Raw genomic sequence first — 122,080 nt, 5'->3', positions numbered from 1 at the left:
ACCCTAACCCTAACCCTAACCCTAACCCTAACCCTAACCCTAACCCTAACCCTAACCCTAACCCTAACCCTAACCCTAACCCTAACCCTAACCCTTGAGCACTCAGTCTCTCCATTAGTTACATTCTTTTTGAGCTTCTTGGAGTTTGCAAAATAAATACTCTTTATAATGAGCTTTAGTGTCAGTAACTTCAGTTTCTGAGTTGTTGGACTCTTCATTCTTTGAAATGGATGTTTCTCTTGGTTCTACTTTGTGCTATTGTTGCTCCTCTTGTTGCCTCTTCAACTACTGTTCTAGGTCTTGGTGTCATTGCTGGTGCTCTGGGGTCTACCCCTCAATAGCATTCCTCTAGATGTTCTATTTTATGACCTTTTCTTCTTCCATCCTTTGATGGAAGTTATGTCATCCTACTGTCTGTCTTCTAACTCTCCTGATGTGTTCAATTGCTACAAACTGTCAATCCACATCCACTAGCCAATCTTCATCATTGATCCTCAGATCATCTAGCCAATATCATTTACTCTGCTCTTGGAGGTCCTCCCTCAGCTTCTTGAGTATGGCTTCTTTCAATATCATACCTGCAATATTCTAGTGTTTTTTGGTCTGTTTGATCTCTTTAGCAATCAGGTCTACATATTCTGTCATTCACCTGTATTGGGCTAGGAACTTGTCTTCCTGTTCCTTTTCTAGTTCTTCTGGTTCTTAGGTTTGTCTCTATAGTACCTTGATCTACTTTGTAGTCTCTCCTTGGGTTATTCTGGTTTGTTTGTTGACTTCCTTCTCAAGCCATTTGACATAGTTCCAGTGTTGCTCCATGACTACTTCTTGTGAGTATAGGTGTTGTTGTGCCAAGTTCTCATAGATCACCTGTCAGATCTTATTTTCTTGTTCTAATCTGCTAGATGTTCCTAGGTAATGCATGTTCATCTCCCTGAACACATATTGTGCATTGACTTCATGCTTTCACCTGTTCTGGTCCTACTGGTATTGGTCAAGTAGTTCATTTGGTCATTCACATGCTTTAATAATCAATATTGCTACCACTTTAGCCTCCTCTTCCATCTTGTTAATTATTGGTTCCTCTACAAATTCCATAGTTGTCCCTATGACTTCCTTTAGGTATTGGGTTTGTTCTTGAGCCTTCTATACCCATTCAAGGTCCAGATCTAGTCAGTTTCATTTGCTCTCCTTTTACTCCTGAGGTTCAATAGGTTCCAAGAATCTAATCCTAAGAGTTTGTATATCTTTAGATTTTCTGTGATTCTTCTATTCAGTGTTGTAATCCTTTCTCTAGTGTCTGGTTTTTCTACATCTGAGATAAGCTTTTTCATCAAAGCATCATTGTCTTTCTTCTTTACTAATGGGGTTTCTATATCTTTGTTTTTATATAGTGTCAAGGTCCATCAGGTTACCTTTGTCTAGTGTCTTGTTTTGATACTTCTTTGTATTTGCCTTATAGTTGTTCCTGTGTCCTGAGTGTTGACACTTCTTTTCTTGCTTCCATTCATATTGGTGATTGTTGATTCTTACAGCTAATTCTGTCATTCCTCTCATGGTTTCTAGCCTGTCTCCTCTGGCTATCTCATCCTTAACTTGTTCCTTGAGTCCATTGTAAAAGATTGTACTTAACAGTACTTGTCTCCATGGCACAATTGATGCTACCCATGTAAACTCTGCTACATACAAGGCTGCCAATCCTTTCTGTTGTATTGTCTGAAGCTTCCATTCTACTGCTTATACTTTGTCAATTTTATCATAGACTTCCTTGATGTGTCTTTCAAATTTGTCATAGTGACTGAAGATGAGTGTGGTTTCTGCTTCCATTTGCTCATTGGGTCTGTTCTTCATGTAGTTGTCCATGTATAGTTGGAACTACTCTAGGGCTTCTTCCTTCATGTACATTTCTGCTACTAAGATCTTGTCTAATTTGCCTAGAAAGGTTGTCATGTTGAATCCTAGGTACAGCTTCATAGCAATAAGCCATGCTTTGAGTATTCCTCTCTTTCCATTGAATTTGTCTGGTGCTGCTACTTTGACATTGGCCTGTTGATGCTGTGTTGCCAATTGAGCTTGAAGTCCTACAATCTGCTCCTTGAGCATCATGACTGCCACTGTGGTTGTTCTAGTAGCAGTTGTTCCTGAATTGCTAGACATAGTGAAATGCCTTTGCTTGAATTACCTTTGTCCTAACATTAGATAGTTCTTTTGTTACAGTGACACCTATGGATAGATGTCAGGTTGTATCTTCCTAGATAGTTCCCTGTTAGTATATCAAGGGTTCTCACCTAGTAATATAGCATCCTACAATATTATTCAGTGATAGGAGTGATATAAGATGATATGATAATTCAGGTCCAGTAGATAAAGTAAACAATAAGATTGTTGTCATACTAATATCTGAATACTGATAACCAATTACTGTAAAGCAGTAATGCTAAAACAATAATGTCAAGAACTACACAGAACAATTCTAGCTACATAGGAAAACCATCCTCCTTATATAACAGTCTATTCCAGTGGTCCTGTTTGTTAATTAGTGCTGATCAGCTATGATTAGTACTAATCACCCCTAATCACCACTAATTACTTTATTCTGCTGCTGATCTCCACTTCCTTATCTTATCATTACATGACCCCTTGCCCTGTGATATCATCAGCATACTATGCCTCCACACTTCATAAGTAGGCCTTGTGCCATCCATTACTGACCCTTGTAACCATCATTACAGACAGTACCTAATACAAGTTAACCTTAACTTGACCTTAACTTGACCTTGACTTGACCTTGAACTAGCATTATGTAGATAATATACTAATTATTAATTAAACTATAACTTAACCAAGAGGGTAATAGGTTAAATAGGCTACTAAGGATTAATTTAACCTTAACTTGAGCTCAATTTAATTATAAGTTAACATTGATTTAGTCTACAAGTTAAGCCTAAATTAATGCTCTAGTAAAGTATAGCTTGACTACAATCTACAGGCTAGTTGTATTTAAGCTAGGTGTTATGCTAGGCAGCCAGGGTTTTGTTTACATCATGGTAGAAATATAAGATATAGTAGTAGTTAAGGTAAGAAAGGGTAGTCTTTAAGTAGTAACTTGTTTTATATAAAGTTTCTAGTAATTTCATTAACTTAAATTAAGAATTGTAACATGCTATACCTAAACTTCTAGAGAATTGTAATGTACTAGGTAGTTTTTAACCCTTAATTGTAATGCTCTAACTGAATTGAGCTAATCATGGTACTTTGAGGATACCTCATTTCACTACCTCCTCAAAACCTGACAAATAACCTAAAATCATCTAATTTTCAAACAGGAATTAAACAGGCTATAATGATTAGAATGAGATTAAAAATATATAGTACAAGTAGGAAAAGGCTTCTCTTCAAAATGCCATTGGTCCAAGAAGATTTGAGCAAGAAATGCTTAAGTTCCATCCTAAACTAAAAGTTGATCCCACCTTATAAAGGTGGTGCCCAGGGCCCCACGTGGTCAGATGGAGGGTTTCCTGGAGTAGAACTTCTGCACAAAGTTGTAGAGAGTTGTGCAAGCCTGTCTAGGGTGCAGGAGAAGGTACTATAAGTTTTTTATAATATTTTTAATTTTTTTTAGATAATTAATAGAATTAAAATGAATGCCTGGTAAGTATAAACAATACTATTACATGTATAGTTATGCTATAGGCTATATGCTTGGAACATGTCTTTACAACCAGGAGGTACTAACTCATACCATTAACACCATGCTATTAAATGTACTCCTTAATCTGTTCCTCACACCAGTCCCAGAACTTGGCTGTGCCCCCGTTTCCACCATCTGCCTCAAGCATTGTTGCCTTTGTCAAATCGGGCCGGAGAGAAAACATACGTCCAAATGGAGCAACTGCAAGTCAAAGATTATTAGTTGTGGTCTCGGTCCCGGATCTTATAGAAGTTCCACACTCACCCCACTCCTTCGTCCAGTCGGCCTGATCCGAGACAACTTCAGGCGAAAAGCCGGCGTAGAGCGCCGTGTAGGCGCCGTACACGGTCGGATAGCACACTAGCTTAGCGATAATGCGTAGCTGCAGGGCTTGGTCGCGCGGCAAGCCGGAGACGACGTTACCGGGATCGATAGGCACGCTAGCGACGCCTTGGGCTTTGTAGTGGCGGTTGTGCTCGATGCCCAGAGCCCAGGCGCCTGTCTTGCTCAGGATGTAGCGCTTGGTTTCCTTTTCTGGCTTGTGGTAGTCAAGGTTGTCGGTGGCGATGCCCACGTCCTGCTGCGCGCCCATCTCCATGCCGAACGAGCTATACCAGACGATGCGGGTCAGACCGTTGGTGGCGACGAGAGTTGGCGTGAGCAGCTTAGTCAGTAGGTGCGTGGCCACGCAATTGACGCCCAGGCAGAGTTCGTGGCCTTGCGACGTTACGGGAATGGGCTCGCCAGGCTCGCTCGGGCCGACCATCTGTCGTCAGTTAGAAGTCAGAGCAACGAAAGGGGGAAGAACTGGATGCGCAGAGGTGGGAGACGTACGACGCCAGCATTGTTGAAGAGCACGTCCAGGCGCTGCTCGCGGGAGAGGAAGGTGTCGGCGGCGGTCTTGACATTTGTCAGGTTGGCGAGGTCGCAGGCTATGAAGATCAAGGCGCCCTTTGAGTCTGGAAAGGCCTTCTCAATGTCTTCGATGGCCTTGAGCGCCTTGTCCTCGGAGCGGCATAGGACGTAGACCTTTGCGTTCTTGGCGTACAGAAGGCGGGCGATGTCTTTTCCGATGCCACTGTTTGCGCCAGTGACGACATAAACCTTACCGTAGAGGTCTGCGGGCAGGTTCGCCTCGGTGAAGGTCGGCTTGGGCGGGAAAAAGTGTCCCCAGAAATGTGACAGCGGCGGCATTGTTGCAAGGTTGGTCAGTCTCACCCCGGGCTCTCAAGAATCGTTAGGGTCAGTGCCTAATAGATGAGCAGCACGGATCCTGAAGCATAAGTGATTTCAATTAAACTGCTAGCGGTCTATCTCGGATATTTTGTTGCAGGAAGCTGTTTTAGCTAAAAACCTCCAAAGTTATATCCGTTTGCCCGGCGGGGCTGACTAGTAAGCCGGCACGGGCCGACTAGACTCCCGCCTATCAATCATAGTACTACGGAGTACAAAGAGTATGGGGGGTATAAGTGGGCGCTTAATCAACCCGCCGGGTACTCCTAAGCCAGGTTGAGAAAAGGAGAGTCAAGATTAACCTGACCCAGACCAGTGGACGCCGTATTTAAACTAGAATTTCTAATTTAGAGGCAAAAAAAGTCATACAAAAAACAATGTTTTATAAAGAAAAAAAAATTATATAGTATTGTTAAATAAAAGTATAGATTAATTTGAGCTTGATAGATTTTAAACAATAAGGATAACAATGCAATATTTACATCCTAAGGATTGAAATTTGCTTGTTTGTCTTATCCAGTGTAGTTGACTCTACAATATCAATGTAGCTCCATGAACTATCATTGTCGTTGCCTCGATCATTGATGTATCCAGTCCACACGGAGGAAAAGCTCTGACCAGGATCAAGCACGAGGGCCGACAGCGAATTTTCACCCTCATTCTTCGGCCCCGCTACACGCAGATCATACTGGTAGTAGATGGACTTGGTGCCGATTTTGCTAGGCGTGGGGAGAGTTGCTCCCACTGTTGAGGCTGGCGTTACATATGTGTGGCCCTCGTGATCTTTGCTGCCATCCGTGTCTGATACGAGTTCTATCACGGCGTCTATGTCGTGTTTGAACAAACAGGCCAGATCGCCACCACCAAGAAGAGTGATTGTAAGAAAAGGGAACGACACCTGGTCTGCTGAATTGTTGGTGGCTGTGACCCGGATGCTAGTCAGATGCTTGGACAGAATTTGTTGCGGGGATAGTGTATAGGTCAACTTTGGATCTGGCGCCGAATCGAAGCTATCGATGAGAGGTTTGCCCGTATTTTCAATGTACTTTTCAATCGGGTCTTCTGGGGGGTCTCCCATAAACAAGTTCATCAAAAGACTGATGAACATTAAGACGACTCCGACAACAGCCAGCACAGCACCAACAACAGACAAAGCAGCCGACAGGACCTCGGTTGTGACCCAGAAGCCCAACTCGACTCCCGTCTCGAAAACATCGATTAGCACGGTCAGCGCTTGTGTGACCACTGTCAACGTATTGATAATCTTCCCGGGAGTACTCAAGTTGTCCCAGTCGCGCGCCAAACTGAACGTCATAGCTATCACCAGCCCAATTCCCAGGATGACATTCAGTACCCTCAGTGCTTTGCCCGAAATAGAAAACTTGTCCGCTTGCTCCTCCCCACCAGGAGGCACGTCAGCAGCTGGCTTGTCGAGGGATTCGTCCCAGATTTCATCTTCCACGACTGTTTCCTGCGAACTTGGGATTCCATTGCCAGTGATCCGGTCGCTTAGCTTCTCCCAGGCGGCTCCCTCTTCGCCATATATTTCATCAACTGTGTCAGCTAGTTCTTCAATATTTTTGGTGATTGAGTCGCCTACGGACTCATTCAGCTTGGTCAACGCAATCGCCGTGTCCGCTGATTGGCTATTGCCGCTCATGAATTGCTTCCACGCATCCATCGCGTTGCTGATACCGTTTACAACCATCTGCAAAGTTTGAAGAATGACTGTAATTCGCTGGGACGTGGAGAGGATGCTCCAGTCATTCACAAGGCCAAAAAGAGTATATGCGGCCTGGAATATTTGAAAAGCAGCCTGTGGAAAGAGCTCTTAGTGACTTTGGCTCACCCTAATGAAGGTGCATATACTGACCATACAGGCGGAACCGATTCCTTTCAGATTACTCACTCCCTTCACTACATCACCTACCTTTTTGGCGGCCTGTTCAAAGCCCTCGCTTACCCATTGAAAAAGCTTGGTTCCCCCAAATGCAGTGCTCAATCCCATGCCTATTGCACTGATCCAGTTGCCCATTTGCGTCATGAGGGTGCCTGACACAACCATTATGGCGGCCGTTCTTTCCTCAATTGTCTTGGTCTGGTCCAAATTATTGGCCTTTTCAAACTCATTGATCTGCTCCTGCAGTGCTTCTCGCACTTGTTGATTGATTTGGGAGTTGTTATCCAACACCTGAAGGATCAGCTGTTCCATAGCATCTGCAATCCATTGCCCGGCTAGGTCCTTGTCTTCGTCGATGTACGGATAATTCAAGGTCGGATCACTAGCAACGTACCCGACAAATTCCTTGAACCAACAGTCGGCGAAGCTTTTGCTGGTATCTAGAGCGTCGAGAAGACAGCATTGCTTATTGACCAGGTTGTTGCCGTTCTAAAGCCCCAATTAGCCAAGGTTTTGAATAACACAATTTATACTCACGTCCGCTATCGGATGCGCTGCATAAGCCCTTATCACTCTCTTACTGCTGATTGCTTTGAAAAGATCATTGGCCCATCCCTCGGCGCCCTGGCTGCTATCAATGTAGGTGTTTAGAAAGGCCTTGTCGTAAAGCTGGTGCATGGCCGCCCGAGAAGCGATTCCGTTAAGATCGTTGTACTCTTGGGACTGAGCCAATGAGTTCTTGCTGTTACCTTCCCACCAATACCAGAGCTGTCTCTTCTCCTTTTCCGTAAAGCTCGAAACATATTTGGCCGTACGGCCAATCGACCGACAGATAAAAGCCGGTCCATACTTGTTACGGAAGAAGTCTTTGAGATTCTGGGGCAAACTGCTGCCCAGTTCTGATGGAAGATCGGGCTTGCTTACGTCCATAAATTGGTCGCGGTCGTCGGGGTTCATGTGGAAAAGCATCATGTCATGAATAAGCGATTGAGAAGTATTATGAACCTAGTTGTTGCTCTTGAAGTCAGTTTTCTTCCGGAGTTATCATTGAAACAACACCAAAGGCAAAGAAGCGTACATCTTTCTCGTCATAAACGGAAAATTCGACGAGGGCATCAATATCCGGCTCGATATCGCGCAGCAGGTCTTCCGTGACTCTGGCTGGAAGCCGTTCGGCCGGGTTCAAATCCGTAGCATATGCATGGGAAACCTTGGAGCGAAGACGAGCTTCGTAGGAGCTTTTTGCGTCATCTCCTGGCGTGCCCACGACAAGATGCCTGTCATGAAAGATTAGTCGAGGCTTTTTTACGCTTTGGGTGTTTCATCATTCGCCTTACCGATTGCCTTTCATCCCGCGCTTGGTCGGGTCATACTCATACCATGCCCCCGTCAATTTGGTATACAGTGGATTATAAGATAGAGTCATCTCCTGGAACAGAACGGGAAGCGTAAGGTCAACACCAATGGCATCCTTGAAGCTCACTTCGAGGGTCTCCACATCCATTCCCGAGTCAGAAATGAACGGCATCAGGGCGGACTTGTCAAGCCGGATGCAGACTTTCTCACGGCCGGACTTGTCTATATAACAACTCGTTGTGTAGAAATTACCGAGATTTTGTCTGAACTTGCTGTTTATCTGGGTCTGCAGCTGGTCGAGAACAGGAATCTGGACCTGAATGACATTGTAAGGGGCTTGGACATCAACTAACTGTCCTCCATCGATTGGGTCGTCAGGTTGAGTTTTTTCGGTATCTTCCTCCCAGACACTGCGGTCATACTGAACATTCCATCTCCCTATCTCGAATGTCCCATCATCATCATCATCATCATCACTATCCCCATCATAAGTCCAGCGCCCAAGCCGTGCGCGAAACGGATAGATCTGATCGCCGTTTTGAGTTTGTGTAGACTCTGAATCGTTGGAAAGATAGATGACCCCATTTCCACCAGTGCCTCTGGAATCCACTCGAACCGCCCCATGCTCAAACAATTTCTGTTGTGGTAGTTCGCGAGTCCATCGAAACACTCTACGCTGCGATTCATACGTAGACTTCAGTTGCACTTCGTCATTCACCACGAGATAGCCATCTACAATGGCCAGCGCTGGGAGCACGTATCCAGCTGGCACGTAGGATTCGCGGCAATGACTCAAGGAGAAAGTTCGAACACGCCCGGAGTGCAAGGGGACACCTCTACCAGCTCGGGATTTCGACCGTTGGATCACTACCTTGCGCAAATCACCTGGCGATATGTTTTGGGTTTTATGCGTCGCAGGAGGCTGCTCCCCGTCTGGCGACTCATACTGGCCGAACAATTCCCAGTTCAGTCGACTATGGATCACCCGCGCGTCGTACTTGAGAAGCAGGGCCTGGGCCTCTTCGATCATCGCTAGTAAGGATAGCCGCTTGCTACCAGGAACAGCTCGCAAAGCCTCCGCCACCGCTCCAAGAGTGTGCTCGGGGCGGTTCAAGGCCACCTGGTAACCACCCGCATAGTGCGTCGGATGAGCCTCATTAAGAGGAACACTGTAAGCTGTCTGCATTGTTGGGTCATTGCTCTCCTCGATTGATTTGATCTCGAAAGTCGTGCATCTGTCGCCCTGCATGTAGTACAGCAGATGCCCAACCGCCAGTGGTTCCACTTTTTGGAAAGGGTTCTGCGTCTGCGCTTCATCCGGATCAACGGCGCGGAGCCCCGTGGTGGTGGAAAAGACTTGCGAAGTCGTGGTGAATGGCTTTCCACCATCTGCATGCAGATCCTGCGTAAGTGACCTATCTTTTGGGTTGCGTTTCTCTAGGGTGGCAAAGCGACTTACTGAAAGCAATCCATCTGGCGTGGCACTGGCGCCGGATTGGAGGTTTTTCCAAGGCCACCGAAATAGGCGGATTCTTGGTAGTGAGAACATGGTCCCCTGCCTTGAGCTGCTCAATTGGACAAGAAGTTCCATTGGGGAGTTGGATATGTGTTCCCGGCAAGAATACTGCGCCCGATCCTCGAGCGGTTAAGGGGTCATTCGTGATGACAGTGATGTCGGGTCGAGTGAAGTATAGGCCGGTATCACGCTCCCAACCGTAGCCTGTTCCCGTCAGTTACAATGAGGGCGAAAACTGGTATGGAAAAGAGAAGCAATACAATTAGCCATCCAGCCTTTGACAGTATTCCAATCCATTGCCGAGAATGCAGCGTCCGCTCCGCTCTGCCAGTAACCTTTGGCATTAGCAACATACGTGGAGGACAGCACCTGGCAGTAGGACTGCCACTCATTGATAATGTCTTCGCTATCATCAATCCTGGATAGACCGGATTGTACTGCCGAGGTATATTCGGCATCGTCAAAAACTGTCGAGTCTGCCACATTCTCGTAAAACTCTTTGAGAACATTGAAAGTGGGGGTAGGCTGCAGAAGTCCGGACTCGGTGGGTGGGCAGAGTCCCAGGGTGGCATGACGACCGCAAAACGTGAGGACATCTTCCGTGCTTAGCTCTGGATTGTCCTCTGCTCGATGAGCCCATATAGTATGTGACCAGATATTGAGCGTCTCGCATGCGAGAGTGCGTTGAAAATTCGGATCCAGTCCCGGGATAGATAGATCTGGATCCCGCAGGTTGTCCACGATAAATAGAAGACATATACTGAACAGGTGATTCCCCTTGAGACCGTCGATGCGGACCCTATTTCGGATGAATCTTTCACTTTGTATCATGTCCTTGTAATACTCCAGGAAGCCGGGCAGGTCAGCCAGAGTTCGGAGGCTTCGCAGACCCATTTCCTGCATCTTGTTGTTGATATGTTCACCCAAGCAGAACCCGAGAAGAGAGGTCATTACGTCCAGATACCGCGATTCAGCATTGGTCTACATTCTTACTGTTATTTTTGGCCGTTTGTCTTGGAAAGAATTGCCGCTTACCTTACTGATGTTGCTCTTGAGGCCTTCCTTGTCTTTGCTATCACTGACTCCAATGATAGCATCGCCCATCGATGCTATAGCTAACGCCGTGAGCTCTTTCCAAGCGGCATAGCCATTAATGAGTGTGTCACTATCACTCGGAGGGTCAGGTGGATAGTTTGGATTCCCACTAACGTATCTTTCCAATCCCAACAGAAAAGGATGAAGTTTTGCCTTGTTGTGCAAGCGATATGCGAAGTATTCCATCGGGAGGGGGTCAAGGCTCGCGAGAGCCGTGATTAGGCTCTCGAAGACAGGCTCATAATCACCGTGATCTCCCATACTGATTTTTCCGCTCTTGTTCGTTCAAAGAAAATTTCTCAATGGAAATGCCAGATTGCTCTACTCTGAGAAACTTGTTGATATTTGTAGAATTAGTGCAACGGCGTGGACGAGAGCACACCATATTCATTTTTATATCCCTTTTCCAGCAATTTTCTCTTTCATCATCTGCCCGGGATACTTCCCTTGAACTCAGGCGATAATGAACACGTCTGCACCTCCCATCATCTGACGTTTCTGACTCGCAAAAGAGGGGTTGAGATGCATAAATGACATCAACTCTCGAAGAGACCCTTGCTCCCAACTTGCATAACCCCTCACTGCAGTACACTTGGTGATCGTCCAGATTTTTGCTCTTAAGAAGCTCTCAGGAAGCCCCCCTATGTGAGTTTCAGGCTCTATCCTCCTCTTAATTTCCCGAGCAAAAAACAAATATCAGAAAGAAAAGAACACAAAACCAAAAGAGTAAAGAGTCACGATGAAGAGCCTTATTTTCACCGCGTTGTCGACTTGTGGCGTGCTCTCATTCGCAAGACTTGCTCAATCGGCAGAGCCTGAGGTGGGGTCATTTTCGCATGTGCCTAGAATGCCCGTACTGAATCTCGTTGCCATGGCAGGTTCTTGCGTACAGTCGGCCTAATTACGGGGGAACGGTCTCCACCGTCCCCCTGAATGGGTCCTGCTTCACTCCCAAGGATGCTGATGAGTAAGCTTCAGCCCTCCCACATTACAGATCTTCTTCTAATCCGCAATCTTGACAGTTCGCCCTTTTCTCTCAGGATTACACAGGCCTCTTGTGACATTTACTTGTAAGCTGGCAGAGTACTCTTCTCTTCTCTCCAATAGAGACTGATATGCATGAATGTAGATTCGCGTTCACCTTTCAAGACTGCTATGAGATAGATTATGCGGCCATGGGACCCCCTGGAACCCCTCAGTTCTCTAGTGGTCAGGAGTATTACTTTTGGCAAGTGCGATGTTACCAAGACCATAGCGACGATGAGCTGTAACCTGCATGTCCTATACCATTTTCTGGAGACACTTGTGACTTAGTCATTTTCTCTAGATAAATGCTACAATTTTTCCACTTAATCATTATCTAGATCTAGTTGTTCCTGCGATGCAAATGCAAGCTAGTGATGGTGGCTGATCTACCATTTACCTCGTACACAACCAGCGAATAGTGGAGTCCCACTAAAACTTAGTGAGATCTTTGCCGGAGTATTCAGATCCGAGTTACCCTGATTCTAGTGCAGGGCAACCTGCAGGCGCGGTCCGTCCCTTGGCTGAATTATCGTGAATAATGGATATAGCATGCTGTCGTACCCCCTCTAATCGGGGCAGAAGAGTTGCCGATCTCCCGCTTGGTTTCAGATGGACACGGAACACCACCATCCCCTCCTCTGCAACGTGCATCTAAAGATATGCATGATTACGACTATGACGCAAGATGATGTGCACAAAGCCGGATCGCCGATGCCAGCAGCCAGCCACATCTCGAATCTCCTCATTTTTTGGGGTGCATGAGTTTGAGCTTGCGAATGATTCAGCTCCGAAATGCCGAATTGTTGAACACATTTCCTAAAGGCTTGGTTTGACTTTCGAATCCCTGCACTTACCCATTTGAGGGTGTTACTCCTTAAGTAGTGAGGTCGGAAAGACTGCTTCTTACAAACGGAAACAGCTTTACAAATAGGCCTCATGTAGCTTGCGTTCCGTTACAAACAGTGCTCCCACGATGGGAATCTGATAGGATTTCACCTTCCGTGTATATAATCAGGTTCAATTCTTAACTAGATCAATTCAGCAATATCTCTGTGATTGACTGAGTGCTGTTTCTTGCCTTGCGATATCTTCAACAGTAAATAAATATTAAAGATTCTCTTTCAGTTTTTGGTAATTAACAATTATTTAAAATGTAAGTACATGATGCTAGCTAGTTAAATACAAAGATAAACTTAAAGTTGTTTAATACTCTATACGTTGCATTGCATTCGTTGGTTCATCAGACTGTCATTTTGCCCTGAGGATATCTTCTATCATTTCTGGCAGGGCGCCGTATTGTGGAAAAATGACAGTATCATGACTGGTCTTGGAAATTGTCTCACTCTCGTATAACAGGACGCTGTTGTCAGCACCACTCCCAAGCTCTTCTAGGATAAACTTCTTGAAGCATGCATCAAAATAAGCACTCCCTTTCTTCCCAATCAACAGGTCTGTCTCAGCCCAGAATACCTTTAGGGTAAGGCGCTGCGGGGCTTGAGGAATGACAGGGGCACCAACGTCTGAGTGTTGCCGGCCGTGGAAATACTCTCTCAACTTCGCATCTAACTTTCCTGGGTAGTCTTCGTAGCTTTCGCACGCACCCCATGGTCCAGCCACGCTTTTCTTCAGCAACAGGAGAGACTCGTGGTTTGCACCGCTTGTATCCTCGCTGAACAGGGCTTTCATAACTACCTCGGACTGCGCCGTGGCCTCGGCGGCAGACACGCCGCGGAACTCATGGCACAAGTCGTCCCGCAAGTGCTTTGAAACCCTCGTGTTCTGCCCCTCCGTGCCACCACTATGTCCGCTAGAGGCTGCGAATGGTGCGGACACGGCAGTGGAAATGCCGCTTGAGAATTGTACGGTAGGCACGATCTTAGAGGCGACGAAGCGCACGACGCTGTCGAAGCTCCCGATGACCTTGGAAGGCATATACGAGGAGATTGACAGATAACTGATACCGGAGTGGTTGGGGCTCACCCACGGCGCAAAGAGGTAGAGCCTGGGGTCGGACGGAGACAAGATCCATGGCATGGAGTACACGGTGTTGAGCGCGTAGATGACGCCGCAGCTGTGTGCGCCTAGCACGACGTGCTGAGCGCCGAGGACGCGCATCAGCGCCGGCACGGTCTCGAGCCAGACAGCAAGACGCTGTGATGGCTCTACGGGTGTTGATCCGCCCATGCCAGGGCTATAATGCGAGAAAGAAGAAAACCGACGCGTCAGCTAGGTACATGACAAGCACCACTGAACTTACCGGTCTGCGACGACAAATCTCAAACCCCGCTTCTCGCTGATGTAGTCCGCCATGGTGGCCAAAAACCTCCCGCCGTACAAGCCGCCGATAAATAGTATTGTCGGCGCGGAGTCGCGATCCTTGCCGGCGACAGCGTAGGTTACGGTGAGCTCGTCATGGCTGTCTGTTGCCGGGAGGGTAAACCGGCGATTGAACTTTTCCCGTGCGATGTAGTCTCTTGCGCGGGTCCGCAATTGCTCTGGACTGACACCTGGCGGAGCTGCAGGTCCAGGCACCGCTGCAGGCTGATCTGGGACTGCGGCGGCCATGATTCATGTATTGCGATATGTATTTAAATCTAGCGGTGGGGTGGTCGGCGGCGAAACAGGGATGTGCTGGTATTTATAGGGCTGGATTGCCAAAGCGGTGCCAGAGTATTACAAACACAGCCTTGATACAGTATGTAAGCCCTGCTGAATAGTATTTTCTTTCATTGTCATGGAGCGATGTTCATGAGAGGAAGTTGCGTGGAGTCTGGGTGACAATGGAGTACAAACGTTAAAGCGGAGAATGTTAGGAATGCTAAGCATTTTGGCTACCAGTACCGTCCTATAAGTATAACTACCTTAAGGTAGCAGCTGATGAAGATTAGATAAAGTTACCTGATTCTTATCTTAGACCTTGCTATCGCCTGAGCATCCTTAGCACGCTCGCTTGAACCCGCTCATCAGCCAGTCAAGTACGTTAAGCCTTTTTGAATGTCTACTACGTAGGTGTCACTATTATACTAATAATTTCTTTACTCTCTTGGATATATTATATCTACAGTCTTTTATTATATCATATTCAAATTGATACTTCTTCAATACTTAACTTTCTAGCTTTATCTTTTTCTAGTGTATTTTTAGGGTTTAAGTACGTCGGGTTTGTCGGGTTTACCGGGCATGTCGGGCATATTAGTTAAGGTATGTGACGATGTCGGGTATATCGGACTTGTCAGGCATATTGACAGACATATTGTATCTATAACGAAGATGCCACATTATTGTACCATTGATTCGGCCGAAAGAAAGGGCATGTACTAGGAGTTCAAGATAAGTATAAAATGGTCCGTTTATCATATGGATTCTCTCACGGAACTCTAGATGCTTTCTTTTTATCAAAAGTTTTCCAGATACAGGAAACATGACACAACTTAGGGTCCTCATCTGCGGCGCGGGCATCGCAGGTAATGCCCTTGCATTCTGGCTATCAAAGCTCGGCCATAGCACCACCGTTATTGAGCACTTTCCAAGTCTGCGTGCCACGGGGCTACAAGTCGATCTTCGCGGACCCGGGATCCAAGTGATGCAAAGAATGGGTCTCGAGACAGCTTTCCGGGCTCGGTCAGTCCCAGAACAAGGCTTGCAGCTTGTTGACCGAAAGGGAAGACGATGGGGATATTTCCCTGCAAACAGATCGGGCAAGGGATTGCAAAGCTTCACCACCGACTTTGAGATCATGAGGGGTGATTTGTGTCGGCTTCTCCACGACGCTACCAAGGACCGTGCCAAGTACGTGTTCGGACAGTACGTGCGGCGGATCGAGCAGACGGATGATTTTGCAGAAGTCCTTTTTTCAGATGGTAGCAAGGAGCGGTTTGATCTCGTCGTTGGTGCTGATGGCCAGGGATCTCGCACCCGAAAAATGATGCTCAATGCCGACGCTGCAGATCCTTTTCACCCCCTCGGAGCATACGCAGGATATTTCACAATCGACCAGGAACTTCAAGAAGGGGAAGGGTACAACGCCACTGCATTTATCGCTACGCAGGGCCGAGGTATCATGACTCGCCGACATGATCCTTCCAAGTTCCAAGCATATCTCTTCTGCAACCCAGGCTCCTCAGACCGACTCAAACTTGCCAGCAAGGGCGACACCGACGAAGAAAAACAGGCACTGGCAGAGGTCTTCCACGGTGCAGGGTGGCAGACTGAACAGATTCTCAAGGGACTGGCACGTTCCGACGACTTCTATTGTGAGCGGATCGGCACCGTCCAGCTAGACCATTGGTCTCGTGCTCGCATTGCGTTGGTTGGAGATGCAGCCTATTGCCCGTCCGCCATGACGGGAATGGGCACAACCTGTGGCATTGTTGGTGCCTACATCCTAGCTGGCGAGATTGAAAAATTCTGTGGCAGGGGCTCTAAAGATGCAGATGTAACAGTTTCCAAAGATAGTATCACAACTGCATTGAAGTCATACGAGCAAAAGTTGAGGCCCTTTATGGACCAGGTCCAGAAGGGATTAACGGATGATCAAAATTATATGGACAAATTCCCGTCGTCGTCCTTTGGAATCGCTTTTATCTACGCCATTTTCGGGATTGCCTCTTTCTTCCGGCTGGACTTTATTGCTCGATGGATCCTGCGTGAAGATATCAAGGGGTGGGAACTTCCAAAGTATCAAGAGATGGTAAGTGACTGAGACAGGGTCAATATCCATAGCTAAGTAGAATATCCTCCTCTCGGTGTATTATGTATCTACCTCAATGTAAATTAGCAAACCTATAATTCAACAAAACGGATTTCTTTATTAATTCTAATTAATTTTAAGTTTCAATGCCATAACTACCAAGCTGATAAATGTGCTTGATACTTAGAGATATAATTAACTGTTCTGCTTAGTCTGCTTAATCTCTTTTTAATGGCTAAAACCAGGTTTGACCGGGTTACTGTAGAGGAAAATAACAGTCCGAAAAGTCAAAGTTGAGATTCTCATCATCGAGGAAGTCAAAGTCAGCGTCAATGCTTGCGCGTGGGGACTGCATGTTGTTTGTTTGCCATAATTCAAAATCCGGATACATTGATTTGGTAGAAGTATCGGTAGCCATGGATTCCAGTATATTGTGGCATGTGTCCAGACTTTCACGCAGAGCCTTCAGAGTAGGCTCCTTCGTTGGCAAGCCATCAAGGCGAGCCTCAGTTTGGGCCAGTAGCATGCTGAGAAACACATAGCCTTTCACATTCGTATCACCGCGCAACATTCTATCCTTTGCATATTGCACCACACGGTGGGCATCTTGGAGCAATAACCCTTGGCGAGCACGGTTCCTTTTCCTGGCGAAAATTGAGGTGTCTGCTTCAGGCTCCGGATTAAGTTCTAGAAAAATGAGTAATGCCCCTCGTGTGATAATGTCGCGAAACATGCCACCTCCGGTGAGGAGTAACAGGTAATAGAGATCATCCTCGAGAAGTGAGACCAGGTCGAGGGCGGCTTCAAGACAGGCTTTCTGGGAGTAACTGTACAGTGGATTTGTTTTAGCCTTGATAGCATACCGGTAGTGAAGACACAATGGAAAGCGACGAAGGAGATGACTGCAGTAACTGGATGCAAATTGGCCTGCAGGGTCTGTATCGCCCATGAAGGCAGCCTGGTCGATCGCGATGGCAGCGTCACGACATGCGGAGGCCAGCTCATTTCCAAGAGCTAGGACTTGGTCATAAGACGGTTCCTCCTGCAGGCTATTGATCACTCTGGTGGCACGCATTCTGAGAGGAAGGGAGCTGGCCAACAGAGACTGAAAGGAAATTCGAGAGGGTTTCAAGGCTGTGCTTTCCCGGTGTATCTCCCGTCCCGCACCGTTGAGGTCGTCGTCGCTTACATTGGACGGCGGCAGGGTATTGTAGTCGCCGTCCAAAATCATGGGCGACATTCCGGAGTCCAATGCGGCCTGCACATTCATTTCCAGGATAGTATACCATAGTCGCCTTCGAATCTCTTTCTGCTGCACACTCATCTCCCCAAGGTGATTTGGGTCTTGATGCAACCCCATCTGCATGGCCATCCTCATTAATGAGCCTGCCGAGATCCATACCAGATCCGCTCCCAATCGGTTGACTAGACGAGAAAGAAGCAGCAGGCAGTGGACTTGAACACCTTTCAATGTCAAGCGGTCTTTTTCCAGTGGTGCAGAAAGCCATGTCTGAGAGATATACATCCAGGTTGAGGCCTTTATAGCCATCTCGCTGCGAACATTGGCATCGCCGTGTAATGGACCGGCAGCAGCCATGATAAGAAGAAGCTGCACAAGAAAAGAGCTCTCTGTAGTTTCAGGATGATCCATGTAGTCCTCGTACTCTGTCATGAATGAAGGACGGTGTAGAATTTGGTGGCAGGATTCAAACGTGGTAAAATAGAGCTCAACCAGTTCATTGATTACTTCGCGGTCGGGAAAGAATCGATGGATGTCCGCGGGGAGGCACCTCCGACTGGGGCGTCGTTGCTTGATAACTCGAGCCAACTGCTTGCATTGGACAACGGTCTCTGCGACTCGGTCTAGGGGACCGTGGTTTGCCTGCTGGAAAATCATATCATAGTACTCACCGATGGGCTGGAGACTGGACAGGCCCTCCACCTTCAAGGATTATAAGCAGACACCCAAGAAAGCTATTGTGTGCTAATGAGACAGGATCATACCAGGGAGTATGTGTTCATCCAATGCCCGTGTCCAAAAACCCGAGTCTTTGATACAGTGCCCTGAATCGGGCCTGAGAGAGTTGAGGCGCGTGGTGAATTACTGCTGGACTTTGGATCTTCAGGGGTAATCTGTCTTCTGTCTTCCTGCTGCGGGCCGCCAACACCACTCGACTCTCTACAAACGGGAAGCGTACGACGATTTTCCTTGTATGAGCATGAGGACTCCAAATTGTGAGCTGTGCACTGTCCACATGGTTTGGTCCGGTTGCACCGGACTTTGCGCCGGCGGCACTCGATACAAGAATACGCCGGGCGTTGGCGTTTTCGTACAGGCTTAGAGGGAGCAATCATTTTTGCCTGCATCACCATAGGAATATTTGAATTTTCGAATATGTCGGGTTAGATAGAATAATTTGCCTGATGAGCAAGTGGAAGGTTGAAAAGGTTAACTCCGGGCCGTCGGCCGTAAGGATAGCTCCGGGGGATCGAGAAGCCGACCTCCTACCTTGCCTTTCATACCTACTCTGTACGTCACCTGGTGAAATGACGAAAATCCCAAGCGACGCGGACAGTTAAATCTCCATACGAATAGATGACTTTATTCAGAATATTTTCAGAGCTTATACAATGCAAATTTCAAGTTTCATGTAGGCATTTCACCATGATACTAGATAGGTTCTTCTGGTCTAATGAGTTCCTCCGAGTTTGGTAAATTTAAGATTTAAGCTAGATCATCTAAACACGGTCCAATAAATCTAGTTCTACTAGCGAGCTTATTTGATCATTCAAATAAATCAAATATTTATTTTGCAGCTGTGACAGTGCTGAAATTTTGGGATATCAGGACCGAGATTCTGTATTTTTGTACTGGCCGGGTCGGGTACGCGTGGTGCACTTGAGCGGCAGATGACAATCTAAGACCCTTTGCCGACAAGCGCCCAGCCAAGGCAGCTAAGCGAAGCGAAACGCCGTGATTATCAGCGGACCTCTCAACCCGCAAGCTTGTATCTTAGTATCCATGACTCTGTTTGAGACCTAGCCCATCTTTCTCCTTTCCTGTTTGCATTCTACTATGCACCAAATAGCTTCCATGGCCCTTTCAGGTCATTGGTCCAGACCGACCTAGCTTATATCTAATACCATCTGATTGACCTTATCTACTTTACGGGCATCGTGTACATTGCCGGGATTGATGGAGCCGTCTGAAAGCCAACCCGTTCCGCCTTCTCCTAATGCCCCCGCCACTAGCGATACAAGTCCGCGAATGGACTCGTGCGTCAATACTGCTTCAGAGACGAGCCACATATTAGAAAGCACGGTGACGATAGCGGCGGCAGACCCGGGGCGCGACACCCCCAGAGCGGGACATGAGTCTCGTGTGACCCTAACGTCACCAACGGCTTCCGAGGGACCAGTCATATCGTCGAGAACGGAGCCATATATGATACATCAAGGAAATTCGGCTGCAGAAGATTCGAGCAATGCGCTTCGGGTGCCTGGTGGACGTGCCCACGAGCTGTCAGACGGTGGCGGCAATCAGGGTCTCGCTCCAGTGAATGTCCCTGAGCAGGCGAGCCCTCGTACAGAAGAATCGTTAGCAACGAATGGTTCACCGTCAGCCGTAATTCGAGGCGCGGGTCAAATGAGCAGCAACCCCTCTGACGCCAATACCTTGTTACAGAACAATCTTCTCGTGCTTCCTCGATGGCAGCCAGATTCAGAAGTCTCGACTTGTCCCATTTGCAATACGCCTTTTACATTTTGGTATAGAAAACACCACTGTCGGTAGGTTGACTTTCGTTTTATGTGACTTGTCTCTGGGCAAAGCATGAAATATCGGATAAAAATGTTGTCAAGGCTGCGTTTCCTTGGAACCTATTTCCCCCCATCAAACCACGAATCGCATGGTTTTCCTTTCTCTTCCCCCTCCCTTTCCTCTTGCGTGTGCCCCTGAAATGGCTGTTGCGGTATGCCTATCCCAATATCCCGGCGCTCTTGAGCCGTTGCATTTCCTATCCCCAAGCTTGCAAGTGGCATATTTTGCAGCCCTACCCCTTCTCAGGAGGACCTCAAACGTGATTCTAATGACCTTGCCTGAAAATATTTATTTTATGCAAATGCAAAGCGTGCTTTTAACTGTTCTCGTTCCATTCTTACCATTTGATTGATTAGGAAATGTGGGCGTGTCGTTTGCTCGGGATGCTCCCCACACCGAATTACAATACCACGCCAGTTCATCGTTCGCCCGCCAGAAGATGTTGTCCGTGACGAGGCATGGAGGCGCCTAGCTGGAATTGCAGATGATGCCGAAGATGATGCCGATGCAGGTCATCGAGCACGTTTAGATTCATCTCTGACTCAGGAAAGGCTCCTGAATCCCGCACTAGGTGGTGGCGCTGAAGTTCGAATCTGCAATCCGTGTGTTCCAGACCCGAACTACAACCTGCCGTCTACGTTCAATTATACCAACTTGAGCAATCCTTTTGTGGACGAGAGCAATTCTCGCCAGTCCTCATATCTCTACAGTGCGTCTCCCAAGGATTTGCAATGTGCTATACTGACCGCTAACCTTTTGCTAGCCGCCTCTGGCGCTTCGCAACCTACTAGCAATCTCAGGAGAGGACATAGGCCAACTCAAAGTGCTGATGTCGCTCCTTCATCCATTTACGCAAGTTCAGATGGCCTTCGCAACCGCTCAGCTACATTCTCTCACCGTCGTCCGCGACCAAACCCTGTTTCTGGTACCTTTTCGGAGCCGCAGGTACAGTACGATCGAAGCAACCTATCTATACGCAATTCTAACCCTCTCTCGAATGGTGAACAAACTTCTGCTCAAGCGAATCATGTGCGTTCCTTAGCTCCTTCCTACTACCGGCCCGCGCAGTTCAATACTGGTGGGCAGAACAGTCATTTCAGTGAACAACGAGCTATTTCCAGAGGCTCCGGCGGCCCAGCACTCCGCACAGGCTATCGTTCAATGGTCGACGTGGGGTCCGTGGTTCCACGTCAACAGTTGCATCGCCAAGCCTTGCGTGAGGAAGATGAGTGTCCCATTTGCCATGCAGAGCTACCGCCGCTTTCAGACAACGGAAGCAGTCTGGAACGAGAACAGCATATCAATGCCTGCGTTGACCAGGCATTTTCTGGCGGCCCTCCTTCAAGGCCTCATTCTGCTGCCCCTATCGGGCAGAGCTCTGGGGCTGTAATGGACGACGATTCTGGGCCGCCGCTGCCATACGGTGCGCTTCGCAGACCGAAAGCGATGCTGACTTATAACGCGACCGAGAAAGACTGCATGGGAAGCACCGGGGAACCCCAAGAGTGTGTGATTTGTTTCGAGGAATTTGCTGCGGGAGACGAGCTTGGTCGATTGGAATGCCTCTGCAAGTTCCATCGGGTACGTTAAATCTGACTCTCTCAGTCATTGTTGAAACCTCAGACTGACGACAATAGCTTTGCATTCGGCAATGGTGGGAGAAAAGAGGGCCGGGATCTTGTCCTGTACATCAGATACAATTGTGACGACTTTTGGATAGAAGCCTTTTATCTATTTCGGAGCAGTATTATAGATTGGATACCAAATTAGGAAATGTTGAAAGCAATGGGTGAAAATTGACATGCGGCTCGATTTGCTTTTCTCGTCTTGACTGGAGTTCAGGTTGGCGGCCCATGCTGAAAAGGGAAATTAGACCTCCGATTATTGCCCTTGCCGCAAACAGCAGAATACGTCCCTCATAGTACCATCGTCAATGAATTGCACGAACATCCGTTACAGCATTTATAGTCAATTTACGTGTATTGGTGGTGATTTTCAATCTAAATACATCCGTGGCGCCGCGCTCAGTATCAAAATGAGTCAGGAGAGGGCTCCCCTGCTATTGCAACGCCGAAGAAAAGTTCAAAACTGAATTATGGACAGGACCTAGCAAGAGTAGTTCAGCAGAAATAGGGCGGGCTTTCCCTTCCCTAGACAACCATAATACCTATTTTGGAAGACCGGCAAAGCCAAATTTGTCCACATGTCCGGCTCATGGGGCGAAAGATCAAAAATAGAAGTTTGAAAGTACAGGAATTTAAATTAAAAGTCAGTAGGAAATATAGATGCAGAATATAATAGCTCAAGCCCAACTTTTAAAGCCATATGAATATTTCATTAAGTCAAGATCATGAGCCGACACCTTCGGACGTTCCTCGGCCCTTTCCATCCGAGCTCATACTCCTCCTCTTCGGCATATCCACCACTTCAGCGGTACTGCCTACATGAGGTTGATATCCTGGCGCAATCATGTGCACATTTGTTCGATGCTGCTGAACATATCCCATACTGGTTGGCCGGTCAGATTGGGTGTGAGGAGCTAAGCGATGAAGACTGGCATGATGTAGTTCTGCGCCGGGTCGGTCGACGCGAGTTGCTTCATCTGCAGCGCTTAAGCTTCGCCTTGCAGCAAGCATACTTGAAGCCGTAGAATCTCCGCCAGCTGAGAAGCGTCTTCCGCTTGCGGATGACGGCTCCGAGCCGAAAGGAAGGTGCCCAGACGACGCTGTAGATGGCCGTAGATTATGAGATTGCTCCGGTGGCTCTGAAGTTGAGCCGCTGCGATGAACCATTTCAGGTGAAGGCGGAGGTGAAATTTCAATTGTCGAGAGGCGGTTTGTAGAATTTGGATCAGTAGACGTGGGAAACCGGCCAGCTGAATGGCGTCGTGAACTCTTGCGTGGGACAGAGGGCGGGCTTCTGCCGGAGAATCGAGAGCTCGCTTTTGACCCTGCGCGGGTTGGAAGATTGATCCCGGCACCCGTCTCGATTGTGGGTAACGAAGGGGGCAAATTTGACACTGTCTCGGGATGTGGAGCATCATCATTCGCAAAATGTTCATCGGGACCTAAGCTACTGACAGCATCGTCATCAGAGACAAGAGGAGAGCGCTCTTCTGATCCTGGCTCCCCATCATCTTCAATTGGCGAAACTGATCCATCATCGAGAGCTGTAGTCCCATGTGCTTCCGCGCCGACGGTCGGTAAAACTGACGGGTTGTCTCGATACGGCTCCGAGTCCTCTGCCACATCGGCATCATGAAGACTCTGTGGGCTAGGAGGCTCCATTACAGGTGGGGCCCTAGAGCTTCTGACGACTTCAAAGCCTTTCGCTTTGTCCTTCGTCTTGCCTCCAATGAGCCTCTTGAACCAACCTGCCGCCGACGACACTGGACCAGTTGGGTCGGCTGGTCCAGTCTTCAACCTACGCGTCGGCTGATTTGACAAAGCCGGACCGCGAACTCCATAATAGAAGTCAACTTCCCTGACGGCATAATCAGTACGCGGCCGCCTGGAGTCAGTAGCTAGCGGGTCCGGAGGATCTCTCTGTGAGCCAAGATAGGCAGGCACAGGGGTCCCTCTGCCGGAGACTGATGGGCCCTCAAAGTTGTCTACAACATCCGCAGCATCGGGATCGGTCATGCCCCAGGTTTTGTTTGCCCAGTCGCCACTTGCCCAAGATCCTCTACTGCGAGCCCCGGGTGAGTAAGCTTCGAGGGTTGGTCGTCTCATCCTTGGGGGCCTATAATAGGGATCCGAGTTCTCTCCAGTTTTCAGAGCCAGGCCAACACCTCGAGTTGAAGGACCTGCAGTCACATTCGCGCTCGGTAAGCTTGAAAATGTGCTTCCGGCGCCCGGCGTACTGGGTGTATATGGTGCACTTCCGCTTCCTGTGTGACTGTGACTCGCACCAGGAGGGCTCACCATATCATAGCCAGTGCCAGTGCCATCAATGATAGCCGGCCGCTTAAGCAACATAGCTGAGCTTCCAGACAGACTGCGAGTACGTGTCTCATTCATTTGGAAGGATTTACTTGTGCGGTCAGGGCCAAGGATATCGGCGTCGGACGTCATGCTACTGTGACGGACAGCTTCATGACGTGGCAGTCTTCTGGACAGTTGACGCATGCCAAAGACCTTGATAAGAAGATCAGTAAAAGTCTAATGTGATACAGATGCTAGAAAAGTGGAAGGAACGGAAATGAAAAGCTCACCTTGACAAGGCCGCCTCTAGCGACACCACCGCCCACGCCTTCTTCACCGCCAGCGCCCGCTACCCTTGCTCCAACTTCGACCAGGGTCTGCACTGCGTTCAGGCAAAAGCAAAAGACCAAAACGATGGCGTGGATCAAGAGGATAACATAGCCTATCCATCCTTTTGGGCCTTCAGTTACACCCAGCGAAGGCACAAAGGCGACACTTAAGAGAGTCGCTACCAACCGAATGACTGCAAAAAAGGTGTGATAAGCATTCATAGATGTTGGGGAGTGAAAGGGTCGAAAAGCGTGTAATGTCAATATGAAGATGACTTCGCAAATGGCTAAGAGTACCAACTGGGCTATACCAGAAGGTTGTATGGCGCCAATAGCGATTCCCCGAATGAATGTAAGGAGAACGGGAATCAATGCAAATGGCGCTTTGTCGTCTGAGTACGTGTTATAAAGCGGACCGTAGAGCAAGACCGTTGGCAAATCGTCGAAGAGGTATGAACGCGGTCTGGTCCGAGCAATTAAGTAAAGCAACCAGCCGGCGAAACCAACCAATGCCAGAATGAGAAGAGCAGCCAAGGCTACCGTATAAGCCGGCGATTTTGTTGAGACGACAAGCTGAAACATTGATAATGAGACAATGGGAAGGAGGAAATAATTGAAGACAATACGAATGACATTGCCCACCGTCAAGGGCAGATTTTTTCTCCGGAGATCTTCCTCATGTGCATTTGATAAGAGCCTTAGACACCAACGCAGCATGAACCACAGTTGAATGAGCACAATCATGGAAGCAAGAATAACAAGAAGCCAAATGACCATTCCGGCCCAGATGTCCTCGACCGAGGTCATGCCAACCAGCTGACTTAGACGATCGAGCCCATATGTACTGTTATAGACGTATATGCCATCGACAATGCTCTGTGTGCCGTTTCCGTGGCTGACAAAACTTTCATTGAACATCAGCGTTGACCAGCTGACTTGGCTTATCACAGGCTGGTAGTACCCAGGGTAACTGAGGCTTAATCCTCCTGTAAGTACCACGAACTGGATATATTGGAGGCAATCGCCAAATCCAGGGGTGACAAGCCGTAGAAGGTCAGCATCTCTTCCATAATTGCTTGTCCAGCGGAATAAATCTGTCGAACCCCAAGGGCTCCAGATAGCAGCAAATGCTGTGGCAATGCCAACCAATATTAACACCACGAGTGGAAGGAACCGTAACAGGTTAGACAGAGAAGCACCAAGCGCAGGTGTAATGTTTGCTGAGATGCAAGTTAAAACAGCGTTCGACGCATCTCCCGACGTCGCTCGTAAGGTCGGAATAAGGGTTGTGAAGGCAAAAGAGGAGTAAAAGTCATGCGCAACAGAGATTGCTCTCAATTCCAGCGGATCGCTCCTATTTTCACAGGCTCGTCAGTACATGGAGTTTCTCTGATATGACCGAAACCATAGCGACTTACGTGTTGGCATAGAAAGCTGGCCCGAGAGGGCATTGTCCTCTGACAACGGAATCGCAAAACTTGGATGGCTTTGCCTGATATGGCATATAACTGAGCATTCTAAACTCTGCAAACAATGTCGAATATTTATTGTTTGACACGCTCAGGTCAACAATTTTCCCAACAGTGTCATTTGGATTATTCCATTGAGGATCGTTCGGAGCAGGATATTTCTGGTCTGTGTTGGCTAGACCGGTAACGTTGCCGTATACAGTGAAATTAAGGTGGTGGCTTGGGGCGCTGCGGTTGAAACTGGCATAGACGTGAAGCGGGACAAATTGAAGTTGGTCCGAATTTTGAATATTGGGGTTCAGGCAGTTGTCGAAAGTAATGAAGGCGCCAGCACTTGGGCCTATCAAGAGGAATAAAACGAATACAATTAAAAACAGCGATAAATGCGATGGAATTGACCGTGGAAGATGTCTCCAATTCCGGTCGACGTGACCCCGATTTTGATCCTTTCCAGGCGCATGTTCGACTGTGTCGGCGATGGTCATTCGTGGGCGATGAACGCGCTCCTCTGAGCGCCCAGGACGGTCCATAGCTCATCAACCAGTGGCAGAGAAGAAGAGAGTCCGATGCACTCGTGACACAAGGTCATCGACACCCTTCACCTCATTCACTTCCTTCTGAGGGCGCGGAAGGACGCGACGCCGCGGCCGGGCAACAAATCCTCCAACTGGCTGCACGTTGACGACGTTGATTAATTCCTGTTTTCCCGGTTGAGGCGAGCTCTAAAGCTGAAGATACGGGCGAAGAAAAATCCCCAAGTTTCGGTCGACAGATTGTCCCTGCTTAACGAAAGGGTTCTGAACGAGTGTATCCAAACAGGAGATGGGTGCCGTATCCCTCAGCAACGCTCTGGGGAGCACCACATCCTCTTCGACCAACTCAATCAAGGCCGTTGCGTGTTGAAATATATCGAACGCAAGATGAAGAAAAGGTGACAAGTTTCGATCTCAACAGCTGCAAAAGAGGGCGTCTGCAAGTTCGCGCGAAACTGAACCGGACGGATTTGGTGGAAATTATTTAACGGGAACGGTGAAGTTCAGGGAGCCGTAAGCTGGGGTTTTTGGAGCGATTAGGTTTAAGCAGTGTTTAACTTTGGCTGAAGTATACCTACTTCGTATAGCCACAGCAGAGACTCTCCCGTATCCGGAACGCCTGATCAACGTCAGGTCGCGATTAATATCAGCCAATAGAAAGTCATGTTCTTTTTAAAGCACATGAACGACCAGTCAGCTCGCTTCGCTATCTACTTTTAGTTAGACCGTCATCATTCGGCGGAATATCCAAAAAGAGTGGTTATCAGTAAATCTCGGACAAGTCAGATATGGAGTAGTCCTGGTGAGAAATATTTTGACCACGATAGAATGAAAATTGGGAAATTTTTTATACTTGGTAGACGGATTCACAATGCAGCCGCCTATGGATGCCACCGAGGCCCTATTGAGAAGGGTACAGCGCCCTTTGTCAACTGAATTTGAAACCAGATCCTCTGATAACCTTTCCTATCTTCATCATACTTCAACACTCTCTGGTTTGCTCGTGAATCCTCCGTGACGCCCGTTTTCTTTTTGTCAAATCTTTTGGGATTTCCAGAGAACCTTGACCTGTATCGCCCAGGTGGCTACCATCCTGTCTCTTTGGGCGACACCTTCAAGAATGGACGCTACAGAGTTGCCCATAAGCTCGGATGGGGAGGATTTTCAATCGTCTGGGTTGCTAGGGATAACTTGTAAGCCAAGTATGCAATGCTGCATTTCTTATTCATCTGCTAATGACTCTCAGACCTGAAGAATGGGTAGCTTTGAAGATCCACACCGCTGAAACCACGCTCCGATCTCACGAGCTCTCAACCTTGCAGTCGATGCAGCAGCATGGTGCTTCGCCCTACATTGTCCGATTGCTCGATTCTTTTGACCACATAGGGCCAAATGGGTCTCATCAATGTCTTGTCTTCGAGCTTCTCGGACCCTCAGTTAATCATATTCTCGCTGATTATAATGAGGAAGGAGTCCGGTTAGAAATTGAAACTATTCTCAAATTGACGAAACAGTTGTTACAGGCCATTTCATTTCTTCATCGACAAGGATATGCACATGGGGGTTCGATCACACATGTTCCTTAGCTTGACTCACCAGGGCTGATCTTCTGCTAGACATAAGTGGTAACAACGTCGTTTTCACTGCCTCAGAATTAAAGTATTTGTCAGAAGAAGCACTTTGCGACATCATTGGACATCCACAGTTGGGCTCGATATCGCGCAACGATGGCACGCCCCTTGGTCCGAGTATGCCAAAGTACCTTGTAGAAAGGGCTGAGTGGGATGAATGGATTGATGATGACGAGGCGGATTTGCGCCTCATTGACTGGGGAGAGGCATTTAAACACGGTGCAGAGCCTCCTAAGCTTGCTCAACCTTTCGACTTGAAGGCGCCGGAAACTATCTTCACTGATAATTTTGATTACAGACTCGATTTGTGGCGAGCTGGCTGCGTAGTAAGATTTGCCTTCTTCTGAAGTTTTATGAAGTCTAATTTCTGTGTAGATCTATTCTTTCATATTTGCAAAACAGCCGTTTCGGTCAATGAGTGCTCGTGGAAATATTGAACAGATGAATTACTTCGCGGACGAGCTACCTCAGGAATGGCAAACAAAATGGAAAGCGATGCAACAAAATGACGGGCAAACTTTGGAAATTGATAGACCTCAATGTACAAAGGTTGGTTCGGGTTGTCGCTATAGATTAGAGCATGAGTTTCATGAAAAGGGAATTGAGTCTGAACTAATGCCTCTTCTACCTGTTATTCAAGGCTTGATGAAACTTTTACCCTCGGAGCGATTGTCCGCAGATGAGGCATTAAAATTACTTGAGTCATAACCAACATCACTAACGTTATTAGTATATCTTTTAAACCACCTGATCATCCAAGCCACGAAGTAGATTAAATATAATTGTACTACACTTTACTACCTTATCTAGTAAAATTCATGAACTGGCTACTGTATATAGAACACTGTAAGCGCCAGTTGTACATGAATGCACTAGCTGGTCTTTCAGTCTGCCAGAGCGTGTGCCGCCCCTTAAAACAGCAATCAACATTGCACAAAGTATTATCGTCAGCTTACGGACTACCCAGCTCTACCCTGTGATGGCCAAATACTCGTACGCTGGAGATCTAGGGCGGATGAGTTGTCTTTGGATCCAAGCCATTACTGGGAATAGAAGCACGCCACTCAATGGATTACAGGTCTTATTCCGAATGATCATGGACACATCTCATGTCACATTATTAATGCACTGCTTCAAATGATCGGAAAAGGGTGCATGGAATACAAAGGTGATGAACTCAAGTGTTGTAGGAGATGATAGATAAATACTAGGTTCCTAATCATTCTAACATTTATGGCGGAAATCAAACCCATTGTCCTTCTAGTCATTACTACGTGACTCCAGCAAAACACCGAGAGATATCAAGCAACATCATGCCCGTGACAACAGAAGACATGTAAACGCCATCTTTATACAAAATAGCAGCTCATTCAACTATGTTCGAAGTGGCTGCGAGAATAGCAGCATTCAATTCCCTTGCCAGATAAACTATCATGGCATCATAGACGCCAGACGCATGCTGGTGCGTCTGCCGCAGGATGTTACACGTCTCCTTAAACTTGTTGTAGGTTGCCTCGACCATGCGCAGTTCAATGAGCAGAATCTCCATCTCGAGTTTTCTTTTTGACTCGCCTTCGATCCGATAGGCACCCAGAGAGAGATGAAGAGTTCCCGGTTCTGTTCTAGAATCGACCGGGGTTGAAAAATACGTGCGGCACGCCGAAGTGTAAAAGGCAACAATTTTTCCGAGAAGAATTGCCAGAAGCATGACGATGGCACTTCCATCGGGGCTCGTAAGACAGGTATCACAGTCTAGCATTGCCGAACAATGTGCTATCGCTTCCTTGTTGGTTGAGAGAGCAAGATCCAAAGGAGAGCTTTGCAATGCCGTCGATGGTTCGAAGTGGGAGAAGAGATTTTGCATTGTCTGTAGGGAAAGGGAAGCGCAATTACATTTTGTGAGAAGCGGATTGTGTTCTAGGGAATGATGTGTTGACCCTGGTGTCGGATATGGCCGTGGTGAAGGTGCCTTCATTTCTAGCAGCTGCTGGTAATCGTCAGAGAGGATGGATGGGTGCCACTGGTATTTCAAAGACATATCCGCTGGGCCGAGCGAGAGCGAAGGACAGCTATCGGTCGGCGAATCGGCCAGAGCGCCCTCTGCCGACGATGAGAGAAAATCAACAGATGATGGGGATCTCGTTCCAAATGAATCATGCCTCGGAGCATCTTCATTCGGGGTCATGTGCCCATTTTCGGCATCCAGTAGTAAATCTAATGGGCTGAAGTTATATTCTGCTTCGCTCAGAGATGGCTGGAATCCGTCATTGCGAGGAAAGCTAAAAGTATCCACGTCCGAAACATCGAACCATTTCAGTCCGGCAGTCAAGTCCATTCCCAAGTTTGAGTGACCAACCGATGATAAGCTCGCGGATCGTAGATAGGTCGCCGGCGCCTGGACCTTGGGCTGATCAGTAGATGCTCGTTGGCGAGGTTTACCCATCCGCGCAGACGGACTGTAAGTACAGGGAGCACCAGCAGAGTGACAGCGATCGCAAGTCGGCCTTGACTTGGTGCATTTCACTTTTGCTACATGACAATTATCGCATGCTTCTCGGAGTTTTCGCGGTTTGATTTTAGCATTGATAAGGCCAGGCCGGGCCGGATGATGTGAATAAGTCTCGGCAGACATGTTTCGAAAAGCCAAAGAGCAAGACTAGCAAAATCATCTGGTTGTTGCTGAGAAGATGGATGTTTGTGTTTGTTGTTTAACGCAATGACGGTGGTTGTGGGGAAGGACGATGCGATGTGCAAAAGATTAGGCCAAGCCTCAATATGAACAATCCATAGTCAAAATAGGAAGGCTCACGGCTTGGTCGACAGGTACACAATGCTCAAGCCGAGATCCATAAACGGCTATGGAAGTCATCTGGAGCCCAGAGAGCTCCCCAAGCAAGGGAGGTGCGCGGGGAAGGAATGTAAATTAGCGATACGAAGTTAATAATACTCAGCAAGAAGAAAGGAGAGCTCAGCATACCACCACCAAGGGGAGCTGAGCAAATTTAGGAAAAGGCAAGGGATGGTACAGATCAACACGAGAGGTTTTTCCCTTGGCCAAGGGCGATTGAGATCACGTATCAACAGCCGCAAGTGTTACCTTTCCAACGCAATCTCAAGGTTCTGTACGCGACCATGTGACGAGCTCTTTGCATCGATGCAAGTAATCATGATCGTCATGACCTCTGTTCCTGGATTGTTCAGTAGGCTTGGCGGCGGCTTGCACCGGCAGAAGACAAATATAACATATATAAGGTAACGTCTGTGACGACTATCGGGTTGTAACACAGGACAAGCATCGTATTAACTACCTATATTTAAGGTATATCATTAATGCGGTCGCTTATATAGCTCCGAGGTTACGGAGTAATGCAGATGAAGTATTACAATGTCACTGTCTCTGCTTGAGACATGCGTCGCAGTAAAAGCAGCTGACAAGGATAAGTTTGGTCTCCTGTGCTTCCCTCGAGTCAGAAGTGCTTCTTGCGATGCCTTATCAAGAACATGTCAGGGTCAAGCCTACGCATGGCCGCAAGTGGAAAGATGGCCAAGGGTGAGGAAGCTACATGCATTTCTGTTGCACAACCGGTTTTAATGCGCTTACAAGCCACAAAATGCCACCCAAGAAAAGCCAAGTGTTTAGGGCTCAAATATGGATCATAGCTCATTGGCGGGAATCATACGTGTTGTTTGTTCAAGAGCCTCCTGTCATTTCTGTCACAGAGGCCGCCACGAACCTCATAACATAACCAAGAAGGGCTGTTTGACGGGAGTTAATCAGGTGTCAAGCGCCCTAAGTATAATGACTTGATATACACCAATATCAGAAATAGATCGTCAATGAATAGGTAGATCGAATAATACTAATGATTATCGGCTAGAGTACATTGAATGGCCAAAGGCAAGCTCTACCACAGGGTTTAACGCAAGAAAAAGCCTAGATACATTAGAAGAAAAGAGGAAACGATCGACTTCTGCCTTCAGGCGTAACACGTGTACAAGATAACAGGCCCGAGTACGGCCACAATGTGAAACCCCCCACGCGATTTTCGAGAAGCGATGAAACAAATGAAAGAAAAAAAGATTTGTATCACACCGGCAAAGACTCCCCGGTAAGAATGTATCCGATATGCTCTAAAGAAGAAGAGACTGCAAAATTAAAGAAAAATGTGTTCGAGGAAAGAAAAGAGAAATCCTGACGAGGCAACTATATACCCGAGGTATCATCCACAACGTTGTTCGCGTCCTGCCAAGCATCCCAGGCCGAACAGGTGCTGTTCAAAACATCAAAGTCAATCAAAGGCTTGATTTCATCGTACCGTTCAACGAACTGTACAGCGAATCCCATTTCTTGGTGCCATCCAATGTGGCAGTGCAGAGGCCAAGCTCCAGGATTGTCTGTCTGGAAAGCGATGGCGAGATACCCATTACCGGGAAGCATGGCAACGTCCCTTCGAGGGGGGTTGGTGGTTGTATAGTTTCCGGAAGAAAGGTCGAAAGAACCTGTTCCAGAAGCGATCACGAAGAAGTCGTGTCCTGCCGGGCACGTCAGAATTTAAATCCTGGGGTTTGTCAAACAGGAAAAGGAAGAAACTTACCGTGCAAATGAATGGGGTGAGGAACCTCATCCGTGGTCTCAATGACAGTATAGACCCACTCATTCACTCCATTGACCTCAACGACACTTTCATTGGCAGTGAAGTTTGAGACGCCATCATAGACCTGGAGGAGTGTGGGGTTTTGCCAGTTCAAGGCCATTGAAACATTGTTGATCGCCCACCGGAAAAGGTTGTCGCTTGTGAAGAACGAGGTCACATTCAGATCTTCAGGGGAAGAATCAGGTCCAACGTTGAGTGCGACGTAAGGTACAAGAGATGCCGCGGGCTCATCATTGCAGTCATTTGGCATGTCATACGCCGTCGTGGTCGGATCAGCTGTGCTCGAAGAATCGTACCGGACGATACCCTTAATATTATCGACATTGTCCGTGTAACTGCAAGCGGTTTGAGGAATGGCACGTAGCCAATAATCTCCCACCGTCTGATTGGCCTCGACAATAACATCGTAGCGCTGGCCTTTATTTTTGTCAGTGCACGTCTTTTACATATTGAACGAAAGCCTTACCGATGCCGATGCTGATGTAGTCCGTCTCAAAAGGCACGATAGGAACAAAGTCCATTGCAATCACAGTCAAGGTGTGGTTGTCAATCGAGAACTTGAAGTGGGTATTGATGGCGCTGTTGACCAGGCGAAGCAAGTACTTGGTACCATAAGAAAACACAACCTCGAACCGCTCTCCGGTCGAGTTATAAACATTTGTTCCATTGATCAAGGCATTGTCCATGGTTGGTGGACCGGTTGCCTCAGCGTAGTCGTAAAGTTCGTCGACGGTCTCATGACTCCAATCGTTCATGAAAAGATTTCCTAGATCGGTGTCATAGTCGGCCGTAGCAGGACCGTGAATGACAATGCCTCCTGCGAGTACAATTAGAGACCGGGAAATTTTTGAGATTATTTACAATGAAACCTTACCGAAGGCGCCCTCCCAAGTTTGAAGTCCAAAGTGAGAGTGGTACCAAGAGGAGCCATACTGCGAAGCTTTCCACGTGTAGGTGTAGCTATCACCGGGCTAGGAAACAGCGTCAGCACAAGTACACCCTTTGTAAAGCATTTTCCAACATACCGCTACTGGGCATTGTGTGATTGAGACAGTTCCGTCCATTTGATTGGTCTTGTTCTGGCGAACACCGTGGAAATGAAGCGACGATCCATTAGTTTGCAGGTTATTTTTGAAGTGCACCACTTCACTCGAGTTAGTAATTCGGTGTTATGGAGAGTCAGAGATAGTGTCGCTTACCAACAGTGTCTCCCCAATTTGCTTCGATTGTAGGGCCGGGGAAAATGCCATTGATCAGCAAGACATCCCTCGAGACCCCATCAGGTGCAGCTGTATAGTTTCCAAGCTCAAACCAGTACTGTTCGGACCACATGTGAGAGATGTTCTCGCAGAGTAATATTCAAATCACTCACCTCGACAGTGTTGCCGGTATCTGGGATTGTGGTATATGGATTGGTGGTTAGATTATAACCATTGCACCATGATGATCGATTGAATGGGGTGTTGCTCGAGCACCCGTAGGATGAGTAGTAGCTATTTGATGAGGAATTGGAATATGCTGAAGGCGCGGAAGATGATGATGATGCTGCAGCAGAGGATCCACTTGATCCATATGATCCAGATGATCCCGAGACCGCCGCAGCTTGGGTGGTTGTAGTTGCGCTCTGTCCAGATGGAACACAAGGTCCGGCATGGCTCAAAGCTGGAAAGCCAACAGACAGGGCGAAAGCGAGTGACAGAAACGAATGCATTTTGCGTATTAGTTGTAATCAACGAATGTAATATATTTTAGGTGGAAAACAAGAAAGGAAAATAGGAGCAGCCGACAACGAACGGTCAACTGCTCGAGACTTGAAAAACGAATGAAGGTTGTAGGTTGTCACTGCGGGACAAACCCACACAATTGCTTTGAACGAAAGACTGTATCTTGAAGAAGAAGGCAATGCAGGTGAAGAATCTGAAGGGAAGCCTTCTCAGTCGACTATAAGTAAACAACGGGGAATGTTGATTGTGTCTATACAACAACATGGAATGTCCAAACATGGCAGTCTAGATGGCATTTGGCACTGACCACCCACGCGTTGTGCCGTGAACGGATTGGCTTTGGATCGAGTGTGCATGATTATCCATTCCAGCCACGACCACCCCCATAGAAAGAGATTAGGGAACATGCTTCGCAAAATCCAAACAACAATGCTGATAATATTAAACAGCCGAGCGAGATCTCGTGCACAAGGGGGCGACCCGCCATCGCCAAACTCTCAAAATCAGCAAACTTTCCGCATTCGGGCAATTGTCTGGGCAGCGGGAGATTGCCGTACATACCTTCTGCGCCACCCTGAATATCCATCTCCTACCTTTCCGTCGGTCCCGTCGGTTCCCCCGATGAAACTCAAGCATCGTGGGATTGGCGTTACTCTGCCGACGTCTATTTTGTTGCCCCTCAGCATCAGCGCGCGTCGCGCTCTTGTTTTGTGTTTCGTATCGTTGTGTTCTGAGCTCACAAGGCTGCCCCTCCCTGGAGACCCATCGGAATGTATGCTCAGGTACAATGCCTAGATTGGCCCCGACACCTTCCCACGGGGAGGGACGTGCTTCTCCATTGTCAAGTTCTTCTCAATGAAAACCTCGGCTCTTGTCTCCTGTGCAGACTTGCTTTCAAAGGCATTGTTGACTGGCTGCGGGATCTCACATGCTTTGATAAATCGTAGCATTTGTGAACGATATCTAATATTTGTTGATCACTTTTTCCCGTGCCTGTATTGTAAGTGCTTCACATTATCAGAAATTCAGGCCGTAACTGCAAAGAAATAGTGCCTTCTTCAAGAATCAATTCAATTGATTGAGTGTATAGTTGTAATTAATTTCTTCAGCTCGTCAGCAACGTCAATCGCAGAGTCATCGCGGTCTCAGCAGATCGCTAAAGGCGCGCGATAAGAACACGCTGTCAGCTGACGAGAAAACCCCCCAGAATCGTCTATCGATAAGCTGACAGGAGACGTCTGGTACGCGGTAGTTACATATTAAGGTACATTCAGACGCGTTTAAAAACGCATGCCATTGTAATAAATGGATAAAGATATCTCCTTAGTGAATATATAAATGACGCTTTTCATCATTCAATTGCCATCAACTCGTACTTGCCGCCCCTCCGGTCTAGAGCATCTTCAATTCTTTGCATTATGCTAAGCACCTTCTCTTCTTGGAGGCGCTGTCCCACCACCTGAACTCCCACCGGTAGACCGTGCATCTTGGTGGCATCGTAGTGGACATATGCCCCGCGAGCAACTCCATTCAATGAACTAAGACGGAAACTCTTGGGTAATTGATCGAGGCTTTGGTCGACTCTTGTCACGGGGAGCACGCCACTGGTATAATCGAGCTAGGGACAGAATCAGTAATTTTTTTCCTTGGAGACTCTGCGAGTATCTTACCAGATTGAAGAGGAACGTGTATCCACAACTGCTAACTGCTTGCTTCATGCCATCATGGGGTACCGCCGGAGTAGCATTAGGCACCGTAAGTAGAACGTCTAATTGGGCGTCATTTTCCCACCATGCGTGCCATCGCGCCTTATAAAGTTCACGTTGAGCTACAAGCTTCCATTGTTCAGTCACTGTTTTGGGACGCCAAGCCCGAAGCAGCCCCGCCCAAACATCGTCTCGTCGAATGTACTTGACCCACAGGTAATGAAGATATCTGATGGGGCTAGGAAGCTTGATGTAAAACCGCATAATAGCAGCGCCGGGATCATCCCATTCACCAGTACGGAAAAAGGATCGGAAGGTTTCCGTGCCATCAGCCAGCAGCAGTTGAGAGGCAATCACGAGTGCTTCGTAAGGCGAAGGTGGATCAGCCTCGACAATTTCATGGCCTTCAGCTCGAAGAGCCGATACGACCTGGTCAAGAGCACGTGTGCAAGCCGGAGATGGAGTCACGACACCTACGTCGATAAGCAATGGGGAGCAATAATCTTTAAGGGTTATTACGTACCGTCATCTCGAAGCACACCGACGCGAAGTATCTTCTTCTCCATGGCTTGGCTTTCGGCCTCAGCGTTCCACTCAATTGGATGTACCGAATGATCATATTTCCAGGGCTTCATCGAGATCAGGCTCCTTGTAAAGTATGTCAAGTCCCCCAACGTCCGCGACATGGGGCTATACACAGAGGGTATACCTTCCTGACCCGGCATGCTTGTGTTTGTCCCTAACTTGGGCCAGCGGCCTGTCGAGCACCGCAGTGAATAGATTCCAGAAAAGTGAGCTGGTACCCGTACCGAACCGGCCACGTCCGACCCAACACCGATTCTGCCACCTCCAAAGGCCAAAAGAGCCGATTCACCGCCGGTTGAGCCGCCAGGTGAATATTTGGAATTGTGAGGGTTCGTACAACGACCCCAGACCTGGTTCCTGTTAGATCTATATTTGGCAGAAAGAGGTGCCTAGGTGGTACAAACATCATTGGTAGATTCGAAGGAAAGAAGAGTGATGGGTATATTTGTCTTCACATATGGAACAGCACCTTCTTTGCGTTAGTCAAATTCGGCTGGAGGAAATGTACAAAATTACCTGCATCTTTTAAGAGTCGTACCATGGGCCCGTCTTCAGGGAATGGTTTATTCGCATAGCGAGAATAGCCCACAGTGGCATCAAACCCTCCTACAATGATTGTATCTTTCAAGGACACTGGGATTCCCGCTAGCGGACCCTCCAAATTGACATCATTCTTAGCCCATTTCTCAGCTTGCGGAATCATGACTTCTGTCAAGCAATTGGTCTTGTGGTGTGCTTTCACGGCCACTTTTCCATAGGTGCGAAGGATGTCAATTGGGCTGACCAGCTGCTTGTGGACATCTTGAACTAGCTCTTCGATGGGCTTTTCCAAGAGGTCTCTATCTTGTTGCAGAATGGGAAGTAGATATGGTGCGGGGAGTGTCGCTATGCGCGAGGCACGTTCCTGCTGCTTGTGCTTGCTAGCTTAGCTGTCAGCTCCAGTCTCGGGTACGGAGGAGAAGAGAGAGCTCACCAATCCCGCTGGTGTTGAAAATAGCCCAAGGGGTAAACCATTTTGCATGTAATCTACGCCACCTCTTCTCCAGAGCAAATCAAGAGAGTGGAAAGACACGAAGAGGAAATGCGAACAAGTACCATTTTGTAGGACCGTCACAAGGGAGAGGAGCCGAAGCGGAGCTAGGCGCTGGAGGGACCGTCCCCGATAAGCTGCACGATAACAGTGAGGTACCGCAACGGACTACCATCTCCGGTATGGTTGCATGGCTCAAAGGGAACTACTCAGATAATCGACCGTGATCTCAACTTGCTTCAGGCAATCCCTGGCCGGCCGTGAATAATTGACCTTAGCAATAATCCGGGCAGTACTTAGACTTGGCTCTTTGCTTTTGGTATGAGTACGGAATAGATATGTGAACTATCCTCACATCACTCTCTGCGGCTAATGGTCGCTGTTTGATACAAGCAATCCGAGCACGATTGCCGAGGCAGTCCGGATTACCCCAAACGTAAATGAGCAAACGCCGCGGCGAGCCGACAAAACGCCTTCTACAAATTTAGTCCGTGGTGTCCGATATGCCCTCTATATTTTTGTTCAGTTTCAGACCGATGGATTATCAAACACGACTTAGGAGCTTTAATCTCGCTTTTTAGTTATGTTAACATCTGTTTCGTTAGCTAAGCAGGTAAACGCAACACAATTGACGACCGGCAATACTATCATAGATCCGATCAGGAGTCATCATTGGCTGCCACAATGCAAACCCTCAGGCCATGCGTCCTATTCACCAGGGAAGGAAATTCCTAAAAATATATTGTTTGGATTAAGCCACAGGAAGATGGCGTTTGGCTGATCATGAAGCAGCTGTTCGTTTCAAGTCTCAGTGTTGAAGATTAATCGCGTTCTCCTACCGAGAGCCGCCCGGCGGCTAATCGTTGTTTGGGGCGGAGCGCCTTCAAACCTAGAGCTTTTTCTGGCCCTGGCTGTTCTTAAGGATTTTATTGGATCCAAAGGCGCATACCCAGATCATGGTGCGACTATGGCAGTCTCAAAGCGATTTTTATATTTGTGTTGCCGGCAGGGTAGCACGAAATTCAAATTATTTAAGCAGTGATCCATCCACCGGGTTTCTGATATCTCATCGACCCAGAAAGCAAATAATTCAGCCAACCAGCTATTTTATCCATAAAGCCTTTCTCTAATTCTATCACTGATCGTCTCTATCTGTCAAATTTCACGATAATCATTTGTTTCTTTTTTGCGATTTCGCGTTCGTAAACAACTGGACACAGCAACGCTTTTCATATAACGAAAATCTACACACCACGAAAATGCGCGGCCCTAATTATGGTGCTCTGGGTATGACCTTCACCCTGGTGCGCGGTCTTCAGGCTGTCGCACTCATTGCCATCATTGGCATGACTGCGAATTTTATCTCGGAGATGGTGTCTAGCAATACGGCGCCGCCATCAGTTCTAGTTGGGACTCTTGTAATTGTATGTCCTCTTCTGTCCTATGAGTCGGTGACATGCTGACCAAATTCCAGACTTGCATCGCCGTCCTTTACTGTGCCATAACCTATATCCTCTACTTTGACATCATTTTGCCATTTTTGCTCAACGCGATCATGGACAGCTCCTTGCTTATCGCCGTCATTGTGGTTGCTGTGACCGTTGGAAAACCACTTTCTTACTTGAACTGCCAAGCAATCACCAAGACCTCAAATGATGGCAGTAGTGCTTATGCATTCACGGAGTCACTGGGGAGCAGTCTCGACAAGGATGGAGGAAAGGTCAATTACAGCCAGTGGGCTGGCGCCACAAAGGTTAATTGCTATGAGATGAAGAGTATCTGGGGCATGAGCATTGCACTTTGGTAAGTCTCGCGGCCATTTGAGCAGCATAACATTTCGCTAATTTATGCAGCATTTTATTCGCATTCTCCGCCATCTGCAGTCTTTGTCTCTGGCGCCGTACTAAGAATAGCGCGCCCAAATCTGTGGAAGAAGCCTAAAATCCGGCGTTGGCGATTCTTCTGCCCGTCAGGTCCTCGGGATTTTCTGTATAAGAGGATACCGTCCAGATAAACAAAATTCGAGGTCAGGTTATTTCTTTGCCAGCGGCGTTGGTGAGAAGAAAAAACAATAAAATGGGTGGCAATCGAGCACGCGTCGAGTTCATTGTTGCATTTAGATTTCATATCTTATAATTTGGTTTTTATTTTCATTTTTCATTTTTTGTTTTCTTTTCCTCTCTGGAATAATCAATTTCTTCAATTTTGCAGGCGGCTTCAAATATTTTGTTAAAAAAGATAATGCTTAATTTCAATGCATGAATTTTTTTTTATTGCCTCTCCAACTAGTCGATTACGGTGTCTTAGAGTATTTAGACAATGGAGTGAATTTGACACGGTAAATGCTTTGCTCATGAGACTTCCACCCGCCAAGCACTTAGCTGCAGTATACCATTAGCAAGTACAGTAAACAGGTCAAATTTTTCCGGGTCTCGGAAGCAGGACAGACCGATTGGATACTTGCAGTATCGGAGTAGTGAGGAGGTGGTGATTTAGCGTCGGCCGTGGCTAATCGGGCGAGTGGGATGATGTTGCGTGCCAGCCCCCGAATAAACTCTTAGACTAAGATATCTTGCGGGGGCGCTTCGACGAAACCAGGTCTGAAACTACCTTAGGTACGGAAGGCTTCCCTCGGTTTGGCGACGAGCCTTTGATGTACCCAACATTCCTAATGGACCGGGAAGATTAATGTCCTAGTACAATTACGGCAACAATGCGTGATAAGCTGCTCTCGCAGTGAGCAGCTGTCGAATCATTTGTTACAGCATATTTATGCCACCATTGTTATCGGAAATTTCTGAGCTTCAAGTAGCTGATTAGTCGTCACGAGGGGAAGCTTGAAGTACCAGAGGTAGCCTCTCGTACCTTAGATTAGGCAGTAAGTTAGCGACGGTTTCGCTTAGTAGTGAGGAAGCGGGCCGTCAGGCGAACAAATGCGGGCACTCAACGTAGTCCCCGCTCAAAGCCAAGATGTAACTGGCCGCCAGAACACGAACATGTCGTAATCAAGAGAAAGTCACGGGTAGAGCATTTGTACAGTGGAAGTGAAACGAATTCACCATGACAGGTGGATAACTTGGGACCGGGAGCATGGCCGTGGTCTGCCCAAGGCCACGGTGTAGGGTCAAAAGGCTTTCCCAACTCATGCCGCACGACCCCTCTCCCGCGACGGGGGGCTTTATTTCCCCCCTTCGGATCTCAGAAAAGTCGTACAATGGCTGGGCCTAGATTGCCTCTGTCATATTATGGCAAAACATCATATCATCAAGGCATTGTAATTCGAGGTTTTCAGCGGTTACATGAAACCCTCGTAGAGATTCCTTACCTACCTTAGGTACCTACCTACCTACCTAGAGTCTCTCAGCCTGCCTTGTATTATTGTACCCTTGACCTTGTTCTGCGAACCATGTCGATGCTCTCATCTGGTGCTGAGCCTTGCGCCCATGTTTGTGTCTTGTTACTATTGGATGCGCTACCACCAGACTATTAAACTCACCGCCCGATAGATCCTGGTCGTTGTTCGGCCACAAAACGGTCGAGAAGACGAGCTAGGCGGTGGTCTTCATCTAGACAAAAAACGGGTTTCCTTTAATTAACACTAGGGTCAGCAGCCCTTAAATCACCCGCTGCCCCATCGTTGATCCTGAGTGCTGTAGAGAACTGGCGAGACACATTCTCTCTATCCCCTCAAGCTTACTTCCCCGCCTCAGACTTCCCCCCAATAAAAATCTGTCGTCGCATACGCGAAATGACCATGGGTCACGGACATATTCCAATTGTAGGTCCTTTGCGCTACACTTTCAAGTCGTTCATGAGAAGAGATGAGAAAGCTGACATAACCAGGACGTCCATTATACACCGGATGAGCATGAAGACGACTCATCGTCAGTTCTCTATTCCAACATAATGCATTGCTCTCAAGCTAACATGGGCAGAGAGCACGGTCCCTAGCCTCCATAAATCAGTATCGCTATGAAAACGGTCGTAGATATCATGCCTATCGTACGTCTGGAAGCTCATTTGCGACCTCTCCTTTGCCAACTCTAACGTATCTAGGGGATGGCCAATATTGGGGCCCGAATGATGAGAAAGCAGCAAGCTTCGAGAATGTGTCGTATGCCCAGCCCCTCACTTCTGCTCTCGGATGTATCTCCGCTGATAATGCCCTGATACACCGCAGCAACCACCTTTTCCTCTTAACCCTTGGTGATAAACTTTTCCTCGCACCGTTGCAAAACCCGAAGAAAGTCTTGGACATAGGCACTGGGACCGGGCTGTGGGCCATGTAAAGTTTTTTTTTTTGCCGATGTGCCCTTGCGTCAGTGACGTGCCTGACTAACCAACCTCCTGATTCAGGGACTTTGCAGACCAATTTCCAGAGGCAGAGGTCATTGGTATGCACGACCCCGCGCCTCAGCCGCCTTTTTATTTTCTGCATTCCTTGGGTTTATTGACGCTGTTGAAGGCACTGATCTATCACCCGTTCAGCCGGGTGTTGCCCCACCAAACCTTCGGTTTGAGATCGACGACTGTTGCAGCGAATGGACGTATCCAGAAAACAGCCTTGATTTCATTCATGTGCGTTGCCTGTACGGGAGCATAGCGGATTGGCCCGCATTTTACCAAGAGTGCCTTAGGTATAACAATCTTGAGCGCAAATATCCATGATTTCGCTTCCCCAATAAAAAAAAGATGTCTAATTTGTCCAGGCATTTGCGACCCGGGGGCTATATAGAACATGCCGAATTCTCCGTCGCGCCCAAGTCGGAAGACGGTTCCGTGACAGAAGGGAGCATTTTTGATCAATGGGGAAAATTTGCGATTAGCGCAGGCGAAAAGATTGGAAAGACATTTGAAGTTGAGGCGAAGATGAAGGGCTGGGTCGAGGAAGCCGGTTTTGAAGATGTGACCGAGCGTCGAGGCAAATGGCCAATTGGAGCCTGGAGCAGTGATCCGAAGCTAAAGGAGTTGGGCCGCTGGAATGCACTGCACTGGGAGGAGGGAATGGAGGGCTGGAAGATGGCTTTGGCCACTAGAGTTCACGGGGTAAGACAATCGCCGGTCACGACGGATTTCTGAAACTCATCGGGGCCTATAGTTTACGTATACCGGTGTTCAAGACTTTCTCGCCCAGGTCAGGGAAGCCATGCGTGATCGACATATCCATGCCTACCATGAGGTGTAAGTGTTTCAGGTGTGATACGCTGACATATTCTGACTGTTGAATGATAGAGCCGTAGTATATGGTCGAAAGCCACTTTGACGGGTGATTAAGTTAGAAAGCTTGGATATTTTAGTACTGAAATGGAAACCACCAGATTAACGAATTCGTTTGAGCAAGCTGGGTTCTGTCAAGAATTGCACCGCTATTCAGGTTATGGAGCTTTTTCTCGGCTTGTTCTAATATATCTACTCATAAAGACAGCTCTTTGGGATTAGGAAAACGGACGGGGAGTACCTTACCTGAGAGATCAGTGCTAGAAAATGCAGGGTGGTACAGATTCTGTATTGCTTTGGTCAATGGCCTTTGAGAGTTTCGGCATGATTACTGTGAATTGAGTTCTCAAGACGGAGGCGATCAGTTATCAGATAGAGTAAAAGTGGTATAGAAAATCGAGTCCCTTGATGGCCCGGAGAGATGATTAATATGACGAAGCGAGGCCGTTCTGGCTCCATGATTTATAACCTTGCCGCTGCCATGCTTCACTTCCTTTATATGTTTCTGCATCAATCTTCCTATCATTTAGGATTATTCCAAATCTCAGTGCATCGATCACAGTGATTATATGCCTCCGTTATGGCATATCGCAGCTCGGAGAGGTGTTGAAGTTCGGTTTCCTCAATTGTGACAATAAGACCACCATCACGATAAGCACTGCCAAGTTAGTCTGCGGTCTTTGATCTTGATCGTTTTAATGCATTTCCCCGTTAGCAGTCTAACCTGTGTACAGTGTCATATGCCACAAGCAGGCTGAAGAGCTTCTGACAGAGCACGAGAAGAGAAACGGGTACAGATGGGCCGTGGCTCGGGATATTGCCGATAAGATTTGGAATTATGGCCCCGCCTCGGGCCCGTGTTCATTCTTCGCTAGTACCGCCAACCTGCGGCAGTGTATTCCTTTCGACGCAGGGAGCTCCGCGCTTCGCAAGAGCATACCGCAAAAGCTGGTCCGACTGATAAGGTCGAGATTCCTCCATCCGGATGAGATTTGCGTCTTCGTGGGTCATACGCGGGAGCTTCAATTATTTTACCCGAAAGAAGCGGCCAATTGCGAGAAATTCTGCCACCCAGTCTGCCGCGGTACTTGAGAGCAAAACAAATACATTACCTTTATACGATAGGGATGGAGCGTTATCAGGATCCATGGACGAGCCAAAACCACTGTAATGGTTGAGGGCCCCGTCCCTTTTTCCCTCGGCGACCACCACTGACCCGGGAAACGTTGTTTTGTAGCTTTACTCGCTCAGGAAAGCGATCCACTCGTCTATGGGCCAGAATGACATGGTTCAACGTCATCCGATTCTGCCGTACTGCGGCGGATGCAAGTACCCCGCTCTGATGTATCCGGGCATTCAGCTTGCAGCGGAGTGCTCGTACTCGAAGCGTACCTACAGCGCAGGGGAGCTTGTTTAGCTAAGGGTCGTTTCCCAAAACAAAAGACGCTATTATGTATGACCGCTCCACGAGTGGTCTTATAAACCTCGAATGGACCCGCTGGAGGACGACAGCTTAAATTCGTGGGATTTTTCTTCCTGATCAGAACTTACTTCTTCGTTATTCTACGTTGGAAATTTTTTTGGGGCATTTGTACCAACAAGAAACACGAGAAAAATGGCGACTCACACCGGCAAGTGCGACTGCGGCCAGCTCGAATGGACCGTCAAGCTCGAAGATGAATCTCACGTTCTCTGGTACGCCTGATCTGCATATCATTCTTCCCGTTTCGCAGTATTCCATGACTTTTATTCCTCATACTTTCGAGCTTGTCGCAAAACACGACTGATTTGCTAATTTTTCCCCCGCCCTCTACAGCCACTGCGACACCTGCAAGAAACTCAGCGGCGGTGCTTTCACCCTCAACCAGATTGTGCCCAAGGACAATGTCAAGGTCCTCAAGGGCGACCTGAAGAACTACACTTATGCCGGCGAGTCAGGTTTGTTGCCCTCTCTCCCTCCCCTGATTCTAATTTTTCCCCTCGTGTTGCCATACTCCCACTCTGGGTTCGAGTTTTCTGCGAAGATAGACTAATTCGTCAAACTTTGAAACCAGGCAACCCCGTCCACTGCTACTACTGCGCCAACTGCACCACGAGCCCTTTCCACCACCAGACTGTCCTGGGCGACAAGTACGTCGTCCGCACCGGCCTGTTGGACAACTACAAGGAATTGAAGCCCTCAGCGGAGATCTTTGGCAAGGCCAAGCTCTCCTGGCTTCCCGAGGTTGCTACTACTTTTGAGACTCTCCCTCCGTCGTAAACGTGAGGGGTGGAAAAGCAATAGGGGGTTGGTTAATGGGCAATTTGGTCTTTATTTATTACGAAAGTGACGATGCTTGGGACGAAGTTCACAATGAAGAAAATAAAAATTTGACAAATATAACCAAGATCACAAACTCGTGAAACAGGGAAATATCTTCAACAAGTGAGATTTTGAACATGCATCATATACCCCGTTGAGACGAGCAGCATCAGGATCTTGAGCCTTTTCCATCGTAAACGCTGAAGCTGAAGTGACACGTTTCGAAGAATAAAAATTCCGTAGCAAGGGTTGCGTCGAATTCAAATTGTGAATCATCTATATACATCATCTTTCATCCCTTGATACGTAATCTTCGTAATGACAAATTAGGGCCAAGAAAAGTAGCACAAGCCCGCTATGCAACTATATACGGAAAAAAAAAAATCCAAACCGCCGCCAATGCAAGTTCGACATCCGCAAATGGGAGATGAGAAGGGAAAAAATACATTCAAAGAAGTATGAGGTATATAAGAAGAAATTAGAGCCATGCGCTGCAGAACAAACGCCAAGCATTCTTGACAAGAGATTTTGAGAATCTTCTTTTCCTCGTGGCCATCTAAGCCGAGTCCGAGGCACCAGGCATGAGCTGTTCAGAGGCACCTTCAGCCTCATCTTCCAATTGGGATCTCCTGATAGTCCGAGCCTTGTAGGTGACAAATCCAACAAGGCAGGAGCCAACAATGGCTGCCAAGCCGAGCAAGATCAGGTTCACAGACACGGGATTGTTGTGAAAGACACGATGGGTCAACGCGTCGAGACCGGATTCGGTAAAGTTGAAGAGTCCAGCCAGACAGATGATGAGACCATAAACTTTGCCAAAAGTCTGGAAGCCAAAAACTTTTGCCGCATAGTCACTAATTGAAAGAGAATTGTCAGCTGAACCGTTCCACATGGTAGAAGGCAACAGAGAATCAGGAGGACTTACGAGACTGTAGTATAGTAAAAAGGACGGTAAACGACAAAGAGAATAATGTTCAAATACGCTGTCCACATGGCGCCAAAGAGACCGAGCACTCCAATGAGAATGGCGCATCCGACCAGAAGAGTGAGCACTATCGGAGTGCTAAGGTTGTCGAGAATCACACCGACAAAGGGAACCGAGACAAGGCCCCCGAGCGGCAGAGCAATGTCGAAAAACTCATTGATCTTGACAGCCTTTTGCCAGCTCTTGAAAAGATACTCGTACTGGGAGCGAATGGTGGCGACAAAAAAGTTGATCCGCGTCATTTGAATAACGGTGAAGAGCGTAATCAAAAGGAACCAGAAACTCCAAATCTGCTGCCATGCTGTACGGCCGTGCATGGCACCCCAGATTCCACTAATGGCCTCTTTTCTTTCTTCTCGTTGGTGCTGGCGTTCTGCGTCCTTGGTGCTCAAAAGCGAGGTGACTTCCGACACCCGGCTTTCGCGGCGGACACGACGTTCGGCTCGAGCCCTCACGGCGGCCTCGTCCTCCTCTACTTGGTCCGTTGCAGCATCGGTGGCTTCCTCCTCTTCCGCTTCCTTGAGGATCTCACTCACGGTCTTGTATGATTCCTTGGGCATCAGGAAAATTTGAGCAATCAAGATGAAAGCTGGAACGACAAGATAGCACAAAAAGAACTTCTTGGGCGAGAAAACGCGGTTGGAAGCTCTGTAAATCAGACGATAGACGAGGAAACCGGCGCTCGATGCATCAAAGGCGCCAGTGAGCATAGAAAGGATGAGGCCCGAGTGACGTGGAAACGTGTTGGAGAGCTGGAACGAGGGGATGAAGACAAAAGGACCTCCCAGAGCCAAGAACAGGTAACCCGGGATATATCCATCGAAAGAGAGGTTCTCGGCGAAGGCAAAGGCAAGGGCACCAATCGTCAGGAAAACGCAACCGATGATACCGCAGATACGAGGACCAAATCGGTCGAGAACGGTGCCGACGGGAAGAGCGACAACATTGGTAGCAACGACGGCCAGCGTGAACATGAAATTGAGCCTGGATACAAACGAGTAAGATGATGTCTTGATGGTTGAGCAAGGACGAAAAGTAGCCTACCTTATTTCTTGCCCATAACACACTCGAACGTGCTCATCCAGCTCATCTTGAGTGCAGCGATCGCGGTAGACGCCTCGCTCGATGAGTACTGGCTTCAGGGCAGCAAAGCCAAACACTATGCCTGCGGCGAACAAACAATAGACTACCGCAGCAATTACCTGGCCTATTATTTCCAGTTTTGATCGAGTTAGAAAGCTGTCACCCTGAATTTCATCTCCCACGACAGGCAAGCAAGAGTACACTTACATAGTCGCTTGGTGGCGGAGGTTTCAAAGGCGGTCAGCGGCTCTTGTGGCGCAGTAGGTAAGACCCACGAGTCAAGCGGGTTGAAACTCAGCTTCCTCCGCTGAGATCCTGTCGGAGAAAGACCACGGCCATGCTCGTACGATGCTAAAGACCCTGCCCTCTCACCGAGAGACATGGTCGGATCTGGTAAATGGTGAAGACCTAAGTGTTTGGAGGGTTTGTTTGATCACGAGATGGTCTTGACGTCACGAAGATAAGGCAAAAGGTAAGGAAAGCCGTACGCAGCCAAAACAACGATGCGCACAGGAGAGAAAATAAAAGACGAGAGAGCTACGGGCAGGAACGAAAGGTATTGGAAAGCGACGAAGGTCAAGAGATATACTCTGTAGTGGATCTCTCAGGATCAATCGAGATGGTCAACATATTAAATCTAACTACTGGCCGAGGCAGCGGCCAAAAGAAAACGTTACTGGCAGCATCGCACTTTTCCTCATCGCGATAGCTCGATTGGGTCCAGGCAGAACCAAGTAAAATTTTAAACCGAATCCCCCGCTAAGACCAGCAAGAGCACCTGACGGATGGCCAGAGGAGCCCCGGAGGCGGGCGACAAGCGGCAATGATACCGTTCAAGTTTGGGAGTTCGCCGTCAGCCATTGTCCAATCAGCAGGCGAGTGGTTTGATCGTAACCCTGCTTGTTGTGGGTTGAAAATTTCACACTTTCTCTCTCTTTTTTTTTTTTTTCCTTTTTTTTCTCTTCTCTTCCTTGATATTATTCTTTTGGCGGGTGGCCGGCGGGGAAGTAGCGGACCACCGAAACAGCATGGACTTTAGCTAAGAGAGCCAACGACCACCCCGATACCTGTCTCTGTGTTTACAAGTTACCTTATCAACCTATGATAAGAAATGCCACCAATCAGTGAACATCCTTTTCACTAGGCGGGTCGAGCCGTATCTGTGCGTTTCTCGTTTCTCGTTTCTCTTTTCTCTTTTCTCTCCCTGTCGCCCGAGATAACTAACAGGTAACTACCGGAGTATTAGCTCCATCCGCTTTCGTTTGTCATGCAAAAGTTGGACCATCTTCTGTGCCTCGCCTAGTCGTAGCTCGTAGATTATGATTCTGCAAGGGAAATGATAAACCTCCTGGCGTTCATGTGAAATACAGAGGTACATGCAACGACAAACATGGTAAAAAAAATCACATGAAACGCGTCCGAAGATTTTCATGTCCCATGATATCAATGAGAGCATATATTGGCCTTATATTGCGACAATTCGACAGAAAATCCTGACATATCTAGTTTGCATCTAAATAATGTTCAATATATACCTTATATCACAAATTGATATCAATTACCAGCCGCTGACAGCACATTGATAGACTCGGTTGTCGAAAATCCCATAAATATATGATTTCCAATATATAGCAAAATAATTAAATGTTCGAAGAAATTATATATATTTATATAAATAAAAAAAAATCTATAAATTAGTACTTGTGCTTTATTTAATTCAAGTAAATTTAATGAAGCTCCGTAAAAGCGTCACCATCCAGCCAAGTGTAATTCGTTAACCCAGATATCTCACCTCAAAGGAAAAATCATCATCTGGTACTCAAATCACCATGATCATTTTCCCCAATGCATAATTCTTCTCAGATTCAAATGTCATCATCGCCGGAGACGTGAGTGGCGAGCCGTGCCGCCCACGCGGGGCTGCCGATTCCAGGGGCAACCACGTCCATATCTGCCATCTCAAACCAGGGCGACGCGAAATTCTCCCCCACAAACCCCTGGAGACCTGGATCTTCCAAAAGCAACATTCCGGTGCCTCCCATGACCCCTTCAACAATATCATGCGACTGTTGCACATCTGACGCGCAGAACTTGAGCATGAGTGAAGCGAGTCTCTCGACGGCAACCCCGGCGAGCCGGTGTATTCCCTTTTGCTGCATCTCAAAAAAGGCGAGATACGTTCTATTGACGAGCCACATATCACTCACATCACCAGTCTCAAGCATGGACAGCAACAAGATCATGGCGGCGTTAAAAGCCTGCTGGCCCATTGTCCAGCAGACCATAGCCGGTCGAACCCTGGCATTGAAGAACTCAAAAGCGTCTAGCAGTGCTCTCGCGCTCGAGAGAACACGCGCGCGTCCTCTGCCTGGCTCCTGCAGACCGCCACAGCCGAGCTCATTGGCCTGTGAGCTTTGAACGCTATTCTCCTGCCGCTGACGGTTGAGCAGTAGGAGAAAATTGTGAGTCTTTGCGTAAAAAACTGTCGAAGATTGTTAGAATCCTTTTTCGTCAGGAGGAATTTAATACGTACCAGCAGCCATAGCGTTGAAGGGCCATTCGGGTATTTGCCTGCTTTCATCAAGCCAAGTTTCATCAAATTGAAGGACTTCAGGAAGGGTCTCCAAGAGTACTAGAAGCTTCTCTGAAAATTCGTCAATCTTAGGGTTGGAGAGCCGATCACTGGACAAGATCTGGCGAGCAAGAATTGTAAAATGGTTTACATATTGTGAGATCCGGTGAACTCTTATATCAGTTGTCAGCGGCTCCAGTGGAGGGCAATCACCAATTCCCGATATACCCAGTGGCCGTCCAAGCGTCATGGAATATTGCTGATCCATGTGTAGCATCCACCACCTGCGTAAATGATCAGCGGTCACCAAATAAGCGCGTGTAAAAGACGTTGCACCCCCAAACATACCAGAGTGATTGACGAACAGTACACTCTCTGAGTGGCGGCGTAGGATCAAGATACTTATGGTGCCGGTGCACTAGCCAAGTAATCTCAGGAAGGCTTCTCGAGACGGGTTTGTGCAAATATACGATAAAACTCACAGCCAACGCTCTGAGCAAGCCTTATTGTTACGCCAAACAAAGCCCAAGCATCGAGAAACTTTCCAGCATTTGTCAAATACGGCCCAATCATGATCAGAGTCTGAATGCCAAACAAAGTTGGACGATTCATGAAAGACGAGAGTCTCAGCGCCTCCATGGATGCGGCCACTTGGCCGTTAACAATAGCTCTGAAGTTAGGGCGAGTTGCGACGTACCATAAACATCACCTTTTCTCATGTCTGCCTCCATTGCACCTTCGACCCATTTCCCGCCGCATCTATCATACACGCCGTTTTGCAGGCCTTGCGCAAGCGCCGCAAAAATTAACGCGAGCATATCAGGATTCTTGAATGCGTTCGCATCGGCATCGGCAAGGAATCGATCTATTTCTTTTGGCATGATCTTGTCCGGGACATGCGGAAAAGAACAAGATTGAGCTCGATTCTGGAATGATTCTATTTGCGACATGAGCTCGTCGCGTGCAGGGAGGCAATTTAAGAGTACCGACACGCCAGCTGATGCAGGCCATAGCGATGGAAATGGATAACTAGGTGCATCTTGAAAGGCAAAGATATTGACTCCTCGGGGAACAGCATGCGAAATTGACGCTGTTTGCTGTCCCAGCCGCAAGGTTGCAAACTGTAATATTTTAATAAGCCTTACTATTGCAGACATTCAAGCGTGAAGTAGGTATTACCTCACTGATGATATTTGCCAGGCCGGGGGTCCCAAAATAGAGATTGTTGGCAGAGCCTTCATCTTTGAATCTCTTCTGACGAAGAGCTTGCGGCCTTTTAGACGCGCTTGAGGGCTCATTCATTACGGTCGTTGTCTTTGGGCGAGAGTCACAATCGTCACCGTCGGACTCAATACCTTGAAGAGCTCGTATCTCCTGCTTCAATCGAATATTCTCCGCACGCAATTTACGCAGTTCGTAAGACTGTTGAATAGGTGCATATTCTGCACTACTACCAGCCGTAAAATGGCATTCTTTTGGTTGTCCGCGAGCACAACATGCGGAGCATGGTTGCATCCGATCGCACTAGTGAGCAGGCACGTTAGGGCTTGTTCAGAAGGTGCTTCGCCATCAGATCTCACCTTGACTTTTCGCTCCCGGCATTTCGTGCATGATAGATGTTGTCGTGGCTGTTGCGGTCTTTTCTTTTTGCTCTGTTCAGGTATGGTCGCTGGGATATTAGATTGGTCATGAACCTGTTCGAAAGAGCTCAATGCCCCAGAAGAAGCCATATCGGTGATGGAATTTAGCAGGCGTGAATCTGCCAAAATCTGCAAGGAGCAGCCCTTGAGTTGAAAAGTGGAAATTTCCACAAGTCAAAGCGATTCACAGCCTTCTTATAGACATCTCCGCTGGTCGGCCCGAGAGAGCTATGAGATGACAAGGAAGTCAACCACAAAGCAATGTGTTCTGAATCGCTGCACCATCAGGGACTGCCTTTATGATTATTCGTCAAGGAAGACGAGGGAAATATTACTCCGAGTATACCCTGTGGCACAGAACATCGTTCTTGTGTCAATGACGTGCAACTGAGCCGGAGCCAATCTGAATTCATATCAATGCCACCAAATCAATCATTGCCCTGTTCGACTTGCTGGGGCCATGTTATTGGTATTTGATGGGGAAGCTGTGATGGTACATGACTCGCGATCGCCGCAAGCTGGTTGTGGTGCTGGGAGATCAGGGTGTTTCTGGCTGCTACAGCTCCACTAGGGCTTGAAAGGTTGCGGATAAGTTTGTGCGCTATTATCATCTACGACTTTTGCCTTTCATGCTGGTGAATAAGTTCGTCCCGGTCCCAGGGTTGTGGTTGCAAGAGACAAATCTCCAAGTACAAATTACAGCAAGTACAGCCCGAAATCGACATTGGAGGAGAGCAAACATACGCTGGGGGAATTGATGATCTGCTTGAAAGAAAGAAAAAGTCCTCTGCTGAGAAGCATGGGGCTAACTCAATTAAGATGCAATTGCATTGTTCAAATGCATCGGATTTTCTTTGTGGAGGCTGCATATGCTGCGTCGCTCCATAAAATCTATATCCCGAGTGCCTGATGGGGGACATGCCCCTGATTCTGACCATTTTGCAGCTGGCCCGATCGGAATTGATATCGTAGACCTTTCCGGACAGGGTTGTCGAACAGGGAAGATTACGGTGGGCCGGATCTCGGAAGTTGTTATGACCAATAATCTGAACAGTAAGGCTGGCATTGACATAATGACTCAAGCCACCACTGGTCATGCTGAATGGCGAAGGATGCCTCCTGCTTATTGTTTGGAGAATTTCCCAAGTTTCCAAATATCTGGTTCTTCTGTGAGATAGCCGAGAAAACCCCGGCAGGCCTTCTATGCCGGCATAACAAATGGTGCATAATTCAAGCCGTGCTGGTTAGCTTCCTGTTGCTCAGCCTCGGAGCTTTCCACATTCAGCCTTTTCAAATGATATCTGACAATATTTTAGATCCCCCCATACTCCAGCAGTCACCTCAATTGGCGATTTGACCGATTATCGTCCATATACCCCAGCTTTGATGCTCAATTTGATGAAATAGTGAACATGCCTGGCCCATGCTGCATCAACTCAACCGGGAGATGAAAAGAAGTCTGATCATTAAAACATCGCTCCGTACCTGGGACCCTCTGTTGCCTATCCCACTATCATCTCTTCAGTCCACTTCACCGCCATTATTGTTGGCTGGGGAAGGTCAGAGGTCGTGGGGACTCTAGCTGGGGTTGAACATTGAGGCTAACCTGATACAGATCTTTATTACATAAGCTGACTAGATCTCTCTCCACGCACGAACCTCTCGTCGCCATCGGCAGACTCGGCCACCGATGCAATTGAACATCGGACGTTCGGAGCCCCGTCTGCTTTTGATGTTGATGCCTCATCATTATTACTGGGATTGAATCTGATGGAGATTGACCCTCGACTGCGCTCTTCTTCTGCGGGCGTCCCACCTTTGTTTGGGACTGCTCCGCCACCTTCTTTTGCTTCAAATCCAGTTCGACTTCCGCCGCCAACTTCTCAGCATCCTGCGCCATCCTCCGCATTGCCCCCATTATCCGCTGACCCTAGTCCTCACCAGCCATATTACCTTCCTGCCGATATCAGATCAAATACTGAAGGCGCCGCCGAGTTCACCCCGGAAAGGACGCCGCTCGACCCTGATGGCGGGTCCCCTCACGATCCAAAACGCTCACGCGCGTGTGAGGCTTGTCGAGGACTGAAAGTTCGATGTGAACCGGATCCGAACAATCCTAACGGTTCATGCAAGCGTTGTGCCAAGGCAGGACGGAATTGCGTCGTGACAGTCCCAAGCCGGAAGAGACAGAAGAAAACAGATAGCAGAGTGGCAGAGTTGGAGCGAAAAATCGATGCCTTAACTGCCAGCCTTCATGCTAGTAGATCCAGTCATCCTCAAATTGAGACTGACCCTTATCTGTCGGAAAGCAGCCCTGCTCAAACTGGAACGACCCATCAGCCTGCTTATAGCCCGCATGTGCATCATGAAGAAAAGCCTTCGTCGTTCTCGGAAGGTCCCGGACCATCGCAGCCTGGCACAGGAGCGTCAATGCTACAGAGCCCTGCAGCATCCACATCGACGGTCGCGGGAAGCAAGCGAAAGTTTTCAGAAGATCCTCATCTGCGTTCCGCGAACAGTGTATTCAGTGGCACGCCTTCCTCGAGGGCGATTCAAGGAGCAACGCCCGCCGAAAGCTCAGTCAAATCAGATGATGATACCAGAGCATTAGTCTATCCGTTTTTGGTGCCAAAAGCAGAACCAGCTGCTGTCGCGCAAGACTCTCAACGTAGCCATTCGATTTTTGAGCATGGAGATGTCATCGATCGACGGCTGGTTGGGGTGGCAGATGCCGAGGAGTTTTTCCGGAGATATAACAATATAATGATTCCAATCATCCCGGTGGTCGTCTTCCCTCCTGGGACCACGGCCTCGGAGATCCGCAAATCGAAGCCGATACTGTTCCTAGCGATTCTAAGTGTGGCTTGTGGTTGTTCCCATCCCGATCTTCAACGGACATTGTCAAGAGAGCTCATGCGGATCTTTGCGGACCGTGTCATCTATAGCGGCGAGAAGTCTCTCGAACTAATCCAGGCATTGCACGTTGCCACAACTTGGTACACGCCTCCTGAGCACTTCGAAGAGCTGAAATTCTACCAACTAGTACATATCGCCGCTGTAATGGCTTTGGATATCGGTATCTGTAAAAAGAAAGAGCACCCTTCACGCCTCGGTCTTTGGCGCGAACACCCTTGGAAGCGTTCAGGATTTCCGAACCCAGAAAGCATAGACGCTCGTAGAGCGTGGCTTGTCTGTTACTATCTTTGCGCTGCGTAAGTTTCAAAGCTGATGTTATCAAGACTAGAAATTAACCCATATAATTTTACGTGTAGTGTCGCAATGGCTTTACGTCGCCCAAATCTGATCAGATGGACATGGTACATGCAGGAATGTATTGAGGTGCTCGAATCGTCTTCCGAGGCTCACGAATTGGACCCTGTATTATGCCAATTGGTTAAAAGCCAAGTGATAGCGGATGAGATTGGGCAGCAGTTTTCCATGGATGATCCTTTCGCCAGCGTTGGCATTTCAGATCCCAAGATTCAGTATGCTCTTAAAGGCTTTGAACGACAGCTCAAAGACTGGAGTGCTCAGATTCCCTCTCACATAAGGCGACGTAAGCTACTTCTCCCTGACATATACGATGCCGAAGCTAACGGAGTACAGCTTCCCTTACTCTCGCGGAGAATGTGGTCAACTTGTATCTGCATGAGGTTGCAATGCACGTTGATCACAATGTGAATGATTTTCGACCTCCATTCGCCGAGGTGGAATTGAAAGAATCTACGCAGCCAATGCCACTAACGCCCGCCCATATCAACGCTTTGACTGTGTGTCTCAAATCATGTCACGCAATCCTTGACGCTTTTCAGGAGTACAACATTGAGGCAATTCGGCTGCTTCCGATATTTTTCTTTGTCAGAACCGCTTATGCTGTCGTTGTCCTAATCAAATTGTACTTCGGAGTGACTGCACCAAATAGCGAATTCGCAAAGGCGATCAGCAAGGACGATCTGAAAGTTGAACATTACCTTGACGGATTGGTAGGATTTTTCCAATCAGCTTCCGAGGACGGCAAGTCCAAGCCGGCCTCCAAATTTCTCATGATCCTAATAATGCTCAAAACATGGTTCCAACGACAAAAGTCCGGCAAGGGTCCATTACCATTTCCCAATGGCCCCGGTGTCTGTCCCTTGAAAGATATGGAAGAACTGAGGCAAGGCGAGTCAACCAACGGACGGCCTCCTCGGGACCATTTGCAGAAAAGCAATCGTGATACCACAGGCTATCCGCCTGGTTCCGGCTTCAGCGATGGCACAACGTCGCCTAATGGAAGTCAGCTGAAAAGCACCAGCAGTGCGGAAGTCGCTCAGCCCGGCTTCAGTTCCGCTAATACTCCGTTGCATCTGCTAAGTGAGGTTGCCATGGGCAATTCCAGCGGTGCAGACCCTGGGGCACCGATGGCCAATGCACCTCGACAGCCCGGCCCGTGGTATGGCGCCACTCTCCCCGAACGAGCTATTTACGCCATGGGGTCGGCCGCTGCTCCTCCACCCGGCCAAAAACCAGCCGATTGGGCCCAGTATCCTGGGGAAAGCGGGTTAGAATATTCGATGGGCGACGGCATGGAACAAGCGATGGGCATGGCACTTGGAGACGGAGATCTCTCTGACATCTTGGGACAAGACGGGTTCCTCAACTGGAATTGGAACTGGACGGATTTGTTCTCAAATCCCAATCCAAACCCTCAGTAACGAATATTTTCGCCGGAGCCAAAGTATGATACTGTTTCTTGTTCTTTTTTATCGATTGGGGTTTAATGATGTTTCAAATTCTTTCCACTTTCTTAGCCTTGGTGGTCTTTATATGAAAAGGTAGTAACTATATCGGTATAATATCCCGTGTTTCAGAAATATGTTAAATATATTCATCATTAATATTGAGTTCAATATGCCAAGTGAAGGTGGAAAGAGTCTCGTGTGAGGAGTCGTGTCACATAGTCATTGAGGAAGTGAGTGTTAGATGCCAAATTCCCCACCGTATTCTTTGTTTCGATCAGCAGGTCCCGCTACACCAAACTTTACCCTGACCAAAGCGTATCTGCGCTGCTCGGAATTGAATAAGGAACTGCCGCAAGACCCTTTACGGCAACCTAGTCACAGATTAACTTGGGGAAATGCGAGATTTGAAGGATGCGTGTCCGAAACAGAGGATGATCTTAACCGCAAATGTCTCGCGCACAGGTCAAGTGCCGAACCAATCAACCAGCTTTCTTTTTAGGATACTTTCTTTTCGGACCGCATCCAGCGTATCTGCCTAAGTACGCCTCGGTAGGTAGTGGCAGCAGCAGCAGGCAGTCATCCAATCATTGATCAGTGAACTAAACGGCCGGGAATTCACGGAAGTCTCTATTCGAGCCTTTGGGTTTCCCCTATAGGTACGGAAGTACAGGAACCTGCTCTTGCCAACCGCCAGATATTCAGCAGGGAGTACTTCTACTCCGTATTCTGTGTGCTTCACTCAGCGACTACTCGTACGTAGTACCTCACCCTTGCGTCGCCACCACCACGAGAGAAGGACGGACCGTCCTCCCACCCCGGCTCCTTTCCCATGAAGGCCCTCGGCTGCGTTCGACATCAGACGACAAGTCGGCTATTCGGAGCGGCACCCTCAAATTAAAAATCATCCTGCTAAAGCAGTAGACTCGGCCAAAAGGGGTCACATGGCTCTAAAAACTTTGCTTTGCTTTGCTTTTCTCACTTGCGCGACTCCTTTTTCTCTTTTTCCTTGGAGAGTAGCAGAGCCAAGTGGATCTCCTCAACGGTACTTGTTCCGGGAAAAGTACCGCGTGTTCAACACCAAATAATGATGGCTCCTTCAATACTCCGTATTGTTCATTCAAATCAAAATGCCGCGACAGGAAATCTACCCTTAGAGGCTGGCATGGGAAAATGGCCAGACCCTGGCTGATTCTATTGGGAGATTGAAACCAATAATTCTTCCATACCTAGGTTGCTGCCTTGCAAGGTTGCTACAATCCCAGCTGACAATAGTAACAAAGTCTCACTCCCCTTTTGGTCACCTGCCTCTTTTCTGCACTTTGAGGGTATCTTACTTTGTTTTTACCAGCATCACAAAACTTTCACACGTGTCTATTGAGCGACAAGTATCGTCAAGGAGAAACCCTTCTCTATGGCGATCGCTTCTACAAGCGGCGAAAGTATCGCCAAGGGTGGCTCAACTTTAATTACGCCTCCTCAATCTAATCACAAAACCTTAAGGAAACTGCATGCAGATTCAGTCAAGGACAGGGGAAATTACGATAGAATTTCGCGAATAGCCACACGAGGGCGGATTACGGCGGGCAAATCCTTCTGCTTGATTCTAAGTGGTGCAAAATCTTTTCCTCATGCCCCGAAATTATGCTAGTTGTGACGTATGCCTCCGAAAAGGTCATTGTTGACGTGGGTGCACCAACTTTTTTCTCAGCGAACCGCTCCTAGTGACTACGCATCCACGGGTCGGCAGTATTTCACGATGCCATGCTTGGCTGCTGCGACAGCTGGAGACATGATGGAGATGTTTGTGGGGAGAGGAGAAGACTTGGCGGAGACAATTTGTGGACAGCGGAGACGCAACCCGGAGGTACTCCGTACGGAGTATGTGGGCGCAGTGGAGACGTTATTTCGTGGGCAGACGGAGTACAGCAGAGAATGGAGGGAATAGCGGAGACAAAATTCGTGGGCATGCGATAGTGGGGACGTATAATGTGGGTGCAGTGGGGACCAATGTGTGGGCGCAGTGGGGACGTTGTGTGGGCACGCGACTTTGGCTGAACGAACCAATCAAAATGTGCACAGGGAAGCGCATGGTGGGCCGACTACAGTCCTGGCGCCTTTTTGAAGCCCCCAGTAACGCCGCCTATATGTCAGAAAAGCAAGCAAGAAGCCACTACCGTCAGCAGCAGCTGCCGTTACGAGAGCCAAGCAATGCCACTTGGAAATTCGGATGCTGTACAGCGGGCGATCAGGGTCAGACCACCAAAGCCGCGTGCCAAACTATACGCCTTTCAAAGAGTCGAGCCGGGACATCAGATCATGCTACTGCCAACAATCATGGCGGACCATGAACCAAGGCCTGACCACCAGCCAAGGCCCGCACATAGCACCGCTTCAACTGATGACGGTACTTGGCGCCAAAAGAGACGAAAACAAAACAGTGACGGCACAATTCCTCCGAATGCCGGAATGAAGAAAGAGCGCATGCGGAGCCCCCCAATTCTTCTCCCCATGGAGCTCCTGATCCAAGACTCACTAGCAGACCACCTGCCTGACCCGCCTCGGCCAAAATGACTTTTGTTTCATACCATTTTGCCCCTTGGGGATGGTGGATGGGGAGGAACTTTATGAGTGAGGAGTATTCCCGATCGTTTTTCCGGCTGCCGAATGAGTTCCTCCGGTTTTGACAAGGGCCGAAAACTTTTTAAAGCAAATTTGCAGGGGTAATCCCGTCTTCCGGCCAATGAAGAACCGTAAGCCACCTCGGTCTATACCACAATGGGTATAGTATTCGCCGTGCGCTATCTCACTCAACGATCTTTTCCAAAAGATGCCTACATCATTGTCAGGCACATCGGGCCCACTCTTCACGGTATACCAACGTCATTCCGACTAAACGCTCTTTTTGGAAAGAGTGATTTTGCTGACATTATGGCCTATTCGGACCGTGTCGACCGCTCCCTTCCCCCAGGGCTCCGGACGGCTTTCGAAATGATACAAAAGACGCCCCTCCTCCACCTGGAGTTCCAAATCTCCCATCTCTTCCTTCCTCATACTCAGTCGCCATGGATTCCTACGACAAAGAGAAAGAATCGAATGGCCCCATGGCCGAGACTAGAGACAATGCCTCGCCTCAGAGCAGTGGCACTCAATCCCCCCAGGGATTGAAGAAGAACGCCGGGAAGGGCCGTATCGCTGGTGGCTCTTTCCTCCAGGCGGCCCGCGAGGACTCGGTGACATCGGAATGGGGTCCGCTCCAGGAAGTTGACATTGAGCTTCCCCTGACTCTCACCGAGATCACCTACAAGGATGGGCAGGAGTACATCGTCATGACTTTTGCCCCCGGCGACAAGCAGAATCCGTTCAACTGGAGCAAGGGCAGAAAAATGTTCCTCACCCTTCTGCTCTGCTGCATGACCCTCTTCGTCGGTCTTGCTACGACTGCCTACAGTTCCGGAACCAACTCGATGGTCAAGGACCTCCACACCTCCACTGAACTTGGCCAGATGGGTCTCTTCACCTTCAACATGACCTGTGCCGTCGCGCCCTTGTTCCTTGCTCCGTTCTGCGAGTTGATCGGTCGAAAGATTGTCTACATTGGTGCCTACGGATGCTTCGTTCTTTGCTTCATCGGTCTCGCTCTCGGAAAGAACATCGCAACCATCCTTGTGATGCGTACGCTCCTCGGTCTTTTCGGTTCAGTCGGCACCATTCTTGTCGGCGGTACCTTTAGCGATCTGTACGTGCCTGATGAGCGTGCTACTTCTATGGCCGCATTCTCCTATGTCGCCATTTTGGGCACCGTCGCCGCTCCCATCTACGCTGGCTTCATCGACGAGACAATCGGATGGAGATGGATCGAAGGTATTCAGGGTCTGTCAAATATTCCCCTGTTCGCTATCATCTTCTTTGCCCTTCGCGAGACTCGAGGCGGTGTGACTTTGCACAAGCGTGCTAAGGCTGTTCGTCTCTTGACTGGCGATGAGCGCTACAAGGCCAAGATGGATCTCGAGGTTCGCAACATCAAGGAGCTTCTTCACGCTTCATCCGTCAAGGCCCTTCACATGCTTATAACTGAGCCTGTCGTTTTCGCCTATGGCATGTGGATTGCCTTTGCTTGGGCCGTCACTTTCATCTTCCTGTCGGTCATTCCTATTACCTTCTCCGAGAAGAAGGGCTGGAATGAAGGTGTTGGTAAGTCTTCCAAGAGTTTCAAATGTATGATCTTCTGGGTTTGAGATTTTCTAACGTTTTGATGCAGCTGGTCTCCCATACATTGCTCTCGTCATTGGTGTTACCATCGCTTTCGGCCTCAATTTCCTCCAGATCCGCAAGTACAAGCAGATCATGGCTCAGCGAAACGGAATCATTCTCCCCGAATCTCGTCTCTACGGTGCCATGTGGGGCTCTTTCATGCTTCCTATCGGTCTCTTCATCTACAGTTTCACCCAGTATGGTTATCTTTCCTGGGTCGGCCCCACCATCGCCCTTGCGCCCATCGCAATTGGTATCTTCTTCATTTTCGAGTCTTGCTACAGCTACACCTCTGATTGCTACGGCGAGAGCTCTTCATCTGCCATTGCCGGCCAGGGTCTTCTCCGTAACACCCTCGGTGCCGTTTCTCCACTTTTCGCCAGCCAATTCTTCCACAACGTTGGTAGCCAGTATGCTGGACTCATTCTGGCTCTCATCGGTACTCTGCTCGCTTTCATCCCCTTCATCCTCTTCAAATGGGGACCTCTTCTGCGCGCCAAGTCGAAGCTTGCCAGCACTCAGAAGGGCGATGACGAGGAGAAGGAAAAGACGGGCCTCTACACGGCTCCGTTTGTATGAATGACGAATTTCGATGCATAAATATAGACTAGCGATATTGCATATAAACATTGTCAGATCCCTTGCTGGACGAAGGGTATGATTTGCATTGGGATACTTTTGTAATTAGATTTTTAAAATTACATTTACTTTCACGTTCGAAACATTATTTCAATTTGATGCAAATGAGTGATTTGGGAATATTTTATCGGTCTCTAGCTGAGCCTTGGGAACTCGTTCGAGCATGAACTGCTCCCGATGCCATCGTCTGCGGGGGAGACTGTGGGAGCGAGGTGTGCACGAGAACGATCTTGCAAAGTTTTGCGGGAACAGCCTTCGGCCAAGCATGGCAGTCGTGCTAAGTGGCGTTGCACCCTATGATCCTAGGAGACTAAGTTACCTCTGTAGTTCGGTAAAAATTTGAAAATTACGGAGATCTTTCCGGCGGAAACTGCCAGGCGACAACCTTGGATTGCGAGGCAAACCTAGTTCAAAGAGACCAAGAGCAGCAAGTTTCTTGCCCCAGTACCCATGCCACCTCGGCAAAGGCAGTGCGGAATACGAAATACTTTGGTAAAATTGCCTCCTCCTCCGTCATGATTACTTACCACGAATGACAGTTGTGGCGATGTTCGGAGAGTAGCTAAAAAGGGGCGAGGCGCAACGGATGAAGTCGATGATTGGTGGCTATCTGAAGCTTCTTTTGGTCCAAGCCAAGCGAAGGGCAAAGCGCCATGGAAGAAGTTTTGACATGGGCATTAGCCAGGTGGTTAGGTAAAGCTAATTGCATCTTATTTAACATGATGAGACTAAAATGTCGATAGTCCTCCTATTGCATCCGGGGCTCCTCAACGGATAATTTATTGAGCGAGATGGAGAAAGAGGATCTGCATAGGTCCCGCTTCTGGCGCTATTGAGTCTCTGCGGCAGAAACAAATACTGTACTAGCAGGTCGGTTCCAGACCCCCGATGATCTGTAAGAAAGATTGAGGAAAGGGGGAACCTTGGGGAAGTAGCTTAGTGAGGAATGGGGACAGTTTGAGAAGCCATTTTAGGCATGTCCAACGATCCCTACATTCCGCGCTTCATGGACGCAGGAATATTATCTTTGCATAATTTGACTAGAAGAAACCCTAGAGAGGAACTATTTGGCTGGGATATTCCGAAGTACACACCGCATGATTATGCATGATAATAATCCCTGACTAAAGCCATCAAGGCACGAGGACAAACACGCGCCTCCCACGGTTTAAGCGATTCCAGTGTTGCAACTGGGTAAACTATTGTTTCCACTACAAAAGCGCTTTGATGGTGGGGTGGTATCGGCAAAACATCCATGACTCGCAAGGGGTGGCCCCCTATTGTTTCCCAGTGGGGAAAAGGGAAACCCTGTGAATCAAAGACACAGGAGCCCCTGGTTTAGCTCTGTTATAAATAGTTTGTATGAAAAAGACCTTGCTAAGTCGGCCAGAGGAGATGAGGACAATTGTCAACAATTCATGAGCTCTTGTCTCTTGTTTCGGTCGTCGTACCCTCTCACTCATATGTTAGATAATGGATAGGTTAGCACGGTGCTGATTTGGGCCAGCTTGACGATTGTGTCTGTAGGTGGTGGTGGTGGTGGTGGTGGTGTCGATAACATAAAAACACAAGATCGTCTGAATCTGCACAGTCTGCTTGGCAACCCACGAACGGTGCCGAAGGAAGGTGTGGCGTGTCTGTGCTGCGCGTTCGTCCCTTCCCATGTAACTTTGGATCGTCATAAGGGTTTTGTGCACTACCTACCTACTTTGTACGTACCTTATGCTCAGGCCAAGCACACGACCGCGGAGCAACCATCCTGTAGCCGCTGAGACAATAGCCTCAATCACAAACTTCAAGGGCAGTGAGAATTCACCGCCAGGGTCTTCCCATCCCCATAATCATCATTGTGCATCATGGCTTCTAAGTGAGAATCATAAAATTGGTCAGCCTTCTGCCAGCTCATCTTCCCGACTTTCTTGAACTCTTATCCAAGTCTATACTTTTGCCCGCTTCATGGGGTCACGTCATGTCCCTGGAGCGCTTGGCTGTCGACCGCCAAGCCGACGACCACAAATTCCTTAGCAAACAGTCATGGCGAACCAAGCTTCACTCAAAGGATGATACCAGCGCATCTAAAACGGCCAAAAAGGACCAAGAGCGAGCCCAAGAGGTCGCTGACTTCTTGCAACCGTCAATCGCCAAGGCTCGAGCTATATCACCCCGCATTGATACCTTGAACGCCCAGAGGTGGCCCGCCGCAGTCGACGTCAGCGGGCATGAAAATGATAGCACCCTCTCCCACGGAAGTGGTCAACGCAAATTAAATGCTCGATCAGGCCGGAATAAAATAAACTTGGTTGTCAGATTTACTGCTTCGAACCCAGAGATTATTGGTGAAGGGGGTGACGACGCTGAGCTGCCTCCAAATGCTGTTTCAAGGCGTGGCAAGGGCTCTCAAAGCTGTCAGGCCAGCACAAACCAGCGTTCAATTGCGGATGGTACCCCTGCTGGCTTACGCCATGCACCGACAAGCACCCCCCAAGACGGGAAAAGAACCAGACAGGAGACGGTCCATGCCGCACCTGTTCCTCTCAGGCGTGCACCGACGGGCTTCCCGCTTGATTTGGGAGACCAGCAAATAGATCACCCGCCGTTGGGATCTACCCATCCGAGTGAAAGCGCTTCCGTTGGAAATGATATGAAGCGGCAAAACGAGCCAAAATATATGCATCCGCAACCGACCAGGACCCAAAGACCAGCGATCAGGACGGAGTTTGAAGCAAAAGAGATTTCCAGGCTTTCTTCTCCAAGCAGGATACCATCGTCTCCCTACGATGTCTCCCCAGTATCTCCTTTGCAATCCTCGGAAACAGCGTTTGATCTAGACAGAAATTCACCGTCAGGAGCGCAATTAGAGGATACGACCGTCTCACCTCTATCAACTCCGGAGCTCGAGCAAGAGCAGACGAGACGTGGTGCGATTCCAGCGCGCCCAGACTTCTGCTTGCCGTCTCAGCAGCAGGATCTACGCGTTCTAGAGCCTGGAAAGGCACCGCAGCAATCTCAAAGTATCCAGAAAATTCCGTCTTCTCCAGAAACAAGGCAGGTGGTATCAGGTATTAACGCAGCCCCTCCACCTGCGATAGCCGCAGGGCCAAAGCGAAGTCCAAATTGCGGCCCAGTTCTGGAGGACTTTGGCAGGCGTGTTGAATATCTTTTCCCGCTGTTCAATTTGTCTCCAAACTCGCATGATCGATCCTTGAGTGACTGGCTGGTAGCTAGTGTTTGGTGGTTACTGCAGGCTCGCACTCAGCTTGAAGAGACGATGCGTCTTGCAGCACAGTCTTCGGAAGGCAAGGCTTTCGAAGAACCTCTGCGCCTACGAGCTGAACAATCCTGGATCAACCTTGCCAAGTGTTGGTGGATTGTAAATACTTTTATTCCTGTTTCTCTGAAAGAAACCTCACATGCAAAATCACCTTCTCGACAAGGGAAGGATGATTTCGACAATGAATTCGGAGGCATCCGTCAACAAATATTTGACCATTTAGGTTCGTTAGTGACATCCGCACAGCGAGGCAATCTTTTGCCGTCTTCGAGCGAGGCGACCACGCTCAATCAAAATATGAACATCAAGATTTGGCTCGAGTACCCACCTTTACCGCGACTTATTAGTGGACTTTTGAATCACGGCTCTTCTTCACTGCTAGAAATGAGCAAATTTTTGCCGCTTGGAGATACAGATCAAACCTACGTCTACGGAAGGATGTTCGTTGAGGTCACACTTTTACCAGAAAATGGAAATGAGTCTACCCGGTTCATTTGCGCTCTGTCGATCTTGAGAGACAAAGCTGAATGGCAGGTAAAAGCGTCAATTTGCAGCCAGAATCGACTCGTTCAAATATGTATACAAAATAACGTCAACTCTGGGCCCACTTGGGATGATGTACATTGGAAGGTCAAGGCGCATTCTCTCTTGGTACGGATAGCAGGTGGAACCCAGCTTGTACTCTGTTTGACCGATAAAGATTTCAAAAGCCTCTGGGGCATCTATCACCACGCGCAATCTTTCGAAAAGGGTATCCAAGCTTGTCATGACGAGGTTAAGGTGCTTCAAACTGCCGTAAAGAGTTGCCAGTATAGCGATTCTCCTCAATCTCAAAATTTCCCTTCAGGAGTAGTCCCTGGATGTCGATTATATGTTTTCGAAAAGCTGGCTCCTCGCCCTAGCAGTGATGCCATGCAAAGTTATCATGGTGGCGGATTCCGACTCTTGGTGGTAACAAGTCCAGAGTCAAAGGCTGTATTCCGCCTTGACGTTCGCTTGGGACATGGTGAGCTTTTGGAATTTGGCTTTCTGCGCGGCAAATGCGGCGAGCATATCTTAAGGCTTCAGGGCCGAAGAGATGATTCAAAATTTGTATTTTTGCTTGCGTTCGAGCAGCCTACAGTGTTATCGACTCTTTGGTCAATAATACATGGTGGCGCGCCGCGAAAAGGGGAGAATATGGTAATTTCTCGCATACCACTGAAAGGCTTCTCCATTCATCCTTGCTTGGATAACGATGAAGGAGAAAGCCCGCATATCATGGCACCCATGACGCTGAACCTGCAGCAAATTTCGATCATTGACGAGGAAGCCAGCTATTCTCGATCAAACCCTTCATCCCCTTCGTCAAGGAAATTGAGAATCTGTGCCAATGGCGAAATGGGCGTCTTTACGGATGGTCTTTCCCTAGGTAAGAAGTCAACTCTTTTTGGACAACTCAAAGCTAATAGAAACAGGCCCTGGCGAGCTCAAAGTGCGAATGAATGCTCAAAATAGAACAGAGGTAGAGCTAATACGGGCGGCCCAAGAGGATGGGATTTCAATGTGCATTGCAGAAAATCGAGCACAGACACAGGACCCCAGTTCTCTGCTCAATCTTCAGCGAATGATCAAAAGCTCTTCTACGATTCGAAATTACCTGTTTCAAAGTCTTGAAGGTAACTTTCCTACTTTTGAAGATAAGACTACTGGAACAAAACTTACAGACGTCGTATAGATACTCATAATTTTCTCCGAGCTCTGACAGGGTTTTCTGTCCTTTATGACGGGTGAGTAAACTAAACGGCATGTGGTATGTAATTCTTATTAACGAAGTGTAGTATTGCTTCTACATTTGCAATTTCACGTCGCCGAATGGTTGTCCCGATATATAAACGCTGGGCAGCCACGGGTCCTCGCATACAGATTCTGCGGCATGAGAAAATAGTGCAGCTTGTCGCATTTTTTGAGAAATTCAATTACGGAAGCTGTATGAACTTTCAGCTCAAAGGCACCGATGTCTTTGAGAATTTCAGCAAGTCAGGCAAATTTTACTTAAGAATAGTAGATGCAAAATTCGCTCTGCCTAAGCCTGTGGGAGGAGGAGACTCTGGGTTTGTCTGTCTGGATCTGCCTGACTATCCTGGCGAGCACGACGACATTACTCTTGCATTTGACGACGAAGCAGGTAAAGGCAGCCCTATTATCTGCGAATGCTTGAATGAACTCATAAACTGACTTAGTATTAGATCGGGACAATTTTCAAAAGGCATTGCCAGCGCCTGTAGGCAAATTCTCCCGGATTGGCTCGCTGCGGAAATAATAATGTGCGGCAACAAAGCACCATGAAATTCTTCCCACTCAAACCATTTTTTATTTGATCAAGCTTCATCTCGATCGTTATTTTTGAATCTCTGAATTTGAGCGTGCTGCAATGTATGATACCATTGGAAGAATTGATATAGCGAAGCATTTCTTTGGCGCGGGGGCGCCGTCCATCCTATTCCGTTGAGAATTCTACAGACCTGGCAGAAAAAAACAATTAATTCATCAGGACTCTAGATTCAATGATTTGATATGTAGCCCAGCTATGGGCTTGAGTCATTTCCCATTTTTGATCCAATAAGCCTTTCCGTAAGCGGTTCACGTAAGAGAGAAAGATCCGGACCTATATTACATAGGATTTGGAAAATAAATATCTCAGCTCACTACGTCTCATCAAGTTGTTGAAACAAAATTATTTAAAATCACTAATCTCAATGTTTGTCTTTTTTGACTCATAGCGTTGATGATGTGTCGTTCTGGATATTGCATCCGTCTTGTTGTTTTCCGAGGGATCAACCTCGCCCAAAGGTCAAGTTATAGTCCGCCGTACTGCTTAACCCCACTATTACTCAGTTGGTAGGGCGCGTCACGTCATTTAAGCCTATCGGGTAACGATAAGTCGTGAAGCTGCAGCTAAACGTAGGACGGGATACTGAGTCAAGCGTTGACATTTCTCCTTTGCTTTATAAATTGACATTGACTGAACACAATTATCGTTCTATTTTTTTTAAAGCCACGTGCTGATAAGCCGCTCCATTGAAATTTCTCGAAGCCTCCGCCGAAGATTGCCAGCTCTGGGAAGGAAATCCGTATTGCGCTTCCAAGATGTCTCATAACGGGGGAACCACTTCGCAACAACTGGCTGCAATTCCAGACACTAAGCCTGACGCCTCAGTGCGAGCGTACGCCCCTGAGACTCAGGCAATTCATGCCGACGATCACCTGAACACCAACCCAGATGTCGCCCCAGCATTGCATGTCTCTACGACCTTTAGATATACTGAAGATCCTGAGAAGCTGAGGCCGGTAGGAGATGATTCTGAGGTGAGATTCTACTTGGCTACTTCATGGCAATAGGGTATTGCGATTATGGCATCTCAATTCGCCCAATTCGAACATTCAGGTCTATTTCTCCTGCGAAAATTAATTGCAGTCGATGTTTGGATCCATCAACGTTTACTTGAAAAAGGCTAACGAAGAATCAACTCCAGTCACTGGACGAAAGCCACATCTACTCGCGAGTGACCGCGCCGAATACAACTCGGCTCGAGAGTATTCTGTCTACGTTGCTCAAGGGTCGAGCTGTGACATATTCATCTGGTCTGTCTGCCCTGCACGCGGCGCTCGTCTTCCTCAATCCCAAAAAGATATCCATTGGAGATGGCTATCACGGCTGCCATGGCGTGGTCGATCTCCAGCAACGTCTTACAGGGATGAAGAAGCTTCCCCTTGACTGCGCCGCAGAGGAGCTAGGCCCAGGGGACGTCATTCACTTGGAAACACCTGTGAACCCTACGGGCCTGGCCTTCAACATCCAGAAGTTTGCAGAAAAAGCCCACTCTAGAGGCGCATATCTGGTGGTAGATGCTACGTTTGGACCGCCAGGTCTCCAAGACCCTTTCGCGCACGGTGCGGATATCATAATGCACAGCGGCACGAAATATATTGGAGGCCATAGTGATATGCTATGTGGTGTATTGGCCACTCAACGCGAAGACTGGTGGAAGGTACTCCTGGACGATCGGACATATCTGGGCAGCGTGTTGGGAAGCTTCGAGGGCTGGCTGGGTATCCGCAGCGTGCGCACTCTTGAATTGCGCGTTCGCAGACAGAGCGACAATGCATCTCGCCTGGTTGCATGGCTGGATGCTATGGTCTCTGGACGACCAGACCAGACCCCTGGCAACGATGCTGCCTCGAGTTCGGCTAATGCAGCTCTTGTCCGAAAGATTGTGGCTCGTGTCGCTCATGCCAGCCTTCAGCATGATGACAAGGCCTGGTTAGACAAGCAAATGCCCAATGGCTATGGACCGGTGTTTTCTATGTGGGCAACCAGCGAAGCATTTGCTCGCGCACTTCCTAGTCGTTTGAAGCTATTCCATCATGCTACCAGCCTCGGAGGCGTAGAGAGTCTGATAGAGTGGCGAAGAATGAGTGACAAAGGTGTCGTACCGACCTTGCTCCGAGTGAGTGTTGGAGTTGAATCTTGGGAAGATATCAGAGATGATCTACTGCAAGGGTTCAAGGCTCTTGCTGGCGAGGCCACCTCTTGATTGAGCTTGTTGCTTTCGCACTGAGATGAACTGAACGTGTATATATCTAAAAACAACATATAGATAGTTAGAGATGATTTATGACTAAGCACCGATAGAGAGGCTGCAATAGAATCTAAAGCAATACAGGGACAATAATTCGGACAATTGCAGGCCAAAAGAAAATAAACATGTGAAGCAACGCGCTGAGCTTTGGCCATTCCCATATTGTTGCGCTGACATGTGCCGAAGCTAGCGTATATTCTGGAACCATCCCTGGCCTCGCAACCCATTAGTCAGCAAGTCGGAGGCGCGCTGCCTCCGATCACTAAATCATTTTGCCTCCCGAGCTTTGGATATCATCAGATTGAGAACAGCTCATTATTCACTCTTTGCGCAATCCCGATAAAGCCATTCGTTCTTGCGTCCTGTTAATTGATCTTTACAAGAGAGGACAGCGGATTGAAACAGCAAGATGGCCAACTATCTTGCGTCGATTTTCGGAACTGAACAGGACAAGGTATGTGACATCTGATCTGAAACGTTTCGCAAACCATCAACTGACAAAAAAACCCCAAAGGTCAACTGTTCGTTCTATTACAAAATCGGGGCCTGTCGTCACGGAGACAGGTGTTCGCGAAAACATGTCAAGCCCTCTTATTCCCAGACGATTCTCCTCCCGAATCTGTACCAGAATCCCGCATACGATCCCAAAAATAAGATGAATCCCGCGCAGCTTCAGATCCATTTCGACTCCTTCTACGAAGATTTCTGGTGCGAGATGTGCAAGTATGGCGAATTAGAGGAAGTCGTTGTATGCGACAACAATAATGACCGTAAGTTTTTCTCCCCATATTGCGGAAGTTTATCTTCGGTTCTAAACTAACAAATTATTGATGTAGATTTGATCGGAAATGTATATGCGAGGTTCAAGTACGAAGATTCCGCCCAGCAGGCGTGCGACGAGCTCAATTCGAGATGGTACGCCGCGCGGCCGATATACTGCGAATTATCGCCCGTCACGGATTTCCGAGAAGCCTGTTGTCGGCTGAATAGTGGGGAGGGCTGCGTGAGAGGAGGTTTCTGCAACTTTATACATCGGAAGGAACCTAGTGCAGAGTTAGACCGCGAGTTGCAACTCTCTACCGCGAAGTGGCTGAAAGTGAGGGGCCGCGATGAGAGGAGTGTGACCAGAAGCCCGTCGCCTGAACCCACGCGAAGACGACGTTAGTTTGCAGACCTCGATTTCTTCTGATCAAGTTTTGCTCAGCAATGTCCTTTCGCGAGTGCCGACTTTGGGCGGCTTTCTTTTCGTTTTCGTTCGAAATATTCTTCTATTGCATTACAGATCTGTTGTCTGGGAAAATATGGCGTTGTTCTATCTCTAGCAAGCTCCAATTGTATGTATGCCTTTTACTTTGGGTTCCCCCTCCAAGTTAGGATTGATCGGTGTTATTATTTTGCTTGCATTTGTACACTAGGCGTGCTCGAAAGAAAACACAAGGAAAAGGCATAGAATGTGGAAATAAGTTCTAATCGCACGAAATCAGACGTGTATGCCGTTGAAATGGTATCGAACAGGAACATGTCAAGGAAGAGAAAGAAAAAAGAAGAGAAAAACTCCGAGAACCCAAACCCAACAGAACACCTTCCTATCCACATCAGGGTAGTGATTATTCAGCTCCTCTCCGATAGCTCGTGTGCATTTGCACGAGCGTTTCTGAACGCCGGAATGAAGTCTTCGCTGAGATTGATGCTATGGCATATATAACACGGACGGCCGTGGTAGTAGAATGCCAACAAAACAACACTCGTGTATTTCAAATGCTACCGATTTTGATTTTGATCCGATGCGTACTCAGGAGCCAAATGACGACCACGACAGCGCCAATTGCGAGGAGCAAGAGGATCCAGAATGCCCAGCAGAGGATCGTCCGGCGTTTATTCTTCTTTTGCTGACGGGCTAACCAAGTGTCTCTGCTCCGCGCGTGACAAACAGTTAGTCTTGTCACATGATTGCGACTAAATTGCGATGCTGGAAGGGGTATGTTCTTACTGCTTGAGCTCGTAGCTCCCAGAGCCCGTCGGTGAGCGAATCGATGCTTCCTCATCCTGATGAATAGCCATGGAGAAGCGGCGCCAGAAGGCAGGATCTCTGATAAGAGCCATTATTGAAGCTCAATTGAGGGGTTTTCTTGGTATATTGATTCCCGTCAAGAAAGCTATTAAAGATTCCTTTTTTTTTGTATTTTTACTTAGAATTAAAATGTCGGAGATGAAGCGAAAATATGTAGCGTCGTTGAGGAAACCTGGAGAAGAAAAGATATCTGGAGTTTGCGGAGGCTTCAAAACGAGGGGTCGAAGTCTAATCCGGGGTTAAGGAATGTTGGAGGCCGGTTTTCTTGGTTTCTTGACTTTCTTTTTGGGACGTTACAGGAAACGAACAGAGTCTGCGACTTTCTTACTCCGGCTTGGGAAACGAGGGATGAAGAAAACGAATGACTGTCAACCGGTAGTGACGTCGTGCGTAAAAGAATGAGACGCACGAGCTGGTTGATGGATGGCCCTCGATGATGATGATGTATCAAAGAGCAAAAAGTTTAAAAGAAGAAGAAGAAGAAGAGAGGGTTCGAGTGGGACAAAAGAGGTCAAAAGGAAGGGAGAGGGAAGAGAAAAGAAGTGTTCCCACAAAAGAAGACGAGAAGATACCCCAAATTACCCATCTTTCTCTACGGACAAAAAGTCAACTACTGTGAGTCGTGTGTCTCAGGAGGGCCAACGGCCGATCCCGCCACTGGGCGCAGGAGGGCGCCCAACGTCTTGATCGTGGCGGACAGGGCGTCCAGAAAGGGCACGAGTGTGGTCGAGCACAGACATGATGATGATGATGAACCACCTCTACTAGTAGTGATCTTGTTGCATACGGTAATAAAATCAATTACTCTAGTGGGGGTTTTCCTCTTTCCATCAATAAATTGTTGCTGCATGAAAAGCTTCAAGAACCGGGTATCGCGTACTTTGCATGTTGTGGCTGATATACCCTGCTCCCAAACATGCGTCGCGGTCTCTCTCACTGGTCTGATCGCACGAGGGATCCACAGGGCGGAGATCTCTTAGCTCCCGAATTGATCAGCTAACAGAAGCAGTGCAGCACTGAATACCTCTCTGTAGAGGATTCTACTTGCCAAGTAGCTTCTCAAAGGATAAAAGGCGTCCAGTGGTATCGTTAGAGGGAGGTCGAAATGGTTCCAAAATAGAAAAAAGTCCCCTCAGGAACGGGGCGATCTTCGTCTTCCCCCTGGCACTTTACCGTGTTGGGTATCGAGCTCTGGCTTTTGCTCGGTGGACGGTCACCTTGTCACCCTTGTCACCCATGCTTCAACTTGGCTGGGAAATTACAAGTGGGACTTTTAAGCCGTCCATGACAGGGGGTCGAGACTATAGACAAAACACCATTCGAACCGTGCGATTGCGATTTAACTGCGGTACGCGTACACTTGCCCCAGAGGCCGCAGACTAAAATGGTTTTCTCTCATGAGATTTCTGGCTGGTTTTGACAAGGGAGGCATGAGTACGTAGTACGAGACTCGAGGTTTGCTGCCCTAGTACAAAGTACTCTATACAAAGTAACAAATCTTCTTTTGATCAATCGAATCCTTGACGATTGCCATTGTGCACCTGATTAAATTATTTGATTTTACTTTCCCGTGTACATGACACTGAAGAAATAAGCACACAAACTGAAAAGATTGTCTTGTCGTGCGTCATCTGACCTTCCTGCTATTACAAAGGGAGTAGGGGCTCAAGCTGACAGCAAGAGGGTGATATGAACAAGGGAGGGCAAAAGCATTGTCTGAGAAATACATCGTCGATCTCACTCTCAGTTGAATTGCTTTACAATGCGAATATGCGTATCATATGGATTGTGCTCGTTGCATCATTCCTCGACGTCGCTCCCATTTAAGCTTTTCCTCTTTTCGTGGCTTTGGTTGCTTTGGTAATCAAACCCAGAACGGATCGCCATCTATCTCTTGCTCATGTCTTGAATCCAAGCCCTTCCTGGGAATAAGGTTGCTTCGAAAATTATATTATCACAATTGAGACAGCAGCAGGTGATATACAGGTAGTGATGGTGCAGTCTGCCGTTAGTGTGTTTGATCACTCCCAATCGGGTGCCATAGGCATTACTTTCGTTACCTGATGAAATGGACAATTATTCTGGCTTTAGCGGGGCAATTTCAGATATTGACTGTCTAATAAGTTTTATTGAATTTTCATGGTTGATATTAATGTGGCTATGAGATGGTCACTTCCTATTCTAGACCGGACTACGATATTTATAACTATCCGTGTTTGCCCAATAAGCTGCGATACAGCGGGTGGTGGCCGAGATTCTTGGTTAAGAAGATCGCTCTCGCTCGATAAGGGATATCAATAACGGGAAGGAAAAGCTACCGGTACCGACTCCCGCGACCCCTCCAATGGTTCCTTGATGGATTTATTTAGCTCGCGGGGCGTGGGATCGTCTCTATCCGCCCGAGTTGCAGATCTTCTTCCCCGTTGATCACCTTCCCTGAGATCGTTCACTCCATCTGACAAGGAATTGTGGTCTTTTTTATCTACGATTGAGGATATCATTCACAATGACTGTGGAAGATCTTCCCTTTTGGCTTGTCAATGTCCCGCGTGATCAATGGCCGGCTACTTGTCCTGACTTTTTGATTAACGCGAACCCAAAAGATCAGCGTATTTTGAGCACACCTGACCAGGAATACCACCGGCTGACTTGGGCTGAGGTCCAAGATATCGTCAGTATGTCTGGAAATAAGAGTTTCAAATTTTAAGATTTACAACCGACTGAATCATTGTTTCAGAAAGCAATCAGATTGGACTTTTCCAGCGAGCGCCCTCTGATCTCAGAAAATACTTGGCCTACAGCGCCAAGTTAAAGAAAGAATATGGCGCCGTGGTGAATTTTGTGCTCAAAGAGAGACTGCAATGGGCTGACCTGATACCCAAAGGTCCGCCCTTTACCAATCCAGGTACTATCCGAAAACCTAGTTGAAATTTACGGTATACATCAGACTGACACATTGACCTTATCGTGTTAGACGACATCAAGATTCTCTATAATGACTGGCCTTATGGAATTGACAAGAGAATCGTCCACCTCGTGGTATGGACAAAATTTGAATTAAACGAAGACCCTACAACCGGAGATCTCACCTCTGAGGCGCGTCAAGAGATTGAAGATTATGTGCAAAAGACATTTTGCTCACAGGTTGATCCAAGAAATGTAAAATGCGCCCTCTCTTCGCCCCTGTGTGGTTATTTTCATTACTGACTTTTGCGTGAACATGAAAAGGTCATTTGGTTTAAGAATTGGAGATCACTCAAGTCTGTTCATGCCATTGAGCATTTCCATGTGATGCTTTTCGACGCAGACCCTGTCTTTCTCCGACGAATTACTAATGGCGATGTGCCGCTGAGCGAAAAAGTCGGATCAGCTGTAGTTCCGGGCGACGGATAAGATGTCCATAGAGTGGCATTGCTTATGCAAAGGAGTCACATGATCAGGTGTAAGGAGTCATTTGTGATACGAATAGAAAGATGACGGTAGGGCGTGGGATATAAGACCATGTATATTTCTTTTCAGCAGCACTGATATCATACTCTTGAGCTTAATTATAGAATTGAATAAATATTGATTGACTTTTATTGTATGATTGTGCAGTATTTAATCTACTACGGTAAGTCACAATTGTTCAGTGACAAAGTCTATCCGATGGTGATACTATACTACTCGTAGCAAGATCACAAAAACAAAATACCTAAGAGGGAGACGGATGTCCATCTGCCGTGGGGAGGTGTGGAATGACGATAGGTGATGATATCAGGGTCTCCATCATTATTGTGAGGTCGGATTGTTCCACCCTTGAACTTCCGACCCACACGCTCCGAAGCCGAAGGAGCGAGGGGAAGGGGAGGGGAGGCCCCTCGGTCGCTTAATTGACCCCTCGTGGCCGCAAAGGATTCTGTAAGTGACTGCCAGCTCTAACACTAAAACTACCATCTGGCTTTGTATTGTACCTTTGGCTGACTGCTGTGTCAAAATACTCCCACCCCACGGCTTTTGGCGCCTACAAGGTAGTTGGTTGTGCCCGAAATTGTGTTTGAGCACAATTAACATATCTGAATAATACCTTAATCGTCACCGGCAAAAGACCCCGCTGCCGACTCACCGCCATCGCCAACGCATCTCTGGCAGCGATTGGGAAAGCTCGATATACGAATCCTCTTGTCAACATCCCTGTACTGCCTAAGGCTGTGCTCGGTTTTTTTATTCCGTCATCCGTCACTACAGTACTGTTACTCGCTGCCTGACCCTCTGCGAGTTCGCCCTGTCACCGACACGTTCCGCGTAAGCCTGGGCATTTTCTAGGCACTTTCTCTCTCGCTCTGCGGTAGAAAGCTTATTAGGCAGCCTTTCAAAGAAGCTGTTCCTTGCCTTTCCTTCTCGTCATTTTGGACTTTTGTGAAGCACCCCAGAATCGGCGAAGATGGTGCTTGGTCACAGCCACAGAAGATCGTCAGTTGCCGGTATGTCGAAGACTGATTACCTCCGACTTTGGTTACTTTTTTATAATTCAGAAGGAGGTATCGAGAACATGAAATGGGTCACTGACAAGCTCTTTTGAACTTCTAAAGGCAGTCGCTCCTCCACTGAGGAAAACCGGCCCGACTCTGCAAGCGGCGAAGATGAAACCATCGTAGAACCGGATCAGGGAAATGGTAAGCTGAGCTGACTGCTTTTGTATGGAGAACTGTGATTCTGACGAGGCCCCGAATTTTGCGACTAAATAGTTCTCTCCCACATAATCTCGCAGTTACGTCCCGGCGCGGACTTGAGTCGCGTCGTGCTACCGACCTTCATCCTGGAGCCAAGATCAATGTTGGAGAGAATAACCAAGTGAGTTGACCAGCTTGGACTTGGGGAGTTGGAATTACTGACAGTGGCTGTCCTGGGTAAAGCTTCATGGCGCATCCCGAAACCCTCCTTCCTATGCCTACCATCGAAGATCCGACCCAGCGATTCGTGGCTGTGGTCAAGTTCTATCTGAGCGGTTGGCACATTAAGCCTCCGTAAGTTCTCCACGCCCATGTTCTTCAAGGTGCCTCCTCTAACACGCTTTCAAAGTGGAGTGAAGAAGCCTCTCAACCCCATTCTCGGAGAGACCTTTACCTGCTATTGGGACTATCCCGACAATACCCGGGGATATTACATTTCGGAACAGACATCGCATCATCCTCCCAAATCCAGTTACTTTTACATGGCACCGGAGCATAACATTAGAATAGACGGGACTTTGAAGCCAAGGAGTAAATTCCTCGGCAACTCTGCGGCAAGCTTGATGGAAGGCATTGCAATCTTGCGGTTTTTGAACAGAAACGAAAAATAGTAGGTGGACCCGCATCTCAACAAGTTTATTAAGCCAAAAAAACCACGGTGCTGATGAGAAGGGCTTTAGCTTCCTGACACAACCAAACATGTACGCTCGCGGCATTCTCTTTGGAAAGATGAAGTATGAGTTGGGCGACCACAGCTTCGTTCGCTGCCCGGAGACTGGTCTGGTAGCCGACATTGAATTCAAGACAAAGGGTTACTTTAGTGGCACCTACAACGCCATCGGCGGTGTCATCAAGCAGGAGAGTACTGGCAAGGTCCTGTACGAAATTTCCGGTCTGTGGAACGAGGCGATGTATATCAAGGACACCTTGGTAAGTTTCTAAGAAAACACTCATTCGTCTTACGATCGCTTTGCGTCAGAACTTGACTAATTTTTTTTTTTTTTCCACAATAGACTGGTCACAAAGAAGTGCTATTTGATGCAACCAATGCAAAGCATACGCCCCCTCTGGCTCGCCCTCTGCAAGAGCAGGAAGAGCGCGAATCTCAGAAGCTCTGGTACAAGGTCGTGACGGCGCTAAAGGAACGCAACCAAGATGTTGCAACAGACGAAAAGAGCAGGATCGAGGATATGCAGCGCATGGAAGCTGCTCATAGGGCAGACGACGGTGTCGAGTGGCACCCTCGCCTCTTCAGGAGAGTTCACGGGGGCCACGGGGGCCCTGAAGAGGGCGAAGAGGACTTGGATTGGATCTTAAACGCAAGAATGTATGTGAAAGAAAACAGGTTACCCCAGTTACGGCCTACAATGGCAATAGCTAACGATTTTGATAGTGACGGTGCGACGCCAGAGGAACAGGCGCAGCAGATTCTGGCCATAACGCCAATCCTCCCTGGACAGAAGCAGTCCCAAAAATTTGCCATTCCCCCGCATCATCTCGCCGCTCCCGGCGAAGCTCCACCAGAGGACGTCATTGGCCCTATCAAGAGGAAAGATACAGAAACTGCTGAGATTGATGAGTTTGTCGATGCCGAAGACGGCTCCACACACGGATGAAGAGCTGCCCAGATATACTCAACGAGTTGACAAAAAAACTATTCACAGAGAAAATTATTTTCAACAGCCTATATTTCGGGTCTATCTATCTAGGCGGAATATGCCACCTTCTGTCACGCCTCGGTCGCGTCTCGACATTTACATGGTTTTGGAACAGTGCTCAATATAGATGACGCTGCACGGTGGTTTGACCCCTTCCCTGAGAGAGGTTCAGATTTTGCTCCGGGGTGGGTGTTTCGCCAGTACTCTGGGCAATTCAAAGCAGATAACTTGAATCTATTTCTCCCTCCATTTGCGTTGTGCATTTGCAAGAAATACCTCTGTTGGCTCTTTCCAAATTTTTCTCTCTCTACATTGTATCTAGAAATACCAGGTTTATATATTTGCATTAAATTTCTTCCAAGAACTTTTTTATACAAACAAAAAAAAAACCTTTCTAACCAGTTCGTAACATTAAAAATTTCTTAACGCCACAACTCTAACCTGGGACGCCATGACACCTTATAGTCTCTTGATTGTAAAAGCGATATCCAAAAATGACGCAAGTGTCTGATGCAAAACAACGCCGCCGATGAATCCAAGATTCGCTTCCCAAAAAGAAGGTAGAAATAAAAAAAAAAAGGTAAGCACGGAGAAGAGGGACTCCACCACGATACTAAAAGGCCAATTTTTTTTTGGCTGAAGCAATAAAGCCCCGAGTTGCACGAGCCGGGGGAAGCAGGGAAGCAGGGAAGCACTAATCAACCAATTCACCCAAGGTGCCTGCACCAGTTTCGTTTTGCTTTCGATAACGATCGTCACCATCTTCTCGCTCTTCTTTGATCTCGCGATCGACGTCTTCGCGGATTCCGCCCAAGTCGGGGGGGATATGCTGCATCATGACGCTGGGGGCGCTCTCCAAGTACGCGAGCTGTTTATGGATGCCCTCGACCAAGCTCCAGAGGTACTGGCGGGAATTTTTATTCTCGAAACGTCCATGTTCAGACAGCGGAGGAAACAATGTGTTATCTGGAGCGAAGTGGGCGAGGGCGGGAGTATGGGCGGGGAGTTTCTCGTCGAGCTGCTCGGAGCAGCCGATGCAGATGCTCGTCTCGTAGGCCCACAGACGGGCCACGTTGCGCGGGGTATATCCGCCGCCGCCAAAGACGAGGATGGGTAAGTTGAGCCGCTTGACGAAATCGACGCAGCGGCCGTGCGCGCGGATGTTGAGGTTGAAGCATCCGAGGCGGTCGCAGCCGAGGGAGTCGGCGCCGCATTGCAGCACGATAACGCTGGGCTGGTAGGCGCCGACGCAGGGCTCGACGATCTGCTTGAACAGCCAGACGTAGTCTTCGTCCTCGATGCCGTCGTGCAGGGGCACGTTCAGGGCGTGGTGCGCGCCGGGGTTGAGCGGGTTCTCGGGCCCAGTGGAGGAGAGGGGGCCGGTGCCGGGGAAGAAGTTGTCCTTGTCGTATTTGTGGAACGACAGGGTCATGACTCGATCGGTGGACCAGAATGCTTGCTCGACGCCGTCGCCGTGGTGCACGTCAATGTCAATGTACAAGACGCGCGGATGGTATCGGAGCAGCTGCAGGATAGCAAGGACAATGTCGTTGGTGTAGCAGAAGCCCGAGGCTTCTGTTTTCTTGGCGTGGTGGAGTCCGCCAGACCAGTTGATGGCGACCTGGGACTGTTCGTTGCACAGCTTTCGCGCGGCATCGAGAGATGCGCCGGTGTAGAGAGAAGCGTAGTCGTATAGCCCGTCGAAAATGGGACAGTCGTCTCCGATATTGTATTGAGCGAGTCTAGGCTCGAGTAGCATGTTGTTCGGTGTGACTCTGTGGTCGATAGCCGGTCAGTACAGTTGCATTCGTACAGAAGCAAAAGAAGAGGGAGGGGGGGGGAGGGGAGTGAAATTGGAAGATGAGGAGCGAAAGATATGTTATACGCACCGTTTGAGAAAGTCGAGATAGTCTTCCGTATGAAACTCGGCCATTTCTTCCCTGGTCGCTGCGCGCGTGAGGTAGAGATCCATAGCGGTATGCATGCCATATGCCATGACCAGTTGTTTCGTAAGAGTCAATCGCCATGGCTTCATGGGGTGGGATTGGCCAAAGTGAAACTTCTCGACCGAGGAATTCGCATGGAACGAAACAGTGTAGCCTTTCGGCCGCACGATTCCATTCTTTTCGATTTCGCGCTGAATCTTGTCGTCCAAGGTCAGAGTATTCTCTTCTATCCGCCCAGGAGCTTGGTACTCCTGAACGACGGCGGATCTCGCCATCGTGTGGCGTTTGCGCAGTGAGTAGCTTCTGTTGTAGGTTCGTTCCCATTGCGGCGGCATCGCGGAGGAGTTAAGAGTGGCCAACCACTAACCGGGGGGGCGGTCGGACCGGTGGAACTATCTTCCGACCTGCTGGTTGTATCACGGTTGAACGCCAACACGCGATATTTTGAATACTGGGATGGAGGAGAATAGGTGCAAATAAATATCTTTGAACAGTGTTGATGCCATTGCGCATATTTACTTGTTGTTTACGAACAGTTTTGAATTTGTAATTTGTTTTCATTCCAATTCTATTCACTTATTGAAGGAGGAAATGACGACCAGCGAGTAATTCCCATTTCCCAAACCGGCTAGCCTATCAGCCCTATCAGATTCAGAACGTCTACTACTCCATCGCAGAGCGCTCTTGGCCGCTGAAATCCATCTAATATTCGTCTTTTCATCAATTTTTTGCTCTCTCCTCTCAAGATACCATTCTCTACTTTCCGTCCATCTGTTCTCTGGACCTGAGGGGCCGAGGTTGCGTTGTAATTTCTGCATGTTGAGCGCCATCTCAACTTTGATCACTTCTATCTCGCCACTTCATTTCCTTGACCTTCCATCCAGCTGAACGCTTTCATCTTCTATTATATATCCGTGGTGTACATCTGATTACACCATATTATTCTAATATCGAAGATTTCTCTCGCCATGGCGCATCCCGAAGATGCCGGCGCGGTGCTGGAACAATTCATTCACGATGGTAAGTGTCACGTGATATATTTTATCAAAAGACCATGAAACGCTGACAGGGAGAAAACAGTTGCCAATCTGCCTGCTGAGGTAGCGCATCTTTTGGAAGAGATTGCAGCAAAAGACAAGGTCATACAAGAATGCCGCGCAGTCATCACGGCTCGAGACAATAGCATCCAAAAATTCATCAAGCTCAACGGCAGTCTCCAGATTAACCCCAAGGAGGACTCATACAGTAAGACTATTGCTCAGAATTTCGACCGAGCACAGATCTTGCAAGAAGAAAAGGTTGGATTGAGCGAGAAGGCTGCTGTACTGGTACGTAAACCCCGTGGTCCCCGCATGTAAAGTCACATCAGCTGACTCTGTCCACAAGCTGGATCGGCATATCAAACGACTCGACCTCAAGATTCGCGACTTGCAAAATGAGGGCGCCATGCCGCCTGACCCTACGATGCCCTCTTTGCTTCAACCTAGTCCGGGGAACCGCGTTCCTCCGGCGTCCGGGCCTAGCACGGGCGTCAGCACCCCTCTCCACCCACTATCAATTAACGCAGGGACGTCCTCGGCGACAACTGTAGCAAATTCTGGGATGGCAAGGCTTGCCCAACAGGGTCCAACAGGTCAGCATCATCATCATCTTCTTCCTCATCTTGACGCCGCGGGGGTGACTCCCCACGGCACTACCCAACCATCACAATGCCCCTCATCTTCTTCCATTTCTTCTTTGTCTTTGAAGAATTCATCTCACCTAGCCGACTTAGTTGCCCCTTCTACGCCCTCCGCGACCCCTTCCTCGGCAGCAGCCACGCTTCTTCAGCCACCACAGCGCCATCGCGAGTCTTCTGCTGGTGCCGCGGACGCCAAACGCCGTCGCCTGAACGCCCAGATCAGCAACCTGTCACAGACAACATCAGCGTCTGGCCTAGCGCGGCACGCGTCCGCCGGGCCTGGCACACCCAAAGCCGGCACACCGGGCAGTACGCGCGCCGGAAGTGCCGGGCCCCGCACCACCATCAAGAAGTCCAGCAAGAAAGTAGCGCCCCATCAACAAGTGCGCAAAAAGACATCTACGAAGACCGGTCTGCTCAAGAAGCCTTCATCTGCCAGGAAACTGCTTGGCGCCAACGGAATCAAAGCCTCGCCGTCGTCTACGGGAGACGAAGAAAGCGTGCTGAGCGAAGCCAGCGGCATCTCGGACGACGAAAACCTCTCCCCGCCTCCGGGCGTGGCTGGCTCCGGCGACGAAGAAATGGAAGATGTCGGCGAGGAAGAAGATGCCGGTGACGATCGCAAGTATTGCACGTGTCGCAGCGTCAGTTACGGAAACATGGTCGCCTGCGATAATGACGACTGTCCGTACGAATGGTTCCATTGGAGTTGTGTGGGCATGACCAAGGAACCTGTAGGGAAGTGGTACTGCGATGAATGTCGGAGTAAATTGTAGTCATCTTTGTCTTGCAGTATGGTTTTGATTTGACTTTGATTTGCTTCCTATATTTAATTTTCCAATCCCCTTTTCTTTTCATGGGATGTCCTTTGCCATTGTCGGCTGTATATATATCAATGCGGGTGATTGGGATCTTTTTCTGGTAAAGGATGACGGGCAGCGAGTGGCGTTTTGTGGTGTTGTCTTTTCCTCGACACAGGCAGTGTCCGTTGTCATCATAACATGATTGGCGAATGGTATCTCAATTCAGTCATGGATTCAATCATCATCCGTTTATATTCGTCATGCGGTTGCGGTGAAAGTTATATTGAATACTGATCATGCACCTCCAATGATTCCGACTGAGACCTGCTTCCCACTGCATGGCCGATCAGAATGCATCAGTCGAGTCATACTTCAACAATAGCTAGCTGTTCATACCGAATGCGAATAAAGAAACCCCAAAAGAGGTAATGCAAGGTCGTAATGCAAGATAACGTATGCCTGGCTAAAAAAGAAAATGAAAGCAAGGGTAAAAATAAAGAAAAGACGAAACGAAACGAAAAGAAAAGAAAAGAAAAGCAAAGAAGAGAAAACGAAATGAAAGGTAAAAACAGACACCATCAACGCAGAGACTCATAAGCAGGGTATCTTCGGCCGTCCACGCCCACGATCGGGCTCACGAATCGTCTGACACGTGGACGATCTCCATCGACTGACCGACTGGGGACGCGCCGAAAACCAGGATAAGAAGGATGAGAACCAGGAGGAGGAACAGCACCGGCCGGGCTCGGGGGGAGGTCAAACAGGCCATCTACGTTTCTCCAGCGAATAGACCCAGGGACTCTAGCATATTCTGGTTTAGCAAAACCGGATGGTCCCGCTGGGGAAGTTCCCGAGGATCCAGAGGCGCGACGTGGCATGTAATAGGCTTGGGATGCTTGCATTGTTGGGGCACGCACGAAGACGGCTGGTCCAGGAGGCGGTGGGGACGGCGCTTGCGGCGCGTGATGCGCGGCGTATGCTTGGTAATGCTGAAAGGGGGGCTGTTCGGAAAAGCGCCGTGGGTGGGGGGTGACGCCTACGAAGGGCCCGCCGCGTAGTTCGTCCCTGTCGAGCTCGTGGCTGCGATGGTGGCGAAGTGGGGGAGGAGGCTGCATGTTGTTTTGCCGAGGGCGGACGGGGATTCGCTCGCCGTCAGAGTCAAGGTCGTCTAGGGAGTCGCTGGAGATAGATGGGCTGATGCTTGGTTTGCGATGCCGTCGCGTACGACTTCCGCTGTGTCGGCGGGAGTGGGAGTGGGAGTGGGAGCGAGAACTGGGTCGATGGCGGCGGGAATAATTTGTGTGAAGTTCGGCGGTGGCGGCGGCGGCGGCGGCAGCAGCAGCAGAAGAGGAAGAAGGGGAGGCGTCATATCCATTCCCCCCGCCGTGGTAGGGTTCATGGGTATCAGGGACATGACGGTCTGAAGAAAAGCTTCCTCCCGGACCTGCTCGTGGTCTGGTAGAGTAAACGTAAGTAGCCGGCTCGGTGGGACCACGCTCGTCGGCTGCTCGGCGACGGGAAGAGTGGCTCCGTGATGATGCCGTCCGTGAGCTTCGGGGTCGAGCTGGTTCATGGTGAGAATGAGGGCTGGAGAAGTAGTCGTCTGCTACGTCTGTTCGCGCTGAGTCACGAGATCCAGGTCGTGGCCCATTTGCATCTGGCGTTCGAGCATGGTTTTGGGCTTGTTCGATCAGAGCATCGGACTTGAGTCGTTGAGTAGCGCCTTCATGCCATCGTAGCATCTCCTCATCGGCATACAAGGGAAAGGCCTCTTTCGGCAGTATCTTGGGAAAGAGGCTGCCATCATCCGGGTTGACAATGTTGAACTTTTGAAGAGCTTCCTGGAGGTAAGGCACGTGCTCTTCGGGGCCTAAGAGGATCTGGATGGTCTGCCATCGTACAAAACCTCTCGTTTCTAATGCCGGGATAGAAGGAGGAGCAAAGTCGTCGCCCGGTGTTGGTAATAATGAGTGAGCGCAGCCCAAGTACTGATAGATGTGTGATAGAGGCCAGTACGGCGTGTCAAGAAATAAGCTGTCGTAATTGCCGCCCACCGATCTATAGAATGCTGCGAGCTTTATCGGTGTGAGTTGTGTGCTCTCCTTTGGCTCAATCTCGGTGGACTAAGGCCGTTGCAAAGTAAAAGGTTAGTTTTATTTTTTTTTATTCATGTAAATATTCCAGTTGATACAAATATGACTTACGATATGGTTTGTGACGCCTCGAAGCAACGCGTCGAGGAGCTTGCTAGGCGTCTTGTCAGGCTTAAGCAGAAAGCCCCAGTAATGAGCTGCCTCGGCGGCCGCTGCGGGATCTGGCTCGGTCGCTTGAGTTTGAGCCATGGACAAGCTGTGCTAGTGTGAGTTACGACCAGCTCGGTATACCGCAAGCGGAGAGTTTTAGCTAAGGATGAAGAAAGTAACAGTCGTCAGATTGTCTTCGATTCATCCGACGATGTTGCGCACCCCCAGTTGAAGTAAATAAAATAAGCCGAGGCTGCGCAAGAGATTCCGCAGTCAGATATACCAAAAAAAATGGCGGGGTGAACTGATAGCGGTGTACAATAGGTGATTGCCTGCATATTAACGCGCGCTATGGTTGGTTCAGGCAAAGTCAAGGCAGACGTGTCTCGTGCAATTCTGCCGGTGGACCACGCAGTGAAACCACCACGCCAGGTGCCTTCTGAATGGACCAAGTCCAACAACCACACGTCAAGTCATATCAGTAAGATACTGTCGTGTCAGCCCCCGCATCACCTCCAATTTGATATCAGCCCTAAATTATGGTCTTTTCCACGGTTAACAATTTGACAGCCTGTCGTGCGAGGCTACGCTCGGTCGACCAAGCCAGACATTTGAAAGCGGTTGTTAGTTGTTTACAATTCACAAATATTACGGTGAAGAGCTACGAATACAAAGCACTTTATTTGAAATGCTCGACCATACCCAAAGATACTGACATGGCACGAGCAAAATGGTCAAAGTCCAGGACGGCTCATCACTGTATAACATGACAGCAGGGGCATAATGTAGAACAGCGACTTCCATGTCAGAAATCGACAAGACATTTTAAAATATGAGCATGAGGCCACAGGAAAACAAAGACTTAAAGTAGTGGTATTATCAATGTATTTTGGTATTGTGTAAAAACAAAGTGCTATTACGTTTGTATGAACAACCGGTCTGATTAAAAATAAAACTCGCCAGAAGAGTCAAAAGCCGTAAATGGCCAAAGACAGGTATGTCCCTAAGCCCTGTCCGTTACCGTAGCCCTTTCAAACCCCGCGCCAGCGGTTGCAAGTAAACCAACAGCTGCTCGTGAGAACCAGATAATTGGTATGTGACACGTCACAGCCACTTGGCTACATTGACAACCTTTATGAGAGAGACAGAAACAAAAAAAGACGACGCATTTAGTGCTCCAAGAGTCTCAAGCTACCCTGGACGACAACGTTCTCAAGGACGGATCCCGGGGGAACATCGATCGTGCTGCCCTCAGTAGCAACAATGATGACGGTACCCTTCATGGTGACATTGCTACCGAGGTTGACGGCACCGGTAATGGTCAAGTGGTCGAGCTCGACAATCTTGGGGATGCTGGGGATGTGCTTCTGGAAGTCGCTGACCTTCTTGAAGTCGTTGCCGAGCTTGATCAAGGGAGCAGGACCGAAACGGTTGGGGTCAATGACGAGCTGACCGTGCTGAAGAGTGTAGAGGTCAGACTTGACGAGCATAAGGTCGGAGCAGGTCTTGACGGGCAAGAAGCGGCGACGGGGCACGTTGACACCGTGGGCGTTGCCAAAGTGGCGGATAGCGGCACCGACAGCAGTCTCGAGCTGGACAATGGAGAGATCCGACTCGCCCTTCTTGTCGGCGGGGATGGACTTGTTGTTGGGGATAATCTCCATCTCGAGCTCATTGTTCTCAACAACACGCTTGATAGCCTTGGCGTTGAGCCAGATGTTGTTGGTGTTGAAGTACTTGAACTTCTTAATCGACTTGAACTCGTTGACGTGCTCCTTGGCCACCTGGGCAATCTCAAGAAGACGGACAGAGTCCTCGTAGTCGATAATGGTACCACCCTTGACGTCGGCCTTGGTCTTGTCGGTCAACTCCATAATGTACTCAGCCTTGGACTCAACCATGTGCTGCAGAATGCGGAGGTCGACGACAGCGCCGAGGTTGTCAGCGTTGGAGAGGAAAATAATCTCAACACCACGCTCAATGAGCTGGTCGAGAATGCCAGAGTTGTACAGAGACTCAAAGACGTCACCGTGGCCAGGGGGGTACCAGTCAGAGATCTGGGAGTCGTAGCTCTTGGGAGCGGGGAGGAGGGAGTCCTTCAAGACACGGGGGTACCGCGACTGGTTGAAGGTCATGATGTCAACATTGTGACCCTCGTACTTCTTGATGATGTTCTTGGTGTCGGAGTCGGTGTTGAACGAGTTCATCAAGATGAAGGGAACGTTGACATTGTAGGTGCGGTTGAGGTACTCAATCTGGCGGACAGAGAGGTCAAGGAACGACATGCCGTCACGGACCTCAATGACGGACTTGGGGCCGACGCAACCCATCGAGGTACCAAGACCACCGTTGAGCTTCAAGACGGCAAGCTTGTTGAGGAACTCAACAGCATTGCCCTCGGGAAGAGTGTTGTAGTCCTGGACCTGCTGGGGGTTAGGGGGAGCGATGCGGTCCCAAGAAACCTGGTTGCCCTTGGCCTTGTCGTTGAGGTAGCGGCGGAAGAGAGCAAAGAAGTTGTCCATCTCAGTCTCAAAACGCTTCTTCTCCTCGGGGTCCTTGACGGTGTCGGTGAGCGCGTTCAGAGCATTGCGCATCTGGCTGGCAGCAACGCTGGTCGAGGTGTTCTCAAAGGCCTGTTTACGCTCCATGATTAGCTTTCTTGATGGTTGAGAGAGGAAGCGTGATGGGATTGCGAGGCTCGGCAGTGTTGACAAAACAACAAGTCCAGATCTGCGTCAGAAGCGGAGCGCCCGCCATGTCCGGCAAGGTCCTTTTCTAAGCGGTCCGCAAAGACCGTATCCATCTCGTTGAAATCCAACAGTGCATGTCTCTGAGACACGTCTCCTGCAGGAGTGTGGCTCGTGGAAATTGATTGAATGAGGGAATTTTCGCAGGTACATACCATGTGAGACTGGGACTTCCCGTGGTGCTTCTTGGGGAAAGCGCCATCAGCACCGTTGGAGGGCTTCAGGTGCTGAGGGAGAGCCTCCTTGAGCTTGGAAGTGACGTCGGCCATTATTTCAAATATTAAATTGTAAAATAAAGTATCTGCTGCGAGAGAAAACAGTCAGTGTCAATGTCCAGATGGTTTTGCAAAACTCCGTTTGGTAAACGCCTGAGAATGTTGTTTGTGGGGGATCGGACAGGATCTTAAGAACAGCTGTCGGGAAACAAGCTTCAGAGTCCGATTGATGCCAGACACCTTCCAAGGAAACCGGGCATCAAGACTCACGCCCTTTTCACCCCAAGAAGTTCAATGGTGCGCGGGGACACTCTTGGCAGGCAATTGAAAAACGGAGCAATGGAGGCAGTTAACTTACTATCGAAAAAGAAAACAAGGTTAAGACAAGATCTGTCGTCTCAACCAAAGAGAAGATGGAAAGAGAATGAATACGCTTGGAGATGAAAAGTATGGGAAAACCGAGTTGCTCAACGGAGGAGGAAGTGGTCCTTTAAAAGGTTCAGATTGGGGGCAACAGATGGTCTGGAAGGGGGGTCAATGGTAATGGTTGGCTTAGCAGCTACTTGGGTAACTTAGTAGTAGGAAGTTTTGGAGTGGTACAGTAATAGCACGGAGGTACTCGCCGCGGTGTAGAGTAGCAAGAGTAGTAGTAGCAGGGCAGATCGGGTTGTGCGTTTTGACCGGGGGGTTGCGAATATAGTAGGCGACCGGGGGACGAAATAGAATGGTTTTGGGCCGTCGGCTAACTAAAGGGGGAACCACAGCTTGTAATCCGAAGGGGGAACGTGCAAGAAGGGGAATCAGCTAAGGCCCAAAGGAGCTTGGTGGGCCACGATGTCGACTCTGAGTGGAGAAAAACGCACGATGGATGGGGCTCATGGAGGGGGCAATCAATCAGTTCTGCCAGAAGAAGCCCATGAGGGGCCCATTTGGCCACATCCACGAGTTTCCCGATTCTGTAAAGTACCCTACCAGGAACCTCTCTCCCTGTCTCTCTCAACCCTTGTCACTCTACTTCTGGTGATACCCCTGAAATAGGGGATCGACTGTAACAATATCAACAATAATAATGCCGGACCACGTTTGATGGCTTGCACGTAGCCTTTGGCCGGAGCCGTACCCTGAACCAGGTACAGCAATCCTTTGACATCTGGGCCGATGGAATTTTTTTTGATTTCTCTCTTCGTCATCGGCAATCAAGGACCCTGATGCCCCTCTCTACTCTAGAACAGAGTACAGAGTGTACCTCCGTACTTTGCACTTTTTTGGATCCCAGGTTCCTCCCGGGGGCTCAGTCTCGAACGAAATTTTCGTGCAGGTGCAATAACGTCGTTCTTACCGAATTCTCATCATTCTTCAATTCTTCCCGTTGATTCGATCCATGTTTGGCTTCCAGACCGCCAACCTGAATAAATGCAACGTATCGTGATCTGCACCACTCGGTCGAGCCCCCCCCCCCCGCCAACTCTCCTGAACCAACCTCAATAGAGTAGAACAGCACCCACCACTGAGTTCGGGAATCCCCCGAACGCCCTTTCGATCTAGGCGGGTTGCCTCCGCGACGGCTTTCCCTACCGACGTTGAGTCGAGCTCCGCTCCGTGCCAATATCGTGAGACTAGTAGAGAATCAGGTAATTGCAATATTAAATCCTGACCTCTAGCGGAAAATCATGAATGGTGTTGAACTTCGCTTGAGACCAAAAACCGCCCGTTGCTATATTAAGCATCTAGTTACAATTGTCAGGTTTCTCAGCACCTCCGTAGTCTTGCACTGCACGCTCGGTACCAAAGAAAATCTCCATTTGACACCACACAAGGAGAATATTTAATCTCAGTATAAGGCCAATTCTGCACCAATTGTGCGGTCTGATCTCATCAAATTTAAATTTCACCAAGCTTCACTTCATGTTCAGGCACGTCATTGTCTTTCAATTTTGACCCTTTGTAGTCCAAGTTTTTGTACTTTGTAGTCCAAGTTTTTGTAAGGCCAATTAAGCCTCAATGCAACGCCCGCGTATGCTCGTATGCGAGAGATGGCAAGATATTGATACTTCTGATCCCTTGTTGGGTCGAGACACAAGAAAAGTTTTAGCTGCAGAACCATGGCGAGAGTAGTAGTCAATTTTGCCCCTCCAACTCTCTGCGTTTCATCGAAGCATCCATTAACTTATTATTAACTTAAAGTCAGCCTAACAAATAAGCGATATCTGCCCCCGGCCGTCTCTCCGTCAAGGTCCATCGGCCACTGCCCGATACCCCTGGCCTAGGATTCTGTTGACATTGGTAATCTATCCATGCGGCTGCTGCTCCATGCATGATCCGCCCCAATGCCGGCCACAGGGAGCTGGAACATCATGCACTTTAAATTACTGCCAAAGCCGTGTATTTATTTCTTTTGCCTAATTGGGACACCGTGGGCACGTTTACTGTGCGCCACGGGAGAGCCACAAGCCACGAGACATGTTCGGTTCCAAAATGGGAAGTCATTCTTTTGGCCAAGGTTGCAGGTAAAGACGAGAAGCCATGCTCAGCCGATTGTCAAACTTTTATTTTCTCTGCACGCCTTTCATACCACGTGAAGCCTCTCTGCCTCTCATGATTGAGCCATTTGGCAGAGTATGCACAAGCTGAGAGTAGTCTGATCGGCACAGATCCAATTTCCGGGATGATCAGGGGCCCGTAAGTAATACTCTAAAACCGAGCCGATATCAACCGTGCACGATGCCCCCTTCCCAGACACAGCACACAGCCACACCCTTTCCGGATTTTGATTGAGCAACTACGGAGTTACCTTGGTCCCCTGCCGAATCTGGGAATACCCTATAATTTGACTAAGGTAAAATAAGATGGAGAATAAAGTAGACCCTTCCCGAAACTCCTGCGCTTATGCGTGAGATGCAACAGCCTAGCAATGACAATAACCGCGAACGCCCAAACAGAGTATATGATGGCGGGTCAATGCAGATCCTATACGTCTAACCATGTCTTGAAATATTCACAGTTGCTTGCGCTTACGGGTCCACCTTCCTCGCAAAGATTGAAGACCGGGCATCTCCCGCAAGGTGCTTCTGTGAGCCCATTCCCAACGCCCTCTTCGTCGTCCCCAATCGGACGCCTCACAGCCTTGAATCCAATACCGCCCATGACTTTTTCAATGCGTCCGTCATAGTATAGTATGTCGAGCAATTGCCGGATTTGAGACTCTTCCAACGGCACTGGCGTGAGCCCAGATCCCCTCACCCATTTGCTGATTTCTGACGCGGTGGGGTAATCCATGTGTCCTGGTGGCATTGGGAGTAAAGTGTCCCGAACATTTAAAGGCGCTTTCTTTTCTTGTAAATCCTTGTTCCTCATTTCTTCCGCTTGGGTCTTGCTCATCTTGTCCTTTTTGCTAGCCGTAGGGCGGACACGGACGAAACTTTTGGAAAAGATATATTTCTCTATTTGTGCCGACATTTGTTCGATGAATTCAACGTCCAATTCACCATCGGTGAACCAAGGGCCTCCAGTAGTGTCGTCCGCCGGTTGCAGAGTTGATAGAATGAAGTACTTGCGTGTGGGGTATTTGACATTAACCATAGATTTGATCATATTTCGGCCTTCAAGGCTCTTGAGGCATCGTAATTGAACGGTCTGGTGAAGATTTGTGCGCGCCTTCAGCGTTCGGGTCCAGATACCCTCGCGCCCTGCTGATTCAATATGATTATAGACCAGGGCTTCATCCGCAGAGAGATTCTTGTACCTATCAACGAAAAAATACATTAGCGTCACTGTGGCTACCAGTGTGGTGATTTAGCCTCCCTTACTTTGCGGCATCCTCTTCTCGAACCACCTTCCATACGATGGAAGTATCCGTTTGGAGAAGCTTGAAACGCCCCTCATTGGTGAGGATTTGAATGCATTGCATAAGATCATTTGCATCCTTTGTCGGCACGACTCCCAGAGCTGAAAGCTCAACCTGGTTATATAAATGGTCCGGATTTTCTGAACAACGGAGATATAGGGCCGTCTTGGCCTTTTCGATCATGGCGGCATGCGAGCCGCTCGACGAGGACGGCATGGTGAAGCGCAAAGTATTAAGTCCCCCGTCCCTAATCTGGAGACTGCCAACTGCCTCCGGCAAATCGAGCAAATAAATCGCTGCACGGTCGCAAACTGAGCTCTTCTTCTGTGGCAGATTTGTAGCGGCAGAGGCAAAATAATGATGCTTCAAGGCGAAGCGAACTAAACCTTTTAAAGTCAAGCGTGGGCGGTGAGAACCTACAGAACCGGGGAAATCCTCAGAGGGCACAAGCCTGCAAATCACCCACCTAATATACGGAGTACAGCAAATTTTATGTAACTTGATGCATGGTGGTAATTCGAATAATAATTGTGTAATGATTTTCGATTCTGGTACGGATGTACTGTACCACAGTTAATCAAGAACACTTGACTATTACCGCTGCTTATATGAGTATTTGTTGCAGTATAACACGATTCAAATTCTTATTTTATCATTCTATTATTTTATTTTTTCTATGGCCAATTATGCACGTCCAATCAAATGTAGAGGATAAATAGACTTGTTTGATTAAGAACAGTATTACTCTCATCACTTTGTTCATTGTCTTTGAAAAATATAGTGTCTGGCTTATATGACAGGATGATACACTACGGCTACTACGACACTTAATTTCCGTGGTCCTTTTCTCATACAGATCATCAATTGAAGATTGCATGGCAGAGCGTACAAAACCAACATTACTGCATTGAAAATAATTTGTGTTTTTTTTTTTTTTTGTTATGAAGGAAGAACTGGTTCAGCCCATCACATTGTTAATCAGCCTTAGGACCGAGGAAACCGGCACAGTGTAAATGTGATAATGACAGGACCAATATTTACCCATGCAGTCCAGCAAGACTATGCCAGTGGAGGACAGAGGGTTTACGAGTCTAAGTGGCTCTCGACCATTTGCTTCTGTCAGGTAGGCTTGGACATGGGTCTCGGGATATCATTCGCCAATGGCATGGTGATCTACTGTACTTTCCCCCAAGTACCTTTACCCCAGAATCAAGTGACCATCAAGCGGGGAAGGGACTCTAGCAATGACGTCGCACAACATCCCACCTACGTACCCCCATGAACGTCCTTAAGGTAGGTCCTAGGTAATTCCGCACGGCCAATTCATGATAATTAATCATCCTGACCGCGTGCGCTTGAGCTCAAAGACGATGCTGCCGCAAGCTACTCCCTAGCTACAATGGTCTCTAGGCTGCCCTTCGTCACAAATGAAGTAGTGTCCTTGGACCAGCATAGAGGGCGCCCTGCTACACTAGAATTGGGGCGGGGCCCCTCAGCCCTGGCCCAGCAGCTCCCTATGCTCCCTCTCTGGTCAATTTGAGGGGATATTAAGCTCTCGGCAGTAATCCCCTTAGCAGCGAAGCTCATAAATACCTAGCTATTCCCTTCTTATCGCCCCGAGTGAAAGGCTTTCATTCCCTTGTGCTTTGCTTCCATTGAATGAGCAGAATCAGTCTCTACTTGGCCTCAATCCATACTTGCATCCCGTTAAAGAATTCCTTAGAAGCACCACGATGGAAGACCATACTCCAAATAAATATGATGCCACTGGCCTTCGAGGCCCAATGGGTTACATGCCTGTATGTCGAGAAGATGTTGACATCAACTAACATTATCTGGAGTAATTGCTTATGGAACGTGCAGATTGAAAACTATGGCCTCATTGGAAATCTACGTACCTGTGCCCTTGTTGCTGTTGACGGCAGCATTGATCATATGTGCTGGTAATGATCAACTCTCGCAATCGAATGCATGCAGAAGCTCACAATGTGTTCAGGCCAGAATTTGATTCACCTTCAATCTTCTGTCGCCTCATTGATAAGGATAAGGGAGGACACTTTATGATCTCGCCGGAGCCAGGCCTTAACCCTACGACTAAACAGGAATACCTCCCGAATAGCAACGTTTTGCAAACTAGATGGATACACGAAGCAGGTTGCGTCAATTTGACAGATTACTTTCCGAGACCGAGATCTGCCTCGAGGCCCACTCCCTTAACTGGGAAATCTTTGTTCGAATCCCTCAGCCTGAAAAGTGAGTTGAAAAGATGGCTTGTCAGGAGAGTCGAGTGTATCCGAGGCGAGCTGAATGTCAATGTCGAGCTCTTTCCTGCGTTCAATTATGCGCAAGATGAACATATTACGGAATTGGTCGACGGTGAAAAAGGTGATCCTCAGAGGGGACCTACTGTCCTCTTGAAGAGTCGCCTTGGCCGCATGCGCCTTGACTGTACAATTGATGGAGGAGAACACGACGATTCCCTGAGACCGGTGGTCAAATTCAAATTGGAAAAGCGGGAAGGCTTCCTCGGCAAGGGTGTAGTGGCCAAAGTTCTGCTGCATGAGGGACAAACCGTCTCCTTCGTGTTCCGCGAAGATGAACCCGAGGTCGCGCTGGAATCACTCAGTCAGAAGCAGCTTGATCGAGTACAGCAGGATACTCAGAGCTATTGGCACCATTGGATTGCCAAGAGTAAATATAAAGGACGTTGCCGAGAAATAGTCAATCGGAGTCTGATGGTGCTCAAGCTCCTGACTTATGAGCCCACTGGGGCCATTATTGCTGCACCGACCTTTTCCCTGCCCGAAGACTTTGGTGGAACCAGAAATTGGGATTATCGCTATTGCTGGGTCCGGGATTCATCCTTTACTATATATGCTCTCCTTCGTATGGGCTTCACAGAAGAAGCAGAGGCTTATATGACCTTCTTGAGTGACCGCTTACGCTATTCACGCGCCCCGGATGGTGGTCTGCCCATCATGTTTTCTATCCGTGGCGACACCCAGTTAGAGGAGATCGAATTGTGCCATTTGGATGGTTACAGAGGAAGCAAGCCTGTCCGCATTGGCAACGGGGCTGCCTTCCACAAACAATTAGACATCTATGGGGAGATGATGGACAGTATCTACCTTTATAACAAGTACGGTAAACCTGTTTCATGGGACCAATGGGTCGCCGTGCGGGAAATTACGGACTACATTGCAGGCATCTGGCGTGAACCCGATAATTCAATCTGGGAGGTTCGCGGTCAGCTTGAAAACTTTGTCTACTCTAAAATAATGCTTTGGGTGGCTTTTGACCGAGCTTTGCGACTGGCTGACAAGCGGTCATTTCCATGCCCTCACAGATTCGAATGGCTCGCCATCCGGGATGAGATCTACGAGGATATCATGAAGCATGGCTTCAATAAAGACATGAATTGTCTCATCCAAAGCTACGAGAGCAATGAGGTGCTCGACTCCGCTGTCTTGATTGCACCGCTTGTCTTCTTCATGGCTCCAAACGACCCCCGTTTCCTTGGAACTATAGACCAGATACTCAAACCTCCGGAGAAGGGTGGTCTAACTAGTGCAGGTTTAGTCTATAGATACAATCATCTATTGAGCAATGACGGTAAGCTGAAACTGATCGGGCATAATGTTGATGGCTTTCACTGAAACATTTCTTCACTAGGCGTTGGCGGCGCTGAAGGCGCCTTTAGCATGTGCACTTTTTGGCTCGTTGAAGCTTTGACTAGGGTAAGTATCCATCGCATTAGAAGGGTTCATTCAGGCTAAATATCTATAGGCGGGTGCTTATGATCGGCAATACCTTGTCAAAGCGGAGTCGCTTTTCGAGAGTATGCTTTCTTTCTCAAACCATCTCAGCATGTATTCGGAGGAAATTGCAAAGTCTGGAGAGCAGCTTGGAAACACTCCGCAGGCTTTTAGCCATATTGCGTTGATCAGCGCTGCGTTCAATCTTGACAGAACCACAGGAGGTTAGTCTCGCGTCCAAAAGCATCATCGAGGATGTCAAGATTGTTTCTTTACTAAGAGCGTCATTTACTGGGGCTATCTAAATTTTTTGGATCTATATATAATGAAATTACACCTAAACACGTTATAAGAAATGTAGATTATCACATTTTAATTTTCTTGAACTCTGCAGCCTGAAGTGATTTCGCCTTATAAATGTCATGACGCTTAAACTAATATGTGATGTCATTGATGTGCTTCCTCTACTCTGTATCGATAAACAAATGTGTACCCGACTTTCTCGGCTCTAGGGGGCACGTACCGACTCTTACAACGCGATTTAAATGAGTTGGATTGTTGACCACACAGGCGGCCAACGAACAGTATTCCTAGACATGTTTACGTTGCGGGCTTGAACTCACTGATGCCAGGAAGAAGAAACGCGCAGAGGCGCACTCAGGCGTTGGCACCGTCTTCTTCAAGCCTGTCCTCCGCGCCAGACGATTCCGAATTTGCGGCCGACGACAGTGATACGACCGCGCCCGCTGTCCGGAATGTGAGGGAAACTCATGCTCCTGAGCAACAAGAAGTTACTCAATCTCTGAATACTGCCTCAAACAAACGTAGACTGGATTCTAAGAAACTGTCTCCGGTCAAACGGGTGAAGAAATCTGTCAATTCTGCGACCACCAATTCCACCGAACCTTTAGGTGAACAAGGCCAAGATCTTGCGAGGTTAAGTAGAACTAGGGCGACAAAATCCAGAGATAAAGCGGAAACCGACGTGTTTGAGGAACAACAAGTAGCCCTGCCCAGGGGAAGGCGACGAACGGAAACCGATAAGGCAGCACATGTGGCCAAGAAGGAAGAGGAAGACGAGGATTTTCAAACAACTGCTGATACTCTCACAACAAAATCCGTAAAAGGCACGAAGAGAATTAAAAAGGAATTGGAAGACGGAAGGGAATCCAATACACAGCGGGTACGGAATACACAGCAGGAAGAAGTCGTCGAAAACGAACACAAGGAAAACGATAAACCAAAACCTCCGAAACGGAAAAGAAAGACAAAGGAAGAAAAGGAAGCAGAAGCAATGCCCCTAGCGGGGCGAGCTGTTGGTCTAAAGTTGTTTATTGGAGCCCATGTCAGCGCAGCCAAAGGTTGGCGGAATCAATCTTGACTTTCGAAAGTATAATGTCAGTCTGCTAAATAATCTTTCCTCTAGGGGTTCACAATTCGATCACAAATTGCGTGCACATTGGGTAACTATGATCAGTCTTGCTTAATCGCCTTTCTCATGCTGACTCTAAGAATAGTGGAAATGCCTTTGCCCTGTTTCTAAAGTCACAGCGGAAATGGGAGAGCCCGCCCCTGCAGGAGGAACATGTCTCTCAATTCAAATCGTTCTGCAAAGACCACAAATTCGACGCAGAAAGGTAACCTAGGATCTTCTAACTTAATCTATCCAATCCTTTTACTAACTTTACCAGGCACATCGTTCCTCACGGCTCATACCTTGTCAACCTTGCGCAAGCAGATACCGCAAAAGCGAAACAGGCTTATGAATCATTTCTAGATGATGTGAAACGCTGCGAGGCTCTGGGCATCAAACTCTACAACTTTCAGTAAGTCGAGGGTCCTGCGAGTGCCAAGTCGTCTTTTTTATTTATAGCGAATTATTACCATTAACATGTCTAGCCCTGGTAATACCGGCCCTTCACCAAGACCGGAAGCCATAGCTCGTATAGCAGGTCAGCTCAATCGGGTCCATCAGAACTCTTCTGGCGTTGTCACTTTGCTCGAGACCATGGCTGGTGGGGGCAACGTTATTGGCTCAACTTTTGAGGACTTGAGGGACATCATCGCCTTGATAGATGACAAAAGTCGTGTGGGTGTGTGCTTAGATACATGCCACATATTTGTGAGTAGCGAAATGTCAATTCTATATCCAATTCCCATAATCATAACTCAAGCTTTCGGGGATCACCGCTAATCGAGGCACAGGCTGCCGGCTACGAGGTTCGTGATAAGACCGCCTTTGAAGGTACCATGTCATCATTTGCCGATATTATTGGCCTGAAGTATCTACGTGCAGTGCATCTGAATGATAGCAAGGCTCCATTTGGTTCGCATCGCGACCTGCATGCTAATATTGGCACTGGTTTTCTTGGCTTGCGAAGCTTTCACTACATTATGAATTCGCCGTTGTTCCATAATATGCCGATGGTGCTGGAAACGCCCATTAGTGCAAAAGATAGTTCTGGCAAGGAAATCGAAGACAAGGGCATTTGGGCACGAGAAATCAAAACGTTAGAGAGCTTAATAGATATGGACATGGATGGAAATGAATTCCGGGATATGGAAGAGCGGTTATGGAAATCAGGATCGGACGAGAGAGCAAGAATCCAAGCACAGGTGGACAAGAAGCTTGAGAAGGACAAGCTTAAAGCAGTGAAGAGTAGCAAGGCCGGCAAATCGAAGCCAGTCGCACGACGAAAAACGGCCAAACAACAAGCCGAAAGCAGTGATAGCGAGCTGAGCCCCAATGACAGCTCCGAAAATTAAACACAGATCCCGGATTGTCACCCTAGCACACCTGCCTCTTCTCAGCTGAATGTGAGAATTTATGGTGAAATCTCGGCCCAACTTGGGTGTGTGTTGCTGGCCAACTTGGTTGTTATCGTTATCGCGTTGTCTGTGTGTTCTGATGACTAAGCATTGTTTACCAACAAACCCCGAGGGGGGTCGCATAACTGTCGATCAACTTATGTCGCACCTTGTACATCTAGCAAACACCATCACTTCGACCACCAAATCTCGACGTAGTGAGACGGCAGAGCGCTCGAGATCAAGGCCGTCAAAATGGCGGGTGCAGAGGATCTCATCAATTTCGACGTTATTGAGACGCAGAAGGAGAACATTCAGTCGCTACCAGGAGGCCGTTCCGCTCGAGCTTTGGCCTCAATATTTTCACCACCGCCGCAAGGAAAGCAGTCGAACACAAATCCCTCAGATACCCGAAGTATCAATGATTCGATACGAGAAGAATTCGAACAAGAACTTCTGTTGATAGCAGAGTCGGACGACCCGCTAGATATCTACGATCGCTATGTCAAATGGACCTTGGACGCATATCCGTCCGCACAAGCAACACCACAGTCTCAGCTATTGCCGCTGCTGGAGCGTGCTACAAAGGCTTTTCTTGCATCTCCGCACTACAAGAATGATCCGCGCTACCTGAAGCTCTGGCTGCATTACATTCGCCTATTTTCAGATTCGCCGCGGGAAACGTTTGCGTTTTTGGCTCGCCACGGCATTGGAGAAAGCCTTGCACTATTTTATGAAGAATTTGCTGCTTGGCTAGAACGTGCTGGGCGGTGGACGCAGGCAGAGGAAGTCTTTACGCTCGGCATTGAACGTGAGGCTAGGCCAGCCGAGAGACTTTTGCGCAAGTTTGGAGAATTTCAGCGCCGGTTCGAGTCTCGGCCCCAAAACGACAACGAGCCGTCATCACCAGCCTTACCGACTGTTCGGCCAGCATTGGCAGCGAAGATAGACCCTTTTGCTTCTACAGCTCCTGGGCCAGTAGATCCACAGGCGGGTCAACCGCCAGCATTATCCAGCGGTAGTTCGCGACCAAAGGCTAGCCGACAGAAAATGACAATTTTCTCAGATGGTGATGCACCTGCCCCAGTGACATCTGAAGTCGGAGCAAAGGGTTGGGAGAACATTGGGACATTGGCGCACCGGAAGAAGGAGAATGTCATGGAGCCACGGCCGTGGGCTGGAGAGACGCTGAAAGCAGGTCGAAGGAACCCTGGAGTTCCCAAAATGCCCATATTCAGAGACGAGGTTGGTGGCCCTGTGTAGTCATAGCACAGTCCCCTTTCCTCCCAGTTTCTTATTTTTTTTTCTTTAACTGCTTTCTTACTCTTTGTATCTACGATCACAGGACTAATTCTGGTACTCTACTGGTTGATTATATTTAGTCGGAATCTCAAGCGCAATTACATACACAGAATGTTTTGCCACCAGCACCAAGCAGTCAGCAGGAGACGATTAACCCAAGGACAGGGAAGATTGAAAGGGTATTTGTGAATTTAGAGGCTGTATATCCGAACCGAGACGATCCCGCGGAAGAGTACTGTTTTGATGAGCTGAGGGCACTTCATCGGGGCTGGCTTTCTGTTGACTGGAGGGCTGAAAACCTGAAGCTGGCGGAACAAGAAATGCATGAGGCAGAGCAAGAAATGCGTGAAGCGGAGCAAAATCAAACAGTCAGTGAAGCTGACCTTGCACCAATCGAAGAACCCGAGCCTCCGGCTTCTGTAGAGAAGGAGAATATTGAGGTGTTCCGGGATATTGGGGCCCAGGAAGAGCAAGATGAGAGAATCCAGCAAGAGAGCCACAAACCCAAGGTTTTGGAGGTGAAAGGCGAGACTCAAACAAGTAGGTTTCAGAATCTGTTTGCCAAAGGGCCTAGGCTAACTGTATGATAGTCCGAACGAATCTTGATTCACCTACAAAGTCTAAACCGAAGCGAAAGGTCAATGCAGAGCCAACCATGACATTGCATACCAAAGCTGCCACGGATGAGATATACAGCATGTTCAACCAACCGCTGAAATCAGCAAAAGTTGACGAAGAAGAGGATAATAGTGCTGACGATACGAGTGATGGTGACGACGACGATGACGATTACACTAGTGCTGGGGAAAGCACCTTTACCGGCAGGACGTTTACTCGCAGTGAAGCGGGAGATGACGATCACGACGATGAGGAGGACAACAATGATGCGGAGAGCAATGCTGACAATGAAAGCGATGGTGAAGATGCTACTGCATGGTCCGATTTCACAGCTAGCAAGCATGTCCCGATGACGAATGAAGAAGAAGCTTCTGAACAAGATGAGAATGGCGATGAAGAAGCCAGAAGTGAGCCAGATTCGGTGAGAGAAGATGACACGAATGATAGTATTGGGCTTGCTACACCACGACAAGCAGAGGGACAGAACAACAAGTTTGTTCCTCTGCCGCCGGCGGGGTATGAACATCCAGTGGGCTCGTACCGCGATGTTGCCCAGCTGCCGCAGAACCGCTTACCATTCATGACGCCTATAGTTGAGAAGACGGAGTCATCCATTGCACCTGTCACCGTCAAGGAGGAGAAGGATTATTTCAATTCAAAGACACCCTCGAAGAATGCTGTTGCGGAAGAATCTATCGCTGACGTCGAAGAAGATCTTTTGGGCAGTCCGATCGAGGAGAAGATTGGAAAATTGGAGGTGGACGATGCAAAGATCCCACAGCCGGACCTTCCAAGACCAGCAAAAAAGACAACAGACAATGTTGGTTCAAAGCGTGGTAACTTGATGCGAAGCGCGGCGCCGGCCAATGAAGAGATTCCCAAAGGACCAATAATCAATGACACGCTCTGCAATCCTATTGACGACCATATCCGAAAGACTGTCTTCGAGCACTTGCGGCCGCCTCTCTCCTCCTACGACGGGTTCAGCGAGAGTGACGAGAAGAATGGAAAGGGATCCGAGATTCGAAAATTCATCAAGGCCCAGGGAAAGACGACCAAGGGCAACAGCGACAAGACCAGCTCAAGCCAATTAACGGGGCCTGTACTCCAATTTGAGGGCTCCGAACGAGAATACACTGTCAAGCGCGAGCTCGGTCAAGGAGCATTTGCACCGGTATACCTGGCCCAAGCCAGTTCTCCAGAAGATGACGACGATCAACAAGACGAAAACGGACCCGCCGTGATGGGCAAAGGCAAGTTTGGAATCGAACGACGTCAACTCGAAGCCATCAAGATGGAAGACCCGCCATCCGCATGGGAGTTCTACATTATGCGACAAGCCAAGCGCCGACTGGGCGTGTCTCGGGCCGCAGAATCCGTTGTGCACGCCTACGAAATGCACTTGTTTGCCGACGAAGGCTATCTCGTCGAGGAATACAGAGACCAAGGCACTCTTCTCGACCTCGTCAACCTCGCCAAAGCCGACGCCCCCGCCGGCGGCGTCATGGACGAAGCCGTCGTCATGTTCTTCACCGTCGAGCTCCTCCGCACCGTCGAAGGCCTGCACGAGCGGGGCATCCTGCACGGCGACCTCAAAGCCGACAACTGCCTCGTGCGCTTCGACCCTGTCCAGGGCCCTAGTTCCTCCAGTTCCTCTTATACTGGCGTTGCTACTGGTTCCGGTTCTAGTTCCAGCTCCGGTTCCAGCTCCGCCGGCGAATGGACACCCCACTACAACCGCGACGGCACAGGCGGCTGGAACGCCAAAGGTCTCGCGCTCATCGATTTCGGCCGCGGCATCGACATGAAAGTCTTCCCGCCCGACGTGCAGTTCGTCGCCGACTGGAAAGCGGGACCCCAGGACTGCGCCGAGATGCGCGACATGCGGCCCTGGACGTACCAGATTGACTACCACGGCATCGCGGGCGTGGTGCATTCCATGCTCTTTGGCAAATACATCGATACCCTTGCCGCCCCCGAGCAGCGCGGCGTCTCCCTCGGCTCGGGCGCAACCCGCACCTACCGTCTCCGCGAGCCGTTTAAGCGCTATTGGAATACAGAGATCTGGACCGCCTTGTTCGATCTCCTCCTGAATCCCCTCCATCATGTCCAGGCAGAGGAGGGTGCGAAATTGCCCGTCCTCAGGGGCATGCGTGGAGTGCGCGCCCAGATGGAGGACTGGTTGGAGGCGAATGCGGAAAGGGGGATCGGGCTGAAGAATCATCTGAGGCGGTTGGAGGAGAAGTGTCGTGAGCGGAGGCGTTGATTTGTCGTGTTGTCTTTTTTCTTTTTTCTTGTTGTCTTGTTGTGGTGCCTTTTTTCTCTCTCCAAATGTCCATCACTCGGGTTTAAATTTGTTGTTGTCGGTTCGTGTTTATTGTCAACAGGAGGGTTTCATGTGTTGTAGGGACTTGATATCTTGCTAAACAGGCGTTGAGGCGCGTACTCCCTCTTGTCATGACCAGCTGGGGTTTCCTGGGTTAAGTTCTGTATATGTCTGGTTTGAGTTTGCTGGTAGATTTAATTCCGTGACTTGTTTTTTTACGTCATTGGCAAGAAATCTGAAAGGGTATGTAGTGAATCAGTTGAGTTGTATTTTATAGATTTTTATTTTTAATTCCGTTTGAGTTTTACTTCCTTGGGTTCAATTCCATTGAGTTCACTCAAGTTCATTAGAGTTTAATCAAGGCCAAGTTCATTTACAGTCAATTTCATTCAGATTAACCCAAAATCGAATCAACTCAATTCATCTAACTTTGATTTGATTCATTTCATTTCATTGACATATGTAACACCGTAGGATCCGTAATCATCCCAATTGATAGCAAGTAACCACAGAGTAAAGGCTGATAACGATGATGACGATGATAATGAAAGCAATGATGCACCACCACCACTACAACAACGATAATGATAATGGTAATGGTGATGATAATGATGATAATGATAATGCAATAAAATAAAGTAAAGATGGTCAAGCAAGTAAGGCGAATCAAGCAAGACCGCATCGACATAGAACCGGGGAGACGGGGGAAGAAAAAAATATAAAAGACGTATTAAAAGTTTAAATAAAAGAGAAAAGAGAAAAAACGAAAGGGGGGAAGAAGAAAAGAAAGAAATTGAGCATCTTTCATAGCCCCTTGATCACTCTTCTCTTTTCTTCTCTTGTCTATCAGCCTTTTCATATTCCTGATTCCTGCTCGAGTGAAGTGACCTGCACTTCAAACGGGCGGAAAAATGGAAAACGGGCGGAAAAAATGAGTTCACTTTACCTGTCGAAAGAACAGGTCAACTCAGCAAGAGAGAGATGAACTTGGAGAAGAACAGAAGAAGGGATGATGAGGAGCGAGACAAAGTGGAGTAAAGAACCCGGAAACGAAAGCAAACCCGGAAAGAAAAGATGAAAGGGCGAGACAGAAGGGGATGAATATCGCTGGCCAGCAGAGAGAGAGAGAGAGAGAGAGAGAGAGAGAGAGAGAGAGTATGTATGTCAGAAAAGAGGAATGAGTAAATAGAAAAGAAAAGAGCAAAGAGTTAAGCGGTATGAGAAATGAAAAGGGGGAAAAATGGGGATAATAAATGAAAAGGGGGAGGAAAAAGGCTAATGGATAAAAAGCTAATGCGCTATGCAGTATGCGATATGCGATATGCGATATGCGATATCCAGGCGACATGGATACGCAATTCGAACCATAAAGACATGAGTATGCATCTAACGCCAGTGGAGATGAGAGGGTGATTGCAATTGGTGGTCAAATGCTAATAGATTGTTCGAGATCCTATCATATGCAGTATGGCAATATGCCAGCGCCGAAGACTATGATTGCAAAGTAGAAAAGGCGCACACTATGACAGAAATGCATAGACACAAGTGAAAGTCGATGACAATGAGAGTAGACTTTAGTATCGTCATTTTGTTAAAAGTGACTTGAAATGCATAGCGAGTAGTCAGAGAATGCTTGCAAATCGCAATTCAGCAGTTATGAGAAAAATAAATGATTCATTCTGTCGTCGTAATGTCGTTACATGATAATTTCCCTCTGAGGGTTGTGATCTGATGACCAGTAGATTTGCGTGAAACAGTAGATGTAAAACAGGTAGCAGGTCTTGTCAAGGTATCCGCCATCCGCCTTACGCGCCCCTTTAGATCCTAATAGAATCGCAGTCTTAAACGGCTGATTAGATTGCAAGGGAAAAACTCAAGTTTCCAAGCGCCAGTAAAGTATGCTGATGAAAAGATGAAGATGAAGATGAGATGTTCATGACCGCAACCGCATTGAAATCTGAGGAGATTGAAAAAAGTCATGGATGGAAAGATTGGTGCAGGAGTACATTGAGGGAAATTTTGTTTCGTCATAATTCTTCGTGATACCATGTGTGCATGCAGTTTTGGAGTGTAGGTCGTATCGTAAATCGAGTAACACGTCGCGTCGTATGTAGATTTAAAAGAAAAAAAAGCAAATACAGTCCAGAAGTCAAACACCGTTTTGACTCCCGTACTTCGAATGGACAGATGGTGATAGGACATATTCCCAATTACAACAGGCGGTCTTTGCGGCGCAAAACGCTCTCGTCCCGGTAGTCGTCCAAACGTTGTTGAATTGAAGGAGTTTGGGGGACGTGGTAAGTGGCCAAGTCAGGAAGCGTGGTCGAAGACGAAAGCACGGGCTTCTGATAGCCGCCAAACGGTGAGCCGAGGCGCTGGATTCGATCGCGGTGCGAATGCAAAGCCGGAGTGCTATCAAAAGAGGCCGAGTATCCAAACGCCGCGTCGTCGAGTCTGTCATACAGGGGAGGCGGCGTGGCTAAGCTGTAGTGTCGGCCAGCACTACCGACATCCCCAAGACTGAATCCTCGGCTGCGCACGCGCCTATGGCTAATCTCGGCCGGAGCTCCAAACAATTCATCGACAAAGTCATGGTGGTCGTCGCTCTCCTTGGGGCTCATCTCTCGCTCCCGCTCGAGCTGACGCCGAGCGCGTCGGCGGGTAAGGCTCGGATATGAAAGCGGTTCTTGCAATTGAGGTGTCATAGGGGAGCGGGCCTCCTGGCTCTGGCTCCAGTAGCTATTCGTAGTAGCAGTTTCAGAGTCCGTCTGTGGAGCAGACTCGGTCCTTGGAGGCGACGGCCGCACGTAATCGTCGTGATAGGTACGCAGGGGCTCGCGTTTATGATATTTGTCGTGGAATGGAGAGCCAAGCCGAGGGAATGTGTTTGAGCCATTCAAGCCACCGATTCCGAGACCAAGGGAAAGTGCCTGTCGTTGCTTAACTGGCAACGTGGCCGAGATTGGAGCCCGTTGGAACCACCCATTATCTTCAGCCTCCGGGAAACTGCGGTCATTGTCCTCTTGGGCAAACTGAAGGAGTGGATTGCCAGGTTGCATCATTGTCGACGTGCTGGTGCTCAATGACATGTTCATGTCACGTGTGCCAAAAGCCGGCCGTTCTTCAAATCCTCCAAAGGGAGTCGAAAAGCGAGAGGAGCGAGACTGCGAGCGAGACTGGTGGAAAGGCGAAGGACTTCGAGAGTGGAGCAAACGTTGATAGTGAGTCGAAAGCGTCGGCTTCCGCTTGCACAGCTCTCGGAGTCTCTTTCTGGTGGCCGACTCGGAGCTAGGCCATTTCGAGATGGGCTTTCTGTTGGTTTGAGAGGCCCCAGTAGGCGTGTTGCTTCCACTGCGCGAAGGTTTGATCGTGTCGGGAGAATCGCTTGGAGTGATTGCATGTACTTCATCATCGTTATCATCATGAACGTCTCTAAGAACCTGCTTGCCATTACCGTCAAGCGAGAAACCCATCGGAGAAACGGGCGTTGCAATAGCAGCCGCGGCAGCATACTTTGAGGTACGCCAGCTCTGCTTTGCTTCTCTCGCGACTCGATGACAGACGCCCAAGGGTGGGGTGCAGCCTGGCAGCATCTTGAATGGGGTCATAGTAGGGTCCTGGAGATAGAGCAAATATGTAGCCCACAAATGACTGTCCATTTCGGCAGTCCAATGTGAGTGTTTGCGCTTCTTTGAACGTTCATGACTAGTTTGGAAAACGTCATCCGAAGTGGCATCAGCAGCACTAGCATGGATGATGCGACTCTTTCCTTTGCGTGCAGATCTCAAGCCAAAGGGATCGGGGATATCACTTTCAGGGCTGGTGCAGCTGCCGCCGGTAGATGGAAGAGAGGCAGAGCTAGTGAGTGAAGACTCTGAAGAATCAGAAAGGCCCGAACAAGCCGAGCTGGGTCGACTGATGCTCTCTCCAGGGCTTGGCTCTGCCTTTTGGCCCCAGAACACGCGGTCCTTGCTTGCATGGACATCGTCAAAACCCGTCTGGATTTGAGCAAGCGGCGTCCTTGGGGTAGACATGTGGCGACGAGGAGGCACTGGAGCAAGATATCCCTCCTGTGGTTCTGGTTCGGGGGACACGTTGCCTGAATACGGGTGACTTAAAGCTGGCTCCGAAGTTTCGATTGTGGGGATAGGGACATCCTGAGGCTTCGTCGGCAAAGAAAACGGCTCATACGAAGAAATTGATAGATTTGCCCTGGGTCTTCTGCGAATGCGATACCGTGGAGGCGATGGCTGTCGAGGCTCCTCGGATTCCAATGTCCTCTCAGGTGTCTTGGGAGGTTGACCCTCCGTATAGTGAAAGGTGAAATTGCGAGGAAGCGTAATGGATAGTTTGGGGCGCACGGGCGGCATGATGGCGACAAGGTTTTATAAGGTTGTCGTGGCCTGCAAAAGAACAAACGCGCGCGCGGACGAACTCCTTGATACGCGCTAGTACCTTCCCTCAATCGAGGGGTTGCAGCAGTAGGGCTCCACGCAAGGAGGTCACGGAGCGAGAGGAGTAAAGAGCCGACCCAAACAACTTTGGTCCAAGAGCTCGTGTAGAGAGCAGTTGCAAGTCGATAGTTGCAGATAGGATAAGCTGCAAACCCCACTCTAGAAGGGGTGTTGTGGTGATGTCGCGATGCCGCGAACCAAGTCCGTTCGAAAAGGTTGGTTGACTGAAGAAATTATGCGCGTCCAAACACAAGGGAAAAGATCGCGCGCAACAGTATTTGAAACTCTGCTATCACCCTTTCCTCTGGTGACTTTTTCCTTATCCCATAAATGACAGATGCGTCGCGCTCGTTGAAGGCGATCGAATTGACGATGATCCCGTGTGAGCTCCGATCGGCGGCTGGCTAAGAACTTCAGAGGATAAGAGAAGAGACGGGTTGAGAGAATGAAGCTGGGGAGATAAAACTGCGCAAACAGGCTCGAAAGATGAGCGATGCAGCAAAAAGATCCGTGGTGCAAGCGTGACCAGTTTGCTTCTAGAGCGCGATTTAATGAGCGTCAAGTCAACAAACAAAGAAGGGATCGATGATCGCATACCTAAAAAGCTTTAAAAAAAACGCGACGAGATTAAGATGAAGCAGTTTCTTCAAGATGGTTTGGCGCGATGCGCACGAGTGCTTTCTGCGAATGCGAAGAAGCCCACGCGCAAGTTGTGCTTTGAAATCGCAGTGGCTGGGGATGCGCTTCGAGACTGTGCGCTCCAGAGGGTCGGATAGAGGTTTGCCTTGAAGCAGAATCGCGCAAACGATTGACTTATCGACGCGCAGCGATGGCAAGGTGCCAGGCGTGGCCCCTTTTGATGAGAAAGATGTTGGCCAAGAGCCAGAGTCGCATGCGATCGCGATAGAATGAGAGGGAGAAGGCGAGCGGAAGCTTGTCGAGGGGATGCGCTCGGCCTCTACTTTTAGTTCGCGCGTGATGGGACGAGACTCGCTTATAGCTGGAAGTGGATAGCCTCCGACAGGCTAAACCCGGTGGATAACACCTGGGAGTCCCACTTGAACAGCGGTGAGCCTCTCAGGGTCCAGCGACACGACAGATTGATCTGAGTGGATCTGCCGCGTGGAGATGGAACGCGAACGATTGTTGCAAAGGTGGATGTAGAAAGCTCACTCGAAAGAGAGAGTTCTGAAGGCGTTGGCTTGTCAAAAGCACCGAAGATGGATGAAGAAAAACGGTTGAGGAGAGAAGGTGAGGAAGCGAGGGAAAGCAAAGCAAAGGTATATGTCGGGAAATTATAATAATAGGGAGATAGAGAAGAAATGAGACAAGACAAGAGAGCTCCAAGAACCGGTCACTGCGAGCATCTACCTACGGTACCTGGTAGGCTGGACAGACTCGGAAGAGGAAAAAAAAAAGGTATCGGGCGTGTGCACGCCAGACTCAGCGCCACCGTTAACTGGACGTTCGAGTCGGCGCGGCACGCTCCCGTCACCCTCCTTGTCTGAGTGCTGATGGAGGGGGGAGGGTGGGAAGAGGTCTGGGAAGAAATTCCGAGACGACAGATGGTGTCGGTTTGACGGGTGCCAGCACGGATGCGCGAACCAGTCCAGATAGATTATTGAAAGAGAAACCTGTCCCTGACAGCACAAGCTTGGTAAGGATGTTGATGATTGTTTGTGGTAGCGACAGGCACCGTCCACCAAAACATTAGCAGATTAGACCACAATAATAAGGTAAACGTTAATGTCTGTGAGGGGAAAAGAAGCAAAAGGCACAAGGGAGGAGGGGCGGGGGATGAAGGATGGAGACGTTTGAGGCGAAGCTGGACGCGTCTGCAAGGATCAAGTTGTGTGGTTGTGGACGTTGCAGGTCAAAGGGCCCATGTTGTTCTCTGCGTTCCATGCTGAATTGTCCAGTGAATGGATGAGGCCAACAAGATTCGAGGCAGCTGGATTAAGACAATTCAATATTGACAGGTGTACGGAGCTATACCTTCTCCATGGTCCATCTGTACGGGTTTCCTTGACACACACACACATACACGTCAACGACTATGATCTATGGATACGAGGCATTAGTAGGCTCAGGTACAAAGTGTATTCCGCCAAAGTACAGTCTTCGTGTTTGTGTGATACGAAAAGAATTGCATTGGCACCGGCAATTGATGATTCGTCCCGTTTGTCTGCCGTCTTTTCTTCATGGTCAAATCTTAAAATGACCGAGTCTGCTCGTGCCTGAATATGGCCGGCGGATGATAATGGCGACACAGGGACCAGCAGCTAATTACAGTAACTAACAAGGTAAAGATTCAGTCAGGCACCGTACTACACTACTGTCACCCAGAGCGGGGACGGGAGAGCAGCGGCGTTTTCTGGTTCGGAAAGGGATCGCTCCACTGGGTCGAATCACCCGCCAGTCAACGCGACGCCCCACTGCTTTGGTGATCAAATCACCAGATACAAAACATAATGACAAATGACTAGATCAATTCCAGGGAATGAACAACACTCAGTTCTTACAATTCCAGCATCCTCCCAAAAGCAGAAGTAGAGACAAATACAACAGCTGTCATTCCAAAGCGTGACAATGTTGATCTTTTTGTGATGGTGGTTGGTGGTTGGCGGTGGTTGTGGGAAGCTGAATGTAGCCAAAAGGCCTGACCGGGATGGCGCGTCAGTTTCGCGTTTTGCGCTAACACTAGCGTGGCACCACACGATACCCCTCACTACCTCACCTCCCAGACAGTTGTGGGTATATCGATACCATTGAGTACCTTGCTAATCTTATCCCGACAGCTACCGTAGTACTCAATGATGCTGCCTTCAAGTACTCTTGGAAACAACTCTACTTAATCATCAAGTAACTTGTAGAAAACACAGGTTGAACCCTTCCCTGCTTTGTCCTCTCTCTGCAGCCCGGTCCGTTCTCCACTCCACTAAGGCACATGAAGCACTTGGTCCTGTGAAGGAAAACTGCACATGGAAAAGCAGCGCAGAGGAACAGCAAGTACGCACAACGCTCTTTCTCGTCATTGGCCGGCGGGCACGAACCCTAGAAACCACCACTGATCTCTCTCGTGTGACGAAGAGCTATGCTGCATCTCAATTATCTCTTCAGCGCGTAAGATGTGCTGATGATGCTTTTTAGAAACGTGTGCCGTAGACGAGCAGTGAGAAGTGGCTCCGATTGATCTCCAATCCCGTCTGCTTCAATTGAAGCCAAAGCAATATTCTGTATTTTCTTTATTGATTGGTCGTTAGAACTTTCCCACCAAATTCCCTGCCGAACCATCAAACCGTAAACGGTCCTTGACTCATCATATGAGGCGCATGTTTATTCGGGACTGAGAATTAAATTGGTATACGTTAGATGGTAATACACATAGAGAATCTTAAATAATAGTACAGTACTCTTTTTGACAAGAACCTCCATTTTCAAAACCTCATCAAAACATCCTCAAACTTTTTTCCCGTCCAAAGCCATGAAACACCAAATCACCAACTCCACGCGCAAAGATGAGGAACGAGTAGCAAGCGAGGAAGAGTCTCTGTGCTCCTTTGCTTTGCACAAGTCCTTATGTCCGTAATTGGGCAAAGATCTTTTCACTCGTCCAAAAGAAACACCTTTCAAGCAGTAATTCATTTTCCAATAGGCCAGTGTTTTCAAATGCTTCTTCCACGCGGGCCACTCCAGAGGTGTGTCCGCCCAGAACGCGAACATCAACCGTCTCTGGAAACGTCACGTTGTGTGCGCTTTCGTAGGCCTGGGGCCAGCTCAAGGATCCCGGCACAGAGCCAGTGTGAGCAAACATCACCCATGTATTCGACATGTTGTTCGCTAGCTCATCATCGCTCTGGGTAGTGTTTTTGTATGTCGAGGCAGTGTCAAATACATATGGAAGATCAGAGGTATGCATAGCTATATCATGGAACGACCGTTAGCATGGCGTCTCAGGAAAAAGTATAAAAAATAAAATCCCATGACTGAGTTTGGTGATACTTACTACAGTCGGCACGCAGAGCCGGGTCCGATTCATCGTAGAGGGTTTGATTCAAGTCAAAGAGGTAGGATCGCGCACCGTATTGATGGACTTGGTTGGCGAGCACTATCGATGGACACACAAATTCCGCATCTCGCCAGATCTGAGCAAGTCGGTAGTACTGAGCCGATATGCCGTATTTTGCTGAGAAATCTGAAGTTTGATAGAGGTCAAGGATGTAGGAAATGCTCGCGTCGGTCAAGCCGGGGTAGTACGTCTTGACTTGTGCAGCCACCTCGGCGTCAGAAGAGACCGTCTTGTTGACAAACATGGTACCATCATTCTCATTCCATCCGACGATGACATCGATATCTTTGTAAAAGTGTCCTTCGCGCACCATCTTTGACGGTGCCTCAGGAATGAAATCTTCATCGACGGTAGGCAAGCTTAAGCACACATCAGCAAACTTGAATCTGATCCAGTAGAAAGTGCACCTTACAAAGTCTCGAAACCTGATTCAGGCACCAGGTCCAAGGAAGCCTCATCCGCTTTTTCCAATATGACTTCCATGGGCAGCGACCGAAGACACTTCAGAGTTTCAACATTGGTGCCATTTTGACTTGTGCAGTTGGTAAGTTCTGCAAGTATATCCGTAGCATTCCATGCCAGTTGGCTTGCAACTTGAGGCATTCAATTATTAGCTAGAGTACGTAAAATCGGGGCTTGGCCTAAGCTTACCTCCAGGGTCAGCGGCCGGCGAGCCACTTTCCATGATTGCTCTTTTGAACGGCGCATGACGCTTTCCGCCATAGGCAGTAAGCTGCAGACCAACATTCGTGGCTGATGACCCTTTAGTTTAATCCACTGTTATGTAGTCGAGAAGTGTACACACCTCCGTCGGATTCTCCAAAAATTGTAATGTTGCCCGGGTCACCGCCAAAGGTCGCAATGTTTTCTCTGATCCACTCGATACCGAGACGCTGGTCGAGCAAAGCTGCGTTAAGATTGCCTTCATCTGCCAGAGCCGGCGAAGCAGCAAAACCAAAGGCTAGCGGTGTCAGTCAGTCTACTCGCAAAAGAGGTCGATTGTGTGGATATACCAGTCACTCGGTAGTTCACGGCGGCATAAATGATGGGAGCATCCCTGGCCGCAGCCTCTTTGACAAGGTTTGTTGGATCATATAACTCGTCGTAGATCTGACCAATGGTGTCTCCACCTATGCAGAGTTAGTGAGCTCAATTGGAAGTGCCACCGCCAAGATGACCATACCTCCATAAATCCACACCATGACTGGCAGCTTCGCATGGTCTGTCAGGTTGGCGGGACGACTGATACGGAGAGTAAGACAATCCTCGGATATGTTGGTTACATTATGGAAGAATGGGAGGCCGGGCACGGGCACTTTGCGTTGCGGGCATGCTGCACCCTTGACTGTAGCGTCCACGGTAGAGTTGGGCTCCGGCTGAAAGGGGATAGGTCGTCGAAACCGATTGAAACCACTGGTGTCCTGTGCGAATTTGATATTCAGAAAGGATTCGACCTCTCCTTCAGGATCGGTATATCCTTTGTACGTGATATTCGCAGGCTTCAACGTAGCAAGAGGAGCTGCCAGCGCTTGTGCAAGCAATACTGAGATAGGTATGAAGTTCGCCAGAAACATATTGGAGATGGGAGACAAATGATCTGCAAAAGAAGTATGAATGCTTGGATATTTTTCATTGCTTAAGCGCAGAAGACAATTCCAGAGGTTATGATGCTGACCCTTCTTATAATAAATGGCATTTGGGACAGAAAAGATTCAATGATTGACGGTATAACCCTGGGGCATCAGGAACCAGGGCGAAAATTCTTCGTGGCCAGGCATTGTCGCGGATATTTTGCCGGCAATTCATCATCGACTCGTCCCGGGCTTCAGGTCCGAATAGTACATGGATGAGGATCTCGAATGGATCTTCATGGGCAAGACCGGAAATTGGGGATCCCATTGAAAGGTTGAGTCCTCTGGGGCAGCGCTGCTTAGTGATTAACAATCCGACGTCCGAGAGGGCGGCCGAAAGACGTAGGCCTCCTTATCCTGCCAGGTCTTTCTCAGGGTCCAATTCTGAGAAATTCAACGCTGTGTTTGGGAAATTATCTGGGCGCTTCAAACATGGCAAGGCCGCCGGCGAGGAGCTCCTGTGGGGGTGGCACTCGCCCGGACCATTCGGACCATTCTGGAAAGAGACCAGCACACCGATATTTTGCCGCCATGATGGAGGAATATTGAGGCAGGGGTGAGTTCCTAGCGCGCGACAAAGGGATTTTCTTCCGAAAGTTAGAATCTCAATGGGGAGCGAGAAAGGACCGAAGAGAATAATCAGGGAGAGTGAAAGATTAGGGAGAATTGAAGTTCGGGAGGGGGGAGCGTACGTGGAAACCCGACAGTATGGTACAGAATGACCTCAGAGGCCCCAATTTCCACCAGTAAACCAACGGAGAGAAATTCCACCTTGGGAATCGTCAATGAAAATAAACAGTCAGGGGAATTTCAGCTGAGTCAAAAAGTGTCCGACACGGCGTTGGGGGGAATGAATTGGATGAATTTTTCTTGATTATTGGACCCTTCGGACCCTGAAATTGAAAAGCTTCGTAGTACGGACCATCTCGTGATCCGGGCCCATCGGATCACATCCGTAGCAGGAAATTGAAGCGTTTCCTGCAGTTTCAGGCCTCAACCCCCTCCCGATATATGTTCGTAGCAATATCTCTTTTCGGATGTGATTGTCATTGCGTGGGGGCATTACTCGCAGCAGTCCCTTTTCAATTCCCCGACTCTTCTTCGCATAGTTGTACAAATGATGCTGGATCAGGAGACCACCCAATTCGGAAATTTCGGTATCGACAATTCCCAACACTCCCATTTACCCCCTACTTCGATACATTAGGAGATGCTTGTAGTCAAAGGGACAGAGGCCGATCTAGTTAAAGCCTGTCATAGCTCTGGGGTTTGCGGGTCTGTGGACTCTAGCAGGCGGAGTCCCTCTCGAATCCACAACCCATGCAGACTGCAAAATTCGCATTGATTTCTTGTTCTCATCTGAGATCTCGTCGTTTCTAATGATCCCTTTGCATGTCATATTACTATGATTTTACTTGCTGATAATATTTAGCTTCACTTGTGCCTGAGTTTGGGAGAGCGATGGAATGGGTGGATTTGGGACTTACGTAGTATGTGGAATTGCTCGGATGAATATCCGAACCTCAAAGTTCGATTCGTGTGATGAGAGACAGCAATTAGTGGGGGCTTGATTCTTCGTCTGAAGTGTTATTCCTTTGGTTTCTACGGCAAATTAGCCGCTTTGTGATCACAAGCAATTCGTCATAGCCAAAGCTTAAACGTTTCTTGTCGCGATGAGGGCTTGGCTTACATGGAGTCATGAAATACTCCTGTCTTGCTTGCTTATTCTCATCCCGCCTGTTTAGTGCTTCAGGGTCCCTAGACGACCCTTGGTACATCCCTCGTTCCCTAGCAAAGAGCTCGTGCTAAACCAAAGCTTGAATGCAATAAGCACAAGCCAAACGCACTTTAAAATTTGCCTTTTGGGGGCCATTTCATTAATCGTTACGATTATAGGTTTGGGCTTACTCGACAAGGCAGATGCAAGACACAGTCGCACAACATTATCTGCAGCGTCGTTAAAACCAACATCGCCTTGTAAAGGGTTTGAATTCGTTCTCCCTCTACGTAAAATTCTAGCTGAGTCTTTCCTCCCCAGCGCTGGAATTTTCTCCCTTCGGCCCAAAGTTGAGGCCGACAACCGACGGACCCGAATTTGTCGCTGCATGGCGATCGCGGTGAGGTATGAGATATCTTGCCCATTGTTTTTGGACAATGACCTACTAGAAAACCTATGCTCGGCCCCAATGCCGACCTTCTGGTCCGATTCGCATCACGAGTGACACGTCAAACGTCATCGCATCACTTGGCTGAATTTTGACACATAGCTGTCGTTTCGTCATGGATGCCCCGCTGCACCGCCATACCGGAGTTTTACCGGCAGCAAAGTTGCCGAGATCCTTGGTATAGCAGACCAATTAAGGTGGCTTACCTACAGAGTCAATTGACTGGACACTCCCGTTGGGATCAATAATTTATTGGGGAAAACCCCTGAGGATCAGGATCAGTAAAAGCTTGCATCTCAACATAGTTCTGTTCCTTAATGTAAAAGTTGTTCAAGGCGGCATGTTGTTGGATGCATTTTCAAGTCGTGGTTGCTGAGATGTTAACTTGGAAATACTCCCTTTCACAGTGGGGGGGAAAAATTCAAAATAAAAATAAAAATAAAATAAAATAATTTGATGTGCTTGGAATAAAATTTCATTAGAACAGTGATCCTTCGAAATAAAGGATTCAAAATTCCGATCGTTCGTAATAAATATTGCACACCGAATTTCAAAGAAATGAAAGGGCGCTATCTGACGAGAACCGGTTCAACCAAGAATCTTCCTGCGGCTCACGAGTCACGATCACCAAAATGCTTCGGAGCTAATTGCATTACTGCACTTGAAAAGAAGGATAAGCCTTTCGGACTGTTAAAATGAGAGATATATCACATTTACTGGGAATTTTGCTGTGATTATAAGAAAGAAGCCTCTCGTTCGACAAGCGGTTTCCCAGGCGCGCGGGCTACCTCGATTCTCCTGCTTGGCTGAGCCGACGCGCATATGCAGCGGTTGATTTCCCTCGAAGTGAGAGGTAGACTGCTCACTCCTTCAAACAGACAGCCTCAGGAGACGGAGTCTCTGCATAGAACTCGAGTCGCGAAGCGGCATCAATCGGTAGGATTGCGCCACTTTAAGCCAGCATTGAAAGAAATGGAAAATCGTGATGACAACGAATATTCCATGGTGAAAACCTTGTCGACAGAGATGTCCGGTCCTGTTTTATACGTCTATTCTACTTCTACTTCTGCAGCTGCTTCTTTGCAGACGTGCACCAATTTTGCCAATCGGTGAAAAATGACGGTTGAACGCGGCATTTCTGCTCAAGTACCCAGCGTGTCTGTGTCTCTGCGTAAATAAGGAGAGCACGCTTGAGGTTTTCCCTATCATCTGCCACCAGTGCCTTCACGAGCAAGATGCTTAGCTGGCTACAGGAAGTGTTGTGGGCATGGGAGGCCTCTTTCATTGCTTCCGCATGGACCTGTTCCAGCAGCTTCCAGGCGGCGGGGACATCAGATGGCGCAGGAACGTCTTTGCCTTTGCACGCCTTGGCGTATTCGCGAACCACGCCGCAGGCTTTGTCGGAGACCACCTTGCTCGTGGTAGTACGAATGAGCGTAAGCAAAGGCAGGATGAGGTCAAAAGCGAGCGGGTTAGTGTGCTGCTGCTTGACGAAAATCTCCATAAGCTCCAAGACGCGATTCTTAAAATTGATAATGTTTTCCTTTGCATCTTTCTTCTCCTTCTTTTTGTTGTGCTGGCTGGCTTTTCTTCTCTCCTGAAAGACTTTGGCGAGATGCGGCTCCAGCGCCATCATCTGATCGTCATCCATATCTTCGTCGGATGACTCGTCATTTCCCGCATCTTCCAGATTGATTGGCCGCGTTCCAAGAGCCTCGGCCAGCTTAGCGTCGAACTGAGCCAGCTCATCAGCATCCGCCTCATTATCATCTTGTTCCTCGTCCTCATCCTCCTCCTCTTCATCGTCATCGTCGTCTTCTGCGTCCTCCATTGAAACATCAGATCCGTCAACTTCCTCTACATCGTCATCCTCGGCACTGCCCTCCGAAGATTTATCAGATTCTTCGTCCTCATCACCTTCTTCGTCTACATTCTCATCGAACATCTCCTGCTGCCCAGACAGGCTCTCTTTGGTCTCCAAAATCTGTTTTTGTATGTATTAGTCCTGTGTACCATAGTCGTCTTGACGCTAATTACTAACCTTGGTCATAGACTCCAAACTTTCTGCGCTAATTTGCGAGGCAAAGCTTGAGAAGACCTGATGTGCCAGTTTCCGAAATAAGAGTGATGGCTTTGACACGAAGCTGAGAAGTACCTCAACCAAAACCAGGGATGCGTCGATATCTTCATCATTCGACTTTCGCTTGACAAGGCTCTCGTAGCATATGCGCAATTCATCTAAGAGGGAGACAGCGTCCGCCTCGCCATTATATACTTGGAGGATGGTTAGCGAATACAAGAGTTCAAGTGCTCCGAGATGGGCTTTTTTGTTTTCCTTCGATGATGAAGCCTTCAATTTGGAAATAATTAGCTGACAATCTCTCTCCAAATCCAATCCATCTTAGACAACAGTGCATAACCGTACGTAGTAGGAGCAGATCTAACATACCTTCGAATGTATTCTTTCAACCGTTTTCCAAGCACGCTGCAGGGTTTTGTCGACGTCTTCATCGGCGTCGAAGAGGAGCTTCCCTCCGGCAAGCACTTTCTGGGACTGAAGAACCTGCACGACAAAATAGGGAAGCCCCGGCCGTGTAGATATGAGGTGACCCAATATAGAAGATATCCGTGAACGGAACATACTTTGAGATACAGACGACAGAGGTGGGTTCGGGGCGTCATCTGCTTTGGACGCTGCCTCGATAGGAGCAAAGTATCCCAGCTCGACGAAGAACTTTAGAATTTGATTGACCCAGTCCTCGCTCTCCACTGCTGCAGGAGCTTGGGCGGTAGCCTTTTTCGTGCGGATGGTAGAAAGCAGCTGGTCCGCTAAAAATTGTCGACGGGCCTCTGCAGCCTTTGCATCCGCAGGAATTGGGCGCAGAGCAAGGCTGCGATAAAATGGTATGATCTGCTTCAAACCAGTGTTGCTGGCCAAGGACAGCAGTTTTTCAGTTGTTTTTGTTTTCGTAACTTGGTCGAAATTGAGAGATCCTCGCTCCGAGAGGAGCTGCACAATGATAGGGAAGGCTAGGTCGGGGTCGGCCTCGACCCGCGCAAGGATTGCTTTTACAGCTTTTTGAGCTGCTCCATGGAGGTACCTCGCTGAGCTAGCAAGCTGGTTGATGAGGCACCTCAAAAGATTCTTGCTAAAAATTGTCGGGATAAGCTCATCCGACGCAGTGTGGAGGACCGTGGAGAAAATATTGAAGCCCCAGAACTTCCGTTCCTCCGAAGAAGACGCAGCAAAAAGTCCATCTGTGCCTGTCAGAAATACTCGCGCATTGCCGAATTTTCAAAGAATCCGTTACTCACCATCGACGACTTCGCTCCAGAAAGCCCCAAAACTGAGCCGTTTCTTCCCAGATTCCTCCAGCGGGGCTGCAAGCAGTTTGGAGATAACGACGTTCCAGGCAAAGGGCACACGAGATGTCCACATACCCTTTTGAAGATTCTGTTGGTTGTTGTTCTTGTCCTCTTGTGTGACAGTCTCCCTGAGCACTTTTGCTAAAGTTGATTTCTCTTTCGAGTGCAAAGGGTCATCGTCGCGCCAAATCCCCTGCACCAGTTTCGCCGTCGGAAACAACGACTGTACAGATATCCAAATAGCCACGCCTTCGGATGTCTTTGCCATATTACTCTCACATAATTTTTGGACGAGCTTTTCCGCATAGCTCTTATCAACTTGCTTTGCCGCCAACACATACACGGCGCCATTGAGAATCCACCCACATTCTTCACGTAGCCATGACTTTTTTTGGGCCAAACCAAGTATCATATCCACAATCTGAGACCATTGTTCAATCGAAGACGTTGGAGGGAAGAGGGCAGCGGATTTAATTAACGCTTCAGCTCCGAAGAGTCGTCCCAAGTAATGGTCCCGCTCCTCCTACGACAGCAGTCAGCATAAGCAAGAACTAAGCATTCTGGTACTCTTACCTGACCAGACACATTGCCTCCAATCTCGGTGCGTGTTTTGAGGAGCTCAATCACACGGTCAAAATCGATGCCCAAATTTTGTCCCAATTTACGATCAGCCACGAAAAGCTCCGAGAGAACTTCTGTGAGTGCAATTGAGAAGCCGATGCGAGCAGCTTTTCGGCCACTAGCTAAGCCACGGAACAGGCGGTTTAACACATTTTCTACGCTTTCGCGATTTGGTTCTTTCTCTGGTGAGAGCTTCAAGAGCAATGACTGAGCTGCTTTCAGCCTGATGTTTTCGCTCTCGTTGGCAAGATCTTCGAAGATCTCAATTAGCTCTACGTCAACAGTGCGCGGCTCTCTCTGTCTTTTTCTAGACATTCTGATGATCAAATATAGAGATAAATTTTGTATATCAAGATTATTCAATGTCTTCGGACTGCCCCAAGCTCTTCTCGAAAAAAAGTTCGTTATCCAAAAGAATTGGGTACTAGTTAGGTTAAGCGTGAAGAGCCAAAATCCGGAACATGCCGTCTTTCAGAGCTTTCAAATGTTTACTATTATTTCATCCAACGCTTCCTGCTCCTGAATCCTGAGCTCTAAATAATTGCGAAACAGCGTAGCACAGAAAAGCTGGCAAGGCCTGAATCATTTGCCGGCGAGGAGACTATAAGAAACGGGGCGAGAAAAATTTTATCGTCTCAGGGGTTCGGTTTCTAATACTGAGCGGTTGAAAGGATTTAAGCTAACAAAAGTTTTCGGCGTCTACCCCACGCTTGAGAAAAAAATTGCTCGGGATAACTACAGAGTAGTAGTAGAAAAGGGTTCATTTCGGCATCAAATAACTTAGTCCTTACTTTTTGGGTCTTGAAGCAACGGTGTATATGGCTATCAGATGCAAGGGCCGGGTCTTTGAGGATGCACGGACCTGATTCAAAATCTTCAAGGACCGGCTGCAGTCTAGTTAGTAAGGGATAAAAGCTGTTGCTACCTCAACCAAGATCAAAGACGTTTTATCTGGCCAAATTAACGAGAAGGACCCGCCAAACGGTCCATAATAATGCAGCCGGAGCAAAGGAGCATTCGCAAAAACCAATGCGAGAAAATAACGAAAATGGACCCTGACAAGATAATGGGTGCCCGGCTCCTTTTTACTTTCGACCCCACAATTGGCTGCACGGTTCCAAATCAGTCAAGGCAAATTTCTCTGAACAGTATCCAGATGGCCAATGGAACCTGGGGGTCTAACGTGGATTCTGCTAGAGAGACCAACGCCCGACGATGAAATCCATTTCCGTGGTTGCTTGAAGGGTTTGTGGGCCGCGTTTGTGCGGACCGATGCCGATGGTCACGCGGTTTCGCGAGCATTTCGTGTTGTTGACTACCCGAACCTACGCGAAAACCCAGCGAACTCTCAATGGCTAGAACGACTCAAGGAGACCCGGGACAAAAGGTGCCACGCGTTGCGTTGCCCCGGACACTGTGCTGCCCACCTTGCGTGGATAGTCTCATCCCGTACCCGCAAAGGGGGCCATGCAACCAGCTGACAGAGACAGATTGGTTCCTTACGTGGGCCTTGACCCGACGGTGCGTGCCGCGAGAGCGAAATTGGATAGGTACAAGGAAAGTCAGACAGGATAGAAACCATCAGCTCGCCCAGCAAAGGGTTATTGGTCCCAGATGTGCGCTGCGCAAAAGACGAGGAATTAGACTGTCGGCTCCTGTATCTTCGAGAGCCAGATAGTCTGTTGCTCACGCAAGTTATGGCTGTCCACTGTTTACAACGAGCCGCAACGCACCGACCGACCAAGTGCGGGGCTTCATTCTATTTTGAGCAGCAGAAAAACCCGTTTTTGATCACCACATGCCTCTCCCCATGACGATACTCCTCGTAACCTGACGATCCTCACATGGAAAACGGAGCATACTTGCTCTGCCATGACGTCGTTGCCCAAGAGAGCAGATCGAGCTCAGCATGTTCGATCTGAGGGATGGAATGACCGTCGGGCATCGGGACAAAAAGAGCTATGCTAACGGGACCCCCGACTTTGCGCCATGTGGATCACAGTCAGCTCAGGACATCCCATAGGGCTCGAGGATCGCTTCGTAGCTACAACGACAGGGATCACTACATTAGGTGCGCGCTTGGATATCTGTGACGACAGGGGGTGTCTGGACCAAGGACAGAGCTCAACCCGCACCTATCATATGTCGTCGGGACGGAGCTATCTTCCAAGGAAAGCCTCTTGCCAATCAACTGCACAGCTTGAAACTCAGACCCGGTGACGGCATCCTTTTACAAGGAAGAGCGAGGGAGCAAAGACCAGATTGACGTGCCCAATGCGGATGCGCCTTTGCCAGTCAAAAAGGCTGCTGTACTTACTCCACCTCTTCTTGCACACGGACCAATGTTGAATGTTCCAAGGTTCGTCTTTACAACCGAGGGTTGTCCTGGAAGCGCACTCACCATATGTAGAAATATGTTGATAGCTGCAGCATGCCACTTGCTGGACTGTGCCGGCACCGAGGGTTTTACTGACGCTTGGTCTACGGTATTACCATATCGATGGGTAATGGCCCCAAGTTAGACTGGGTGCCTTTCTGCAATGAGGCTGCTGCCGAGTCGGAACGAGCACCAAATGTCAAGGCAACGGGGAAGCGAGATGAAATGATCAGCCAAACTAGTACTGAAACAGACGACGGGCGCCGCAGAATAAAAGATGACCCCAGATGCAAAAAAGAGCATTTTCTTTGCCAAAGCGGCTAACAGTTCGAAAAGAGTAAACGAAAAGAATTGTAAACTTAGTGCTAGCTAGAAATCTAAGCCCGCCCGATAAAGGCAGAGCGCCATTTTTGCAGTAGAGACATCTGCACGAGTTCACCTTGCAGACGCCTCTGGAAAAGCTAATGCGGTAGTTACCGTTGCGCTCTTAGAAGAAGCCTCTGGTCAATAAAGAACCTCGCGCTCTTGTCAGCTTTGTTGGTGGGGACGCTCTTCTTGCCTAGTAAGCTCCATCTTTGCGTTGGTAAGCGCTTTCAGCTTCCATCGCAGCTGGGGTTATGGTTTAAGCATGGGTGGTCGCTGTTAAGCTAGTAAACGACGGGCCAAGCAGATACCTTGGGTTGGCCGACGGAAAGTTGACTGACTCCTTGATCGCTCTTGAGTGTTACCAGTCATGCATCTCTACAACCCGACAAGAGTTCTTCATCCTGTGCAAGTAAGCCGAATAAGTGTACAGATCTATACGTGAAATCAAAAGCCCACTCCCGCAAAGCAAAAGGAGCATTCTCTGTAGAGGGAGCAAAACCTGTTGTTGGGAACATAAGCCAATCTATACCCGTGCACGACACCATCGAGATCTTCGATCGTAGATTCAGCCAAGCATGGTCCAGCTTAAGACAGGTATTGACTGGCATAGTAGTGTCCTTGTCCTTGTTGGATAAGAGTAGGCATTCGTAAGTAACTCACCGGGTGCGTGTACAAATCGACGTCGCCATTGTGTCAGGCTCAAAGCCCCTCCAACCTTCCCATACGGCCACCGGCTTCCTCATTCGGGTTGCTTTGACAACCGGGAGTAGCCTCCACTTCAGCCCCGTCTTGTTCTCTCCATCCGGCTTTCCTCTAAAGATCTTCTTCTTCAAAACCTTTATTATTCTCCTCACAATCTGTTCACCTGTTCTCATCATCCCTCACCCAGGTCGACAACCGACGATCGGGCTTTGTCCCTTGCCGCCGCTGGCACTATCCTTGACCTGACCGGCCGATACGTTTCTAACCCTCAGCTTCACGGACCCCAACGACAAGACACGGCCTTGAACAAGTCATCTTGCAGCCTCAAAACCACCAGTCTCTGTGCTATCTTCACCCATCGTCAGCGGTCCTGTCAATGCTTACAAAA

General features: G+C 48.5%; 37 protein-coding genes across 37 annotated transcripts; 18 read left to right on the top strand and 19 right to left on the bottom strand.

Moving 5' to 3' along the window:
• Nucleotides 1-3,642: 3,642 nt before the first annotated feature.
• L228DRAFT_248162 (putative estradiol 17 beta-dehydrogenase) lies at nucleotides 3,643-5,017 on the bottom strand. The gene is made up of 3 exons (XM_018332796.1): nucleotides 4,523-5,017; nucleotides 3,953-4,454; nucleotides 3,643-3,889 (listed from the first exon to the last, which is right to left on the bottom strand). The coding sequence occupies exons 1-3, from the start codon at nucleotides 4,880-4,882 to the stop codon at nucleotides 3,756-3,758; spliced, it is 996 nt and encodes a 331-aa protein (XP_018188023.1). The 5' UTR covers nucleotides 4,883-5,017; the 3' UTR covers nucleotides 3,643-3,755.
• Nucleotides 5,018-5,399: 382 nt separating this feature from the next.
• On the bottom strand, nucleotides 5,400-11,049 carry L228DRAFT_268931 (hypothetical protein; the record flags this gene model as incomplete). The annotated part of the gene is made up of 8 exons (XM_018335214.1): nucleotides 5,400-6,737; nucleotides 6,852-7,310; nucleotides 7,359-7,826; nucleotides 7,900-8,098; nucleotides 8,159-9,566; nucleotides 9,637-9,897; nucleotides 9,954-10,674; nucleotides 10,729-11,049. 8 exons carry the CDS (start codon nucleotides 11,047-11,049, stop codon nucleotides 5,400-5,402), a joined length of 5,175 nt encoding a protein of 1,724 aa, XP_018188022.1.
• Nucleotides 11,050-12,977: 1,928 nt separating this feature from the next.
• L228DRAFT_248161 (hypothetical protein) lies at nucleotides 12,978-14,608 on the bottom strand. Its single transcript, XM_018332795.1, has 2 exons — nucleotides 14,072-14,608; nucleotides 12,978-14,005 (listed from the first exon to the last, which is right to left on the bottom strand). Exons 1-2 carry the CDS (start codon nucleotides 14,377-14,379, stop codon nucleotides 13,063-13,065), a joined length of 1,251 nt encoding a protein of 416 aa, XP_018188021.1. The 5' UTR covers nucleotides 14,380-14,608; the 3' UTR covers nucleotides 12,978-13,062.
• Nucleotides 14,609-15,079: 471 nt separating this feature from the next.
• L228DRAFT_256211 (2-polyprenyl-6-methoxyphenol hydroxylase) lies at nucleotides 15,080-16,691 on the top strand (the record flags this gene model as incomplete). The annotated part of the gene is made up of 2 exons (XM_018333913.1): nucleotides 15,080-16,504; nucleotides 16,668-16,691. Exons 1-2 carry the CDS (start codon nucleotides 15,236-15,238, stop codon nucleotides 16,689-16,691), a joined length of 1,293 nt encoding a protein of 430 aa, XP_018188020.1. The 5' UTR covers nucleotides 15,080-15,235.
• Nucleotides 16,692-16,760: 69 nt separating this feature from the next.
• L228DRAFT_239426 (hypothetical protein) lies at nucleotides 16,761-18,859 on the bottom strand (the record flags this gene model as incomplete). Its single annotated transcript, XM_018331145.1, has 2 exons — nucleotides 16,761-18,446; nucleotides 18,509-18,859. 2 exons carry the CDS (start codon nucleotides 18,857-18,859, stop codon nucleotides 16,761-16,763), a joined length of 2,037 nt encoding a protein of 678 aa, XP_018188019.1.
• Nucleotides 18,860-19,949: 1,090 nt separating this feature from the next.
• L228DRAFT_268926 (hypothetical protein) lies at nucleotides 19,950-21,914 on the top strand (the record flags this gene model as incomplete). Its single annotated transcript, XM_018335213.1, has 3 exons — nucleotides 19,950-20,293; nucleotides 20,681-21,033; nucleotides 21,088-21,914. 3 exons carry the CDS (start codon nucleotides 19,950-19,952, stop codon nucleotides 21,912-21,914), a joined length of 1,524 nt encoding a protein of 507 aa, XP_018188018.1.
• Nucleotides 21,915-22,544: 630 nt separating this feature from the next.
• Nucleotides 22,545-26,816, bottom strand: L228DRAFT_153582 (hypothetical protein). The gene is made up of 3 exons (XM_018329307.1): nucleotides 25,995-26,816; nucleotides 24,538-25,930; nucleotides 22,545-24,460 (listed from the first exon to the last, which is right to left on the bottom strand). The coding sequence occupies exons 1-3, from the start codon at nucleotides 26,573-26,575 to the stop codon at nucleotides 22,673-22,675; spliced, it is 3,762 nt and encodes a 1,253-aa protein (XP_018188017.1). The 5' UTR covers nucleotides 26,576-26,816; the 3' UTR covers nucleotides 22,545-22,672.
• A 633-nt stretch (nucleotides 26,817-27,449) lies between these two features.
• On the top strand, nucleotides 27,450-28,556 carry L228DRAFT_283608 (kinase-like protein; the record flags this gene model as incomplete). The annotated part of the gene is made up of 4 exons (XM_018336130.1): nucleotides 27,450-27,573; nucleotides 27,636-27,771; nucleotides 27,825-28,141; nucleotides 28,195-28,556. The coding sequence occupies 4 exons, from the start codon at nucleotides 27,450-27,452 to the stop codon at nucleotides 28,554-28,556; spliced, it is 939 nt and encodes a 312-aa protein (XP_018188016.1).
• An 839-nt stretch (nucleotides 28,557-29,395) lies between these two features.
• Nucleotides 29,396-31,330, bottom strand: L228DRAFT_248154 (hypothetical protein). Its single transcript, XM_018332794.1, has one exon. The coding sequence runs from the start codon at nucleotides 30,839-30,841 to the stop codon at nucleotides 29,576-29,578; it is 1,266 nt and encodes a 421-aa protein (XP_018188015.1). The 5' UTR covers nucleotides 30,842-31,330; the 3' UTR covers nucleotides 29,396-29,575.
• Nucleotides 31,331-32,180: 850 nt separating this feature from the next.
• L228DRAFT_230910 (multicopper oxidase) lies at nucleotides 32,181-34,807 on the bottom strand. Its single transcript, XM_018330550.1, has 7 exons — nucleotides 34,237-34,807; nucleotides 34,064-34,181; nucleotides 33,890-34,008; nucleotides 33,739-33,835; nucleotides 33,331-33,681; nucleotides 32,805-33,281; nucleotides 32,181-32,742 (listed from the first exon to the last, which is right to left on the bottom strand). Exons 1-7 carry the CDS (start codon nucleotides 34,573-34,575, stop codon nucleotides 32,414-32,416), a joined length of 1,830 nt encoding a protein of 609 aa, XP_018188014.1. The 5' UTR covers nucleotides 34,576-34,807; the 3' UTR covers nucleotides 32,181-32,413.
• Nucleotides 34,808-35,639: 832 nt separating this feature from the next.
• L228DRAFT_221362 (amidase signature enzyme) lies at nucleotides 35,640-38,043 on the bottom strand. The gene is made up of 6 exons (XM_018330271.1): nucleotides 37,853-38,043; nucleotides 37,396-37,799; nucleotides 37,284-37,348; nucleotides 36,818-37,229; nucleotides 36,259-36,767; nucleotides 35,640-36,206 (listed from the first exon to the last, which is right to left on the bottom strand). The coding sequence occupies exons 1-6, from the start codon at nucleotides 37,891-37,893 to the stop codon at nucleotides 35,940-35,942; spliced, it is 1,698 nt and encodes a 565-aa protein (XP_018188013.1). The 5' UTR covers nucleotides 37,894-38,043; the 3' UTR covers nucleotides 35,640-35,939.
• Nucleotides 38,044-39,168: 1,125 nt separating this feature from the next.
• L228DRAFT_239419 (hypothetical protein) lies at nucleotides 39,169-39,850 on the top strand (the record flags this gene model as incomplete). Its single annotated transcript, XM_018331144.1, has 3 exons — nucleotides 39,169-39,333; nucleotides 39,384-39,712; nucleotides 39,763-39,850. 3 exons carry the CDS (start codon nucleotides 39,169-39,171, stop codon nucleotides 39,848-39,850), a joined length of 582 nt encoding a protein of 193 aa, XP_018188012.1.
• A 2,240-nt stretch (nucleotides 39,851-42,090) lies between these two features.
• L228DRAFT_153345 (S-adenosyl-L-methionine-dependent methyltransferase) lies at nucleotides 42,091-43,238 on the top strand. The gene is made up of 4 exons (XM_018329306.1): nucleotides 42,091-42,194; nucleotides 42,266-42,303; nucleotides 42,375-42,546; nucleotides 42,619-43,238. Coding segments are annotated over exons 1-4 (582 nt in total). The 5' UTR covers nucleotides 42,091-42,192; the 3' UTR covers nucleotides 42,989-43,238.
• A 1,281-nt stretch (nucleotides 43,239-44,519) lies between these two features.
• L228DRAFT_153333 (hypothetical protein) lies at nucleotides 44,520-45,589 on the top strand. The gene is made up of 3 exons (XM_018329305.1): nucleotides 44,520-44,821; nucleotides 44,943-45,064; nucleotides 45,181-45,589. The coding sequence occupies exons 1-3, from the start codon at nucleotides 44,742-44,744 to the stop codon at nucleotides 45,384-45,386; spliced, it is 408 nt and encodes a 135-aa protein (XP_018188010.1). The 5' UTR covers nucleotides 44,520-44,741; the 3' UTR covers nucleotides 45,387-45,589.
• A 255-nt stretch (nucleotides 45,590-45,844) lies between these two features.
• Nucleotides 45,845-48,098, bottom strand: L228DRAFT_153321 (MFS general substrate transporter). The gene is made up of 4 exons (XM_018329304.1): nucleotides 47,704-48,098; nucleotides 47,458-47,620; nucleotides 46,354-47,397; nucleotides 45,845-46,282 (listed from the first exon to the last, which is right to left on the bottom strand). Exons 1-4 carry the CDS (start codon nucleotides 47,876-47,878, stop codon nucleotides 45,985-45,987), a joined length of 1,680 nt encoding a protein of 559 aa, XP_018188009.1. The 5' UTR covers nucleotides 47,879-48,098; the 3' UTR covers nucleotides 45,845-45,984.
• A 1,263-nt stretch (nucleotides 48,099-49,361) lies between these two features.
• L228DRAFT_268916 (hypothetical protein) lies at nucleotides 49,362-51,798 on the bottom strand (the record flags this gene model as incomplete). Its single annotated transcript, XM_018335212.1, has 7 exons — nucleotides 49,362-49,978; nucleotides 50,030-50,352; nucleotides 50,417-50,486; nucleotides 50,551-50,718; nucleotides 50,766-51,189; nucleotides 51,248-51,592; nucleotides 51,649-51,798. The coding sequence occupies 7 exons, from the start codon at nucleotides 51,796-51,798 to the stop codon at nucleotides 49,362-49,364; spliced, it is 2,097 nt and encodes a 698-aa protein (XP_018188008.1).
• A 260-nt stretch (nucleotides 51,799-52,058) lies between these two features.
• Nucleotides 52,059-52,968, bottom strand: L228DRAFT_153258 (hypothetical protein). Its single transcript, XM_018329303.1, has one exon. It carries the CDS (start codon nucleotides 52,803-52,805, stop codon nucleotides 52,320-52,322), a length of 486 nt encoding a protein of 161 aa, XP_018188007.1. The 5' UTR covers nucleotides 52,806-52,968; the 3' UTR covers nucleotides 52,059-52,319.
• A 58-nt stretch (nucleotides 52,969-53,026) lies between these two features.
• On the top strand, nucleotides 53,027-56,558 carry L228DRAFT_248144 (hypothetical protein). Its single transcript, XM_018332793.1, has 3 exons — nucleotides 53,027-54,920; nucleotides 54,981-55,264; nucleotides 55,315-56,558. The coding sequence occupies exons 1-3, from the start codon at nucleotides 53,479-53,481 to the stop codon at nucleotides 56,400-56,402; spliced, it is 2,814 nt and encodes a 937-aa protein (XP_018188006.1). The 5' UTR covers nucleotides 53,027-53,478; the 3' UTR covers nucleotides 56,403-56,558.
• A 1,627-nt stretch (nucleotides 56,559-58,185) lies between these two features.
• Nucleotides 58,186-59,000, top strand: L228DRAFT_268914 (hypothetical protein; the record flags this gene model as incomplete). The annotated part of the gene is made up of 2 exons (XM_018335211.1): nucleotides 58,186-58,293; nucleotides 58,509-59,000. 2 exons carry the CDS (start codon nucleotides 58,186-58,188, stop codon nucleotides 58,998-59,000), a joined length of 600 nt encoding a protein of 199 aa, XP_018188005.1.
• A 530-nt stretch (nucleotides 59,001-59,530) lies between these two features.
• On the top strand, nucleotides 59,531-61,259 carry L228DRAFT_211106 (MFS general substrate transporter; the record flags this gene model as incomplete). The annotated part of the gene is made up of 2 exons (XM_018329884.1): nucleotides 59,531-60,620; nucleotides 60,688-61,259. 2 exons carry the CDS (start codon nucleotides 59,531-59,533, stop codon nucleotides 61,257-61,259), a joined length of 1,662 nt encoding a protein of 553 aa, XP_018188004.1.
• A 2,029-nt stretch (nucleotides 61,260-63,288) lies between these two features.
• Nucleotides 63,289-66,892, top strand: L228DRAFT_239412 (hypothetical protein; the record flags this gene model as incomplete). Its single annotated transcript, XM_018331143.1, has 5 exons — nucleotides 63,289-66,001; nucleotides 66,042-66,248; nucleotides 66,308-66,359; nucleotides 66,411-66,757; nucleotides 66,819-66,892. The coding sequence occupies 5 exons, from the start codon at nucleotides 63,289-63,291 to the stop codon at nucleotides 66,890-66,892; spliced, it is 3,393 nt and encodes a 1,130-aa protein (XP_018188003.1).
• A 702-nt stretch (nucleotides 66,893-67,594) lies between these two features.
• Nucleotides 67,595-69,300, top strand: L228DRAFT_248141 (PLP-dependent transferase). Its single transcript, XM_018332792.1, has 2 exons — nucleotides 67,595-67,938; nucleotides 68,106-69,300. The coding sequence occupies exons 1-2, from the start codon at nucleotides 67,720-67,722 to the stop codon at nucleotides 69,165-69,167; spliced, it is 1,281 nt and encodes a 426-aa protein (XP_018188002.1). The 5' UTR covers nucleotides 67,595-67,719; the 3' UTR covers nucleotides 69,168-69,300.
• Nucleotides 69,301-69,621: 321 nt separating this feature from the next.
• On the top strand, nucleotides 69,622-70,377 carry L228DRAFT_211450 (splicing factor U2AF 35 kDa subunit; the record flags this gene model as incomplete). The annotated part of the gene is made up of 3 exons (XM_018329896.1): nucleotides 69,622-69,666; nucleotides 69,727-69,982; nucleotides 70,049-70,377. 3 exons carry the CDS (start codon nucleotides 69,622-69,624, stop codon nucleotides 70,375-70,377), a joined length of 630 nt encoding a protein of 209 aa, XP_018188001.1.
• A 589-nt stretch (nucleotides 70,378-70,966) lies between these two features.
• On the bottom strand, nucleotides 70,967-71,315 carry L228DRAFT_268909 (hypothetical protein; the record flags this gene model as incomplete). Its single annotated transcript, XM_018335210.1, has 2 exons — nucleotides 70,967-71,123; nucleotides 71,203-71,315. 2 exons carry the CDS (start codon nucleotides 71,313-71,315, stop codon nucleotides 70,967-70,969), a joined length of 270 nt encoding a protein of 89 aa, XP_018188000.1.
• Nucleotides 71,316-73,713: 2,398 nt separating this feature from the next.
• L228DRAFT_248133 (hypothetical protein) lies at nucleotides 73,714-74,859 on the top strand. The gene is made up of 4 exons (XM_018332791.1): nucleotides 73,714-73,958; nucleotides 74,021-74,188; nucleotides 74,258-74,442; nucleotides 74,512-74,859. Exons 1-4 carry the CDS (start codon nucleotides 73,790-73,792, stop codon nucleotides 74,674-74,676), a joined length of 687 nt encoding a protein of 228 aa, XP_018187999.1. The 5' UTR covers nucleotides 73,714-73,789; the 3' UTR covers nucleotides 74,677-74,859.
• Nucleotides 74,860-75,706: 847 nt separating this feature from the next.
• Nucleotides 75,707-77,611, top strand: L228DRAFT_268907 (oxysterol-binding protein; the record flags this gene model as incomplete). Its single annotated transcript, XM_018335209.1, has 8 exons — nucleotides 75,707-75,746; nucleotides 75,855-75,938; nucleotides 76,011-76,116; nucleotides 76,179-76,289; nucleotides 76,345-76,605; nucleotides 76,676-76,925; nucleotides 77,009-77,322; nucleotides 77,389-77,611. The coding sequence occupies 8 exons, from the start codon at nucleotides 75,707-75,709 to the stop codon at nucleotides 77,609-77,611; spliced, it is 1,389 nt and encodes a 462-aa protein (XP_018187998.1).
• Nucleotides 77,612-78,288: 677 nt separating this feature from the next.
• Nucleotides 78,289-79,874, bottom strand: L228DRAFT_230887 (histone deacetylase phd1; the record flags this gene model as incomplete). The annotated part of the gene is made up of 2 exons (XM_018330549.1): nucleotides 78,289-79,428; nucleotides 79,543-79,874. 2 exons carry the CDS (start codon nucleotides 79,872-79,874, stop codon nucleotides 78,348-78,350), a joined length of 1,413 nt encoding a protein of 470 aa, XP_018187997.1. The 3' UTR covers nucleotides 78,289-78,347.
• Nucleotides 79,875-80,301: 427 nt separating this feature from the next.
• Nucleotides 80,302-82,430, top strand: L228DRAFT_248130 (hypothetical protein). The gene is made up of 4 exons (XM_018332790.1): nucleotides 80,302-80,619; nucleotides 80,680-80,927; nucleotides 80,986-81,232; nucleotides 81,374-82,430. Exons 1-4 carry the CDS (start codon nucleotides 80,568-80,570, stop codon nucleotides 82,054-82,056), a joined length of 1,230 nt encoding a protein of 409 aa, XP_018187996.1. The 5' UTR covers nucleotides 80,302-80,567; the 3' UTR covers nucleotides 82,057-82,430.
• Nucleotides 82,431-82,661: 231 nt separating this feature from the next.
• L228DRAFT_268904 (hypothetical protein) lies at nucleotides 82,662-84,425 on the bottom strand (the record flags this gene model as incomplete). The annotated part of the gene is made up of 2 exons (XM_018335208.1): nucleotides 82,662-84,206; nucleotides 84,288-84,425. 2 exons carry the CDS (start codon nucleotides 84,423-84,425, stop codon nucleotides 82,662-82,664), a joined length of 1,683 nt encoding a protein of 560 aa, XP_018187995.1.
• Nucleotides 84,426-85,350: 925 nt separating this feature from the next.
• L228DRAFT_248124 (UTP--glucose-1-phosphate uridylyltransferase) lies at nucleotides 85,351-87,767 on the bottom strand. Its single transcript, XM_018332789.1, has 3 exons — nucleotides 87,647-87,767; nucleotides 87,229-87,374; nucleotides 85,351-86,959 (listed from the first exon to the last, which is right to left on the bottom strand). The coding sequence occupies exons 2-3, from the start codon at nucleotides 87,340-87,342 to the stop codon at nucleotides 85,496-85,498; spliced, it is 1,578 nt and encodes a 525-aa protein (XP_018187994.1). The 5' UTR covers nucleotides 87,343-87,374; nucleotides 87,647-87,767; the 3' UTR covers nucleotides 85,351-85,495.
• A 2,488-nt stretch (nucleotides 87,768-90,255) lies between these two features.
• On the bottom strand, nucleotides 90,256-91,348 carry L228DRAFT_268902 (DNA-directed RNA polymerase III subunit Rpc34; the record flags this gene model as incomplete). The annotated part of the gene is made up of 2 exons (XM_018335207.1): nucleotides 90,256-91,030; nucleotides 91,095-91,348. 2 exons carry the CDS (start codon nucleotides 91,346-91,348, stop codon nucleotides 90,256-90,258), a joined length of 1,029 nt encoding a protein of 342 aa, XP_018187993.1.
• Nucleotides 91,349-92,480: 1,132 nt separating this feature from the next.
• L228DRAFT_248122 (glycoside hydrolase family 15 protein) lies at nucleotides 92,481-95,185 on the top strand. The gene is made up of 5 exons (XM_018332788.1): nucleotides 92,481-92,931; nucleotides 92,996-93,075; nucleotides 93,129-94,744; nucleotides 94,805-94,869; nucleotides 94,919-95,185. The coding sequence occupies exons 1-5, from the start codon at nucleotides 92,866-92,868 to the stop codon at nucleotides 95,114-95,116; spliced, it is 2,025 nt and encodes a 674-aa protein (XP_018187992.1). The 5' UTR covers nucleotides 92,481-92,865; the 3' UTR covers nucleotides 95,117-95,185.
• A 1,223-nt stretch (nucleotides 95,186-96,408) lies between these two features.
• Nucleotides 96,409-97,653, top strand: L228DRAFT_211082 (DNA-lyase; the record flags this gene model as incomplete). The annotated part of the gene is made up of 4 exons (XM_018329882.1): nucleotides 96,409-96,524; nucleotides 96,579-96,713; nucleotides 96,787-97,009; nucleotides 97,093-97,653. Coding segments are annotated over 4 exons (1,035 nt in total), but the record flags the coding sequence as incomplete, so codon positions are not given.
• A 297-nt stretch (nucleotides 97,654-97,950) lies between these two features.
• On the top strand, nucleotides 97,951-101,881 carry L228DRAFT_239401 (hypothetical protein; the record flags this gene model as incomplete). Its single annotated transcript, XM_018331142.1, has 3 exons — nucleotides 97,951-98,940; nucleotides 99,078-99,537; nucleotides 99,588-101,881. The coding sequence occupies 3 exons, from the start codon at nucleotides 97,951-97,953 to the stop codon at nucleotides 101,879-101,881; spliced, it is 3,744 nt and encodes a 1,247-aa protein (XP_018187990.1).
• A 2,270-nt stretch (nucleotides 101,882-104,151) lies between these two features.
• Nucleotides 104,152-106,311, bottom strand: L228DRAFT_239400 (hypothetical protein; the record flags this gene model as incomplete). Its single annotated transcript, XM_018331141.1, has 1 exon — nucleotides 104,152-106,311. One exon carries the CDS (start codon nucleotides 106,309-106,311, stop codon nucleotides 104,152-104,154), a length of 2,160 nt encoding a protein of 719 aa, XP_018187989.1.
• A 3,391-nt stretch (nucleotides 106,312-109,702) lies between these two features.
• L228DRAFT_277754 (alpha/beta-hydrolase) lies at nucleotides 109,703-112,038 on the bottom strand (the record flags this gene model as incomplete). The annotated part of the gene is made up of 7 exons (XM_018335633.1): nucleotides 109,703-110,316; nucleotides 110,402-110,823; nucleotides 110,877-111,057; nucleotides 111,116-111,217; nucleotides 111,270-111,425; nucleotides 111,478-111,594; nucleotides 111,648-112,038. 7 exons carry the CDS (start codon nucleotides 112,036-112,038, stop codon nucleotides 109,973-109,975), a joined length of 1,713 nt encoding a protein of 570 aa, XP_018187988.1. The 3' UTR covers nucleotides 109,703-109,972.
• A 3,282-nt stretch (nucleotides 112,039-115,320) lies between these two features.
• L228DRAFT_239398 (DNA polymerase V) lies at nucleotides 115,321-118,562 on the bottom strand (the record flags this gene model as incomplete). Its single annotated transcript, XM_018331140.1, has 5 exons — nucleotides 115,321-116,244; nucleotides 116,302-116,610; nucleotides 116,710-117,518; nucleotides 117,576-118,149; nucleotides 118,200-118,562. The coding sequence occupies 5 exons, from the start codon at nucleotides 118,560-118,562 to the stop codon at nucleotides 115,321-115,323; spliced, it is 2,979 nt and encodes a 992-aa protein (XP_018187987.1).
• Between the last annotated feature and the right edge of the window lie 3,518 nt (nucleotides 118,563-122,080).

This window comes from Xylona heveae (genome assembly GCF_001619985.1).
Source record: "Xylona heveae TC161 unplaced genomic scaffold L228scaffold_6, whole genome shotgun sequence".
Lineage (NCBI taxonomy): Eukaryota > Fungi > Ascomycota > Xylonomycetes > Xylonales > Xylonaceae > Xylona > Xylona heveae.
This window is presented reverse-complemented; position numbering and strand designations above follow the sequence as displayed.

Coding starts and splice junctions, on each gene's coding strand:
- L228DRAFT_153582 (XM_018329307.1), bottom strand. CDS start 26,575: ATGGACCGTCCTGGGCGCTCAGAGGAGCGCGTTCATCGCCCACGAATG. Junction 25,931..25,994: donor CCAGCTTTCTATGCCAACAC/GTAAGTCGCTAT, acceptor CTGTGAAAATAG/GAGCGATCCGCTGGAATTGA. Junction 24,461..24,537: donor CTAGAGGCGGCCTTGTCAAG/GTGAGCTTTTCA, acceptor CTTCTTATCAAG/GTCTTTGGCATGCGTCAACT.
- L228DRAFT_230910 (XM_018330550.1), bottom strand. CDS start 34,575: ATGCATTCGTTTCTGTCACTCGCTTTCGCCCTGTCTGTTGGCTTTCCA. Junction 33,836..33,889: donor TCACACAATGCCCAGTAGCG/GTATGTTGGAAA, acceptor GCTGTTTCCTAG/CCCGGTGATAGCTACACCTA. Junction 33,682..33,738: donor AACTTGGGAGGGCGCCTTCG/GTAAGGTTTCAT, acceptor TTGTACTCGCAG/GAGGCATTGTCATTCACGGT.
- L228DRAFT_248122 (XM_018332788.1), top strand. CDS start 92,866: ATGGAAGACCATACTCCAAATAAATATGATGCCACTGGCCTTCGAGGC. Junction 94,745..94,804: donor TCATCTATTGAGCAATGACG/GTAAGCTGAAAC, acceptor TTTCTTCACTAG/GCGTTGGCGGCGCTGAAGGC. Junction 94,870..94,918: donor TCGTTGAAGCTTTGACTAGG/GTAAGTATCCAT, acceptor AAATATCTATAG/GCGGGTGCTTATGATCGGCA.
- L228DRAFT_248124 (XM_018332789.1), bottom strand. CDS start 87,342: ATGGCCGACGTCACTTCCAAGCTCAAGGAGGCTCTCCCTCAGCACCTG. Junction 86,960..87,228: donor GGAAGTCCCAGTCTCACATG/GTATGTACCTGC, acceptor GAGCGTAAACAG/GCCTTTGAGAACACCTCGAC.
- L228DRAFT_248161 (XM_018332795.1), bottom strand. CDS start 14,379: ATGGCCGCCGCAGTCCCAGATCAGCCTGCAGCGGTGCCTGGACCTGCA. Junction 14,006..14,071: donor AGATTTGTCGTCGCAGACCG/GTAAGTTCAGTG, acceptor CTCGCATTATAG/CCCTGGCATGGGCGGATCAA.
- L228DRAFT_248133 (XM_018332791.1), top strand. CDS start 73,790: ATGACTGTGGAAGATCTTCCCTTTTGGCTTGTCAATGTCCCGCGTGAT. Junction 74,189..74,257: donor TCCGCCCTTTACCAATCCAG/GTACTATCCGAA, acceptor TTATCGTGTTAG/ACGACATCAAGATTCTCTAT. Junction 74,443..74,511: donor CACAGGTTGATCCAAGAAAT/GTAAAATGCGCC, acceptor GAACATGAAAAG/GTCATTTGGTTTAAGAATTG.
- L228DRAFT_248154 (XM_018332794.1), bottom strand. CDS start 30,841: ATGTCTGCCGAGACTTATTCACATCATCCGGCCCGGCCTGGCCTTATC.
- L228DRAFT_221362 (XM_018330271.1), bottom strand. CDS start 37,893: ATGGTTTACCCCTTGGGCTATTTTCAACACCAGCGGGATTG. Junction 37,349..37,395: donor ACGACTCTTAAAAGATGCAG/GTAATTTTGTAC, acceptor AACGCAAAGAAG/GTGCTGTTCCATATGTGAAG. Junction 36,207..36,258: donor ACACGTTCCTCTTCAATCTG/GTAAGATACTCG, acceptor TTCTGTCCCTAG/CTCGATTATACCAGTGGCGT.
- L228DRAFT_153321 (XM_018329304.1), bottom strand. CDS start 47,878: ATGTCTCTCGGTGAGAGGGCAGGGTCTTTAGCATCGTACGAGCATGGC. Junction 47,398..47,457: donor TGTTATGGGCAAGAAATAAG/GTAGGCTACTTT, acceptor GTTTGTATCCAG/GCTCAATTTCATGTTCACGC. Junction 46,283..46,353: donor TTTTACTATACTACAGTCTC/GTAAGTCCTCCT, acceptor TCTTTCAATTAG/TGACTATGCGGCAAAAGTTT.
- L228DRAFT_248144 (XM_018332793.1), top strand. CDS start 53,479: ATGGAGATTGACCCTCGACTGCGCTCTTCTTCTGCGGGCGTCCCACCT. Junction 54,921..54,980: donor TGTTACTATCTTTGCGCTGC/GTAAGTTTCAAA, acceptor TTTTACGTGTAG/TGTCGCAATGGCTTTACGTC. Junction 55,265..55,314: donor TCCCTCTCACATAAGGCGAC/GTAAGCTACTTC, acceptor AACGGAGTACAG/CTTCCCTTACTCTCGCGGAG.
- L228DRAFT_248162 (XM_018332796.1), bottom strand. CDS start 4,882: ATGCCGCCGCTGTCACATTTCTGGGGACACTTTTTCCCGCCCAAGCCG. Junction 4,455..4,522: donor TCTTCAACAATGCTGGCGTC/GTACGTCTCCCA, acceptor AACTGACGACAG/ATGGTCGGCCCGAGCGAGCC. Junction 3,890..3,952: donor CGACTGGACGAAGGAGTGGG/GTGAGTGTGGAA, acceptor TTTGACTTGCAG/TTGCTCCATTTGGACGTATG.
- L228DRAFT_153258 (XM_018329303.1), bottom strand. CDS start 52,805: ATGACCAGTGGTGGCTTGAGTCATTATGTCAATGCCAGCCTTACTGTT.
- L228DRAFT_248141 (XM_018332792.1), top strand. CDS start 67,720: ATGTCTCATAACGGGGGAACCACTTCGCAACAACTGGCTGCAATTCCA. Junction 67,939..68,105: donor CGGTAGGAGATGATTCTGAG/GTGAGATTCTAC, acceptor AATCAACTCCAG/TCACTGGACGAAAGCCACAT.
- L228DRAFT_153345 (XM_018329306.1), top strand. Junction 42,304..42,374: donor TCCAGAGGCAGAGGTCATTG/GTATGCACGACC, acceptor ACGCTGTTGAAG/GCACTGATCTATCACCCGTT. Junction 42,547..42,618: donor TTTTACCAAGAGTGCCTTAG/GTATAACAATCT, acceptor TAATTTGTCCAG/GCATTTGCGACCCGGGGGCT.
- L228DRAFT_248130 (XM_018332790.1), top strand. CDS start 80,568: ATGGCGCATCCCGAAGATGCCGGCGCGGTGCTGGAACAATTCATTCAC. Junction 80,620..80,679: donor GGAACAATTCATTCACGATG/GTAAGTGTCACG, acceptor GGGAGAAAACAG/TTGCCAATCTGCCTGCTGAG. Junction 80,928..80,985: donor GCGAGAAGGCTGCTGTACTG/GTACGTAAACCC, acceptor TCTGTCCACAAG/CTGGATCGGCATATCAAACG.
- L228DRAFT_153333 (XM_018329305.1), top strand. CDS start 44,742: ATGGCGACTCACACCGGCAAGTGCGACTGCGGCCAGCTCGAATGGACC. Junction 44,822..44,942: donor GATGAATCTCACGTTCTCTG/GTACGCCTGATC, acceptor CGCCCTCTACAG/CCACTGCGACACCTGCAAGA. Junction 45,065..45,180: donor CACTTATGCCGGCGAGTCAG/GTTTGTTGCCCT, acceptor CTTTGAAACCAG/GCAACCCCGTCCACTGCTAC.